The following is a 144,179-nucleotide window of genomic DNA, read 5'->3' as shown; positions in this document are numbered from 1 at the left end:
AAAAAAAAAAAAAGAAAAAGTGCTTGTATAAACAAAGCGTCAAAAGCCATCAGTTTAGAATTTCACAGACAGTACAGCATTAAGTGATGCAAACTAAATAACAGGCAATAGCTAAAATAAAACAAACGCATCTCTTGCGGACACTATCAATTAGAACCGGATTAAAAATACCCATATTCTCAGAAGCCCTTAGATAAACTATTAATGGAGTAAAGTCACCAAGTCTTCCATGGAGTAAAAGCCTATCCACAGAACAAGGGCTTCCCAATCTGTCTTTCCTACACACTTATGTCTATTACACAGGGAACACAGGAGGTTCTGCATCAAATTGTACTTTTTAATTAACTTCAACTGTATTCACCTCTAGCATTTTGCAAAGTTAGCTCACTTGCAATCTCCTGTAAAAGCTTTTTTGAGAAAGTATCTGCAAAAGCTCTCAAAACCTAAGTGCTAGGCTAATCTAATAAAACATCTCAAGCATCCCAAATAAAAAGAAAAGTTTCATAGTGAAACTGCCACCTTGTTGATAAAGAGCTTCATATAACCTTGACTCATGTAAATAATTCATAGGATTATGCAGTAAGTAGTTTAAAAGTTGCAGGATTTTTATAAATTTTATGAAACCTAAGCATTGTTATTTGAACAAAAGCATTTGCTTTTATTTTCTGGCTTCTTTTCAGAGTCTCCTCTGGATGGAATAAAAGTATTTTAAGCCAAGCTGCAGTTAGTTATTGGTATAATTATGTATACCAAAGAAAAACAGATTCATTAAAATATATCTAGCTATAGAGATTCTCCACAAAGCAAAGACCTATAATGAGCAATAAAATGCTAACTTCAAATAATTACCTTAAAAAAAGTGGAGCTGCATTACACAAACTTTATATTTAACTGAAATTCAAAGTATCATTTCAATCCATTTCTATCATGTAACATTTTAGAATCATTAATTCTGCTTTCTTTCTGCTGTTGAATACTCATACCAGTGCCACAGACATGGATGGAAACTGGGTAAAAATCTTAGCTGCATATAGGGAAATCAGGATTTTATCTGGAAATGAAGGAACATCAGATTACCTACAGTCAGCAAGGCTTTGTCACTCAACCTCAGCTCCCCCTAGGGCAACCATTCAGCCTTGATGATTACTCCTAATAGGTCTAAAAACCTGACAGTACTAGTCAGTTCTGCTAGGTTTCATTATCATTGCCACTGACACTGTATGTCCAACTTAAGGGTTTCTAGTTTATTACTCTTCTGTGAATAAAATAAGCATCTAGAGACTGCTCAGTTTTGTCATGTCCCCAGGTAAGATGGACCTATTTGCTTGGTGAGTCACCTGATCAGATTCAAAGGCTAGTTTATGAGACTGGCAAAAACCCCCAGAGCTTAATCCCTGGCATCGTTCACCAGCTATACAGACCCTTAACACCATGCTGGTGACAAGGACACAAAGGTAAGCACCTTTATAAGAACAACTATAACACATGTTCCTAACATTTGCCATTTACTGATGACTCGGTTAATAAAATTAAGCTTCTCAAATTTTGTCAGTTTTCATACAAAGACATGACAATATGTTTTCTGGTAGGAATTCACATGTCTTTTGGAAAGCAACTTTGGCTTTTAAAAATATGTCCTGTTTTTTCTGCATCTGGATAGTTTCTTTTTCTTTTTAAAGTGTTGTACTGTATGTCAAAGTTTTAGAACAGTTATCCTAAAAATGTACTTACCGTAGCTAAACACAGACCAGCTTGCACAATAGTAATTAAAAAAAAGTTCACAGATGGTACCAATAACATGGAATAAGCTAAGATCTAATGACAGTGTACCTATTAATTTTCATCCAAGATTACCCATACATAACTGAGCTTCTTATTACCACATTAAATAAATTAGACAATGGAAGACACTTATAAAAACAAATGTACACTATGATTAGTCATCCAGAAATGAAACAATTCTGATCTGGATAATTCTGCTCATTACTGTAGCTTTGCTCATGTAATTTACTACTGTATTTATCATTAATTCACTGAAAGTCAGATCTATGCATTTCAGAGATTTACATAATGAGTATTTGAGATCTTCTTTGTACACAAGTAGCCATATTAACCTCATAGAACGCAATTCCCCAAAATGGCGAGTTGTGTTTTGCATTTTTTACTTACTGCTAGCTAGCTGCATTACAATATTAAGTTTGAAATTTATATTACAAATATTAAGCTGTGTTAGCCCTTGAACAGAAGTTAACTGCTTTTCCCATTTGTCCTGGGTTCAGCAGTAGCCGTCATGAACTGTTAGATCTGTAACATGACTCCAAAACATTCAGTATCTCCAGACTCCCTTAGACAACTCAGTCTTTTTATTATTATTTTTTTTAATCTAAAGAAATTAAGACAAACACTGACACTCTTACCAGGACTGCTATATTACACCTCTGTGATTATGTAGTTATGTGGTTAAGGAAGAAGTTCTTTATTGTAACGGTGGTGAAACACTGGAATGGGTTGCCCATGGAAGCTGTGAATGCTCCATCCCTGGCGGTGCTCAAGGCCAGGTTGGACAGATCCTTGGGTGGCAGGGTTTAGTGTGAGGTGTCCCTGCCCATGGCAGGGGGGTTGGAACTAGATGATCTTAAGGTCCTTTCCAACCCTAACTATTCTATGTTCTATGTTTCCAGCAGCCATGTTTCCAAGATTCCTAGTACAAAACCCAGTGAAACATCAAAGAACACTTCAAACAGGCTGGTTTTAATGTCAGACCCCCTAAAAAAAAAAAAAAAACAAAAAAAAAAACAAAAAAAACCCAGACAAACAAAAACCAAAACAACAAACAAATAAACCTCCTAGTAATATGTGACTTAAAGAGCAAAAATTAAGAAATGTTTTGGACACACTTATCTTTTTCTGCATTTAGTGCTACACAATTTGTTATTCCTTGTTATATTATCAGTCAGGAAAACAAAACAAAACCAAACACTAGTGACTTTTTCATGTGAAAAAGTAACAGCTAACCACAACAAAACTACTGCATAATATTAAATGCTAATAGTGACTGGTGTCCATTGTTCCTTGGATAACTTAATTTGAACACCTCAAAACCCATTAGCAAGCTTTGCACTCACATCAAGTACTTCACCTTATTCCTGTTTAAGATTACAAGCTTCCATTCAGGAGTATCATCATAGCACTAAAGCTAGGCTCCAGACATTAGGATGTATGAACATGAAATCAATAAGAAATCAGGTCCTCAGCTGGAAAGTCACAGAAACAACATGTATGCAAACCATTCCAATGCTGTTACAATTTCTTGCCACCTAACACTGCCATATCACTCACCCAAACACGCAACTGCACTGTCAGATCCACCAACCATTTTCAGCCAAACCACTCATAGCTCTACTGCAGTCTGATCAAAGCAGAACCCAGCAATGCAAAATCCAATCTTCTAAAATCATAATTCAGTGAACAGACACAAGATCTTTGGTGACAATCTGCAATTGATTGGCATGGTAATAGAATAAAGCCCACTAACCAGGGAAAAAAAAAAAAAAAAAAAAAAAAAAATCAGGAAAGGGAGTGAGAATGCTGCCAAAAGTGGTGCACTCCAACTACACCAACAGTCTCCAAGAGCCCAATAACAACCAGAGCACACAATAAGGAGTGAAAAGGGAATGCACATTTTGCCAGCAGAGCAAGTATTCCACATTTTTTAGCAGCACAAAAATTCAACAGAATATAGCAGCCTTGGAGTCTTCATTTTCCACAAGAGACAATGTGGATTCCATGCTATACTAATTACACAATTGTTGATAGCACTAGCAAAACGATCTGCCAGTTGGACAGCCTTAGCCCACAACAAAATGCAATGTGTGAAATAAAGTCACCTCTTGAGGCACACAAGATGGCGTAAACATAGCTGCTGTTCTAGAACAGTGCAATGCACTCCTGGCAATGAAACTAGCTATTTCTATAGAAAATGTTCAGCAATTTGTTTGAAGAAAAAAGCCAAAACACATCCTAATTCACAGAGATAAATACATTCTGTGCCAGTTTGTTCAACCAGAGGACTCTCAGATTGTCTTAGTATGTGATTTCTCTGAGCAGCCTAAACTGATACTAGATTTCTGTTTATCTGGAATTTTCAGAAGTCAAAACTCATACCACCACACTGTTCTCTTCAGTCTTGGAAATTGATTTGTTCTAGTTCTTTTAAAAGTCTAGCACTGAAGCAAAACTCATCCTTTATTATAGAGGAAAACCACATTAAGAGCTGAGAAGCTCAGCTCTTTGCTGTTACCTGTGAAACATGTTATAGTTGGCATCAGGAGAGAATCAAAAATAGATCAAAGGATGAAATAATAACTTTTTTTCTGCATTGCAGCAATAATTTTATCTTAGAGTACATGCATTACACCATATGTATGTGTACATATTATACTGGAGAACATTCCTATTACACTATCATCTTTCTAATGCTTGAATACAAGTCATAAGGTCAATAGTTGTATACAAATCAAACCCAAGTAGGCTCATTGCAGGTGGACATTTTTTCTTGTGTTATACACTGCATTGTACAAGAAATATTCTTGCAAATAAAGATGCTTAGAGACAAAACTCTCCCAAGACTGTATATGCCTAGTTGCTGCATGTTACCACAACACAATTAGTAAAAATCGCCTGTCACACCCTATCTTTTAAAGAGAACACAGCTCTTCTTTTACATTGCTAGCGTTTCTGACCTACAGTTATCCGACTCTTAGCACCTTCCCATGCTCATTTTCCTTGAAGTGCATTGTCAGTATCTCCATGGGAATAACAACTACTCCAGTGATATATATTATAAATGAGCTCTTTACCATTAGCAGTCTGAGTTTTATAGAAAGAACGTATTCTACAAAGCTTTTATTTCAAATATTTGCAACAAACACAACCTTGCACTGAAGACAAGGCTGGACAAAAGGCAGAGAAACTCCTCAAATTGGGAGCAGCAGGAGGCAAAGGGAGCACCTTGTAATGCTTTGATTTCTAATTAGAATGCAAGATGCTTGAGGCAAACAATGTATCTGTGCCAGTCAATTAAGAGTGCTGTTACTGTTCTTCCACTGTAAGACCCCTTGCCTTAGCAGAAGACAAAAAATCATTACAAAAGGCTTACTGCCTCAGTGTCTAGGTAGTTTTCGGGAAACAAAAAAAATTATTTATATCAAAATACAGGCTAGAGATAAAAAAATCCAGATACAACTAGAGTAATTTCATCTTCTGGTTTCCAAGGAGACAAGTGACCTCTATATACTTCTCCTAACAAGTGTATCAGGAGTACTTTGCTATACTTTTATGGCAAGTAAAGCCATAAAACCTGCAAGAAAGTACGTTAATGCCACAGAAAAAAATTGTCTCCTCCAAAATGAAATTATTCTTAAGCAGAACAGCTTGGGTAATTAGTTTATCAATACAGCTTCACTATTGGTGTCAGTTCACAAGCTTCCTTTTAAGACAGCATACACTGTAATGTATGTTGCCAATCTTTATTTTAAAGAAGGAAAAATAAGGCAAGAAAGGCTCCAATATGGAAGCACAGATAGTATACTACAACTAACAGATGATCAGGGCAGTACACATGGGGCAAAACTTCCTGTGATCTGAAATCCATCTTTTTGCAGTCCACCAGCAATTCTTTGAAACAAACGTTTATGTTGTACCAGCAATTCTCTGTTTTAGTCTTCCAGAATCTCAGGAGAATTCTGCTTTCTTCCTCAGCCAATTTCAGGGAACCTACTAGAGCCCACACTACATATAAGCGCATTTTCAATACCCTCCTAATCTACAAAAAGCAGATTCAGTTTGGCAAAGTACGCAGTTAAATAGATTCCCTGTCTTCCCCTACTTCTCTATAAACATCACTCACACATTTACAACTATCTTTTTCCAGAGAAACTGCTTCAAGTTTTTCTATTTAAATTTTACCACCCATGTCCAGGCATCAGCACACATTTTTACTTTCTTGTGTCCCTTACCATCATTTTCCTGCTTTCTTCCACGTATTCATTTCAGGCCGAATACTCCAGTAATGCAGAGATGAAGATAGCAAACTGCAGGACTCAGATGTGCTGCTGTGAGTAAACAGCAAGCAAATAGCAAGCCTGGGGTAAGTTAGGGCTAATTTCAGGTTGTCTCTAATCTACCTCAGCTGACGGTAATAAGAGGAAACCAAGAGCTCATCAAAATATCTCAAAGCCCTAGGTACCAGTTCTACTTTGCAATTGTGCAGCAGATGATCAGGTTCTGTGTGGCACTTCTGAGATTAGTTTTGGAGACCTATACTACTTGCATAGTAGGACTAGGAAAGTGGTTTTCAGATTCGCTATTGATGATGAGTCCCTGCATCCTCAAACACATACCTGGACACAGGCTAAGCAAAACATCTATGAAATGCACTGAGAAAAACTTTTGTTTCAGGAGACAAGAAAAAAGGCTGGAAGAGATGGTTGGTTTGGACCTCGCTAATAACACGTGTGAGAATATCAATGTCTGAAGGTGTTTTGAATGAGATCATGAGAGAGAGGTCCATGATTCTGAGGAAAATAAGAATGAGGGAAGCTGAACAGCAGCAGAGCTATAGGTCAAACTCACAGAAGCATTAAATGAAGTGAAATGTGAATAAACACAGGAGGAAAAAACATCAGCATGTAGTGCTAGAATCAGGGGTTGCAGTGCAAAATGGATTAGCAAAAAGACAAAAACAGCAGTAAGAAACCTAAAAAAACAGACCTAGAAAAATATAAGCTTAGGACTTCCCCAAGAAGGCAAACAACAAATGAAAAACCGCAAACACATTCAATACCTGGTTTTTGTTAACCTTCAAAGAAGACTAAGAGATCAGATACTAAGCACAGCTGGTTATAAGAGAAAACAGAACCAAGAAAAGAATTTAAAAAATCCAGACAAAACACCACACAAAATCCACACAATCACAAAGATACCTTATAGAAAAAGATTCCTAGTTGTTCTGTTGCCCTTGATCCCACACCTGACAAAATGCACACAGAAAAAAAAAACACGTAGAAGTGGCCTAGTGAATGCTTACAGTGCTAGTACCACTGAGCGGAACTTTGATCCACTACAAATTCAACAGCAGAACTGTCACCCAGGTTCTTTTACTCACCAGCTGCCTGGATCATAGACTTTCCACTGCTCGTGATGAATTTTACAGACAGACAGCTTCTCTGTTCAGACTTCTTTCCACTACAGAATTCAGTTTTTACACCCTTTTGTTGACATATACGTACTGCGGTATCCTATTTTACCCCTTGATCAGTCGAGCAGGCCTTACACTCTTATTTGGCTTATAATTCTCTCCAATTGTTTGCATAAAGTATAGTCTTTCACTGCAGAGGACAAATAGAATCACTACTCCATTTTCTATTTTTGAACATTTTTTTCTTTAGAGAAAAAGTGCTCAAATTACCACTTTTGTGTTTTCCTATCCTCAAAGCTTTCTGAGAAATGTATATAGCCCATTACCGATAGCATTTTCCTACTACTGGAGGAGCTCTTTCGTTACACAGATAGAAAGGAAAATTAAGCAAATCAGAAAAAAACTAAAATGTTGAGTGCTTCTGTGCCCACTCTAAATTCTCCTTTGGAGCACAGCCTCATCTGATTGCAAGACCCTTAGTACTCACAGATATGTGGTACAACCTGACACAGGTATGCAGCATCATTGCACTAACAAGATGAGGAACACATGGCTCTTGCACTGATATCTCTGTGACAGGGCATTTGCCAGAATTCCTGTGCTGATAAGCATGTGATCATACAGAAGCTTACATAAACAGGCAGATAGACCAAGATAGATAATAGAAGATGTGACACACACTGACAAATACATTTTTGGGGCACAAGTCTTACAGCACAGTCAGCAGAACGTCCAAGGCAAAATGGTATTTATGAAGCAAGGCTAAGCAAGGTTATTAATCCTTTTCATCTAATAAAAAATAAAAAAGGTCTGCTGCATACAGTTTAAAGAAAGGTCAGACGAGTATGAACCTTAGCTCATGGAATTCTCACTAAAACTGCTGCTCTTATAAAAAGCCTTCTTTTTCCTACAGACAAGCAACAGCATCTGTCTCTGTTCAAAAGTCTGCAAACTAAAAGCACAGTAACAGATTCAAAACCATGTATGCTATAAAGCTATAAATCAAAAAGCTGTAGTATGATTGGGCTGAGATTCAGTGATTTATTTTTTTTTACTACGAGTGAAGCTCTTAAGATCTGTGCCATTCATGACTACCAATAAACAGCTGAGATATATTTGCAGCTGCATGTAAATCTAATCAAAGGGAAAAAAGGGACCTTCTTACCTGCAGTAAACTGTATTATGGAATTTGCTATGTTACCACTATTTATCCCAGGACAGCACAGGATCCCTGCAGCAGAAAGTCTTCCAGGGATTCACAGTTGCTGGGTGCAACTTCTTAGCTTAAGATAACTGAACATTGTCTTCAGTCCGCCACCTGGTGAGCTTTTAAGGCAGCAGGATGCTGACATGACCTTAGCACTCAGAACATCTGTAGCACTCCAGGAAACTTAGGTATTGCCAGTCTCCTTTTATTTCTCATTGTTCTCTTTAGAAGAGAGTTAAAATATGGCAATAAACCTGTATACAGATAGCCTAGCATATGCCCCCTTGATACAGAGCATTTACTGAAATCTCTTCATAGAACGAATCTAATCTAAGAGTAGGTCACTAAACTGTGCTAAGATCTCATTCAGTCTGAAAATTCAAATGATTTTGCATTACACAAGTTGTATTAACAAACTGTGTTTGTGGATTAATTCTAATCTGGGTTTTCTGCTTCCAGCCTACTCTTACAACATTAACCTTCCCAGCTAAATTCTACTGTTTACAGCTAGGATACTGCACTTAATTCACGGTGAGTTCTTTGCAAATCAGTAATCTTAGTTTATGCAAGATGGAATTTACTTTATAAATACACTTCATCATCTAAAGGGTTAAATATTTTTAAAATTCTACCATTCAAATGGTTAAAGACACATGCTTGAGCAGCATATTTCTTGAGAAGTAGTTTTGAATGCATCAGTGAAAAATGTACTTAGGCTGAATTCAAGCCATATGAAAAGTCACGATACGTATGCAGCTTTTTCACTAAGATCATCATGTGTCCACTGAGAAAGGCTGTACTACATACATATATGCTGGTTCACTCAGATGAAAGCCAGATTTTCTAAGAGATCAGCTGCCATGTAGAGATCATAGCAGGTTGACATATTTTTCAAGAGAGCACAGCACACAAAGTACTCCCTATGCTCCTCCTAAAGAGAGGTGCTGCTTGGAGAAATCTAGCCCTAAGGGAAGGGAGGGGGTGGAGGGTTGAGCCTTTTCCTTTATGCTCTGAAGATGTAATTTAATTGCACAAAGACAGGCTACACACACACAAAAATATCTTTATATTAGTCCTATTAGTATATATATGATACTGTTCTGTAAAAGAGGTAGTATTCTCTAACCATAAAAATGTGTATGCGTATATTGAGTTGTTTATGTAAAAACATTATATCTGCATGCTTTTCAATGAAAATTTTAGTTATGATTTGTACTGTTTAGTTATAAACTCTATTTATTTATTTACCAAGCTAAACACATCATGGAAAATAACAGTTATACATTGCTAAGCTAGACTATCAAGGAGAAGGTTTGAGTTTCAGAAAACATAATAAAGAACTAAATTCAGTAGTCCAAGGTCCTACACCTGGGTTGGAGAAATCCCAGGCACAGCTACAGGTTGGGCAGAGAAGAGATTCAAAGCAGCCCTGCGGAGAAGGACTTGGGGGTGCTGGTTGATGAGAAAATGAACATGAGCTGGCAGTGTGTGCTTGCAGCCCAGAAAGCCAACCGTATCCTGGGCTGCATCAAAAGGAGTGTGACCAGCAGGTCGAAGGAGGTGATCCTGCCCCTCTACTCTGCTCTTGTGAGACCTCACCTGGAGTATTGTGTGCAGTTCTGGTGTCCTCAACATAAAAAGGACATGGAACTGTTGGAACAAGTCCAGAGGAGGGCCACGAGGATGATCAGGGGACTGGAGCACCTCCCGTATGAAGACAGGCTGAGGAAGTTGTGGCTGTTCAGCCTGGAGAAGAGAAGGCTGCGTGGAGACCTCATAGCAGCCTTCCAGTATCTGAAGGCAGCCTACAAGGATGCTGGGGAGGGACTCTTCATTAGGGACTGTAGTGACAGGACAAGGGGTAACGGGTTAAAACTTAAACAGGGGAAGTTTAGGTTGGATATAAGAAGGAAATTCTTTCCTGTTAGTTTGGTGAGGCACTGGAATAGGTTGCCCAGGGAGGTTGTGAATGCTCCATTCCTGGCCGTGTTCAAGACCAGGTTGGATGAGGCCTTGGGTGATATGATTTAGCATAAGGTGTCCCTGCCCAGAGCAGGGGGGTTGGAACTAGATGATCTTAAGGTCCTTTCCAACCCTAACGATTCTATGATTCTATGATTCTATATACAACTGCCTCAAGGTTAGAAGCAGGACAGGAACAGCTGGACTAATTACTACTAAGGTTATGGATCTGCATAGGAGGGGTTGTAAAGCTAGAATTATTATTGGATGAGTCTTTTATTCTGGACAAAATTTACTAGGCTAGCTACCTAGAGAATCAGGTTTGTATCACTGGCTAGGCTTATTATTTGAAATAAGGCTCAGATCAAGCTATGGACAGGAATTAGGAGAGCACAGGCTAAAGACCTACAACAGTTGATGCTAGCAATGATAAATGGAAATTCCCTTGTATAGGAATCTGAAGTATGCTTAATCTAGACTCGTTGCTGCAGCTGGATATCTTCCAGACACCAATATTCCAAAATGTAGCTCTAATTCCAATTCCAACCTGAGTAAGAGATACAGTTTTCTTCCATCTGATACATTTATGGTGAAAGCACAAGTTAATGATTTATAGTATAAATGGAAAGTGGTCATATGGCCAGGGATCTATTCAGGGCTGAGGGAGAAAGAATCTTTAGCAGTAGATCTTCGAAACAGTTACACAGCATTATTACAGAATCATAGAAGGGTTTGGGTTGAAATGGACAGGTAAGATTATTGTCGTGGTTTACGTCCAGCCATTAACTCAAAACCTTGCAGCTGCTTGCTCACTCACTTCCCCCTCACTCCCAGACAGATGGGGAGGAGAATCAAAAGAATGTAAATCCCATTGGTTGACATAAGAACAGTCCAATAACTAAGGTATAACACAAAACCACTACCGCTACCACCAATAATAATAATGATAAGGGGAATAAAAAGAGGAGAGAATATTAAAGGGGAAAAGGAAAAGAAAACAATAAACCCAAATGATGCACAATGCAATTGCTCATGATCAGCTGAGAGATACCCACCCCAGCCTGAGCAGCAGTCTGGGCCTTCTGGGTAACTCCCCATAGTTTATATACTGGCCATGATGTGCTGTGGTATGGAATACCCCTTTGGCTAGTTTGGGTCAGGTGTCCTGCCTCTGCTTCCTCACAGCTTCTTGTGCCCCTCCTCACTGGCAGAGCATGAGACTGAAAAAGTCCTTGGTCAAGGTAAGCACTACTTAGCAACAACTAGAAACATTTGTGTGCTATCAGCGCTGTTCTCAGGCTAAAGTCAAAAATGCAGCACTGCACCAGCTACTAAGAAGGAGAAAAGCAACTGTTACAGCTGAACTCAGGACAATTATCTAGTTCCAACCCCCTGCCATGGACAGGGCACCTTCCACTAGACCAGGTTGCTCCAAGCCCCATCCAACCTGGCCTTGAACACTGCCAGGGATGGGGCAGCCACAGCTTCTCTGGGCAACCTCTGCCAGGGCCCCACCACCCTCACAGAAGAACTTCTTCTTAAGATCTCATCTCAGTCTCCCCTCTGTCAGGTTAAAGCCATTCCCCCTTGGCCTGTCACTACACTGCTGTAAAAAACTTGTCTCCACGTTTCTTGTCAGCCCCTTTAGGCAGTGGAAGCTGCTCTAAAGTCTCCCTGGAGCCTTCTCTTCTCCAGGCTGAACAAGCCCAGCTCTCTCAGCCTGTTTCCATAGCAGAGGTGCTCCAAACCTCAGAACATCTCCATGGCCTCCTCTGGACTTGCTCCAACAGGTCCACATCCCTCTTGTGGTCTTGCCCCCCAGCTGGATGTAGCACTGTGAGGGGGGTCTCACCAGAGCTGAGGTGAAGAATGCCCTCCCTCGACCTGCTGGTTATGCTGCTGGTGATGCAGCCCATCACAGGGTTGGCTTTCTGGTCTGCGAGAGCACACTGCTGGGTCATGCTGGGCTTCTCATCACCAAATATCCTACAGTCTTATAAAGTCTAGTTTCTAGTATGGGAAGACAATTAACAGCCCAACAGTCATGGCTTAGACTGTAGCTAGGGACTGCTCAAGAAAGGAGAGCCTATGAAGCTGACATGGGTGTCAGATCATTAAATACAAGCAAAAACACAGGTAAAAGAATAAAAATGTATTAATAAGGTTGAAAGTTATACCAGATGTGTACCTGCTCCATTTTAGCCCTTTAGATCTTTAAATACCCAGCACACATTTCACCCTCTCCCGTCCTGCAAACTGTATTGTATTTTCCTCTCCTGTCCATAGCACTCACTTCAGACCTCTGAGCCCTTCAAGATTCAGCACTACCTTCAGTTCTGCAGATGCTCCCAAAATGAGAGTTGGAGGAAGCACGGCTAAGTGAGCTGTCACTCCAGTTAAGGCAAGTACTAACTAGCCTGCAAGCCTACATTCAGAGTTAGCTTACAGGGAAGTAGAGAAGCAGGAGTGAGATGAATGCTGCAGGTTAGGAGGCTTCAGGGTGATGTGAGGACTGCGGAACAGAGATGTAAACATGCTGCCACTGGCTGTCGGGTATGTTAAGTCTTACTGCATTGCTGAAAAATGGGATTAAGGTTAAGGACAGAACTTGAAAAAAGAGAGCATATGCAGCTGAGTGATAGAACTTGACATGCTCACACAGCTAAAATAAGAGCTTGAAGAAATAGGAAGAAATGTAATGTCACTCCTTCTAAAACATGCATAAGACTCACGGGTACAGCTCACGCTGTGACTAGTCAGGGAAAGAAAAACTCTAGAGGTGAAACTAGTCATGGATCATGAGAGACTTAAAATGAAGAAACATGAAAGAAACTGTAAAGGAGTTACTACTCCTGCTAAAGCAGGCAACAATCCAGAGGAGAGGTTGAGTTGGTGTAAAATTGGAAATGGATAGCTGGAATGCCAAAATTAATGGTGAGTCTTTAAAACTTCACAGGGATAAAATGAGGCATGAAGGAAGCAGAGGGAATTAAGCTACCACTCCTTCTAAGACAGATACCAGTGCATGCTTGAGAAAAGACTGGATTTTGGAATTAGATCTAAGGAAATAAGAGCCCACTGAGGGCTGATAATGCTCCTTGAGTGCTAAGCAAGGTGTAGGGCTGGTTCAGTTAGCATTTGTCCAACAGCATAGGCTCTGCCTTCTCAAAGATCAGCTAGACTGAGAAAGGTCTAAAGGCGTGTCAGAAATATCTGCCATAAAATACTGAAACTTTAAATTCAAATAATGCTGCACATGAACATGACACACACAAATATATATCTGTGCTTCAAAAATCAGTAATCATCAATAGCCTTCAATAAAGTGCTCTTGCTTTTAGCATTTAACAGATGTCTTAACACATCTTAAGTAGTGTGGAGTGTAGAAAAAATACTGGCCTCAGATTTCAAGTACTACCCCTCTATAATTTGTAAGCATCTCTTGAAAGGCAGAGTTTTAAGTTTTGCAAGGGCAAGTTTTGCCTTAGATAGAAGAAAACCTCCTTCTCATAGCAGCCTTGAACCATTTTGTCTTTTAGACACTGCCAAAAGATGGCTGACATTAAGATCTGCAGATGGTCATACAGTACATGAGAATTGCCTGTAATCTTAGGATTCTGTGAACTCATGAAGATGACTGATGAATGCTTTTGTTCAGGTAGAGACTAAAGAGTAAGTTGGCTATAATTTTGCTAAAATCAGGTTAGTGGTTATGGTTACATCCCTCACAATTTAGTAAAGTTAACAGTAAGAAAACGTACTGGAAAGGCCCAGTTGTTCTCTGAAAATGCACTAAAGACTATTTTTGGTGCTCCCTAATGAGGAAAAAAAAAAAAAACAAAACCCAAAAGAGCATTTGTATCACCTTACATCTCAGCAAGGGAGTTTATATTAATGGGGAAAAAAATAGGAGTTAAAGAATCTTCTTTAAAAGTGCATATTATGAAGTCTTTCAGAATCCATTAGCTTTCTGCCTACAGAAGAAGATACACAATGACAGTTCCCATTCTAAGGTTTCACACTTTTATCTGACCCCACATGAGGATATTACAGTACTATGATGTTTTAAGTCTTTTCTCTTGGCATTCACAGTTCTAATGACAATCTACCCACCTTCTCCTTCCACAGCCTCTATGTACCAGTGCTCACATTGGTTTATAATCCAGTCTACTGGAGTTTAGTTATATACGACTCACTGTTTTTAATTTCATAACAGTTTCTTTCATACTTTCAGTGCTTTTAGACTTACAGTACCTCCTCTGCATTGCTTTGTGTTGCCCTGCACACTCTCTGTTGTTACTGATTTTATTCAGAGTTGATGCTCAGCATCCTTCGGAGCATTACCTTATTTTACAGACATAGGCTGTAATACTTCCTTAGGGCTTGCCTGGTCATTGCTATGTTCCTTGGTTGAGATGAACATAAAATGCTCAAAAAGTCAATGATGGTGCACCACTGAGCCTCTCCTGCAGCAGGTGTAATCAGAAGCTAGGATGGGTATAGCTGTGACAATATCTGAAGGTTAAGCAGCTTGTCACCCCCTTCATCCTGTCACACAGAACATCTGCTGAATCTGCTGAACTGGACACTAATGGCAATTAGCCCTTCAGCACCTCCTGAAGGAGATTAAAAATCTTCCAGTTCAACCATACTTCCAATTATCTTAGCTGTGCGCAAAGTAGAGCTATTTTACCCCAAATAGCCCAGCCTCTGCGAGTTCAAGTCATCCTGAGTTAAGGAACCTCTCCCACTTCTGCAAATACAACCTTTTTCAAAGCAGCTAGAGTGCCATTTTTCCTAACCTCTATTGATTAAGCTGGTTTGGACAACTCTGGGGGATATCAGAGATGGCTTTCAAAGACTAAATTCCAATGCTGAAGGGTTGTGCAGACTTGAGACGGACAACCACATTTTTGGGAACAAGAACAACATTGCATAATCTTGCTATCAAGTATTCTTTCAGGTAAGACTGTCACATCATCTGGCTGGGAAAAGAGAATTCTGTACACTACTCAATTGAAATGAGATATATTGGCACTGTTATGCTTACAACATAAGTAAACTATTTTATGATTGTCCATAGGCAAGCATGAAATGCATGGGTAAGTCTGGAAATATTACAAAATGCAATCAATGAAAGACAAAATACTGTATCTAAATTCCACCCTGTAAAAGCCACCAGTTTCCTGAGGCTGTGTAAAGGTATTATCAACTATACAAAGAATGCTAGAAACTATAAAAAGGGATGAAAAATATATTTGAAACTCCTTTGTGTGGAACCCTTATTAATTTTTTTTTTTCTGTGACATAAACAAATACTAGCACACTTCAGGACTTCAGTTTAAAACAAACAAACAAAAAACTACAAACTCCACAATATTTATTATGTTGCCTTAGATCTACAGGGTATATCAAAAAAGCCACAAATTCCACAAGGCAATTAAAGTTTAAGGTAAGATGGAGATGTAGAAGCACGATGCATATCGAACTGGATCCTCACTAGTACTTGCTAAATTAAACCAAGGTGTATTGAAAGAGGCCTACCTGTTATGTTTGATTTTTTGCCTTGACAACAATAATGAAGGTGTTATTTCATGCACTTATGGAATTATAAAGAATTGGTATGGCTGGTGTTTTAGACTATTTAATCTGTTTATATCAGCAGAGGGATTCATAGGCAAAGAAAGCAGGCAGCAGAGTGAATGCTGTAATCTTTTTCTTTAAAAATGCAGTTGGCACAGAAATTGTCCATTTTACTCAGGAGGATGCAATTACATTTCAGCCTTCATGCAAAGCTAGCTTCATGAAATTCAAAAGCCTGTGTATGAAAAGAAACATAACAGCAGGGAAAAAAAACAAAGACTATAGCTGGCTATGGATCATTTCTCCTTCTCCACATGGTTTGAGGGAAAAAATTGCTGGATGCACTGGGTGATACCAATCTGTAGTAAGCAAGCTTGTACCAGCCCTGCCGACCTAATGGCAACAAGACGTCGAGGACTGAAGAGTACAGACTCCTGGGGAAAGCAGATAATCAACCCTTCATGTCTTGAATAAGAGATCTTATGAGCTGCACAAGAGAAAAAAAAACAAAACAAACAAACAAATAATTAAAAAAAAAAACAAACAACAAACAACAAACTGAAAACCCAACCCACAAAAATCACCAATAAAAAAAGACAGAAATGGGAAGTCATCCTAGGTCTCAAGGGAGGAAGAATCTTGCTAATAAACACAAATCCAGCAGCTGAGGCTGGAATAAGAGAAGCCCTCCACTTACTCCTTACACTGCCAAAGCCTTTGAGAAACTGCAACACAAATTGCAGAAATGCTTGAACTGAACACGTTTCCATGAGGAAGTGCCAACCTGTTTCTTTGGTTTAGGAATGTTAATAAGAAAAATCAATTTTCTGAGCAAGACGGGAAGACAAAAAATGTATAAGGCAGATTTTCTTCCTTCCTCTCAGCTGGATATAGCAAAACTGACTGTGAGAAAACTCAGAAGGAGGTATCAGGCATTTGATTCAGGGTTCTCTGTTCCCAAGATGTGCTCCTACTGCCAAACTCTTTGGCTAAATGAAGACAGTCCCACTTTTATTAGCAAAACAAACAAAAAAAAAAAAACACACAAAAAAACCACTTTCCAAAACACTCTGAAAAAAGCATGGTCTCTGCCCACAAGGGAACAGAAGTTACTATGAAATTCCTCAAAATTTCAAAAAACTGGAAAGACATTTCTTATCTGACTCTGGTTGTACCATAATGGAACAGAAGGAAAGTTTGGATTCAGATACAAACTATAAATACAACTTTTAGGTCAGAAACTGTCAGCTTAAGAAGTTGCACTCCAATTATGTAAGGCTACAGTAAGTTAATTAACATTTATTAAGCAATGTTAGTTCTCAAAGTGAGAAGCAGCAAATCCGGTCAGAAGACTGCTTCTACATTCACACAAATAGAGCTTATGTTGTGCGACAAGAACTGAATGCAAATATTGGCCTGTAAATTATTGAGGTCATTACCATGTGGATTTAGATACTTTGATTAATGTTAAGGATTATGACAGATAGATGTGCACTTAGAAAATAAAGGGTGCTCACATTTTATCAGCATTTATTCTTTTTTTATGAGCATCAAGTTGTTGGACAGAAGAAAAAGTTTGAAGACCCTTTTGATGAGCACCTTAAAAATGTCTAGTTGCTATCAATGATGCGATTAAAATTCCGTACCCTTGATAATTTGGCATGTATGTCAAGAAAAAGGCAAGTTATTAATAATTTTTTAATTGTATAAATACAGAAATATGTATATATATTATATATATAAATATATATAATAATTTTAATTTAAATATTAATAACCTCTTTGTTAAGTGAAGAAATTTAAGTCACCTTTGACAGTTCAGTGAGGAAAACTACCAATAAAAAAATCCTATCACACATTTCATAGATTGCGCACATTTATACTGGCATAAAATATACACTGAAAAGTAGGCATATCTGTCTGCTGTAACAACTTTGTACTTTTTAAATATAAACAAAAGATGAAGTGTGATAAATTAAGTTTGTCCACTGTGTGATTCAGGAGGAACTGTAAAAGTTTCATATCCCAAGCCTTTCATTCAATTCAACAGTTCAGTACTAAAGTAACCCCCTAATTATCCATGCTTATGCTACACCAGGGCAGTTCAGACATCATATGAATGAAATAAATTTGTTTCTGAGGGAAGTGAAATATGCTCCAGCTACCCATTAAATTCTCTTCAACCCCAGTGGGAGTTTGAAACCATGACTGGTTCATTGGTCAGCTTTGAATTGCATTTACAAACGGAAACCTGCAGTCCAGAGGACTAGATAAACTAAACTTTGAACTAAGATCACACACACAAACAAATTTCAGAACCAATTCTGCAATGTACTGAAATGTTCCTATTGTATCAAATCATACCAAACACCCATACAGATTACTTTGCTTTTACCAAATTTTATGAGTAAAGCCTGTTCTTTAGTGTAAATATAGTCACCAGAGTCTTCACAATGAATTTGGTGGGAATTTTACTGGATGTTAAATGGTCTGAGGTGGGCTGCTTTTGAAATAAAACAAGCTTTTATGTTTTGTCTAAGCTTAATATTCAACAGCAACTGCAAAGGTACATTTATTTATTTCAGAAAAAATATTTTAAATCAATTCTTTTTTTGTTTAAACCACTTCTAAGACATCAAAACAAAATGCTTTTGCATGATTTGCATTAAATATAAAAATTCATTGCTCACTTGAATTTCTTCCTTATCCACCTAGACACCCTACTATTGCATAAAAACTTTATTTTCTTTACTATTTGTAGAGTTGATTATGTTCTGTCCCACTTTTCTATTTAATTATATTCACCTTCTATTTAAAGAAGCCAGAAAACCTAATGAACTTTTCCACAGTCAAAATATCATTCTCTTCTTTTAGAAAAGCTTACGCAAACATCTATTTCTTTTAGCATTTGCTCACAGGTCATAACTCCAAAGCATAGTTTTCTAAGACTTTTTTGTTTGTTTGTTTTGTTTTTCTTTTAAGGAGACCCTTCAGCTTGTCTATATCTGAGACTGCAGTATCCAAAACTTGCATGAGATGAAGCCTCAACAATTTAAAACCCGGATAATTCTATCCTTAGGGTAGATAATTCATTCTTCACCTTCCACTTCCTAATGTGGGGGGAAGGTGCAATCTACTTTCACACATAATCCTTGGGGACAGGCAGATGCCTCAACAAAATTCAAAACAGCTCAGTTACTGACCAAAGAGTTTGTTGGAGTCAGCCCCCTCCAAGTACAGCCCAGGGGAATGCTGAGATTGGCACAGTATTTTACATTTTCCCTGTGTCTTGCGGACTGAAAGGTGGATACCATTATCTACCTGCAGTACTGCTTAGAATCCTCCCCTGAAGACAGACACTCTTCCAGGAGGTTAGCATCTAAAGATACAGCAGATAAAATGGCAGAACCTCAGTATAAGAGCATCTCATTTAGATCACATTCCAAAAAGGCAAGACTAGGAGTCAATTCTTTGCAGGACAGATTTTTGCCCACAGGTTCTGGCTCACAGAAAAACTTAATAGCCCAGTTACAGACACCCTGTGCCCTCTGCCTTACTAAAGCAACCTTATCCCTTCTGGCTGAAAAGACACTACTCTGTTGAAAAGAACTGAAAATTCACAGTGCCAAAAGAAGAATGCACATGACACTTAAGGCTAAGATTAGCTGACATAGGATGGGGAACATTTCTGTGACAGCTTCAATACTTAAGAAGAAAAGTATGGAACATTGAATCTCAATTTCCTATGTAGTGGTCTACAGTGGATTTTTCTTCCTGCAGTAACTAATAGCAAAAGCAAATCCTTCTCACATAGCAAACTAGGTGCTTACCATCCTTTGTTTCTCAGCAAACAACCCATATGTTCTCCAGACACTGATAATTTGTAAGAGTTTATTTTTTAACATAAACTCTGGCAAAATATGAAAGTTCAACTGCTAGCAATTGCCAATCTTCCCTAGATTTAGGCAACAATATATTTTGGGAGTATGACTCAATAAAGCATTCACATGAGCAAGTAAAGCAGGTGGCCAGGACCTAGCACATAGCATCAGATTCATCAGAACGTCCTCAGAGAAGGAAAACAGCTCTTAACTGTTTGGGAAGATGATCAGAGGGTGGAAGAAAAACTGGTCTATGTTGTAACTATTACCAATTACATAACCAATAAATCAAAGTTCAGAGTCTATTGCCTCAGCATCGCAAAAAGATATATAAAAGCCCAAACTCTACTCTTCTATCAAAGTGTTTATCATGCTGTTGCCATTAAGTCTCAAAGAAACTCATTTACACACAGGGCCTCAGTCATAAGTTATGCCTGCACCAATGGAACAGCTTCCCTGAGTTTCTGTCAGAAGTATCTCATAGAGCCACACAATTCATTTATTCACCTGTTTCAACTGCAGTAGAAGAAGTTGGTTGTTAGTCTGTTGGGAAGGGAGATGTCCAAGCTACCCAAAAAACTCCTGCTGTCTTATGCAGATTTACGCTGGGCATTGGGTCCTGTGGTTGCAGAGGACAGAAGACCAGCAGCCACTGCACTGAAGCACCGCAAGTCACACTGCAACTAAAATGGCACATTCAGATGGAATTCTTTAACCTCCTTCTTCAAGTGAATTAAGCAGAAGAGGAAACTGAACAATGTTATTTCTGTCATTTGTTTGCTTAGTAACAAGGCTGTGACCAAGTTATGAAAGCTGGGTAGTTTCAGGATAAAGTTTTTCATCTTTAGCTGGAGATTTGAGAAAAGGATCCTACCATCTTTACTCACACAAGCAGTGCAGGAACATTACTGCAGTCAGTTCTGATTCAGTGATAACTTGGGAAGTGTCTAACTTTAGGGATATGGATTGTCCTATTTAATTAAAACCAGAAGTATTCTGGTGATTGAATCAAAAATGTACGTGCATGTGCTTCAACTCTGATTTTACATTATTCAGTGCCTTTAAGGTTTGCTAAGCCTGGTTCAGGTTTTATATACAGTCCTGCATACTAGCTAAGCTCTTATCTTTTTCTTTTTTCCTGACAAGCTACTTTCAGTGACATTTACCACATCATCATTCCACCTTGCAGAAAATGGGATCTATTTTTCTATGCATTTACAAATATTCAAATGATATAAAGATTTTGTTTGTTTGTTTGTTTTTTGTTTTGTTTTTTTTTGTTACTTATTGACTACAGATGCATAAAGTACAGGACCAATTCCTATCTCATCTGGCTCCTATTAGCATGTTAACATAAACAACAAACTTCATTGCTATATCTGGAATGAGTAAGACACCCCATTTTCAGGAGATTCTTTTTCAATATCAAGCTTCCATCTTCCTTAAGCTTCAGCATGTGAGAGGAGGATACCAGAAACAGTGCCTCAGAAAAGAACAGAGTGATGGTTGTCCAGGTTAATGTAGGAACACTTTTCAGCATATTCCCCTTTTCTAAAAAACAGTCCACCAAGCAATGTAAAGGTCAACACTACTCCTCTTTAACCAAGAATGACTAGCTACAGCCGTAGCACAGTTTAGGGGCCACACTGTAGCAGTAAAAGACAGATATCACAGGTGATGCTTTTGTTATTGGATCATCCTTTTCTTGCAAGGTAAAACTAAACTGATTATTTGATTGCTTCTGTCTGGGATATCAATTTCCTTCTTTCACACCATGCCTTCATGTGTATTTGTAAGATTAAAACTTCAGTAATAAAAGCAGCATCAGCTAACAGGCAAATATTAGGGGAAAGTGTGATAAACAATACCCAATAGCACAGGAACAAAATCACCAGACCTTAGAAGTCAGAAAAGACGGCTTCATACTCAGCATGTTGACTCCATCAACTACCACTTGACTTTCTTCAACATTTGGGTCCAGTGTCAAATTCTGATTTACAGTTGCACACAGAACTTCAGCTAGAGAGGAGCTCAGTGTAGCTCATGCATGGCTATGGCTCCTCTTGGTAGCAGGAAGCTTTTTTGATGGTTCTACATATGTTTATTCACAAGATCAGATTGCTGGCAGTAAGGGATGGAAAGCTGGACAAAATTGCAAAGGGGAGATAAAAACCACTGACTTGTGGAGACAAGACTTTAAATCCATGTGAGCAGTCAATAACAAAAACCACAGACCACAGACTTGGGAATTCAACAGTTCTCCTCAAGCTCAATTCACTCTCAAGACTGAATTATTCAGTACACATTTATTATTTTTTTTTTTATTCCCCAGTAGTGTTTGCAAAAGCTGCTAAAGAAGAGATTGTCAAATTAGAATTAAAGTTAAATCAGAAGAGGTGTTTTCCTCCCTCTTCCTCTAGTTTTGAGGAAGCTTTCTTAAGATAGATGAAAATAGCAGGTGACAAGTTACAGCACCCATAGTCCTCTCCTAACAATGTGAGGTGTATGAAGATCAAGAAAAAAAAACCCAACCTGGCTATCTGCTATAAAGGGGTCATGAAAATGATTCATCATCTGAAATAGCTTGTCCTCATGTTACACCGTTTACAGTCTTCTGGGCAGTGTCTTCTACTTTGAGCTTGCATCTCTTTCTCTTCCCTAGGCAATAAAGCTTTGTCCAACAGCAACATGGGAAAAAAACCCTTCCCCTAAAATCCCGTTGATGAGCTACAGTAGATGTAAAGTAGCTGTCTTGCTTTTTCTCATAACCTTCAGTCAAGCAACGCATTCACTATCCACACTCCTTCAACTCACTTCATAAAATCTAGCTGAGCCCCAGTTGTATCAGGACACTGGCTGTCAGATGTATATTCCTAATCCTCTAATACAGCACAGCTTCTAGTGAGGCTTGATGGTATCTAAGAGATCTGACATACTTTTTTTCTGCTCAGTGAAGGACAGACATTTTGCTCTTCCTCCAGGACCTGCTGTGAGAAAGCAACCAACCTACCTACCATAATTCAGAATACTCTGTAATGACATTTTACCAATTCTGACTTAGAAACAGCTCACAGGCCTCCTGCAGAGGAAAGAACAAAGCTGTGTACTATCCAGTGTTTAACACTGTTTTTATGCATTATGTTTTAAAAATCTGAACAGATGTCAATAAAAGACATGTGACTCTACATAAAAAGCCTTAAGATTTTATAAATACCTTAATGAAAATACACCACCATCTCTTCTCATGTTGCTGTAACACAGTATTGAACACTGATCTCAGAATCTTTAAATGTCTCCATATTATTGTCTCTATGGAAGAACAGCTATCAAGGTTTCGTAAGACATTCCCTCTAGTTAACACTAACCTGTGTCCATATGACCTCTAGCAGCCAATGAGTCAAAAGCCCAAAGGGGGGCATACCTATTTGCTAACTACCCTCCCTTTAAAAGCATTCCTAAAACCTTCTGTGAAGAATAACTAATGGACCTTAATAATAAAACTGCCCAGAAAAGCACCAGCTCACAAACACTCAGTAGTCATTACCCATGTTACTATTTCTTGTATGTTCACCTGAGCACTTTCTACTTTCAAGGAGTATAAAAAGATATATCCATTAAGAACAGAAGGTAAAGATTATATGCATCTATGAGAGACAGTCAGGCAGAAAGTCTGGCACAGCCAATAACAAAGATTTGATAGGCATATCAATCTTTGGTCCTAGAATGGCATTTCCCTTCTCCAGCTGGACTTCAGCACAAGGGCATTCTTTAACCATAGCAATGTCCTCCTTGATTTCTGCCTTTTCTGTAATCACAGAGTTCATCCACTTTGATTTCTGGGAAAAAAAAAAACAAAACACAAAACCAACCTTGTTTGTTGTGTTGCGTTTAGTAAGTCGATGGCTCTACATGTTTTCCTGATTACCCAAAATACACTGGCCTCTTTCTTCCCTTTTGTTAAAGAAAAAAGCATTAACATGATGAGCTACATCCACGTATTTGTGGCCAAATGTCATTCAACCAGTTATAAATAGTTGATACTAATCTCTGATATGTTCTGGTTGCAGCATAGCCATAATAAAAACTCTGATGCAAGCTGCCTCACTTTCTTCCAGAAAGGCATTTGTTTCATCAACGCCTTAGCTTTGAAGATGATTTCATTGCCAAGCAACCCCTGTGTGACTGCCAGAATACTGGGGGAAAGCTTTATTTCAAGAAAAGAAAGAACATGTAAAGTGATGATGACAGAACTGTTGGAGGTCAAACAGTTAAACTTATTCTGACTTCATGTGTAGCAGTCTTGGGGATTTTTTGGGCTGCTCTGAGCTAAACAGCAAAAAATAGACTTATGGTCAGTACAAGTTGTAACTTGTAAGATAAAGTTAACAGGAGTGATCCACTGCAATGCCCTTCTAGGACAAAAGTTAATTAGTACTACATTCACTAGGGGTCTCAAACACAACACAAGCCCCTGAATGGGCAAAATCTTCAGCTGACACAGGAGAAAACTCACCACAACTAGAAGTGCCTGCAAGAACAGAAACATGCAATCGATGAGAACAAATGGCAAATAAAATCCAGCTCTCACAACAGGAAGGAAAAGTTGCACTTGCTTTGAGACACAGCAGATTGCATTTACTGCTGTTATCTCCAGAGAGAGACATGGGAAATTGCTCAGAGAGTACACTTAGTACCTGCCAGAGCTTTTGAGAATAGATGCCTTTGGTTACTAGCAGTAATGTCCAAAAATTTAATTGTCTTTCCTCCACCAGATTAAAAAATTTCCAACCCTCACCATCTGTATTTACAAACATCTCAGCACCTTCAAACTGCTGCTATTTAAAAAATTAGGCAAGATATTTTAGTTAAAGGAGAAAGATACAGAAATTACTGCTTCATCACTAGCCTGTCCAGAGCTCACTCTGCAGCAAGCCAGACTCCCAAGCTAGTGATGGGCTTGTGGTCCCACAGGATAAAAAACCACAGTCTAGTAAATGCATTAATATCACATTGCAGTTGATCTATTGTCTATCCTGGACAGAGTACAAGCTATACAACAGCACAGCCACCTAGATCAGGGCCAAACTACCAAAATATAGCCAAATAAGCTGCATGAATAAGTCATGATGCACAAATTGTACAGTAACTCCAAACCTGGTCTCACATGTGATCGCTTGAAGACTTGGACTGTAATTCACTAATGTCTCCGCCTGTGGTCTTTGATAGCTCCTCTTTCCTCCTCTTTATTAGGCATTGCCAGCTCTGTCCAGGACTCGGATTTTGTGCTACAGATGTAAAAGTTCCTATTCCTAGAAAACTTACATATGCACAAGTAATTCACCAGCCCTCTTGAAACTGGTTTTCTCAGAAATGTATTCTGGTATTTCTGGTTCTAACGAGTTCTCTAAATTTTACCCTTTCTTCACTGAAGCAGGAAGAGCAGCAGTACTGCTAAAGCCTCCTCCTCAGTTTCAGAGAAAGAGCTGTGATTGACAGCACCTTTGCAGAGCTGTACCTGCTCATGCTCAGAGAAGTAAGCCAATCACACTGGTTATTTCCAGCACCAAATAAAGAGCTGTGATTGACAGCACCTTTGCAGAGCTGTACCTGCTCATGCTCAGAGAAGTAAGCCAATCACACCGGTTATTTCCAGCACCAAATAAATATTTGTGGAGCACTTATTGAAACTAGTAGGGAGTTTCCCCATGTCTAGATGTGAAAATATATACTTAATGTTATAATAATCTCTGTTTCAGAAATATGACAGCAACAATTGTAACAGCTACACATCATTTTATTACATATTTTCTTCTCTAATAACAAGCCAGTGTGAAAGAGTTGCCTGTTGATTGATGGAATTATACCGGGCTTATACAATCAAGTTTTACAGACATAATTTTTCCGTTAGAAGGGAAAAAGTAATGGTTTTAAGACACAAGCAGTGCTGCCAAATCACTAAGAGACAACAAGCTATATCAATATACAATTTTTGTTAACATCTACTCCATTCACAGAATACACCTTAATGTTTCAATGATGCACTTTTTCCTTAAAAGAAGGGAGAAAATAAAAAGTTTCTACTAGAAGATGTTGCTGTCTACATGCTTTCTAGAACCGTTATTCACCAGCCTTCAAACAGTAGGCTGAACATCCATACCAGTCCGAACTTCCCAAGCTCATCATGGCCTCTAACATTTGCTTAAACTATGACAAAAGAGGGGAGGGGGGGAGGATCACGTTAAATGAAGCAGCCATTTCTCAGCTTTTCCCTTCATGATACCCACCAGCCTCCCTCCCTACAAACCCAGAAAGCCAAGCAGCACCTTACAAATCTCCTGCTTGTCAGGATAAACATGCTTAATGGCAGACAGATTCTCAGCCTTCAGCTCCTCCAGAAGGCTCTCCTACCTTTCCCCTCAGGCTATGGCCAGTTGGCAGGTGCCTGAGATTTCTCATGGGTGCTTTAACTCTTTCTAACCCATCACACAGGCCAAACTATGAACTCGCTTAAGAGCATCCTCCCGTCCAGAGTAAATTTCTAACGTTTTCTCCTCTGCTAGGTTCCCGACAGTGAGGACACACATTATTTATCGACTGTAATTTCAAGACAATTAGCTGAGTGAATGGAGTAATTTCTGAACAGGCAGTGGGACGGAGAGAACATACGGTATTTATCAGACTGTTAACATTAAACGCCCACCAGCAAGGCGGAGGTCTGGGGCTGGCCGGCGATGGAGGGCAGGATGTTGAGGATCTGCCTACAGGACCTGCGCTCAGGACCATCCTCCATCACACCCTGCGCCGCTTCTCAAGTTTTCCTCCGCACCCCTTCCCAGACACGGCCGGGTCGCGGGGTGCCGCGACTGGACCCCGCCGCCGAGAGGGCTCCCACGCAGAGCGCGTCTAGGGCTTGGGGTCGCGGCCCGGGGCAGCCCTGCCCTTGGGGGCGGAGGGGCGCGGCGCAGCCGGGCCGGGCGGAGGCACGGCCCGTCCCCGCCCGCTCCCGCCGCGGGGAAGCGCTGCGCCAGCGCGGCCGCGGCCCTCCCCACCCTCGCGTTCAACTGGTGGGACCCTACCGTCCACCCCGCTCTCCACCCCCGGCAGCGGCGCGCAGGAGGCGGCGGGACGAAGCCGGCGGCGGGGACGGGGACAAGTGGCGGGCTGCCCTGCTCGGCCCGGCGGGGCGGGTGCCGCTGGCTAAGGATGCGGGTGGCGGCCCGGCGGTGCGGGCGGCTGCAGGCGGGTGGCGGGCAGCGGCGCAGCGCCTGACCGCAGGGCTCGGCTCCTCTCCGCTCCCGAGGATGCTGCGGGGCGATGCCCGGCGACAGGGAGGACGAGATTTGCGAGAAAGCGCTGCAGCTCCTGGCAGAGCTGTGCTCCGTCGGGGCGGTGGAGAACGAGAACTGCCGGGATTTCATCTACTACCTGCGGGACAGAGCCCGGCCCCGCCTCACCGATTCAGGTACGGCCGCCGCCGTTGGCCTGCAGGCACTGGCGGCCTCCCCCGTACCCTGGATACCGGAGGAGGGTGAACAACCCCCGGCGTCCCCCGGAGGCCGGGTGCCGCGGGGCGAGGCCTGCCGCTGGGTGCGAGCGAACGGCAGGGGAAAGGGGCTCCCGGGAGTGTGTGGGAGGATTTGCCCCGGTCTGGCCGGCGGAGGATGCTCATCCCGGCTCGGCTGCTTGCCGCTACGCCCTAAGCTGCCGGGTCTCCGTTAGAGGAGTCCGGCGAGCACCTCTTGGAGGAGAAGTAGAGCCCTCCTTCGGCAGCTCTCCCCGCCGCATCCCGGTGCCGGCAGCGCGGGCTAGCCGGCAACTTCGTCCCGCCGCTGGGGTCTGCTCGGCTCCGCCTGGCCCAGAGCGGGCCCGGCCTCCCTGCCCTGCGCCGCGTTCCCCGGAGCTTGCTGCAGTGCCACAAGCCCGGGGCACTGCCTGGGCTCCTGCGGCCCTCCCCGCTACGCCGGGTTCAGTTGTAAAGACCGGTGGGGGGGGGGAGGGGGTGTGTGTTATTGGAAGTGGGTGTCATATCTCAGTTTAGATGCAGCACAATTTAACCGAACTTTCTAATTCTGTGTATTTCACAAGGAAAAAAAAAACCTGTTTCTTGGTTTCTGCAGCAGATGTGGGGTTGTAGGTCTGATACAATGTACACTGAGTGTTTCTGCGTGTGTGTGCCTGGATTACGATTGCCTTTCCATGTCTTGGTATAACACAGAAACTTTAACTTAAGGAAGCTTTTTAACAAGAAAGCTGAGCTCCAGCTACATGAAAATGTTGAAAGATTGCTAGTGTTCTGTACATGTCTAGCTGTAAGGAAAAGGCAAATTGCAATCTGAAGTAGGAATTTGTTATATTTCTTTTTATACTGTCAGGTTGAGTTTGCTCAATTTGAGGATAAATCTAGAGCATGAAAGGCGAAGTTGATAAACAATTGCTGTGCTGGAAAGCTTGGCTCAGCTCAGCTGATCCTCGCAGCACGGTATTAATTTATTTAATATTCTCTGACATAAATTAGGTCATTTAGCATGGGGCAGTCTGATGACATGCTAGTCTTAAATCTTTTTTCTGTATTTTGTTGTGTCTGAACTAACAGTGCAATTTACTGACAAATGCTTGGATGTGCTGAAAGGCCTGGCAGAAATAAGTAAAACTAAGAAAAAAATGGTGACAAAATGATCTGCTATGATAATAAATGAATAAGGAATTTTCTGACATTCAGTTTGCTTGTATCCAAAGCTATTTGCAGCCATTCTGTTTTCTGGGGGGTTTGTTGTTTTTTTTTCCCCCAAATTGAAGTGATTTATGCAATGTTTTAGAAGGATTCTTTAGAATTAGGTAAATTTAATTGTTTTGTTCATATAGGCAGATTGAATTGCTTTGTTCACATAAGCAGTCATTTTGGTGGCAGACACCTGTGATTTTCTGTAATTTTCCTTTATCAAGGGATCAGTCATGTATTTGTATGTCAGGTGATGAGTCCAGAAATTTTTTAAATCAGTACTGACTTTGAATACTAAATTACTTGAAATGCCCACGGAGACTTTAACCTCAGCTACTTGGATAACAGCTCTTCAGATTTCTTTCAGAAGCTACCTGCTTTTTTTCTCTCAGCCTTGGGCAAAAAGTCTACCCGGCATTTGTTTGGGAGCATTTTTAAAACACTGTCTGTTCAGTAAAAATTTATCACCTCTACCGAAAGATTTAAAAAAAAAAAAAAAATGTGTTTATTTCTACCTGTTTTGCTTCAACCACTATTATACAACAGCCTTCTGGTATTGTTGCAAACCTGCTCAATTACACAGAGCAGCGGTCCCTAACCTCTGCCAGCCAATGTGCAGCAACAGGGAGCAATTACGCTGCAGGCAGCATCTTCCTGTTGGCCTCAATTTTAACATTTTTATTTTTTGCAGCTGCAGCCAGTCACAGAGGGTCTAGCAGGCAACATGTTATCTGTAAGCCCTGACTGGCAGCCACTTCTGTAGGAAAGCAATATCAGGAAATTATTAATTTACCTTGTCTTCTGTTTCTTTGATTAAAATACATAGATTGTCCCAGTAAGCTGGCTGCCCATTGGTTTGTTTATCTGGTCCTTGGATATGATGGTATGGGCTGCAAGAAGGCAGTGTACGTGACTTCCAAAATGAAGTAATGCAATTCACAATCAAAGGGTAGTACATTGACCCATCTAAATTTACTTAGTGACTTTCATTGACTTAATGATGGCATTAAAAAGCCCTGACAGCTAATCCATTTGCTTTCCAGCCACTTGTCATCTAAACACAGGGGGATGAAGAAAGCCTTTCCTGAAAGACAGCGTCTTCTTGTTAGAATTAGGCAAAAGATGAAGCTAGCCTTGTCATGACTTTTTCGCCTTTGTGAAGGTGATGTGTACTTGCCAAACTGAGCAGCTTCCTCTTAGGCCAGCCAAAAGAGCTACCAAAAAATCGTGGGCAACTTTGTTAGGGTTGAAAAAAGTGCAGCTAGACAGCACACACAGTCAGCTTTTGTACAGGAGTTAAAGCCTGCCCTTATGGGAGTTTTTCTGCAATAAAGTGGCTACTTGCCTAAATCCAACTATGTGGTAGATACAGATGATTTTACAGCACATTTGGTTTGAGCCATTCCTGTGTGGAGTTTCTGTTACATGAGTGGAAGGGTGGCTGTACAAGTGCAGTAGTTATTGGAAAAATCAAACTCTAGGGAGGGAGAGCGCTGAGGGGTTGCTGGGCCTTATACCAGGGTTCATCTACAAGCTCAGCCTCCTGGCACCCTTTGGTCCCAGCACAAAGCAGCCAGATCCCTGGAGATCCACTCACTTCTTGTCTGACATCTGATGCAGTTGGCTGTGTGGCTCCCCAGCATCTGGTCTGAGTATTTGGTGTGTGACTCAGCCTGGGAGGGCAACAGAAGGGGACTGGATGGTTGTGATATGCACAGCATCTTCAGGTTTTGTAATTTGCCCTGTTATGGGAACTGCTGCACAGTGCTTGGAGTGTAAGTTTAAGGGCTGATGAGTTCTAGGTTTAATGTGCTGGTCTGCTGGATTTACAGGGTGACCTGGGGAGTCAGATTTTAAATGTTTTTGGAAAACTAAAAATGCTGATCAGGCATTTGGTGAAAAATCTTAACTTATTTCCATAAGAGTTGTATGTCAGAGCACCTATGAAAATCCCAAGAGGCATCCTAAGCATTTACATACCTTAATAAGCTGCTTCTTTTTCTGTTCCATTCCTCCATTCCCTATTTGTAAAATATTTACAATATTTCTATATTCTACCACTCTAGTCATACTGGCATTTGAAAACCATCACTCGAGCTCATGTAATATCACCCCATGGTGCTGGATAAAGCAAATACTTGAGATGAGGAATAGAAGTTGCTTGACTAGAAGAATTATACTAATGTGTTAACTCAAAAAAAAGAAAACAAGAACCCAAACCAAAATCAAACAACAAAACCAGCAAACGGGAAAAACAAAAAACAAAAAAAACTCCAAACAAACAAAAACCCAAACAACAAACCAGAAAAAAATAAATCCATGAAGTCAGAAAATCTTAATGGAGGCTCTGACTATTAGAAGCATTAAGAACAAAACCAGTTGCGTTTCCCTGTGGACCATTTGTTTAATAGATTAGTCTTACAACTTCTTCACTGAAAAACTTGGTGTGGCATAAATCAAACCTAACAGAAAAGATATATACTTATTATTGCTGTTGTTGGAGTGAATCTGTGTTTATAAAACACCAGCTTCATAGCAATTGCAGTGAGAGACTGGTATTGCTCTTTGTAGACCTGATGAATTTCTGCACTGCCTTTTGTTGTAGTGTTTTGCCAACTTCGCAGCAACTTGTGCTTCCTGCATACCTTCCAGTGACTGCTGGATAGGGCAGTAAAATGTTCAAGGCATAGTTGCATGTTTGCTGGCATTTGCTGAATATCAGTAAAATTAAGTTATATATAGGAAAAGTATATGAGTTGCACACTGTGGTGCTTTGCACAAAACTTCCTCTCCTTAGCACATTCTGCAGATTGAATTTTTCTTCCTTTAGTTAAAAAGTATGCAACCCTTGAAAACCTGGAAGAAAAAAATATAAAAAGATAAGAGGAAGTTGTTATGAGCCCTATACTTACGAAGATAAGGGATATAAGAAAAGTCTTGGCCATTAATCATAATGAATTTTCATTAATTTCATAGCAGAAAAATGAATAGAAATAAAAGGTAAGCTAGGAAAAAAAAAGCTCTCATTTTCTGTTGTGTTGGATTGCATGTCTTGAGGATAAGCCAGTAAATCTTAAAATGTTCTTAATTATATGCTTATAGATACTAAAACATGGTGAATCTTGTGGGCATAGTGATGGCCATTAGGCATAAAGAATGCTACGGGTTATAAGATCAGTACTGTACAGTGACAGAAAGTCAGAATTTAGTACTTGATGGAGGGTAAAGATGGTTGACAATCAAGAAACTTAAAAATGTGGGAATGGAAATGTGATGGATATTGAAGAAAATGTATAAGAAGGTGCAGTTATGGCCTTGCAGTAGGATTAAAGAATCATAGTAGTCAGTGCTGTATTTTTAAATGTATACTTTTAACTATAGGAAAGAAAAGCACAAAGAAACAAAAAGGCCTGACTGGCATAAATGTAGCCTCACCCCAGTGGTGGAGTGCAAGAGCTAAGGCTGTGGCGAGTGTCATTTGGGCAGACTTGTCATTGCCTAGGAAGCTAACGCAATTAAAAAGTATCCGAGCAAGCTTGTCTTTAATTCAGAGCTGAGTTTAAAACAAAACCTTTTTTTCAAAGGTTTTCAGAAAGTGAACTAATTTCTTAAGAAATTTTAGTAACTCAAATGACTTAGTGATTTATTCCCCCCACAGCTTTCGGCAACATATCAAGCTGCAGTTTCATCAAGATGATAAGCACATCTAGATTTATCTAGATAAATGCAAGAAGCATTTTTGGGTTGTAAAGACATGAAAAAGATCTGAGTGGGTGAAACAGCTTTCAGTATGTTTTTATTCTTATTTTACTCGTGATGAGCTCACTGTATTTTTAATTCTATTTTCCTCCTGCAAAATTAATGTAAAATGCTGCCAATTCAAATTGATTGTATTCTATATGTCGTGCTAGTGCAAAACTCTACAAGATAGAGGAGAAGTGTGAATTGTATTCACTGACATGATGTCAAATGAACAAAGGAGTGTGAGGCCCAAGTTCCTTTGGGTTTCAGGAACCAAAGTACTGTCAAGAGTTCAAAAAAAGTACAGTGATGTTTTATATTTTAGGCTGAAAGTATGTATTCTTTTTCTCTTCTGTAAAGTCAAGAACATGATTGCAGAAGGTAAAAATGATTTCCTGTTGCTCTGCTAGTGTAATTCCCATCAAACAAATAAGATCTCAGAGGTTTTCCTGTCATATTGGAAGAGCTTAGTATTGTTTTTTCCCCACAAGTCTGTTTTAAGCAGATAACTAAACTTTGAAACAAAGTGTAGAAAAGAGCAAATTATGTTCAAAGAAAAGGGACTACCTGTGTGCTTAATAATTGTTTGAAGCTGTAATTAAAATAATTTAAATAAAAGTAAAGATTTTGCTTTAACATCATTGCATATAACAGCTAACCTAAAGATGTATAGATCATTAAGTTATAATTGACACTTCAGAACCAGAGAAAAGGAAGGCTACAAAGATCATTCTTATAATAGAACTGATGTTAGGCTTTGATCAGGTTGGATCATAGTCATATTAAATACTGCTTAAATATGAAACAACCCTTGCACTACTGAAATCACTTTACAATTTTCAGTGATGCAGAACAACTTTAGTATAGTAGTACTTTCCTCTGACTTGAGAAGACAAACATGAGTAGGTTTTCTGTAGTTTGTCTGACCAAGACTCAGACCACTGCTGTCCTGTGACTGCTCTTGAATGTTGTGGGATGGAGAGCAAGTGTAACTATGAGAAAAAGACAAGAGGAAGGTGGCCTCCAGCCCTGCTTGGCCTCTGCATTCATACTCAGTATAGGTGTGGAAGCCAAGAACATTCTAGGGCTTCCATTTCCATTTTGGTTTCACTTCTCACCTATATGGGAGTTGTACCAGATGTCTGTTGTTTACAGTGTGCTCTTAGGCACTACAGCATAATATTGTATTATGCTTGTGTTAAATAGACTGATACCAACTGCACCACTTTGTATTTAGTAAAAAAAAAAAAAGTATGTTTGCTCATATGCTATATTCATTATATATATATATATAAATAGTATCTACTGAAGTCATTGCAAGCAGTTTTGTGAAGTCATCCTAAAAGTCTGAGTAACATAACTGACTTCTGGTTCAGTTGGTACCACAGTTTATGGAAGTCTCGTCCAATGTTCAGTGAACGTTCAAGAAAATGGTTATTTTGAATTGTAACAAAAATAGATATAATTGAAAATAATCTAACGAGTAATGATAAAAACATAAACCTTTTAAGAACCAGGATGGCTAAATAGCATACAGTCTGCCTTACTCCTCAATTCTCATCTGAAATGCCAGTTTTGTAATGCAAAACATTAGGGTAAATTTAGCCCTTATACATGTGACTTTATTTGCCAGTAAAAGTTTATCCCTGCATTTGTCATAGATCTTATTTCAGTGGGATTTGCACATTCCTTCTAGTTAGAGGGGAGAGGGGAAAGAGTTGGCTAATTGTAGGTCCCTAAGAAATATGCCTATTTCCACAGTCAACAGTTTGTGTTTGAGGACCCAAAGCTCTGATCACTGAAGTAGAGGTGCTACTGTAACAGATTTATGGGTCATTAATTCCTAAAAAACCGTGACCCTGTGTTACAATAATGCCATTTTTAGTAAGGGTGGAATTCTAAGTTACTTTTTTGTGATTCATTCCTTTAGTGACCCAAGTACAGATGATTTGCCTCACTTCCACCCAGATAGCTTTCTGGAATTTTCCTTTATAAACTAATTAGTGAGAGTTTAATTACACTGACAGTTCAGAGACCTAGAAATGCAAGTCCAAAATGGTTGCTATCATAACAGCAGATGCGTTTAAATTTGGTCTTGAGGCTTTGCAGCTCTATGGCATCTTTGTAATAAGTAGAGGTTGAATAAAAAACTGCAGCTTACTGTGTTTAAAACCACGTTTTTAGGTTTTAATTCTTCCTCCACTGAAAATAATGATCACTGTTGGCTTAGTGCAAAGCTGCACTTAAGAACATTGTATCGTGCATCTTATGCTATATTTTGTAATTAATTTAAGCCTTCTGTGGTTTTATTTAGACCAAAGAGATAAAGAGAGATTATTTTGGTCTAAAGCTTTATGTCCGTTTTCTATTGCTAACAAAATTTTAGTTTGAAGGGTAAGAATTTATAATAATTAATTACAAATGGGAGGATTTTTCATAAAAATGCTGTCCATTGCAAGTTAAAGAATCTAATACCTAAAATCCATCATCTTACAAGATAAGTCTTTTTTGCATGTTCTGTAGACTGTTAAGTAGTGAGTACTTGATCCAGTTATTGGAGAGTAGGGAAAAAAATTCTGTCCCATTAAGAAAATGTTACATAGAACAGCTGATGGCTTGCACATTTGTTACATTAGCTATTATAATAACCCTGAATCTTTGATGTTCTAAGTTGCTCAGTATGTTCAGCTGCATTTTTCTTTTTTGATTTTAGACATTCATTAGCCAAGTAAAATCAATTCGGCTTCCTTTGGCAGACATGTACACTTCAGGCTTTTATCTTGACTACTTCCTATGGTTAGTTGGAATTCAGAAAGACAGTAGATGCAGTTGAAACTGGCATATGCATTTGTGTGTCTGGAACCAATTTACGGTTGATGTGTGTCTACCAAAGATGAATGTTAGAATAGTAGGAATAGAATAGTTAGAATACATAACCAGTCAGAAACTGCTTTTAGATTATTGATGTAAATCCACAAAAAAAAAAAAAAATTAAAAAATCAGACACTAATGACTTTGGAGCTAAAACTTTCAGAGGACATGTAAAATCATAACAAATAGGATTTGAAATAGGGTCATGCCAATGGAGTTAATCGTTTCACTAATACATATTAAGATATTATAAAAGGTGCTTATCTTATCAAAGTATATAAATAATTACAGTTTGTAATTCAGTAACAATTATCCTACTATAATATGTAGAAAGAAATGTACAATGCTAATTAGAAAATGATCAGTGAGGTCTTGTGATCTTCTGTTTCCATTTGTAGCAGATTTTTTTTTCCATTTAAAAGAAGTTTATTTATTTGGCTAAGGTCTCCCTGCACAGCATAAAGGAAGAGAGTATTTCCCAAGGCTGGCTAGAAGGAAATAAAGGGGTATTGAGTTGTTTCTCAGTGAGTGCTAGTCTATTTGCTATAGTAGGGCTGATGTAGGATGTGTAGCAGTGGCATTATGGCAATTGTTACCTGCTGAAAAAAGCTTTTAGATCCATTAGCAACCAAATACAAGAGAAAATAAATCTGGTATTGCTTAAGAAAATATGGAAAGCTCTGAACAGAAAATTCTTGTATCAGTACTGCTTGTTTTTTTAAGCTTTACCAGTTTGCTTGGGGTAAGACACAAGTCTAGACTAATAGCTCCAATTTAATTTTATGATTGTCCTCTCTTTGCAGTAGATCATGCTATCAGAAAAGGCTTCTATTTCTGCAGATATCACTAAGGCAGCCATGGTAACAAAAGTCTAACTTCTCCATTTTTTGTTTAAATTTACAGTTACTAATGATGATTAATGTTTGTTCTAAATTTTCTAGCTGTTGCACAAAGAAGGAAGTGAGAGACCTCATGGTGCAGCAGGCATAAGCATGAAGCCTGTCGCTTGTGCTGCATCGGAGATGGGCGTGAGGAGCAGGACAGGCAGCCAAGCCTCTGACAAGGGAAACGTCGCTCATGTTCCTAAGAGGCCAAAGAGCACTAAGCAGATATGCTGTCGCTCAGAAATTAGTTAATGGAGTTGAAGTCTAGGATTTTGGGGACCTGGCTAGAGAGATGTAGTAGTCAGGAAAAGCTGTAGATACACCTTGTTATACCTTTGTATGAAGTTACATTTCTGTTTTATATTGCACTAAAATTTGCCAGTTTTCTGAATTTCAAAGCCTTTTGAGCTTCTTCTTAGGAAAAAAAAGTAAAAGTGGATCTGTCCAAGTGCTTTGACTGTCTCAGAGTTGCATCAGATGCTCAGTGCTTTTTTTGTTTGCTTGGTGGTTTGGGGTTTTGTGAGGATTGGATAGTTTGGTAAGCCTGACTGAGGAAGCATGATTTGACAGGGACAGCAGGGCTGTAGCTAGGCAGGAAAGAAAAAGCTTGGCCATTGTGCCTTCACCTCATAAGGAAAACCTGTCACCTTGGCCCTTCCCTGTGCAGCAGCATCACTGTTCCCACCAGCTTCTGTTAAGTGCAGAAGGTGTAACATTTTTATATCTGCTCCTGTTCTCAAGTTTATGTCTTGTTCCTACCTACCTTTTTCCTTCTCTGTCTTGTGTTGTAGTTACGTTATGAAAAATTATTTGACTAGTCAAGATGATTTCTTTCATACTGCTTCTATGACCAGTGATGATAAAATAGCTAAAAGTAGTACCCAAAATAGCACTGCACAGGTACAGCTTTGCCTGAGTGATTTGATAGTAATTATTATATCTGTCCTGTGGTGTAGTGTTACGAGTGTGACCCATCACTGTGAACAAAACCTGCTCTTTCTTCCTTCAGTGTATTTTTCTTCCTTCTTTTCTGTTTTTCTTGGGAGCTGAAAACCAGAACAGACCTTAATATCAAGAGAACCAGAAACATCTTCAGACACCTCAACTTTTTTTCCTTCCCAAATTGGGGGAAAGCAATTTTTCACCTTTAGGAACATCTAAATTCAGTCTCAAGATTCACTTCTCATCCTAAAGGCTCTGTGCGCCAAGAGAAGAAGGAACAGCTATTTTGTTAAAATGGAAGTCTTGGGATTTGACATTTTCAGTATTTTGGCTGTTTTGCCTCCTTTTTTTCTGTACCCCTTTTTATGAGGAAGATTTCCAATAGTAGTTGTTGCCATGGTACTAAGAAAGGTGTCATGTTTTACTAAACAAGGTGTCTACTCCAATCTTAAAACTGTGTTTATGGTCATATTGTGAAAAATTATCTCTTCTACAAGTCAGGCTTGTTTATACAGAATTAATGCAGCACCACTTCCCTTATTCCAAAGTGGAGGGAGGTTCTTCAGGTCATTCCCTGTGTGTCAAGGCAAACGCGAGCTTCAGCAGTGCTGGGAAAGCCTTAGAATTAGCTCTGTCCTTCCACTCCCTTGTTAGTTGTTCAAATGAACAACCGCTTCACGCCCTGCCGAGCAGCTGATTGGCCTTGGAGGGAAGAAGCATCTGAAGCAGTATTAATGTTTCATTCAACATCATGAGAGTCAGGGAGGAGAGGAGGTGAATTAGGGAATTCAAAACCCCAAATCAGTACTGCTTTTTATTTCACCAGGCTCTTTTCTCGTAAGCAGCATCTGTAATTGTCTCCCACAATGGATTTCCTCTCAGGACGGTTCTGCTGACTTTGTGAGACTTTTTTTTTTTTTTTTTTTTTTTGCCAGGGGTAAATTTAACAGTGCACAGGGAGGAGTTCAGCCCTCTCTCTTCCCTTTGCTTGTCTCTCTCCATTCTATGTGCCTTCTCCGCAACCCTGTTAACAGTACCCAGTATGAGGTACACTGTATGCAGTAGCAAAGAAGCTGTGCAGTCCATCCATCCTCTGCTATTTTCCTTTCTCAAATCATCACTGTTGCATCAAGGCGTAGTATGTTTGCCATTTAAAAATCCCTTTTTATTTCATCAGAAAGCAAAACAGATCAGAAATCCATAAAATTAGTATCTTAAAATGCTATCTCAAAGATAAAGGAGCAAGCTAGATGTGATAAAGAGATCAGTAAAGCAATGCATGACAGCAAGATCAGCCAGCTGCATCTGGGAAATACACAAGTCCTTGGACTCCAACAGTAAAAAATGTCCAGAACTGTAAAAGAGAAGCAATTCTTACTTTTCTGTAGCAGTCCCAGCAGTTTGAAACATGGTTGTCATCTATTCCAGTGTATTTATTCCAGTCATAGCATCAGTGATGTTAAAATAAACATCACCTCAGAGTGGATATTCACATAAGATCTTGGATTAATTGTAAATAACAGACCACGTGCCAGGGTTATTAAATCTGGAAATGTTGCTAATAGATAAAAGCAGTTATCTTAGGAGTAGAAAAAAATGTTAGATACAGAAGTATTGCATCACTATCCCTTGATTAACAAGGATGGACCCCTTTTACAATGTTTCGAGCAGTACTCTTGCCAGTAAATGACAGCAAATAGATGCTAAATCTTTAAGTACTTCTGAAATAAACATTAGTATTGTTTAGTTTAAAAGTCTAAATGTTGCTTTTTTTTGTTTACTTATTAGTATTTGGAGAAAAGAAAGGAAAAAAGCAAGCTTTTAGTGAGTATTTCCAGACTCAGCAATTAAATGAAATGAATGATGCTGACACATTTCATTCAAGGTAATGGGAGGACTTACCGTAGCTAAGAGGAACTAGAGACATACAAAACAGCACAGGAGGTGTCTGCCTATAAGTCCTGCAAATCAGTTATTACTCTATATTTTGTTACTACAAACTTGTTTGATTCAGGAATGTTGTCTAGAGACAGTATGGTTTAGTTGACTGGAAAAGATTACCAGTTGGAACTGTGAAAACTTAGGCTCTCTTCTTAACTGTGCCAGTCACTTGGGATGTGATCTTGGAGGAATCTCTCAGCACTGTTTTTCCCCTGTCCTTTCAGTTGCCTTTTCAGCACTGATATGCAGTTAAAATTCCAGCTAATCCCCTGTGAGCAGTGGTGAAAGCAGGGCATGTCTCAAGCATGATGTCAGTAAAGTACTGAGCAGAAAACTGTCTAAAAAGCAGGCAAGAGAAAAGAGTGGGTCCAAGGACTTCAGTCAAAAGTAGTCTTCCTGAATATGGCATGCTCTGTTTTCAGAGTGAACAGGTAGCAAGAGCCTGTACTATGCTGGGGCCTCTCAGTACTTTACTCTTATAAATAATAAACAGAATATATTTTCCTCCTGGGTAGTTTAGCAAATAGAAATGTGCCTCTCTTATCAGCAAGGAAGCCATAATTGAGAGACAGAGATTTGATGGAATGCACATTCAGATGGAAATAAATAAAAGCATAAGAAGGATTTCAAAACTTCTGTTTCTGTGCTGCCACGCTTAATCTGAATGTTTAGCTATGGAATTTATTCATGATATCTGTTTGCAAGCTTAATGTTTCAGACCTAAATCCCACCCCACACTCTAGCCCGCTTCTGTCTGTACGACAGTATTAAAATGGTAACTTTTAGTTATCTTTCACAAAGCCCAGCATTTTGCCATTTACTGCCTCTTTTTCAGCATGAGAGTTTAAAACATTTGCTTTCCTGGTCTGGGTTGGGCTGCGAATTCACATCTTGGCATGATACCTTTCAAGACTGAAAGTAAAAGGACTGCTATGCTGGTAATCCTGTTCACATTATTGTAGCAGAAATGCACAATGCAAAGTATGTTTCTTGAAGGGAGAAGCCTTTTAATATGCCCCCATTCTCCAGTTTATCACACACACACACGATTAAAGAATGTATTTTTACTGACTCAGTTTACTTGTCATTAAGGATATATATTTGTTTACTAAAGTCAGTATACCTCAACAAGCAGGTTTTGCTCATGTTTAGGAAACTTATAAAACTAATCACCTGCCCCTTACATGTGTAAGTCCGCAACAGAAATTGTTTAACAGTGGGGTAGCTCTACTCAGAAACCTGCTAATAGCCTCACTTGCACAAGTCTGGAAGCTTGGAACATGCAGCTCTTTGAAGTGCATGGTCCTTTTCCCTTCTTCTTCCTTTTCTCCTTCCCTTTTTAGTTCCTTTTTGACAACTGGTTGTTTTGTTTTTTTTTCCTGAAGTGAATGTAATTTTACCCTTACAAGTACAATGTTTCATGGTCTTAGCATTCACATTTTAGTCATTCAAAAAGCTATTCCTTTTTCCTACATTCATCTGAGTTTCATAATTTGGAGGTAAAACTTGATCCAGCTGTCAGATTTCAAAACCAGCTAAACCAGAGGCACTGAATTTGACCTCATGGCTTCTGTAGCACTACTTTCACTCAAAATCATCTCCGAGAATAAAATTTTCAAAGAAACATCTGTGAGTGTAACTGCTCACACGCCGCTGAAACTCAGTGGGAATTTGATGTATAAGCCCTTCACATATTTTTTTTTAAATCCAAGCCCCATAGTTTGGGGTTGCATAAAGTAAGAAAGGACTGCTGTTCAAAATACTTAACCCAGTGTCATAGCAATCCATTTTGAATGATCATATATTTCATTTCATCTTACTTAAATAATAAGTGTACCCTCTAACAAGCATAATGGCAGTAATTGACAAATTCGTCCTTAAAAATATAAGAATGTGACCAGCTTTCTCCTCAGTGCTATGAACTGTCAGCAAAAGTTAGAAATCTGCGGTCTGAAAGGTAATCTTTGCTAACTTAGTGAGGCAAATACAGGTTATTAAATGTCAGATTAATGGTAGGAACAGTGTTAATTTAAGAGAAACAGGATTGCAGACACTTCCTGAGAGAAAGATGTATACAAGCACCTGATTCTAGAGATGAGTTTTAAAATAATGTTCATGTAACTTTATGTAACATTAAAATAATGTTCATACACAGTTTTAGGTAAATTTTTTTCCTAATATAGTCAAATGGTCAGAAGTGTGGGTTTTGGTTCAGTTTGGTTTTTGGCTGTGTGGGACCATGAGAAGTAGTAGAAATTGGTGGGTGCCTTATCTACCTATGGATGTTGAATGACAAAGAAAAAAGCACCCAATGTTCAAAAAAATCCTGAAATCATTCAGCTGAAGTAGCTGAAAAATTAGCAAATCCCATCAGTGTGTTCCAGTTAGCAAGGAAAGTGGGTTGTAGCTGGCTCTGGGGAGCTGAGAAGAAACCCCCATTACTATTTTTAGTTGCACTTTTTTTCTAAGCAAGAATAAAAACTGTAGAGACCAGAAGATGGAAAAACATTGACTAGAAATTTACTATCAGTTTAGTCTGTTACGTATGCTCTTTTTTTCCCTTAGAAGCAGGAGAATTCTTGGAGTTCTTCAAAACCCAAGGAGTTCCCCGGATCTGAGAGCAATCCAGCTGAGCAATGCCTGGGCGAGAAGACATGAAAGCTGTGGCTCAGTGTTTCCAAACTGTTTTCTTACGTGTCCCACTGCTGTGGTGTTAATGGTTCCTGGGCACAAGGGGCTGCTGCCAACATTTTCTTCTTCACACTGTTTTTGTAATTCTGAGGGGGAAGACAGGAGAGGAGCTGTTCTCCCCTTGGAACAGGCCTGAGGAAGAGTAGCTGGGAGGCAGCAAGAAGAATGTTGAAAAGTTGGTAGTCCCTTCTCTACATCCCATTTTTTTATGTGCACCCACCTGGAAAGGCCAGTGTGCAATGGGGAGGGTATATCAATGATTATAATTGAAGTAGTCTTAAAAAACCTTGTACTGTATACCATGATTATAATTTTTCTCTCTGGTAAGGTGGTTTTTCCTCTGTTTCTTATTTATTGCTTGAGTGAATCTAATAAATTTGAAATTATGTTTCAAAAGAAGTAAGATATTATGCAACTGGTGGTATTTCACTGCAGAATAACCCCCAAAGGGATTTGTAATCTCTTGGCACTAACATCAGCTAACAGTGAGCCAAATTGAATAATAAGCTCAGCGCTATGAACACAGGTTTGTAATCAGCCTCATTCTGTGCGGGTTAGCCTTGCCTAGTAATTAATTATTATTCCATATTTATACTATCAACGACACGCAGAGGCTGGCCTAAGCATGCTGAAGCCGCTGGCAGCAGCTGCAGCAGTGTATGTACATAAGGATATGTTGTTCTCCCACTGTAAACGTATGCTGTAGACAGTCTCGTAAAAGATTTGTCAGTGAGCCTTCCCTGTAGCTAAACACGAGACAGTACATGCTGGACATCAGTCAAAGATGCACAGTGACATGTAGTTTACTAATTACTATTAATGTTTACAGGATTTGGAATGTCCTAATTGGTTTTGGCACAGAAAGTGCAGTCTACTAAATTTCTTGTCACCTTTGTTTCATCCTAGGCCTCACTGAGAATCTCATATGCAATTAACTGTAATTGCTATACTGTATTTATTCTGAAGTACACAATAGTTTATTATTTTGTTGTTTGGATCTCAAAATTGTGGAGTGAATGGCTTATAAAAATACAATTCAAAATAAGGGGATCTTCGTGGTGAGGGATTTTTTTCAGAGTAGAAGCTCATTGTCCTCCTGTACTTGAAATCTCATTGACCAGGGAGAGTAACTTGTGCATAAAGACATGTCAGGTGGCTCTTTTTCCCAACTTGTGTGGCACAAGGAGAGGAGTTTGATGTGCTGCACACCATTCTGGTTATAGTACTGAATGTCCCTGTTGTGCTGCTACCGGGAGTGGAATTTGATTCAGTTGAAGGACACACCAGGTGGGCCTAGAGCACTAACTGCAGGAGGACACTGTATCCACTTGCTGAACCCTCACGTCTAGCTTCAGCCTTGGTTGTACAGGGAGGAAAACTACTGAAAACATACCCACCTGTGGTTTGTCTCACTCAAATGAGTACTACCAGGCTCCAAGTATAGACACAAGGCAAAACTGCAGCAAAAAGAATCCTTCCCCCTCCTCCAGTGCTGTGTTACTAATGTGGACACATTCTGTATTATTTAGGAAGACTCCAGCTAAAGATGCTGGAACAAGCTGTTATGCTGTCTGTAAGACAGAGAAGTTGTTTTCTGCATATAGAACTGTGCTGTAAGTCCTGAAAGGAATGCATTTCCTCCACATATTCTAGGTTACAAGGTGCAAGAAGCACTGAATTCCTCACATGAATATATCTGCCAGCTTGGACTGGCAGTGTTTTCTGTTTAAACTGCCAGAGCTCCAGAATGAGCATGGACTGCCTAGAAACGTCAATAAAGGAGAGAGCTTTGCCAAGAAGTAGTCCAGCAAAAAAAGTGAAGCCCTTTATACAGATAAAAGACAGGAATTCGGAAATGATTCATTTACGGGAATGGAAAGCTGCATAGTCTTCTGGTGTCACCCAGTGTGAGGATGGAGGCATAGACCCAGAGGTAGAGTGCAAGCTGGATCGTTTATTGAAAAGATTACACGATATTTATATGCTTCCAAGCAATTAGCCAAGCACATCTGTGTTTGCCTTGCAGTTACATCAGGTGAAAGGTCTATCTGATTTTCTTATCGACATCCTCTTTCCAGTTCTGACGTCCTTGTTCCTTGCCAGTTCCAACCTCTTCCAAGTACCAGTCAGGGACAGGTCACTCTTAATTGCTGGCTGTAGTTCCTCCTTCTCATGGTCACTCTTAATTGCCAGCTCTAGTTTCTCCTTCCCATGGTCTCTGACAGCTTTGATACATTCCGACCCCCACAACCCAGGGTTTGGATGGTGGAGCACAGGTCTGGTTTTCAAGTTCAGACTGACAGCACCTGCTCTTTTCATTTCAGAGTGGGTTGTTCAAGGACTAGCTAATCATAAATTTCCTTGCTGTCCTTGTTAAAACAGAGGATAGGTACTCTTCAGTTCCTCATATTAAGAAACTAGCTGTTCTCATTTTTCTGGAGAAAATAATTTCAGAAGATACAGATCTAGCTAAATTAATTAAAGAAAATGCAAATCCAGTGGAACGAGAATGTGGGGTCTACTAGCTGCAAGCACAGAATCTCTCCAAGAGTCTGAATATGACAAATAATGACAATAGTTCTACATCTAAAATATTAGAAATATCTTCTGTCAGGATGCAGGATGAAAACAGAGACTATTTGATTCAAATTTGCTTTACCTGCCGCAAGTGGAAAGGCAAGCCTAAATGTGAACTGATTTCCAGCACCCTCAAACTATTTTAGAGCTTATTTTTAATCCAGTTAATTATTTTGCTATTCTCCATTCAATTAGTTATCAGATTAAACATTTTATATAATATGTAAAATGGTGTTTCGATAATAAAAATTATAAGAGGAATACTACAGAGTTTGCATTAGAAGATAGCATAGGAAGATTGGGATATGCAGAATTCCAAGTTTAAAGAGGCTATTAACTTTGGTAGTAATTACATATATACGTATATACTACAAGAAGATGGGATTGCATTACATGGGGTATGAAAGACTACTATAAATCTTTACTGTAGGAATCATTTAGCATTGTACATGAATACCATTGCTTGGATTATCTGCTCGGATCTTCCAGCATAGTGACATTTACCAAAGCCTATATTTCTTTTTTTTTTATTACAGATGTTGACTGTAGTTGCTTTTTGTGACATTTTAGGCTTTCTGGGGTCTACTCTGAAAAAAATATATATCTTTATTTACGAGCAAAGAATTTATGCGTGGCAGTCCCTATGTGCTGCAGAGCACAGTGACATGGCTTTCAGTTATCTGTACCACTTTGTTTCTGCACAGGTCTGTTCGTTGTGGGTTGGTACTTTATGTGTTGGCATTATGCCTGCTGCCTCTCAGAGAGCAGGTGCAGTGGGAGAGATGACAGCTTTCTCAGAACTCAGTTATTTAATTAACTCATTTATAACTAGATTATTGGAAAAAGCCATACCATCTGTTTAGTGGTCAAAATCTTGCTTGTGTGCTAAGCAATGCTTATTAAACTCTCTGCATCCCTTCTGTTTAGTCACATGTTGTTTCACTAGAAGCAACTGGAAAGTTGCTAGACTCAATATTAGAAGTGAGAAAATCCAGGTTCCATTTTCAACTGATTTACCTAATTTCACCTTGTATCTGTGCTGCATCTTGGTTTCTGTTGCCTGCTTATAAAAAGACATTTAAATAATATTGACATTTATGGAAGGAGGGAAAAAGCTACTTAGTGATAAGCAATCTAATCATCATAATTTAACAGCTTTGTTCTAAAAGCTACTTGGTAATGTGTGTTGAAAAACACTGCAAACAATTCTTCAAATGTCCATTAGGGTTTCTAAACACATTGCTTGCACTGTTTACATTCCATTAACATTTGTCAGACCCAGATTTACTCCCAATGGTTTTAACTATGTATGTCCAGACAATTGGAGAGCACACAGAAAAACTGTAATGCTTTCTAGCAGCTTTCATGAATAAACCTCTATTAAAAAAATAATTAAAAAAAAAGATAATTTACTCATTCTATCAAAAAGGGCAATATTAATAATGAGTTAAGGACAGAAAGCTGTGATTTATGTCTCAGATGTATAGCAGAGGTCTCTAAGCTGGTAAATAAAAACAAAATCTGAAAAAAGATAGCTTGCAAATTTCTCTTTAACATCCTTTTAAATTACATCTTTCTCTGAAAAATATGGATTTGCATTGCTTTTCCCATTCATATGATATTTGAAATTACTGGAAGAAAATATTTTGAATGGACCTTGTCATCATCCAGCAGGGCAGAAGTGATACTGTTTGTTAGTTGATGGACAGTAATGATACACGGTGCATCAAAGATAGGCTGAAGATTTTGACAAGAAAGGTGTCAGATAGCCCCTTATCTTAGTCACTCCTGAATAGTTTCACTCCTGGGCGTACGCTAAGCCTATGTCTAGCTGCTAGGAAAAATCAGGGTCTCATATGTGCACAGAGGGTTTATTTTTGTAATTCTGAGGTCACTGTGATAAGCCCTCAACTGATAACTGTCATAGAACAAAATCATTTAGGTTGAAAGGACCTTTAAGATCATTGAGTCCAACAGTTGACACTGCCAAGTCCACCACTAGAGCATGACCCTAAGCACTGTATCTACATCTTTTAAATACCTCCAGCGATGGTGACTCAGTACCTGTATGGCCAAGGAGGGCAGCTTGCTTTTGGCACAGCTTGTTACAACAGAGCAGGGTTCCTGCAGTAAACTGTGGCTCCAGCCTTACAGATCTGAGAGTTATTATCCCCCTTAATATGCTTTACTCATCAGAACTTACTCTTTTTTTTTAACACCAAATCCCTAGAAGCAACTTCATTTATTAAGCTTATATCAATGATCACTTCCTGTGAATTTAATATATACTTCAGAATCTTAGCTTTCCACCCATGCTGATTTATCTTAGTTTTGGGATGTACATATGTGGATGTGTATCAGAGGGGAGAGATGGAGTGAGGGAGAACAGAAAGCAAAGGAGAAACTTTTGAACACTCAAAACAATGTAAATCAATGTGGAGCCATCTGCCTAAGTCTGAAGCGTTTGAAAAATGGAGTGTCTGAACTGCTCCTATTCATTATCATCAAGGGAAGTAGGTAATCTTTGGGATGCTCTTCAAATTATTTTTTTAATAGCTGAACATTTTTAGGTGTATTGAAGTACCTCTTGATGTACGTTAGATACATTGAACCTCTTCACAGTGGTTGATACTGGGTTCAACAGGCAGTCATTCCTATAAATTACCTCTGATATAAAACGTTAAGGCATTCTGATCTTCCACTGACCTCAGTCCCTGCTGCTCACAAGTGGATGTTTCCTTATTTGTGCGGAAAGGCTCACAGTGTTTCTTAAATATCTAAAACACTTCCTGCTTTTCTTAGGTACAAAATGTACCATGAGGCCCCTTGCAGCTTTTGAAATCTCTGGACAGATGCAAAGCTAATGATTCACGTAAGTTACTATCAGACTTAAACCCCTGAAATGCTATAGCATTAGTATCTTGACCTTTATGTCAAGATGAATGAAAAACGATTTAACTCCTGACTCAGCAGGCGTTCCTGATTTGTTTTTACATATAGGGCAAAAGTAAGGTGTTTTTCCTAAAAGCTGAAACATCTCAATCTTAAAAGTTGTCAGAATTTCTAGCCTTAATGAACTATTTATTGATACTATTATTTGCAATTTATATTTTTTAATAATCTATATTTATAATTTATCTGATTGTTTCTCTAGTCCACAGCTATGTTTATTGTTGACAGGAAGGTACAAGAGGGATCAGCAAACTTGGGAGTTAACAGCACGTAGGGTTGTATCAAATCCTTTTGTTTTTGTTGCTTGTCCCCCACCCGTCTGTTTTTAACAGTTTTCCCTATGAATCCAACAGAATATAAGAAACTCCTAACCTTTAACAGTAACTGATTTGTTGGGCGTGTCCCTTTGACCATGTGGTAGGGCCATGTTTCTCCAGGTATAACTCAAGGAATTTAAGGGCACGTGAGCATACTAATCTTTACCAGTCACTGACAACAACTTGCATGACAACTATGAACACTTGCATCTAGACTTTGGGGAGTAGCAACCCCATGGGTACTTCCCTAATGCTAAAATGCTCTGTTCTGATTTATTATCTTGATTTTTTTTCTTTTTTTAATCTATTTTAGCTCAATACAAATGCTTAGATCAGCAGTTGGAGAGAGTAAAGCCCTGAATTGATCCCTACATTAATCAATATTACAGCAAGCTCCTGCCAGTTTACTGTTCAGTGAGAAAGCCGCATGTTTGGATGCCTCCTGCATGATATTGAGCAAGAATACTGGTAAACCTTGGAAAGTAACTATTGGATGTGAATATTATTACCATCCTTCTCAGTATTGAAACTTCAGTGCTTTCATTTTTGGGACCCAGTGTGCAGTTTGAGCACACTCACTGGAATGACAGGATTAGATTCCACTGCCAAATACTGGTCAGGGTGGGTGCATTAGTTTGGGGTAGGTGGGTATCTGTCACTACTACATGGTGTTCAATATTTACTTTGTTGATCATAATTACAGTATAATAGCATTCTTCTCCATAAAACTGGTTGAACACAGGAAGAAAAACCCCTCAAGCTGTCCAGTTTCAATTTTGCGTTCACAAAGTACAAAATTGTGTAGTTTATAATAATAGTTCAAAGAGTTGTTGCTACTATTTCCTCTTACAGATTATTTTAAGGAATGTCTTGCATGACTATGCAATTACACCCAGGAAAGCAGAAATCCAGATGTGTTCAATTCTTACTCAAAGCACACATAAGCAAGTTTATATTCTCCTTTATATTTGGATTTTCCAAAATTAGGAGGGCTTTCGAGAGCATCTCAGCTTTAAATTGATCACTTTCTAGGAATAAAAAAGCAGAAGAGCAGTGTGAATGATATTTTTTTATCAAATCTGTTTCTCAGTTCTATTCTTCAGCTGTTATGTCTTTAAGTGATTTCATTTTAGATTTCTCTTGATTTGCTGCACTTAGTTTTTCTGGTTTCATATCTGTTCTACAGTTTTCTCTTAGTATTTTAGACAGACAGGATTTCTAGAATTACCCACACATAAATTTGTAAAGGCCTTGAACTTGTTTCTTTTGCTCTCTGGAGATGAAGAGGAGTGTGAAAGAAGTATATTTTGTGTATTCATTCTAATAGTAGGCTAGATCTTATTGTAAATTACTAATTCATTATCTTTCCTAGTAATAAATATCCCCATCAGTAAGACTTCTGTTAGACCCTAATACATATGGATCAGACCAAAAAGCTTCGTTTTATAAAACGGGAACCCTACATTCACAAAGAACAGATGCATAATACATTCACCATGGCTGACTTTCTGAAGTACTTCTCTTAAAAAGTCAATGTATTACAGTGCATCTGGCTCCTCATGTAATAAGGATAAATGCTTTCAAAGGTGTCTTTATGCCACCAGGTCCCTTCTAAAAGAAAAATCAGGCTATTTAATGAGTTTAAGATGCTAGTGGTTTGTGAGAGTTTATTTTTAAAGAAGAATAATGTGTAACAAGTCCATGACAATCAGTTAATATTATGAAGTCCCAATCAAAGCAGTTTGAAAATATTGTAATCTTTTGAATCTAGGTATTTTGTAGGGATGAGAGTGCATTCATTTATTAAAAAACAAACATAAAGACCAGCCACACTTAAAACCAGATATAAACATCTCATTAGATTCATGAAGGTCAAAATAAGTAATAAATTTCCTCTCTATCCAGATCAGTCTATGCAGGCAGTTTCCCTGAATTCCCTTGTGATGTTTCAACACTTGTGGCAACTGTTTTACGATCTGCCAGTATACACAAAGCAGATGAATTTTGGCTCTTCCTTAAATGTGCAGCAAGGATTGTAAATATTGAACCACTGGGATGTGCCAAATTCCCATAATATAGGCTTAGAGTAGCTGATTCTGAAAAGGAAGCTAATGAAATAATTGACCTTATTTCCATTCCAAGTAATCTGACTTTAAAGAGAAGGTTGAACTTTTATTCTACATAAATTGCCCAGAAGAGTAATACTGACTTTTTATGTCTTACATTTTTATTTCCTTTAAAAAATCCCTAAATTAAGAAAGGTTCAAAAATAGACAATTTTTTTTTAGGTTATTCAAATTTAGGAAGACTAACGATTTCCACTGGGCTTTTGAAACTTAAAGAGACAAGTAGCCAACTGGTAGATGAAATTCAGTGCTTCCAATGGAAAATAAAATGGAAATTTGAAAGAAAAAGATGTTGTATAGATTTGTTGTAGAATTATATGAGTGACACAACTCCTATTAATCATTATAGCTAGTTCTGTGAATTTTTTTTTTCATCATATAACATCATAGGCATTGCATTATGGATGTCTCTATGTATTTATATATATTTACATATACATGTCTTTAGGTATGAATGTGAAACTTAAATTTTACTAAAGATCAAATAGGTCTTTAAGCACTTCAGTGGTCTGTCCACATCTCCTGTGGCCCTTTAAAGTCATTTAATTCCACAAATTTCCCCAGCAAAAGAAAGGCATTGAATGAAGCATTTGAGTAATTTTTATTTTTTTTTTCTTGCCTGTAAGATTATGCCCTAAAGAAAATCAAAAGGATTTTGTTAAAACTTTACAGAAAATGCTGCTACATCATTATTATTATTATGTATTTTTTATTATTTTTATTATTATGTATATTTTACTGTTTTCTTTATTCTGTATTGTCTTGAGCACTTTGGTACAGTATTGGCGTACAGTTTCTACAAGTGGTAAATCAAATGCTTCTTTCTTATTTATTTTAGTGCTCTCAAATGCTTCTTTACTATTTATTGTAACTTACTGGGCTTTCAAGGAGTATAACGGAATTTAGAGTTTATCGACATGATTCATTTAAGCTGGTCGCTCTTCTGTAACATGGGGACTTCCTGCTGCTGGCTATACTTTGCAGAAGTAAATGGCAGTTTCTCTACATTGTTATTCATAGCATCATAACATACAAGATTAATGTGTGCCCTGGTGGCTTATTCATAAAACTATTCACAGATCTTGAAAGTTTCATACTTTCAGCTACTGCTGAACCCAGGACAGTATCCACCCCTTATTCCATACCATTCATGTCATGCTCAGATCCCACATTTTCAATATACTATCATTCTTACCTCACATATATAAATATATATACATCAACAGAGAGAGAGAGAGAGAGAGAGAGAGAGATCATTCCTTAGTGCATGGACCAATCCCTATAAAGCTGCTGAGTCCATCCAGTCCATGATGTTGGGCTCCATCTCTTGTAACAGTCTTTCAGAGCAGGAGAAAGAGTGTCATGTAGTCAGTCTGCCAGGCCTCCCCATATCTGTACTTCAGCCATCGTCCTCCATACCAAAGAGGCTTTAATCACTTGGCTTGCTTAATCGCAGCACGTTTCACACTCGAGAATAACCTGGGCAATAGTGTCTATTGCTAAGTCCACCCCTCGATCATGAGTCCATCTCTATGTTACATCTCTGCCCTGATGGCCTGATTTGTCATGGGCCCACCAGGCTCAAAATAATTCACCCTTCCCTTCAGCAGTTTGTGCAGTTTGTCACTGGGGGCTCCGTACAGCTGCCTTCCATATCTGACGCTTCCAAAGCACTGGAGGGGCCCACTGGACTAGATACTTGCCCATACTGTCCCACACACCCTGCCACTCATGACTGTCCAGCTTCTGGGAAAAGCTCTTGGTCCTCCTATATCATCGTCTAATCCTAGACAAGACCCAAACTTGACTCCGCTTAACTTTTGAGATCAGACGAAATGGTCATGGATAAAGCACGCTCTGAATGTGTGCCAACATGCTGATCCCCATCACAATCAGCAGGTAGGCCTCAAGGGTAGCCAAAGGCCATTCAAAACCTTCAGAACTCTCAGTTGATGCTGCTGTACTTGTCACTGGGGCTGGTGTAGCTGCTGTGCTTGGAGTTGGAGTAGCTGCATTATCTGTTGTAGTCAGAGTTTGAGTAGCTGCTGTCCTTGTCACTAGGGTGTGTGGGAATGTCTCCCTCATAGGCTGACCACCCGAGGATGGGAAAAAAGATGTGTAATTGCTAAACACTTCCATTGTATACCTCCCAGAGTATAGAGGTGGTGACCACACTGGGAATGCAAGCCAGGTAAGTTTCATGATCAATGATTCTATTGTATTACAAGTCATTACCATAAAGTACAGTGAAAGAAGAACCTTAGCCCAAGGCCTCCAGCCCATAAACACTAACACAGCAAATGTAAGTAAGGTACAACATGCTGAAACTGTGAGATCAAGAGCAACAGACTTGAGAGTCAATAAATCAGCATTGTGACAAGTGAATATTAATCCAAAACAATGAATGCTTATCACAAATACGATTAGACACCCTCTGGTCAGATCTGTCATTATCTTAGCCCTTCGGGCCCACATTGGGCGCCAAAAGAATTGTTGTGGTTTAAACTCAGTCAGCCACACAGCCGCTCCCTCACTTCCCCCCCTCCTTCCTCCGCCCTGCTCCTGGAGGGATGGGGAGGAGAATCAAAACAATGTAACTCCCATGAGTTGACATAAGGACAGTCCAGTAACTAAGGTATAACACAAAACCACTGCTGCTACCATCAAGAATGATAATGATAAGGGAAATAACAAGGGAAGAGAATACAACACCTCAGCACCAACCGACTGATACCCAGCCTGACCTGAGCTCTTCCGGGTAACTGCCCCCAGTTTATATAGCAGGCATGACGTGCTGTGGTGTGGAATACCGCTTTGGCTAGTTTGCGTCAGGTGTCCTGTCTCTGCTTCCTCCTGGCTTCCCCTTCTCCCTGGCAGAGCATGAGACTCAGGAAGTCCTTGGTCAGAGTAAACATTACTGAGCAGCAACTAAAAACATCGGTGTTATCAGCGCTGTTCCCAGGCTGAAAGTCAAAAACACAGCACTGCACCAGCTACTAAGAAGGAGAAAAATGACTGCTACTGCTGAACCCAGAACAATAACACACAGTTTGTCCAAAAGTTTCTACTAGAAAACATGGTTGTTCTTTATTCATTCTTCATCATTCATGTCTCTAGTCAAACTTTACATTCTGCCAATGAGGGAACATACACAGTATGTGCCAAAAGTGTCTAGTCACTTCCTATGACTAGATGAGAACTTAAATTCTTCAATAACCCCATAAACTACTATTTACCATCCCCTAAAAAGAACTCAGGGTAAACATTTCCAAATTATTAATTAGTAACTCAGTTCACTTTGCAAGTGATCCTACAAGAAAAAGAAAAGCCTTAAGTATATCATATTATTTAGTCCAATCAGGTAATTAATCTGATTCTATTTAACCTGTCTTAACATAGCAGAAAGAGTAGATGGGTGGCAGTGTGCATTACAGCTCTTGAGTACAGTTGTGGGAACTGTAACTCTTACAAAGCATCACTGCTCAGTTTTTACACTCTGAAGGACCTAACGGGACTGATGGTTGTAGGTGTTTGCAGTATAAATGTATACCTCCAAAATTCCTTTCAGCATATCACGTTTCCCTTTTAGCTAACAAGATATGAGTGTGTCTCAAATGCCAAATGGCTTTTATAAGATTTCATATTCATTTGCACCAGCTACATTCCAGTCCTACAAATGGAGCACTCGAACTGATTCTGCGTAACAGGATGAAATAGAGCTGTTTAAGCCATTTCCATGTCATGTTACACAGAGTACTTGACAGTCTGTAATGGTATCTTTAAAAATGGTGTTCTCTCTTCTGTTATTATTTATGCATTTTTTCCTGATTATAGTATTTTTCACTGGATATTAGAAGACCAAACATATACAGTAATTTTGCATATTTTATCAGCTGTGCAAAGTATGTATTCAAAGAGAATATGGAAATAACCAAAAGAACCAAGTCTGAGATACAGGAACCTGGATGAATCTTATTACAGTTGTGTATACACAGTCCCAACAAATTTTATTTTCTACTATGCTTTGCTTGTGAAACAGAAGCTTTAGTTTTTACAAGAGGAACAACATAATTCTTTGTCAATAGGTACTACTGCAAGATGTCAGAAAGACAAATGCAAGTCCTTGAACATATGACTCCTCTCAACTGTATCTTTAAGAATCCCCACTTGTTCAGCCAGATTAGTAGATATTTTTTGTTGCTTACAAACTCTATCAGAATATTACATGTCAGATAAGTTGTCAAGGAAATTTGCATTAATGCAGACTAAATATATTAAGAGGAAATATATGTGCAAATAAGAAATTATTCTTAGAACAAGTTTAATTTACTGTGTTACAGATGTTAGGCTTGATCACGGTGAGTATGCTTTTCAGTGTTGTGCTCACGTACAATTTTGGTTGCAAATAATAATCAATTCATATCTCAATATGAAGTTACCTTACCTGAATTACAAACCAAACATACTGCTTCTATAACTTTTCTTCTTAATTACCAAATTATATATCACAACAATTGCTGTTGGAAAAATATGCTGAGCAAGCAAATCTCTATTGCTTATGCACTTTCTGTTATATTTTGTATGGCTATTTAGTAATTCTGATTTCATATTGAAATTGTGCTATGGAATGTGTGTACATTTAAACTAATTAATAATTACCTTGATGAAGACCTAAGATTATATTTCATTGATCCAGTTCATTTATGAAACTTAGTTGATTTTAAACAATACATTACACACATTTGTAACTCGAGCAACACAGATGAAGAGAAAGCACACACTGACAAACTGGAATTCATAACACTGTTTAGGAATAAAAATATAAGCAAGTCACTCAGAGGATCAGAACAGTGTCTTAATCAACACAAAAGCTTTATGTACCCTAAGGCCTACCTATATAGAACACATAACTTGAAAAAAAAAAAAAAAGTCACTAAAAGCTGATAGCAGCTTCAAATTCCAATAAAACCCACTTACAGATATATTTTTAGGTCATGAAAATGTTTTTATTATATGAAGCCCTGACACTGATCTCACTTAGGCCTGTTTTGTTAGCCCACATTCATAAATTTCAGGATCAGAGTAAAAGTTGGATTAATATGTGCAATAAACCTAATAAAATTGCAGATTCAGCCCCTTGGTTTTCAGCTGCCTTACTTTAAAGAATTTCCCAGAAAGTTTTTAAACACAGTATTAAAGATAATTAACTGGTTCTGGAATATTTCAGAGAAGAATGTTATTAGCTGAGTCTCAGGAGTCTCTCAAAGACGCACCTTTCATCCTGAGCAAGTGCCAGCTATGTTAATTAAGAAAAAGTTGTGAAGCACAAATGAAACTACCCTGCAATATTAAGCTAAAACTGCTTCAGTAGGTACTTCAGATACTTCCTCCTAAGACTTCTCCTCTGGAAAGATAGGCTTTTAGGCTTATGTTCTTACAATTATGGAGCTGAATTATGGCTAACCCTCCATAGATGCATTTCCATTAAAAAACAAACAGCGAGCGATTGCATCCATGGAGCCAACCACTTTATTACCCAAATAATTATATTACTGATCAGCAGTTCCTTTGATCAAATGTCCTGTCTATTCCTGGTTGATCAGGAATTCCCAGCTGGTTTTTCTTCTTCATATGTTTGTTCATATTTGCATCTTTTGAAGTCAGATTAATCCAAATAGTTTAGCCTTGTGCCTTTTAACTCTGTAACTCAAATTACACACCTGTAGACATGCATTTTTCTCATTACCTATTGGTCTCTCCCATTGTTGGCTGATTCAGATACTTGAGTTTGTATAATGTTTAACAATCCAAATAGTAACTTAATAAACACAAGAAGAAAAAAAAAAAATTCCTTATTTCATATATGAACAAAGCCACTACTGTTTTTTTCTGTATTTCATGTATTTTTCTACAATATAATGTACAAAGTGCAGTTATATCTTAGTGCTTTATTGATATTTTTGTATTGTGATCTAAAAAAGTGTTACCCATTTAGTATCTTACCCCTAACAAAATAATTATTAGTCTATTTGAAGGCGGTCAAACAGTGAAATAGGTTGCTCACAGAGGCTGTGGGGTTTCCATATTTTGAGAAATTTTGTCTGGGCACAGTCCCAGACAGTAGAGTACCAGGCTACTCTAAGGTGTCCTTGCTTAAGCAGGGTGTTGAACTAAATGACCTGTAGGGTCCCTTCCCCAGCAATTCTGTTTAATTGGGTAATCTGAAGACAAGAGTATTTAAATGCATATCATAGTCTCTTTACATAAAGAGTCAGGCCTTACTTTTTTGTATAACAGATCTACTTTAAAATGTAAGTAAAAAATTTAAAAAAGATCCAGCTATGACTTCATAATCAAACTGAGTCTTTTTGATAAAGCTGTCATAGAACTGATTGTAATAAAATCTGTCACAGAGAAAGGCCATGCTCATCTCTCCAGTCTGTGATAATAAGTGACGATGTGATCCATAGGCAGAAGATTCTGCATTGGTTTTAACCTTGTGATTGCTACCAAAATATGAGCAAATGTACAAATTATGCTGACAGGCATGGGAGACTAATAAATTGAAAGTCAGTAGAGTAAAAAGGATTTGAACATGAAAACCTAGTCAAAAATTGATTAGCACATTAGAATATCTGTAAGACATGCCAAGAGCAAGATATTCAGGGACCCTACGTGTCTGTGGCCTTACTGCAAGCCACAGCTGAGTACCTGAATTGTTATAACTGCATGGAAATAATTACGTCTTCCATGCCCTCTAACAATGAAGTCACAGTCTTCATAGAAAAAAAATTAAATGAAGCTCACTAGTCTTGAGAGTGTTTGATCTGAGATCACTCTTGAAGTTCTGTCTTCTTATCTTCTACCTCCTTTATTGGTATATGAAAGCATGTAGCAGACGATGTGCTTGTAAAAATGAACTGCAAGTATATGCTATTATATTGATTGGTTCCTTTAACCTGTTTTAAAAGTGCATGTTTTTTACAGAAAGTTTAGATTTACTTTCTATGAACACATTACCCATTATCAACACACTAATACTGCCCAGGTATTCTGACATGGAAGAATTTGGGGGTTCAGGTCACGCTGCAGCCATGATCAAGAAACTGTATTTGCGAAACTTTGACTTGGATGCATATCTTAAGACAGTTGGCTGGCATTGTGGTTGCACCATGAAAGAGATCAATGCAAGTAGCTGTGGCACAGGGGCCTTCCTTGTGTTCATGAGATTCTTCAGTGCAGAGATTCAAGACCTCTTACCAATGCAAAGTAGGGACAGAGTAGATACAATAGTTAGCCACTAATGGAACTGGCCAAATGCTACAAGTGAGCACAGATGATCATCAAAACCGTGGCACACTGAATTTATATCTTTCTATTTTTCAGTGCTACTGAAGAAAAAAACCCTGTTCCTTCTGAAATAATGCCTTTCCTCACTGGTGCCAAAGCCCATGCCTGCTTGTATGCTGCTCAGCTTTGCCTGTAGTGCTTGCCTACACTTTGATTCACGGTTGTAGTTTAGACTTACATCAGATACTGCTCTGGAGAACACATTGCCCTAATTCTTGTGAAAGCAGAGTGAATTGAGAAGTAGCTGGATTTTTGAGGAACACTTTCTGTGCTGCAGAGCTCTGATTTTTGTGAGGACAAGCAAGTAAAGACTTATCCTGCTTTCATTACAAAGCAGAGGAAATCAGTGGCATCAAATGAGTACTGCTACCACATGGGAATACAGATAAACAGGCTTAGAAAAACTGAGACATATGGAAAGATGGGAGTAAAAGTTACAGAGAATACAGTATATAACAGTACAAAAGGCTAATGTAAAAGCAGCACCAGCGTGCAGCCAAAAATCTCTTCACTTGGGACTGCACTCACCTCAGCTATTCAAGAATCCTAAAATAGTTTGAGTTGGAAGGGACCTTAAATACAGATCACCTAGTTCCAACCCCCTGGCACGGGACATGCCCAGTTGCTGAAGATTGCCAGTGAGATGTGCAATATATGAAAAACACTGTCCAGTGAAAGTGTACAGTTTGGAGCAGTGCTCTTTGGCCCCACTGTCTTTCACAGAAGTAAGACAGGTAATATGATTGTCCCTTTCTACCCACAGAACTGAAAATTTCAAATGAAAATGGTTCCTAAGGAGTCAGAAAGAAGTAAAATCAAGATGATGAAGAGTAATCCCTTTTATTCTGTGACTTGGCAAGTTTTCTGAACTGTGCATTACCCAGCTTCTCTGAAAGTAAACTGCGAGATAAAGAGTTCTCAGTGTTATGTTATTAAACACAGAGGTATATTATTAAAGCCCTTCAAACTCTCCAAATGAAAAGTTCTCCATATTGTTCTCGTGTATTTTATCTCATGATGTCAGTTTTCTCAATGACCGTGTCCTCTGCTAAAAGTTATTCTCAAGTTAGGGGACTGTACTGCTGGTCTACCTTTCAACTGGTTTCTCAACTTCACATAGTCTTGGCATTGGGCAGTCTCCAGTTCTTACCTTTCAATCTTCTGGCTGGTTTATGACAGCTTTCAGTTTCTCATTCTTTCAATGCTGGATCATTTACTTGAATCAGTTTTTTGAAAATGTGACCTTTTTGCAGACCTCTGACATATTTCTTCCTTCTCCTCCAAGGAATCCAAGACAAATTGCTTCTTTCTGAAGGTCTTCTTTCACTACTGCATCCCAGTTCCTCTGCTTTTTAATCAGAGTGAGAGGTTGTGCTCTGCCTCTGCTGCCAGACTTGTTTACCAGTAAATATTCCAAAAATACCAAGAAGCACTATTCCACTTTCTCCCAGATTGCCTTTTATGCACAGGAGGAATTTCTTTAATTAATTTCAGCTCTGAAACTCTTCAGTATAATTCAAAGCAGCTGCTGTTCTGTCCCCACTGTTAATGAGCTTTGTCTTCATATGTCTGGGAGAAGGACAGAAAGGGCCATGCTGGCTAAAATTGTTTTAAATTGGTTTTCAGCGTGCAAAATAAACCAGACAGCTCCTGGGTGAAACTGACTGTAGTTTCACTGCTGCCTCTGCAGACATTTAATCTCTCTGGCTGGTGAGGATGGGACTCACAGCAGAGACAGAAGGTATTGACTTTCCCACTTTTTTGAAAAATACTGTTTTCTTCCCCACCTCTCCCCACCGCCCTCCCAGCTGACTGAGGCGGTTTCATCTGAATTGTCATTCTTAAATAATTGTCCTAGTAGGAGCAGTACATTTCAACCTCATGCCATCCTTTGCAGATTTAGGCTAGAGAGATGCAGCCTGACATTCTGAGGCTCTACACACTGTGAAGGATTGCTTTGATCAGGTTGTGTTTGTAATTTGAGTCAGTAAAATAGAATTCTTACTAATTGTGTTTAAGGCATGATGCATTGTGTAATCCGCAGAGAAACTCGTTTCAAAAGCACTTTAAAGGAAAATAAAAGACAAAATAAAAACAGCTGTTCCACTGAGTCATTTTCCCAATGTGCAACTTAAACCAAAGCAAAACAGAGAAAAAGCCTCTCCCAGTTGTAAGTTACTTGTGTTGATATGATTATGGAGTAGGGTAATGCTAGTAATGTGGGGAAAAACTACAGAAAACTCCTCTCCACATTTCTTTTTATACCAGAAGTTTGGAAACAGAAAACAAAAAACTAAACAACAAACCCTTTGGAGTAAAAAAACCCAGAAAAATCTGTTTCTTAAGAGATACTGGTACCTAACTAAATTATAAATAGCAAGCCATGTATTGATAGTCCAGTATAATTTGCAAAGATAACAATGAGTGTAAGATGAAAGGAAGGGAATTAAAATAATGAAACAAGATACTAAAAAAATCATGTCACATGTGCATATGTGCATATTTTCATGTGTTCGAGTATAATACAAGTCTCTGGAAAAGAATGTTGTAAGATCTGGTAAAGGAAATGGAGGTAACTGCACTACATGAAAATAAAGACAAGACAAAATGTACAGCAGGCACTGCTTTTTCATCAGTAGAATTTTGAGTGAACGAGTGAACAGCCCTTTTCATCTTAGAATGGCCTTCATCCCACACAGCTTTCAGAGAGAAAATGTAAACTAAGTTCTATCAAGATAAGCCTTGAAAATACAGAGCTGGAAGGAGTACAAAGATGTGACATGCATGTGTTTTTCTTGTTTCCAGATATCTCAATAAGCTTGCTCTCCTTAGTTGTCACAGCCTGTGGACTTGCTCTGTTTGGTGTCTCTCTGTTCGTATCTTGGAAGCTTTGTTGGATCCCTTGGCGAGAGCGTGGTCTGCCATTTGGGAGCAAAGACAACAAACAAGAATCGCTGAACTACACAGATACAGAGACCAATGACCATGACTACAGTGAGGATTATCTGGGACAGCCTACAGCCTATCCGGAGTCCTCCATGAAGATCAGCCACACCTCCCCTGATATTCCATTAGATGCTCAGGCAGGAACGAAGGAGAACTGTGTACAGAATGTGCGAATGCATCGTCAGGTCACTGAACCAACCTCTTCTGATCGGTCAGTAACTCCAGTTTCTCTCTGATATTAATGAATACAGGTGCAGTCAAAAAAGCACAGCTTAATTATCCAGTACACTGAATGTATAATTTTTTGCCACATTCTTTCTAAAATAAAATTGCACAAAAGTTATTCTTTGAGGTATGCAAACCTCTTAGGTTAAAAGGACAGGATCACAATACTATTCCACTCTTCTATCGACTACTATCTCATTTGTGCCTCTCCCTCAGAAGCTGGACAAGACAGAGCACTGTGTGGCTCTTAAAGCACCAGAACAGCCTAGATTTAGCTTGTAAAGCATGTTCATTTGCACTCAGCACTGTTGCTGAATACTCAGTGATATGTCCTCAAAAATTTTACAAGAGCCAAAGGAGAAAAGTAGGGCAAGCTAATGCAGCACTTGGAAGTTAGAAATAGGATTAAAAATCATGACTGTGGGGGGAATAGTGACTGAACAAGAGTCAGTGGGGTCTCCAGGGCAACTGGAGGACCAGTACAGGAGGGAAGAGGAAAAAGAGAGGGTAAGTGTGTGTATAAGGGCAAGTGATGAAAGAATTATATTTCACACAGTAAGAAAAAGGATCAGCATGTGAAGAGACAGTAGATGTCTTGAGTCAAAGCAGATGTACTTCAGCTGGAAAGGTACAGCACTAGCCCTAATGCTCTTTACTAGCCTCCTTCCTGGACATCTAAGAAAGCAAATTTAGCCAAGACTTGTGCCTGCAGGCACACCTGAACATGGGAACGATGACAACAGCCAGTTCAATAATTGCCAGTTGTCCAAAACATGTCTCAGAAAGAATTTGAGAAGTCCACAGAACATTGTTAATGTTACACAGTAGAAGATCCAGGTGCCCTTCCTCCTTAGATTAGCATAAGAATGACTTCGGCTTATACTGTTGTAGGAATCTATGGGGAGATCAAAGCCACAATTACGGGTACTGAAGCACTACCCTGCCACACACAAGATTGAATTCCAGCTAAGGACTTATAGCCCACAAGTACAGTACAGGACTAGTGCTGCTGTTTTCAAACTGCTGGGAAATACATATGTAAGACTCATTAGCAACAGAAGATTCATATCTGACAACACCAAGAGCTCTCGTGTGTCTTTGATACTGTGAAAGTATTGTGCCAGATACAGACTTCCTCTGCTACAACAGGGCAGCAATTCTGATACTTAATCAAATGACAAATGCAGAGTATCACCACAGCATAGTCGTCTCACAAGGAGTAGCAGCAATCCCAGTCTATAAAAGAGCTTGCCTTAGTATCCTCAGTGCATGCACAATGTCTTCACTCTTGTCAATCTCTGCAGACCTTGCTTCTGGCAGCTGTTTCCAGTCTGGCTCTCTCTAGCAGGTTTTTATTCCACTGGCTCTCTGCCCACAAGGGCATGACTTGTCCAAGTCCCACCCCTACCCTATATCATTTCCTGATACAGGCTTTGCACTTTAGTCCTCCCTTTCATTGCCTGTTACTTTTGATCAGGTCTTCTCCAAAAGACTCTTTCACTGATCAGGAGGGGCCGATCTACCTTGCACTGCGTGCTTTGTTCAGCTTTGTCTCTGCTGCTTTCCTTCGTAACTGAGCGGTTGTGGCTTTCCTCTGTGGCCACAGAGACCAGGCACCAGCCCCACCACAGTCCTTGCTAAACTATCTCTCCAGCCTTTCTCCCTTCATTTTATTCCTCCCACTTTGGTGAGGAGCATAAGAGTTAAATAATAAAAATCTTTTTTTGTAACATAATAATATTTTATCCTGAAACGACTATTATATAGCTATAAAGTTATGTACTTATTATACAAGAAAAAAACAGGTTAGTATATAAGAGGCTGTTCCTGTTTTAAGCATGCATAAACACATATTCACAAGGAATGAATGAACAGTGATAGCAGAGGAACTATTGCTGATTATATTCAATATAAATAGCTTTGGACTAATCCTGTGCTAGCATTTTCTGCATGCTCTTTATATGTACAACCACAGCTCATGGTACTCCAAGACTCTGGATGATTGCTGCATATGAATAGGAAAAAAAGTGGAATCCAACTCATACAAGGTTAGAATTTTACCTAATCCAGTTTTCACATCCCACTACCCTGACAGGGTTTGCAAATTTGATTTCTGTTACTATCTCATGAAGTGGAAATTTCAATCACAGTAACTGAGTGACTCCAGGTAATAAATTTCACTGGACCGAAGCTAAAAGCAACTTTTCTCTCCTCAGAGTAATGAAACTAAAGGAGCTTTTCAGCCAAAGTACCACAGAGTTTATTACATCAGGTATGAGAGAAAAAACAAAACAATTGTTGAGGAGGTCAACAAACCATTTCAGACCAGAACAGCCCACTTGTAAATGTAGTCATAGTAATTAAGTAACTAAGTAACTAAAATGCAGAGGTGTTAGGAAGTTTCCTCCTTTGTCCAGCTTTGCCTTAGAACCAGAAATCAGCAAGCTCAGCTGGCAAAATAGGCCATATCCTACTCCCATTTACATAATGTAACTCATTTCACTGGCAGTAATCCAAAGACCTCAGTTGAAAATGGTGACAAGAACATCTACAGTTCTTATATCACATTATACTTGCCAGTAAGGCAGATCCTTTGGATTTGCAATGGCTGTGAATTTGCCTTTGTCACTTTCTTCAGCCATGTTTGGAGAGTACATACGACTAGGTTGAGACAGAGGAACAAAAAATTATGCGATATGAGCAGTCTAATGCTCAAGGTGAGCTCTCACAACTGTTGGGTATCATGGTTTATCACTTTATGCAAGTAAAAATCTGACCCCATTGTACATGATAAAAATATGTCAAATGAGAACAGTATCTTTCGTATATGTGCACAGATTCTCATTGTATTCAACACAATCTGTTTCAATTCTTTCATTTCCACTTAAGGCATAATTCAATCCGAAGACAGCTCAACCTCTCCAACCCCGACTTCAACATCCAGCAGGTTCAGAAACAGGAGCAACTGACGGGGATCGGCCGCATTAAGCCAGAGCTGTATAAACAAAGATCAGTGGACACAGACGATGGCCGGAGGAGTAACAGCAAGGCATGTGGAAAACTGAACTTTATTCTGAAATATGATTGCGATTTAGAGCAGTTAATAGTGAAGATACACAAGGCCATCAACCTGCCAGCAAAGGACTTCTCTGGAACTTCAGATCCGTATGTGAAGATATATCTGCTTCCTGATAGGAAAACAAAACACCAGACTAAAGTGCACAGAAAGACCCTAAATCCAGTATTTGATGAAGTTTTTTTATTTGCAGTCCCATACAATGATCTGAATGCAAGGAAGCTCCATTTCTCGGTGTATGACTTTGACAGATTCTCCAGGCATGACTTGATTGGCCAAGTGGTAGTGGATAATTTTTTAGATTTGGCAGATTTTCCCAGGGAATGTAATATTTGGAAGGATATCGAATATGTCACCAATGTAAGTATTACAATTTTCTTTTTTTGAAATTTTTTGTTTCTGATTTTATTTCCTTAATCTGATAGTAACTGAAATTGATACATTTGTGAAGGAAACTATTCTCTCTTTTTCTGAAGCTTTGACCTTAATCCAAGGAAATTGATGGTACATTTTCAGTCTTCATTTCTGATTCTTTGGATATATTAAAGAATGTCTTATGTAGGAGCTAGTGGATTTAGTCACTGCCCTGCTGATGAGATAGAAAAGCTGGAGAATGTTTTCCTCTTAATCATACTTAATCTAAAACTTACTTAAGGAAATACCGCTTCTCTTATTTTGCCTGTCTTTCTGTGTTTTGCGTGATTCACCACATAAATTACAGCATACTAATCAGCCAGAAGTGGAGATCCAAAAGTTCTTCTGTGGTGCTCTTCAGTCCTTCAGAAGACTATATTCTCATAAAGCAAGATACCACCACTCTATAAACCAGGGAAATAGAGTTCAGACTGTGCTGTTCCATGAAAGCAATGAAAAACACTGAAGTAGTTTAACTCTTTGTTTTGTATCTTTGTTACATAGGGAAACGGGAAACTTAGAAGTCCGTATTTCTGCTATCCCAAAGTCTCTGTTGTCAAATTCTATGCACAAATCCAATTAGTGATTAGGTACAAACCCACAAAAATTACTTTTTGGAAAAGAAAGAGCTTTCTTCTCAAAGCATGAGCCAACCTCCTTGTAATGCTCTTAGAAGTTAATCACACTCATCCTATGGAGATCAGACCTTCAATGAGAATGATAAGTTACAGAAATCCTCAAAGGTACTATTGCCAAAATTCAGTAAATATTTCATTTGCTATGTCAATCTATACTCAAATTTAGTGCACATTTTAGAGTCAAATAAACCAAACATCATTAACAGTAAGATCAAAGTATGAGTTTGTTAGACCTCAGTTCAGGAAAGCATTTACGCATATGCTTAGCTGAGTGTAAGTAGCTGTTGAAAAGTAAAGGATGTTCTGAGCCAAAAACTTTCCTGTATTCAGACCCTCATTTTACAACCTCTATGGTCTGGTAGCACACCCATATTACTGACCAAGTTGATTAAATCCATCTTTTTGTTTGGAATTTCTGTTTGAAAATTTATATTGTCCTTGTTTTAAGGTGACTTCTCAGTGTTCTTAGTCAGTGTTACCTATATTCCTGTGTGAAATGTGCTGTGCACCCACTGCACAATCCTCTTCCACGCTAGGATGGAACTGCAGTAGCAGCAGTGCTAGCAATTCCCTCACTCAAGGAACAGGCAGGGTCATGGACACTCAGCGTCACAGGAGGATGAACCCGGCTTTTCTATGAAAAGTTACTGCTCTTCAACTGCAAGGGAAAAGTAAGAAACTGACAGAGGAGATGACAGTCATTCTAAGTGAAAGCCTGTCTTCATACAGCATTAAGTGTCCCAAGCTCAACTTCAGTTTTAAAATCAGCTAAAAGTCGAATGCACATGCACACTGGAGTTACTTTGATACGTACTAGGCCTTTTTCCATGCTTTAATTTGGGCAAGATTGTCTCTGGTATTTTCTTTTTAATCACATCCCCTTACAAAGTTCAGAAGCGATGCAGCATATAGTTTGTAATCAGATTTCCTATAATCTCTGAAATTAAATTCAGGACTGAAGTGATTATTAATTCTGATGAATATTAATTCCTGTGTGAAGTGTAACCCTGTTATCCAAACAACACAGGACTTGCCATCTAGACTCATCACTGGGTTTTCAGCTAACAGAGACCTTTTCAAAGCAAATGATGCATAGTACTTAGGAGACACAATCCAATTTTGGCTAATGTGAGTTCTGAGATAAAAGTATCAGATAAATGAATGTATGGAGTATTCCGCTTACTAATTAACATTTTCAAAATTTCAAAGGTTAGAACTTACTCCGTGAAGTTATGCGAAACCCTCCAAGCATCATTTAAGAAACCAAGTTTCAGCACTTTTTCCTGTCTGTGTAGCTTAGATATCTTGCAGACTGACAGCAGAAGCTGAACCCTACGGGCTACTCAGTGAAGCTGCTGAAGTGAAAACTCCTGTGGCTGCACTTCAAACCAGGCCAGCAAGCAATAGTAATGAACCTCTGAAATAAATCTCAGCAGTTTAGAGCGCTGTTGGGCTGTTTATAATTGCAAACAGAAACTGTATCAACTGTAGCAAGTGTTCAATAACTTTATATTTGAATGTCTTGTTTTAAATAGTATTTACAGAACAGACCAATGATGGGCAAACTTACCGAAGGAAATTCACTTGATGTAGATCAACAAAGAGTGCAGCACAGGAGGTATAAACCAAGGAAACACACTAGAAAAAGGGAAGGTTCATACAACTACACATGACAAGTTTTGTCATACTCCTGAAGAGCACGTTCATTTTAATTCCTTGTTCATCTTATTACACTGCATAACCAGGAATCCCAGAGGGCTTTATTTTACATTCCCCATTTTATTATGCTCTAATCCAATTTGATACAGTAATATAAAATAATGTATTGAATCCTTTGCAGAGCAAAATAGCCTACTTCAGGAGAGCACTGCGGCTATGCCTGTCATGTCAGCTTTACTGCAAACAATGCCATTCAATTGTCCTGTTATGCCATATGTTTTCTTCTGTTTTCTAATAAGACTGAAAGATTTTTTTTTATCCAAAACCAAGACGTTTGATTCTTTGGACTATAACATCTGCTGCTATCCCAGAGTTTGAAATTATTTCATAACACAGACAAGCATTAGCATAAAAACTTTCTACATGCTCAAAAGCAATCTGCCCCCAAACACAAATCTCTAATATAAAAATGATTGTTCTTCTAATCCCAGGTCGTCTGAGCATAAAATCTCTTTCCTGTAACACTGGCACTTTTTCCAAGCAGAAAAAAGCAGCAGTGGGCTGTTTAATGGAGGACATAATTAAGTGGATCAACCTTAGATGAACATGAAATGAACTAGATAAGCTTTTTGTGTATTTACCAGACAGATTACACTAGTTTCTGGCTCACCAAGGAAAAAGATATATGTCATTTTTAGGCTGGGTTCCAGCAGTTGGCATGTTTTGCTTAGTAGCTTCTTAAACATGTTCAGGGTTTGGGGTGTTGGGGTTTTCTTGTTTGTTTCTGTAATGTTCATAGATTGATTGCATTTTTTTGAAAAGAGTTGTTAATATTTCCTTGGTTGCTGTCTTTAAACTCGGATGTGATCAGGCAAAAATACATGGCTTGTGAAAGACAGGTTGTTGTCACATGGTCCTTTTCAGGTAAAAGAGAACTTTCTCTTTAAGAAAATGCTAGGTATCCACTTGCATAACTTGCTGTGCATCCAGAAAGGAAAATACTTTCTCAAGAATTGCTAGTTAAACACCAGCAGGCAGCTATAGAGAGAAGGATTACTGGAAATCTGGTTCTGGTTAATACTGGCTGTTTGGATTCTCAAAATGCTTGGCATTTGTCACTTGCTAAGCAAGTGGTCTTTCTAGATGAGTATTGAAAAGTAGCCTTCACTTAGAGCAAGGTGATAATCAGAGTAAAGAACAACACACATTTCTATTCATACCTGCGCCAGCATTTTCAAAAATGGCTACTCATTTTTGGAGGCAAATTTGGTGCTTTCGTCTTACAGTATATACAGCTTTTGAAAGTTATGCCATCTTTTCGCATATAGTTATACTTGAGATCTAAGCATGGTGCAATGAAAACTGTTCTTTTTCTGAGTGTCTAAACTTATATATATGCTTAAAAAAAAAAATAATCTCAATTTCATAACACCCCATTGGCACCATTTTCTCATCTCACCCTAAGGTTGTACAGCCTGGACTAACCTGTTTTCATGACTCTTTCAATTACATTCTAAAGGGATATTTACAACAGGATTTGCAGTGATTATGCACCTAATAGTCTATAAACTGTAACTACCATACTGACTCCTACCATTTATCCTTATTGTGTGATTCCTTTGAGGCCCTTTGCTGTATCCACCTCATGTAAAGGTGTGAAGTAAATTGAAACTGATAAAGGTAAAATCAGTTGCTCAGATTCAAACCATGGTTTACTCTTTATTTGCCAACAATTGGAAAGGACAACAGAAAGAAAGAATTCAAAAGGTTACTTTGTTTTGAAGTACTTCTGCTTTTGTGTTTAGGTGAACATTTAAGAATGCAGCATCCAGCCCCCAAAATTAAGAGATAATATATGATTATATGATAATATATTCATATAGTCATTCAATATGATAATATATTTCACTCACGAAAGGAGAGTGAAAATATAGAAGGAAAATATTTCTGAGAGAAAGAGAGATTACAGAAAGACAATTCTGGGTAATACACATAGAATTTGAGAAGTAACATGTCACAGACTTTGGAGAATGTTATGGTTTGCTGAATATCCAGAAGATAGTTATGGATAGTTTAAAACTATAAAGATGCATAAGCTCTGACGTCCAGAAAGAGCGAGCATGTGCTTGAAGTTGCAAAGCCAAGAGATTGATTGCATCTGTTTTTAAGAATCTTCAGGCTCTTTTAGGGTATATGTAGTGGTCAGGAATACTATAGTGTGTCAGATCACGCTGAATTCCTTTCACGCAGAACAATGAAGAAAACCATTTTTTTTTTTTTTTGTTACGTATTTAAGTTGCATGTTGGCATCCAAGATAGTGTTTTGACAAAGAGAGAATTAGAAAGTAGGATGGCTCTAAGTATTTGAAATTCTGCCTTCTAGAAATGTTAATTGTTCACTGCTGTTATTATCGAGTTTGCCCAAGAAAGAAAGATTTGAGAATTTGTATTTTTAGGCATTTATGTTGTATAACTGAGATGCAGCTGGAATCATAACATTACCAGAAGGAAGTTTCAAGTTCCCTGTTTCAGATATGTTAATGCCAACCACAGTATGTGTGGAAGAGAGACAAAAAGAGTTTACATTATTTCAGTGGATTGTTTATGGAAAGCATGATAAAAGTCTAAAACACTGAAACCTGACCAAACCTACCAGATTTTTTGAGTTCAAAACTATTAAAAAAAAAAAAAAATTCTCAAAGGTTGCGTTGCTCAGGAGCATTCCTGCTCCTGCTAAGAGGCTGTGAGCTGTTTAATGTGTGCCAAATGCACATGCATAGGTGCAGGTCATAATACTTAAGGCTTATACCCTCAGAACTTCCTTCTTTGAAAGAAGTAGGTAAATACTGTCCCTAATACATGGCCAGTGGAACAGATGTGGACAAAAAGGATGTGACTTGCTCAAGACATGACACGACGAAATAGCAGAAATGAGACCGGGTCCAGAATCTGTAGATTCCTGGCACCAGCTTTAATCAACTCTATGTAGCACAGCTTATGTTCTTTGACAGATACTGTAGCTGGCAGTAAGTCAACAAAGTCCACCTACTCTGATTTTAAAAAATGTTCAGCTTGTCAAGATGTTTTAGCTAGTATTTCTAAAATTCCTCTGCTGGCAAGTTGCTGGGTGTGGAAGAGCAGTGGCATTAAGCAAGATCTCAGGAAAGCATTTGAAGTGTTTACGATGGTTATCAAAAATTCTTGAGTCAACAGTTTGAGAAGGAACAGAATCAAACCAAATCTGTCTCTTTATGAAACCTGATCCAATCCATCCATGTTATGTGCCATATCTACTTTTCAGGACTAGAGCAGTAAATGGGAAACACTAGTTGATTTTTTGGGGGTTTTTGTTTGTTTTTTTTTGTAATACAGAAATCAGATCCAGTATTAATCTGGTGTTCCATTGTGTAAAACAATTAGCCTTTGGCATCAGGGAGGCAATCAGTTGTTGATGTGGACAAGTACCTGTTTAATTGATTTGCAAATACAAGTCTCTCTGGAAGAGATAGAATTGCAAACCTATTAGTCTTGCCCACAGTAAAGCATGCCAAAAGCTTAAGGAGCAACAACAATTATTTAATGGCTAGCCAAAGTAAGGCAGTAAACACAAGAGGTAAGATTCACCTCACTGAAATTTTAGATTTATTTAAAGAACCCCAAAGCCAAAAACCACAATCAAACCCTGAAGTACCCAAAATGGTACAAGAAGCATAATTGACTTCAGGGGGTAGATCAGTGGACATTCATCTTCTCCTAAGTCACAAAGGTCACTCTTTGTTTCATGATTTTTCCTGAATCTTCTTACTTAATCAAATGTACAGAAAAAATAAAAGTCCACTTATAATGAATCATTTCACAGCCAGAAGGTGATAAAAAGTCACAGATTTTTAATCCTTCAGATTTCTAAGGATCACCACAGTAAGGATGAAAAAGCAATTAATTAGCCTTCAGCATCAGTACAACAGGTACAGTGGTCATCATACAACTGCTGGTTTTCCTATGCTTTTGCATTATTTAATAATCACATATTTAAATGAGTTCATTTCAAAACTGGGATTTTCCATTTGTCTTTCTGTGGTTTCTTTTTTAATCTAATGATTTTGCTAATTACTTTGTAGAGAAGATTTGTCCGAAATGACATGCATTTCAGTGATGAGGAGAGCACTCTGCCTGGCTAACCAAAGGGCAGACACAATTATGTACACTTTATATAGGGTAAAGATAAAATATTGGCGTGTTTTCAGAAAATTTAAAGATGCAGATGCCTATTTATGTTTGGAGCAACAGTGAAAGTGATATTCAGTAAAACTGGGAAGGGTCTGAAGTAAAAAGGAGTCAAATGCCTTGAAGACATATGGTATGGGAGGGAGCTAAGCTGGTCCCTGTGAGTGGCACAAGCGCTACCAAGCTTGGCTCTGAAATCAATGGAGTCTATTCAGTGCAAGTGATTACCCAACAGCTTTGTAGCTCCACAGGCATGCATGGTCAGAGCCAGGATGAGTCTTGTAATATCACTGAAGCCTCAGCTAACATTTATTGGGGGTTTTGGGACTAGTTTAAGAAAATGCTAATTCAGAGACTTGTTTATATGTGTTTGTACCACTGGAAGTTCTCAGAACCCGGGATATGGCCATCAGAATTTACAAGTGAGCTTTTTCAGTCTGGATATTTCTCTACAAAAAGCATACAAATAAACAAACCAACAAAAGAGGCAAAGCCAAAACTAAAGCCAACAAAAAACCACCAAACAAACATTTAGCAGAAATGGGACCATTTCAGTTAAAGAATTTTAAAGTTTTGGTGGTTTTTTTTAAGTCAGGATTTTGAGAAATTTCAGAATAACGTGTTTTGAGTTCTCATTTGAGATTTTCTTCTACTGCAATATTTTAAAATTTTGAAGGCTGAAATGTCCTGTTTTCTATCAAAGCAAAATATTTCAAGTCAAGTGAGGCATATTGTGCCTCTAAATGGACATAGCTCAAAATTCCTTATGAAATTAAAAGTCTGGTTTCTACACTGATTCTTCCCCTGCCCATGATATTCTTGAGCTCTCTCTTTTGTCTTTGTATTCTACTTGTTTCCCTGGGGCAGCAACCGTAAAACAGCAATAGTGTACAAAGGATATTTTCATGTATACATTAGCCTCATGCTAAAAACAGTTAGATCCAATCCCACATTCATATTTTTCTATATGTAGAATCTGTAACTATCCCTGTTCTACACATTATTCTTCTCCTTTCTTCTCACTCTCTTCTGCTAATTCTTTTTCTCAAGAAACCTCTCTCTAACCAAGCCTCTCAGGGGTAGCCTTCAGTGAAATAGCTCACAATAACATACACGCTGCATATAAAACAAAACCAAAATGTGATCCTGGTCAACCAAGCCTGTCGCTCAGTTATACCATCCAAAATTGTTTAGTGGGAGCTGCAAACACAGACAAAAAAAATTCTCTAGCATTTTACAATTCACAGGCAGCAATTCTTCCAGCTGAGCAAAGAGCACTTGCACAGCGTTAAGGCTAAAATAGCTGTATTAAGGTAATCTTGGCTGTAACCATTCTGCACATAATTCAAGATTCCACTGTGCCACAGCCTTTTTTCTACAGAGTTATACAACTTTCAATTGAAACATGTATTTAGCCAGGCAAGGAAAAAATCACTTCAAACATGCATTTAATTATTGAACAGTTTGAGGAATGCTTACTTTGTCTTTTTTTTTTTTCCTATCAGAGGTCATAGAAAGCATTTTGAGAGCTTGTGCATTCATCCAAATTTCTGAAAAATCCTACTCTTTAAATTTAGTTTTAATATTTGAAGCCAAACTTGAAAGCATTCTTCCCTCTGAACATACTGTGCTTATGTGAAAAGCCTCAAGCCATTTTTAGTCTTTAATCCCCACAAGATATCACAGCCATCAGGCTTCTTTCTCCACCAAACAGTATTTCAGAGTTTTATAGTTTTCCTCTGTGTACAGTCTGTTTACTCAGTTCTCATGTTATTTTCCATGGTCTTATATTTAAGCAGTAAGTGGGCTTTTTTGTTATTGTGTATTGTTTGCTTAGGGATTAACTGTAACTGTGCTCCAAATTCTTACCAATACACAGTGGATATTTCTTCAGGGGATAGCCTACCTACTTGGGAAGCACCATACTTGACATGCTGGCATCCCAGCACATCCCAAAATATGTAATTGCTTGGGTACAGTCTTGACTTCACCTTTTCTAGTACACCAGTGTCCCAGGTAAATAAGTCGAAAAGGAAATGCCACTACAAACAGGCTCTTCTTCTCATTAAAGATTTGTCTGTCCCCATTCAGACTCTTGTTAGAGGATGTAACCTGTCTTATATTTAACCAATGAGGATTACAGGATCTTTCCGGAGTCCTGTTGGAGAGGACAAAACATTGTCTGTACAGAAGGAAGGAATTACTGGATCATAACTGTAGTGATTCAGAGGCATGGGTTTTGTGCTTACAGGCTAAATTCTAGTGCTTGTTGAAACTAAGATTAGGTTATACGATTTGCTAAATAATCACACTCTTCAGACCTCCCCACTGCTTTTGTCACTGGTAAACATTAGAAGTTGCAGCTGAAGTTTGAGCTGACTGGTGCCCACAGTATGACCTCTATATGTATCTATAGCTTTTCTAGCATCTCTCCTAGTTTAGGAGACTTTTAGCAGCAAATTGTATAGTTTGAAAGAAATAAAAGATTAAACAACTGAATGGACATAAATGAGAGTCTAAACTTTAAAAGACACACACTACATTTTGCTAAGATCAGATCAGCAAGTACACTTCCAGATACTGTAGAGGCCCTAATTGTCCCTGGGAGGCCTCAGAGATGTACATGACAGCTTTTATCTCTTCACTCCCCAGCCTTTCACAACATTAGGGCCACTTTTGACACTCTGTAGAGAACCTTGCTCAGATTATTGAAGGAAGATACATAGCTATGCTCTTCATTCTTTCACTTTGTAAAAAAAATAGGTCACTTGGCAGACAAACTGTCTGAGGGAGGAGGATCAGAAACGCATCACTCTTCTTCCATGGTGAGCTATTTTTCTGAGAGCAGAGCCAAAGGAACAATGGCAAAACTGACTAAAAGCTTTTTCATCAAGATTTATTAATTCCAAATTTACTATATTTTCACAGCAGAGATCTTAATTTTAACTTACTATTTAACTGATTTTTCCTCTAATTTTCCTCTAATTTCCTCTCATGATTTCTCTAATCATTCAGGAAGATGTGTCTGTATCAGAAGCAATATATAAAGTATGTTTCCTGGAAAAATCCAACAGGCCACTACCACATCCCTCTATGTTTGCCTGGGTAGGATTAAATGACAATCACATGGAAACCTTTGCATTCTGCACCAGTCCTCACAAACAGGGACAGACAATTTGCAATGCACACTCAAATTCTAGAATTATGGGTATGATGACTTCAATAGTTAGTCTCACTAAAGTCACTGGAAGTATTCACAAGGTAAATGAAGCATACAGTTGTTTGCAGTGTCTGAGCCTTCCTATGGCTCCTTAGCAGAGAATTAGAATGAGTATTTCACACCATGTACTTGGTGAAGTGACAGGCTTAAACGACAAGACTCCATTAGCAACGTCTGTGGTATCGTGACATTTGAGATGTGTATAGCTACATGTTTCTGGCACTTCATTGCTTGATTAAACACCTTGCTCTATTTACTCAAGAAAACAGTAGTTACAAGCTACATCTTACCTTAGTGAGTGCTTAATCATTCACTACTTCTTTCATCAGAAAAACTCAAAATTAAAGCTACATACACCATCTGGAAGAAGATGACATCTTGCTTGCGATGGGCAGGGAAGCAGAAAACAACTGACAGCTGGAGGGTTTCACAGTTGATTATATGAACTATTGGGATAAAATTCCCCACTCAGATTCTTGGGCCAAATCTGGCGTCTTAGAAATAAGAGTTTATTGCAACATCAGAAAACATAACCTTGCTTGTCAAGTAACCAAGTACTAACAGCCACAGTGCAAGTGGCTGAAATCCATCATTCCTCCTAACTCCTAACATTTGCTCTTCTGTTTCCTGCAGTAAAGTTATTTTAAAAGGAGTGATGAATAGAAGACTTGCAATATCATCCAGTGTGTAATATTTTCTAGTCAAATAGAAACTGCTACCCAAACACTATGAAAGTTAACACAGAGGACTAAAAGAACAATTCCCCATACTGTATTTGGTATATTTGTTTTCAGAACTCATAGAAATCTGTATGTGTTTTCTTTTTAAAAGCATGTTGGGGGGTTAAAAATTATTTTTAAAGCCAGCTGTGTTTTAATTAACCATCTGATCTACATTATGGTAACTTTTGAACAACCCCAGCAATAAAATAAATATGTATGCAGTAAAGGGAGACAAAAGTGTATACCAAAAAAAGATAGGAGAAAACAGCAGACTTTGGTTTTGAGCCCCCTGAGAGTTATTTATGATCTTCAGGAAGAAAGGACTCACTTTAAAAAATGAAAACCTTTCACTGTCTCTACTCCACTGAGCACAGAATCTTACAGTAAATGCTAATCGAACAATAAACTTCACTCTATTGGGACCACAACATTTTATGCAGGTAGAAATTAATAGTACTCAGGATGAGATCTTGACTCTACTGTAAAGTCAGGCAAAGAATTCCCACCGAAGCTCAGACTTCATGCATATCCTTTTGCTATAGTTTGAAAATACTCTTGTAAACAGTACAAATAACTTGAAATATACAACCAAAAATTCACTATGACAACAGAACAAGCAAATGACCATCCTTTTATGCCTGTCTGCAAAATAAATACGTGGCAATGACGCTCGCAACAAAGATTTTAATCTTCTCCTCACCGAAACTTTGATGGCTAAAATATGAGTGAGTTATCAAATTTGGTCCTGGAGAAAGCAGATAAAAATCTCTCCAAAATTGCCTGAGTTGTACATCCACAACCTTCAACTTTTGACTTGGGCAGCAGTCATAATAGAAAGAAACCAGAACAGGTTATTTTCCCTCAAGGCTTCTGTTTGAGTCCCCCTAACCCATTTCTCTCAGTAGCTCAGCAGTGTTTCTCATTTGCCAGCTCCTTTTCCAAATCCTTCACATAATATGATATATAGAGTGGCAGCATTCTTGGGAAAGCTATGAGAAAAATTTAATTCAATGCAAAGCTTTTATTATAAAACAATGTATAAAAAGCTTTTAATCCTACCTATAACTGTAATACTTTGTTCATAAAAATATGGGTATTTTCAAAAGCACACCAGTAGATATAGCACTAGATTTTCACTCTCTTCACCTCCATCCAGTCACTCTCATGTTCATCTCAAAAATAATTTGTCAGGAAAACTTCCCAAGCTAAAGCAGCACCATTTTTTCCAGATAGTCTTGCTCCAGAAGTCAGGATGGTCAGAGATAACTACACTAAATTCTTTCAGAATTTTGTTTCCTTCAAAAAAATTGAAGTCAGGCCCTTTTAAGGGTCAAACAGTATCCAAAATCATTGGTCATTCTCAAAGTAACAAATAGTTCTAAAGTGAGCTCACCACTTACGACAAATCAACTCACAGCTTTGATTTCAACTATCAAATTATTTAAATTACAAGCAACTAAACCAAAATTTGGGGAAGGCATCTATGTGACTGCAAGATACTGTTTACTAAATCACTCGCAGACTTTTTAAAAATGTACTTAATAACACTAGTTATCCTGAACAGAAACATAACCAGGTTATAGTCTGGGCAGCTCACTGGGCTATACCTCACACAAATGCACATGATGCCATTGGAAAGGCAGTAAAACAATCCACAGCAAAAGATCATTTTCCTCTCTAGGTACCTTTCACATGTAGCATGTGTAAAGTAAAACAAGTTAGAAACAAGTATTCTAAGAGGAAGAAGTGCTGTTGACTCACTTTTATGGACTTAAAGCACTAAAGCACTTCTATATTTAGTGCTCCCTTTATCTCACATCTTACACTCCCCCCTGTGCATTCTTCAAGAGAGAAAACATGCTCACCAAAGTAGTCCTGAAATTGCCTGCAGTACACGTCTAAATATAATAGGGAGGCACAAGCATATTTGATAGAGAACAAGTATTACAGGAAAGAACTGTTATTACACTCTGCACAATCACATCTTTCCCTGCTCACACTGTAGGCACCTGGATGGTACACTTGATTTCAGAGTCTGCATTTTCTAAAATGGATTTGTTTTCTTCCTTCCCCTTCCTTCAGCATCCTCACAGTCTTCAGTTTCACTTTAAAGCTCTTATGTCTATACAGCTTCTAAGTACATGTAGTAGTGTATTGGTAAACTGCCTAGCAGCTTCAAGATTAAAATTATTTGCAAGGTAGGTGAACAGTCCACAGCAACAACATAAATTTTCCTTCACCAAATTCACTTAGCCTAAGTGTCCTAATGGCAACAGTCCAGAACTGTCTGTGAAGAAAAGAGTAGTTGGATTTGCACGAGCTTTTGGGCAGCATCAGCAATTGAGATACTGAGAAACACTGAAATGTTCCTGGCATCACCTAAGAGAAGTGGTAAAAGTAATCCCTCATTGCTAGATTACCACAAATTCCACAGCACTGATTCAGGAAGGTTTGCCCTGAGAGGGTTTGATACCAGCAGCCTGTCAGCATGCTTGACAGCAAATTTTACACAGTCTGTTATGAAATTGTCAGTAGCATCTCTGGGAGGAAACAGAGGAGCCTACCTTCTTGCCCATGTCCCATCCCACACCCCAGGAACACAGCCACCAAACCACCAACTTCTGATTCAAATATGAAGTTTTCTTTGTAGCATGGTTTAAGAAATAAAGAATGAAAGCAATTCTCTTTTTCACACTTCCAGAATGACACTGTCTTGTTATCATTAATTCTGTTGTCATTCTCATCCTTCTTTCCTTCCTCTATTATTTTAATTTCTTTTGTATTTGAAAACCAGAGAGTTTCTAAGGCTTAAAATGAGATAATTTAAAAAAATGAGACAGTATTAAAGATTTAGGGGTTTTGTCTATTTTGGCACATTTAATACATGTGTTTTATAGAATTAACCTTAGGATCCATGATTATATTCTTCCATTCATCTTGCAATTAAAATAGAATTGCTGTGCAAGGACAATCAAAGCAGTACAACTGCGCACTTTTTCACCCAATCTATTAGCGGAATATTGCTAGCAGTGAAGTAGTCTCTTTACCTTGATTGCTTTGCTTTGAAATTTGCAGGGATTTTCATTCCATATGACCCATTTAAATAAATTAAAAAGAAGTAAATTAAACTTCTGTGGAAATTGCTTTTCTGTTGTTAAAAGTAATATTATAGAGAAGTGTTACTAGTAAAATGTTGTGAAATTTAGTTGTGCTTTCAGCCTAACAGAAGTTACATGGAATGCTCTCAGACATGATTTTGAGCCATAATGATCCCTTTTAACCATTTTTCTTATATTGGTAATTTCTGTGAATCGGGCATTTGAGTCTGATAAGGCACCAGCGTTACTGTTTATACAGGTTACATCACAAGCCAACTTTTTGTATTTAGTTGAACCACTAAATATTAACCAAGTCCATTTCAAAGGTAACAGGGTTTCAACATCAGGGAGTGCTAGAAAAAAAGCTACTTTTAACCGACAAAAGCCCGTGAAATCTTTGCAGTGGTTTCTGACCTGTGGGGGTACATGACACAACGCAACAGAATTGTCTGTAGAGAAACAAAACAAATGGAGAAATTTCAACGGAAAGATACTTGACCCTTGGCTTTAAAATCATAAGGAAACCCAGGAAAGGTACCTTTTTGAAAGAAATAATATCTTTAATCTAAATAACTTTAATCTAAATCATGATGAAGAAAATGTCTGTGTAAGTTGTAGGGGAAAAAAAAAAAAAAAAAGGAAGAAACAGATTCATAAAATGATGCTTCTTTCCCCACCTGCTAAATGGGCACTGAACTTAAAGTGAGTTGCACATAGAAAATGTTACTGTTGAAAAGCCTGCCTTAGGTATACCTTATTAACAGAGGTAATAATTCTCTTATTACTCTTTAGTGGGATGAGAAGCCAAAAAGGATCAGAAAGAGAAGAGCACACCAAAAATTTCATTGAACTTGGATTTGATATCCAGATATCAGATGAATTTTTAAAGGATTATACAGTTTGAATTAATGGCAATACACCGTTCACTGATAGTTATTTTAATGTCTGTGAAAGGAGCCCATTGTGTTCAAGTGGGCAAAATCTATGGGCAAAATGCTTTTTTGCTGCCTGTTTATAACGAACAAAGCACATGTGCTTCCCCAGCTTCTGCATTCAGTACACTGTAGCCCTGAGCAGAATGAAGCCCTCCTGGCCGTCCCAGGGCATGTACCCAGATATGTATATAGCAGACCACTGTATCTACTCTACTGAAATTAGACCGGAGATGGAATCACACAGCAGATGAGAAAATTCAACAAGAGGTGTCTGTTTTAAAATAAATTTAAAAAAAAGAAAACTAAGATATCTCAAAGAAAAGTTCTGGAAGGGCAAGAAAGACGTGGAACTGCAGCTCAGAGATTGGCAGTAGCTTTCTGGTTTTCAAGCACATTATACTATTTAGGCTTCTCTTTTTCATAGCAGCTTCTTCAAAAACAAAATCGTAGAGCAAACTTTTACTTACACTAAAAGTAGATTCAAATTTATGAAAATGGCCTTTCTTTGTTATCCATTTTGCATACAACCTGTGCTAAGCCTGAGTAGCAAGGAAGTCAGTACAGAACAGCTGATGTAAGTATTGTGAATATGTCCACAAAACACTATAGGTGCTTACACAAACTGAAAAGAAAATGGTTGGTTGGTTGGTTTTCCCTGATACTGTGATTCTCTCCATCTTTTTTCAGCACTACTCAGGTACTTAGTTTCTCTCCTTTTCAGAATGATGTACTCAGAATGCATGATATAAAAGATGGCTGCTATACACAACACAAAATGCCTGCACAGATAATGACATTCAGTGCTAAGAAGGGGTGAGGAACTGTTCACATGGCGCAAAGCTTTAGTATCATCTCATTTCAGCAGCATGTCTATATTAGCATTTTTAATATAGAATGGCCAGTCTGCGAGCCGTTATCTGTAATGAAGGCTGTTCCAGCACGGCACAAGGGCTGGCTGCTCCATGCATCAGGAGCATGGGGGAACCCTGCTGCTGCTGGGCAGGACTTCGCCAGTCAGCTTCCATCCCCGTGCCCCAGCCAGGTGAACTGAGGGTCAGCCTTTGGCATCATCAGCTCCCTGGGGATGGGTCAAGCCAGGTCGAGATGTTTGCCCGTGGATGGACCCGGCTCAGCGAGGTCCACGGCCAGGCAGGGCAAGACTGTGGGGAGCTGGAGACCAGCATCCTGCCATGTCACTGGGACGAGGTCCAACAGCCCTGGGCAGGGCTGAAGTGGGGACCTTTTGGGGAAATGGCGCCATTGGTAGGGTGAGCGTAAAGTCCTGTGGGGTGGTCAAGGCCAGTAAGGCCTGTTAAGGCCCTCAGGGTCCTGACATGCTGGTTGCTTTCAGGTTTGGTATGTGGACAGATAATTGAGTGGTGTTAGAAGATGGAGTATCTTGTGATATTTTAGCGAAGCTGGAAGTGCACGTGCAGCCATTGTAACTCAAGGTAGAGTGAAAGGACAGTCCGTTAATTTTGGTACAGATTTAGTTTAAATTGACATTTTAATTTTAACACAATAGGAAGGAAATACTAACAGGCAAGATATTTTGGATTAAAATATTTTGATCGGTTAACTTATTTTTAAAACCAGTTTTCTCCCTTGTAATTTTCCTTGAATTTGAGATTTTCATTATTAGGGGGGTATTGAGATAATTGAACATTACTTTCAACTTATATCAGAATAGAAGCAAGAGGTAACTGACAAATAATTCATGGTACAAATAATTTTATGCATTAGAATGGATTTGCTGCTTCATTTTCTTTAACCTTACATTTGCCTAGAAGTAGTGAATACTTAACATGTAATTCAGCCTTTCTTGTTACAATGAGCTATCATTTAACCTTGAAACCATGAGGGTTTATTTTCTCATTGCTTTCCATCTGCATGATGTTTGTTCATCAAGAGTTTCCTTTAAAGTGAGCAAGATTGGCCCACCCACATTAGCCTGTATTGTGCACTACAGTGACATTAACCTCCATTTTCCTTGTTTTTTTTCAATCTCAGTATTTCAGCAAAAATTGAGGTCAAATCCAAATCAATTACAGCCTGCTGATAAACTACTGGGTTGGAGACCAGTAACGGGTGGTGTCCCTCAGGGATCGGTGTTGGGACCGATCTTGTTCAATATCTTTGTCGCTGACATGGAAAGTGGGATTGAGTGCGCCTTCAGCAAGTTTGCTGATGACACCAAGCTGTGTGGTTCGGTTGATACCCTGGAGGGAAGGAATGCCATCCAGAGTGACCTTGACACACTTGTGAGGTGGGCTGATGCCAACCTCATGAAGTTTAACCATGCCAAGTGCAAGGTCCTACACCTGGGTCGGAGCAATCCCAGGCACAGATACAGGTTGGGCAGAGAAGAGACTCAGAGAAGGCCAGCGGAGAAGGACTTGGGGGTGTTGGTCAGTGAGAAACTTAATGTGAGCCAGCAGTGTGTGGTAGCAGCCCAGAACGCCAACTGTATCCTGGGCTGCATCAAAAGGAGCGTGACCAGCAGGTCAAAGGAGGTGATCCTGCCCCTCTACTCTGCTCTCGTGAGACCTCACTTGGGAGTATTGTGTGCAGTTCTGGTGTCCTCAACATAAAAAGGACATGGAACTGTTGGAACAAGTCCAGAGAAGGGCCACAAGGATGATCAGGGGACTGGAGCACCTCCCGGATGAAGACAGGCTGAGGAAGTTGGAGCTGTTCAGCCTGGAGGAGAGAAGGCTGCGTGGAGACCTCATAGCAGCCTTCCAGTATCTGAAGGGGTCCTACAAGGATGCTGGGGAGGGACTCTTCATTAGGGACTGTAATGATAGGACAAGGGGTAACGGGTTCAAACTTAAACAGAGGAAGTTTAGATTGGATATAAGGAAGAAATTCTTTACTGTAAGGATGGTGAGGCACTGGAATGGGTTGCCCAGGGAGGTTGTGAATGCTCCATTCCTGGCGGTGTTCAATTCCAGGATGGACAGAGCCTTGGGTGACATGGTTTAGTGTGAGGTGTCCCTGCCCACGGCAGGGCGGTTGGAACTGGATGATCTTAAGGTCCTTTCCAGCCCTAACTATTCTATGATTCTATGACATGTCAGATACTGATGGACATTCATTAAAAGGTTTGGTTCTCATTTTGGGAAACTACTGCCTATTCTTCCCGGTTGCACTGTTGGATTGTCTTGTGAAACTGCCCTCTGTGAGGCATCCCCAGTCTGCCTGACCTACTTGTCCTTCCATTTTTACCATCTTCACCTAACATCAAAACTCATGTTTCCCAGCGAAGATCTCCCTTACATTTCCTTTTGAGAAAACTGTTGCCCTCCAAGATATCTATTCATATAGAGATCGATTTCTCTTTAATTGCTGTTCCCAAGCTTGTCAACATTTGTAAAGTACCGCTGCCTTCTCTGCGGAGGTTTGACTTAGCTCTGTGCTGAAGTAATCTCCTTTAAAACTTTAGCATTTTGAAATCAAACGCACCCTCAAGAGACTTCCCTTTCAAAAGAAATTTGAAGCCCAATACCAAAGGTAGCAACCTGTAAACACTGACAAGGTAGGATACACTGAAATGGGATATACTAGAAGATAAGGAGCAGCAAATCTGCCCAGAGCACCTCGCTTGTAAACTCACATCTTACAGGTTGTGACATTTTCATTTATAAATAATAGATCAGGAAGATTAAATTATTTTCTCTAGCTCTCAGGCATTCCCTGTCCTCCACACATGCACCTCCTGTCCCCAGGTAACAATCAACATGATAAAAGGCAGCCTGCAATGCCTGGAAAAGAAGAGTCAAAGCAGACATTTCTGTATTATTACTTCTATACTGAACTTCATATTATGTAGAAAGCAACAAATGATAGAAGACTTGCAAAAAGCAGTAACAAATCAAGAAAACAAAACAGTTTTCAGAGGAACAGTTTAACTTACAAGGAGAAACTTAAACCTTAATTAATTTCTTTCTCTGACCAATGATGCCATCTAGCAAGCCTTCAGAAACAACTCTATGCACGCTCTTTCCTTTTCTCAATAACTGAAGTTACTACAGAAGTTTTCTTTTCAGAATACCTCTTTTCTGGTTTTCCTGTTAAATAAATTCCTGACACAGCCACACGTACATAAACAGGACAGGTATTCCAACTTTTCCAATCATGTTTCTACTGTTTTTCATTAACTCGATTCAGACTGTCTCCCCAGTTCATCAATTTAGTTTGAACAAATGAAGACATTAACTCAATCTCAGTAGCTGTGGGATAATTCATTAGACTCACTCCTAGGCCCAGATTCAGCAAAGCACTTTAGTTGTTGGGAATTGAAAATGTATGTAAAGGATTCAAAGCCAGTAAAATCTAGGATTTCAGCATAGATTTAAAAATAAGTATGTATATGCAGTTTACTGAATGGAGGCTTTTTTAAAGTGAAGCTCTTATTAGAGAATAATTTATCAATAAAGACTTAAATGACTTGATCAACTGAGGACAATCACTGCTATCCTATTTACAGGATATAAATTATGACAATGCAGATGTTGGGATTTTAGGGAGATAGGTACATTGACTGCCTGACCGGAAAAGGCCTCTGTCCTTGACTTACTAAGGACATTGTGGCAAGAGCAAGTTATGGGTATGTTCTTCTCAAAAACATTAACTGTATTTGTTCTTAAACATATAAAGGTGAAAGGCTTATCATTTGACTCCAGCCATCTCATTCTAAGATATCTTGACTAACTGACACAAAACAAAGTCATGTCTGGAGGATCCCCCTTATGTGGACTGCAGTGATCTGCCTTAAAGCAGTCATGACACAAGGATGATGGAAACAAGAGAGAAAAAAAGATCCATATCAAAAGATCTTCAGGCTCTGAAGTGGAGATAGGGGATATGCTACCTGCTGAGTGCTTTACTTTTGATCCTGTTTTATATAGAAATTGCCAAGATACTGGGCAAAACTATGAGTAAGTTAAAATGAGAAAATAAACTCCCTGAGCTCATACCGGCTCTCTACAACTCAGTCTGAAGGAAGGATTCATACTTCTTTCAGCCCTTACAAAGTACAGCACAAAGTTGTGATATTCAGATTTGGTCTGTCAGGCAAGATTTCTGACTGACCATAAGGTGTTTCAGAATGCCTCAGAGGTAAGGTAATAGAAACTCTGTTGTGGTATTACCTTATCATTACTGATATAAATTCTAATAGAGAAAAATCAAGCCACATAGTTAAGCATCAAAGTTGAAGGTAATCTTCACTGTCAAGAGAGTATTTTTTTTTAAATTGTAACACACAACATCTGTTTGCTGGATGGCCTAAGTGCTTGCTTTCTCCCCTGTAAGGGTTTTTTGCTTAGATTCTTTAGCTGATTAGTCATGCAAGAGCATTCCAGCTCCCTGGTATTTTATCAATGTGTAGTAGTAAATGCTGTAACACAGACAAGCCCATGGAGAGAGTACTAGGGATTCAAATGTTCATTTTCTTATCCTGCCTTTTTGTGCATCCCACCAGACTAGCTTCTCTATATATACACTTTGTGCAGTTGTGTAGGCATAATAGTTGATAACCAGTCTGTGACTTGACATGAAAATTATATTGTGTAGCCAAAGCAGTATAAAATCCAGAATTAATTACATGCAAATACTTCAGCTTTCTTGTATTCCTTCACTGTAGTGAAACTAAGCTTCAGACCTTTTTTTAATGTTCTTTCCTAGGAAGTGAAATCAGGCAAATTTTTGTATACCTAGGTCTAAAAGCTTCTTTACTTACTTGCTTTCATTTTTTAAGGAAAACATGAATAAACACAGACAATAAAATGCAAAAATTGGAATCACTCTGAGAAAATAATGCAATTTGCAAATTAACTTAAAACATGAAGTATAGCCTGACATTGATGTATTGAAAGAATAATTGTAAAGGACCATTCCCATTTTTCGACAAACTTTAATTAGCCATATCTCTGTATATATATTTTGATTGAGGCATTAATAAATAATCTACTTCTCTGGAGTTCATTTATAGAATCATACAATAGTTAGGGTTGGAAAGGACCTTAAGATCATCTAGTTCCAACCCCCCTGCCATGGGCAGAGACACTTCACACTAAAGGTGTGGGGGTTGACACACACATGACACACCATCTCACCCAAGGCTCTGTCCAACCTGGCCTTGAGCACCACCAGCAATGGAGCATTCACAGCTTCCCTGGGCAACCCATTCCAGTGCCTCACCACCCTCACAGTAAAGAACTTCTTCCTTATATCCAATATAAACTTCCTCTGTTTAAGTTTTAACCCATTAACCCTTGTCCTATCATTACAGTCCCTAATGAAGAGTCCCTTATAGGGACAGCATCCTTATAGTCCCCCTTCAGATACTGGAAGGCTGCTATGAGGTCTCCACGCAGCCTTCTCTTCTCCAGGCTGAACAGCCCCAACTTTCTCAGCCTGTCTTCATCCGGGAGGTGCTCCAGTCCCCTGATCATCCTTGTGGCCCTCCTCTGGACTTGTTCCAACAGTTCCGTGTCCTTTTTATGTTGAGGACACCAGAAGTTTGATTGTAAGAAAGATGTCATGAAAATAGAATTTTCCAGTCATACTTTTTCTATTCATCTTAAAATGTGTAATGAGAAAGCAGCTGGCACTCTTCTAGTCGCATGCAAATCAATTAAAATCAAACATTTCTAAAGAGTTTTTCTAAATATACATTTCTCATAAACTCAAAGTAACTCTATGATTAAATAATCAAAAATGTAGAGCTAACTTCATTAGTTCATCATGTTAGATACTTTAGATTTACTGTAATTCCCAAACAGATTAGAGTCTCAAATTTGTTTAATATAGTATTTGTGTATTATTTGTGTCTTGGACGTGTACCTCAACTTAGATCTGAATCTAGACTTCTCAACACAGATGAACAACTTCATAAATCTATATCTCCAAAACCAGATAGCACTCCTTCAAATGTTTTTAATTCATTTAAACTCAGCACTTATACCTAGTATACTTAAAATGTCTTCAGCAGAGTGAAGCTCTTCTAACATAAATCCTTGCAAAATTAAACCCCTGACATTATCAAATATTAGGATGATGCTCACTAAAATTAGTCTTGCATTACAGAAGTAAAATTCCATTAATTCCAAGAAAGATTATGAAATAACTAGGAAGATTTGTTTTTTGTTTAAAATAAAACTCGTATTCTTCAGCTAGGAGGGAAAAAAATGAGAGAATTTAATTAAATACTGGTAATCAATCCTTTCTGTGCTTTAAAAGCTCAAATGATAACATCTCTTTTCATGACACCTCTGAAATTTTCCTGTTTTACAGTGACCTTTGCAGAGATATGTATAACTGCAAAAGGAGGTCATATGCTAAGTTACCATTGCCTGAGCTATACAGCTCTGATGTAGCAATAAGAACTTACAAAGTCTCTAAAATCACTAATGCCTTAAAAACGTTTTTCAACAGCCACTTTAAAATAAGTGAGCAAGGGCACCACTGCCTGTGAATGCTCCCATTAATGGTAAGTTGATGAGATGCATAAAAATGCATCAGAGCGCAGTCCATAATTAGTGTTATTTTTGCAACATACCAGAAAAGTAAATAAGTAGTGTCTGTCTTTTTATAGCTGAAGAGCTGAGGAGCCTGGTATATTTGAGACATATGTTTTAATTAGAATGGCACAGGCACTACATGAAAGCAAGCCTGTCACAGCTTGGATGCTCCAGAAATAAAAACCACAAGTTTCAGAAAACTGTGATTGCCTAACTGGTGGACAGCATACCTTCTCCTAGAGAAGAGGCAAAAGCAGAAATTGGAACCTATAATTTGTTTTGTTTCCTTCCATCCCTTGCTGCCTGTTTCCCATGATTTTACATACCCGTTCTCTGCACCCAAATGTATTTGTGAGAAGGGAGAGGAGAAATCTCATCCCAAATATCATACCCATTTGTCAGAAACAGCTCAACGACCAGGTGGCTCACAGGTTTGATCAAGCCTGAGCTTCCTAACGCAGCCTCCAAGGAATCAGTGTGAAGCCATTTAAGGGCCCATTGTCGTAGTCATCTTTAAGATTATACACCTCCATGTTCAGTGTGCTGGGTTAGACTCAGATGACCAGAAATGCTTTCTGGGAAAAGCAGGAACAATAAACCTTTAGGTAGAAGCCACTGAAAATTACTCAAGTAATATGATTTTTATGGTACATTAAGTATTTCCACCAGAAATGGAACAAGAAAGAAGCATAATGGGATAGGGGAGTCTTATCTCCATGCTCCTAATGGCAGTAAAAGGGTCCTATTCTATCCTGAGGTTGCAGTACAGAATTCATTCCCTTTGTGAAGATGCGTTTTTCAGGCTAACCTTGTGATTTACCTCTCCGGTTTGAACTCTCCAGCTGACTTCTTACCCAGTACTGAATATATCTAACTCTCCCAGGTAACACCAGGAAAATTTTTAAGGAAGAAACTTGATGCTCTTGCCCTGTTGAATAAAGGGCTGTATTAATAGAATAAGGGCTCAGAGACAAATCTAAAAGGGATTATCAGAAATAGGCTGTGCAGCTCACTATAGGACACACCCAACCACATTGAAGCACTCAGCCATCACCCCAAGCTTGAAGCTGAAGACTGGGGCACTGGAAAAGCAGACACCAATTTTTAGAGTACAGGCATGAGCAGGCTATAGATTAAAAACAGAGGCAGTGCTTTCTTCCTCTCAATGTGGACAGTTTTTGAGGACAATGGAAGAGGAGCCTGGACCTTAGGTACATTTATTCAGTTTTTACAATATGCTACCTGCTGAACAGGACTAGAAGAAAAATAATATGGGCCACACTCATATTGAAAAGATCATTGTTATAATTTAATTATCTCCTGAATATTTTATTCATGTTATTAATACTATTAACCAGCCTTTTGGTCTGATTATATTAGGGCTGACCTGGTTGCTCTGTGACATGCACAGTACAGTGTTATCGCCACACTAAATAAAGTTCAACACAAATTTGGAATGTACAAAACGCATGACTTGATAACCTACAATATTATGAAATCTTTTCCTAAGCAGGAATTCTAAAATGTGTCTTTGGCAGGGTAATATTTATATCACCACATTTTGTTAAACATACACAATAACATGCAAGTACTCAATTCAAACAGAAGCATAATCCTTGAAGAAGATCTACATTCTATGCTTTTTAATTCTCTTCCTTAAGGCTATTTCTTGGTAACACAGTACACCTCCGGTGACAATCCGTGGCTTAAGCCATGTGGCTCAGTGATTTTAAACCAGTGAGGATATGCAATAATCCTCTCTGTGCTCTGTTACACAGACCTCAGTTCTGTTAAGAAACTAAATTTATTACAAAGGACCTGGGTGGAACAGTCATTCTTGCCCGCAACACCACTAATCTCCAGCCAGAGCATGTTGCCTGTTTCACTGTAGTTACCCAGACGGATGAGCACTCACAAGCAAATTCTGTGGTGCAATCACAGTTTTTGCTTCTCTTTGAAGAATAGTCCCTCCTTAAGTTGAACCTTGAAGCCCCAAAAGCAAAGTTTACAATGTTAGGAACAGTTAAAAATGTTGCCCTTTCCTTACAGAAAATAGGGGTAAGCAGGGTAAAGTAGCCAGAGCACAGGGAAAAGCTATCTTTCCCAAATTAGAAAAAGATCTATCTTTCCCAAATTAAGAAAACATTTGCAAGTAACCAGTATTATGGAGTAGTAGTTAATTCCCTACAAATCAAAATGAAATTGTGAGAAGACAGGGCTTCTTTTTCAGACTCAGAGAAGGATTTGCATGCCAAAAAATATATTTCTTTCCCACTGCTGCCTGCAAGCTTTCCTTCAGTTTTATTCTCAGACTTCCATGGTTAGATTACTACTAGCATTGGCTTATGAACAGACTGAATCTCACAATCATCTGTGACCTAGTGCTATGACACATCCAACTTCTAGAACTGGAAAAGGCTGAAGAAATTACGGGCTCTGTTTCCAGTTTAATAATATTTTTCCTGTACAATGCCTAGTGCAATTTTTCAAAAAGCATCAATAAAGTATTATTGCAGCATTTGCTAAAAAAAATGCATCACGGTGTATGTAATGATTATTTTTCAAGCATAAGGCAAAGCTTGTGTATTATTATGGCATAATTCCTAACACTACATTCAACACATATGATCTCTTCTTTCCTAACCAGTTCATTTATGCAGAGGGTTAACATTTTTTTTTTCCTGGAATTTGTATCTAAAACAATTGCATAGTAATCCCTTTACCTATGAACACCTTGATAAGAAATAAAGAAAGGTTTTAAAATGTTTATTCAGGATGATCAAGTCTGGCATGGAAACTCCCGTATTTGGTAGTAACTGCAAAGCATTAACAGTACTCACATAATGAATTATCTTGTCACCATGTGAAGCACTGGAGTTTTATAGAGAATGACTTTGCTGTGGTTGACAATATCTAAGTATACCAGATACAGAGTTAAAACAACAGTTGCCTGAGAGCTTCTTTATGTTCAGGGAAAACCTGCGTCAACAAGGCTATCTTCTCCTGAAAGTCTGTGGCCAATTCATTAAAAATAACTTCTCAATCAAAATTTTCACTGACAAATTCCCCAAATTGCGAAAAGGTGGCTTCACTCAATAATTTCTTTAAATGTCTTATGAAATTCTGCTCCCCTCAGAGTTCCTGCATGAGAGAGAATTCCACAGCTACAAACCTCAGCACCTGAGAGTTGGGGATGTACACTTAAATGCTCACAATGGGAAGGATAAGTGAAATCTCTGCTTCCTGTTCCCCAGGTTATAGGAACAAAGCTCCAGCTGACTGCTGGGAAAATTTCAGAGATCAGTTATTCCTCCTGTAACGTTAGCTAAGAGAACTGTCTTCTGGATGTGCTGAACACACTTTAGCCTGTAGGACTTCTCAGAACATCACCTTCTCAAACAGCACTTTGATCCTTTCATAGCCCAAGCAAGTCAGTGACACAGTTTGTTGCAGCAAGACTGCTTCCAATTATGAGTCATCAAGAGACACTAAATAGGGTGAGTAATATCAGCCTTCTTGATATTGTCACACAACCTTTATTAGCTTTACGGCTACCATGAAGCACTGATCTTCAGAATGCAAAAGATGATAGTTGATGAGGTCAAGTCAGGGTTAAAAGCTAGTTATTACTGATAAAGGGCCTATATCAGCTTTTTCTTTCTGCGTCAACATTTTTCATCAATAATAGCACAAGGAAAGTACTTATTTCTGTACTAATGTACGTGTTTTTGTTGTTTGGTTGGGTTTTTTTTTCCTTGCATGAGCTGAGAACTAAAGTGAAGAAGCTTCTCTTGAGCAAGGGGCTGGGCCAAGTGATCTCTAGAAAACTCTTCCAACATCACATTTTTCTACAGCTCTGTGACAGGGATTCTTTCTGTCCTGCCCATCTCTCCAGCTAACTCATGAAGCTATGTAAAGTGACTGTATAGGGTATGGGCATTGTTCTGTAATGTACACCGCCTAGCTTAGAGACAAACACTAACCTCTTAGGTGCATTTCAAGATATTTTCATTCAACACCCTTCATTTTTTGGTGATTGGCGCAGAAGGAGCCAACATGGGCAAGGAAGTGAAGCTGTTGCACAAAGCTAAGTGGGCAAGACACATATTCCACAACAGCTGTATTTCCCTTCCTTATAAAGCCTAGAATGTAGCTCTGAATTTGCTGGACAGAGTAACTTTTTTAGACAAGAATTGAGGTTGCTGGAGGTAGGTCTATGAAAGTACCACTTCACTGCCCTGTCAAAAAAAAAATGCAAATTAAATCCCCAAAATCATTTAATACAATCCTTTATTCACTATATATTTATAAAAGAGATTGATTTTATTTAAAAAAAAAACAAACCACAAAACAAAAAGAAAAACCAGATGCTTTTGTATGAGAAAACACGGTTTTCTTATTTTCTACTGCCTTTCTGAAACCCTAATGCCACTGACACAGGAAAAGGTTACAAACCATTCTGTCAGTGAAAGAGGTGGATAAGGTTACAAAAGGGAGCTTGTCTATGCATGGCACAGCACTCTACTTCTGGTGGAGACTGTCGCATTACCACAGTGACTTCACACCTACCACACCTCAGTTTATGCAAGCTTGAGAGTTGCGTAAGGCTTTGACCTGCCCAACCAATGTCTTTTTTCAGTGTACCTCTCTATAGGTATCCTTTTGCAGACCAGAAGGAGAGGCACAGAGATCTGGTGCAGCCCGTCAACAATACACACAAATCACTACAGACATAAAATAGAACAAAGACTTTCTAGTGCCCCAAGTGTATCTCATCACTTAAATGTGTTTCATCTCCAAGTACTGAGCTCTAGAAACTGTAACCACATTTACGCTTGAGAATTTTGGTTGTCTATCAACAAATGTTGCAACCTTCTATGCAGATGGGTGTCGGGTTTTTCAGATATATTTCAGAATGACAATTCAGCTTTTGCTTGCATAACTGTAGATCCCCAAAGGTATATTTTTATCTTTAGCTCTTGTCATGGGTAGGAAAGTTGCTATTATTGCTTCACATTATCTTTCTTTCCTTGAAACAGGATAACGTGGATCTTGGTGACCTGATGTTTTCACTCTGCTACCTTCCAACAGCTGGTAGACTAACTATTACAATAATAAAGGCAAGAAATTTAAAAGCAATGGATATCACAGGAGCATCAGGTAGGAATGAATTTAATGGTCAATGTGGATTTCTGTCCTGTTTCCCTCCTGAGACACAGAATCAGCACTGTCGAATCCCAGAATGATTTTTGAGAAGAGCATTCTACACTACAAGCTCTTGAGTTACTGGAGCACAGGAATTTCAGAGAAATAAATAATATATTTCAGTTTGCTCCATTGCAACCAACAAGGCTTCAAGATTATTATTTCTGAAGTCATTGTGATTCAGAATAGCACAAGTTAGCCAAACTGTGTTCATAACACTGGGAAATTGTACAGCAGACTATTTGTTACGGCTATGGCACAGAGGCAGACTGACCCTCACTAACAGTCTCCCAGAGCCACAGAGCCAATGCTGCTGTTGGTGGTGTGTGGACAAAATGGGATCATCCCAGATTCCTTTCAGCAACCCTTTCAAAACTTGATGATGAAACCAAGAAACTAGTTTAAATAAGAGTTCAAAGATGACTTTTACCTACTAGCAGGGAGTTGTAGAGCTCCCAGAAAGGAGCTACAAAGAAATACCATTTTTTGCTACACTGAGGGGTTTAAACTTACTTACAATTCTCTTGAGAAATATAAGCCACTAATTGTTACTCTCTTAATTATTTTTACCATACATCAGTAAATCCCACAGTGAAAAATATTGTCATCTTCTGTTTGTCCTACAAATCTGCACAAGTAATTAGGCTGTTATAAATAGGCTGATACACAGGCTGTTGTATAAAACAGTCATGTATAACACGGTTCAGTGGACATTTTAATACCCTTTGAGAAGTTGATACACAACAAAGAGCTTCTTGAACCTAAATTTTTCATTATAACCAGTCAATCAGGTAAAGCTTTCAAAGCTCTACTGCCTCCCAGGAATTCCACGGTAATAAAGAAGCTCAAATTCCAGTCAGGTCCAGGTGATTAATTCTGCAAGCAGGTATGGGCATACAAGAAGGCTGCTCCCTTGACTTTCCCTTTATGTTTGCTTAAAAACAGCAAAAGAAAACTAACTTTGTTCTTATGATTCACACAGATCCCTACGTGAAGGTTTCTTTAATGTGTGAAGGAAGGCGACTAAAGAAAAGAAAAACTTCCACCAAGAGGAATACCCTTAATCCTGTTTACAATGAAGCCATAGTTTTTGACGTCCCTCCAGAAAACATTGATCAAATTAACTTGTCGATAGCTGTTATGGATTACGACCGGTGAGATACCTGTAGCTGTAAAATAACATCATCTATTGACTTACAAAATCTTGCATAGTAGTTTTGCATCCAGAAACAAAGCTATTTTTTTTTCCCCAATAAACGGGAAATTAATGTCGTGTTGAGTTTGGTAGAAGACTAAAATTTCTTGTAACACCAGGCAGAATTTCCTTCCTGTATTTTAAAATACAGATTTGCATCTATAACTGACATAACTAAGCTGCATATCTATCTACCTGAAATAACTGAACATATCATACAGTCGACACACTGATGTTCTGTTTTTCCACATTTCTCCGTTTCTAAAATTACGGTTTATAGCTTATTTGTATTTGCAACTAATTACAGAACACAGGCAACTAACTTTTCATGTCTTCAGGCAAAATTAAGAAACATGCACACAGACACACAGTGTATGCTATAATGGGGAAAATACTAAATTGCTGTGATTAGTGAGAAATGCAAAGAGCAAACCTAGGTACTTTATAGTTCCTTATATTTTTCAGGCAATAATTAATTATAAAAATCCATGATTATGTTTTTAATGAAATAAGTAAATGATATGGTTCTAAAGGTAAAATTTTAAGAAAAAAATATTATGGAACATTTTCACAGTGTAGGTCACAATGAGGTCATTGGAGTATGTCAAGTAGGCAACGATGCAGAAAGTCTAGGCCGTGACCACTGGAACGAAATGCTGTCATATCCTCGGAAACCCATTGCTCACTGGCATCCCCTTGCAGAGGTAAGATTTTTGTTTCTTGCTTCCCCATTGCTATAATTGTGAATATTCTTCCATATGGCATTAGAAGTTGAATAAAATTTTATGAACAAAACCAAGATCCACATGCATGCACTAAAACATAGAAAAGGGCTCGGAAACACTGGTATTAAAAGTCAGATATGACATGCAAGTTAAGTCTGCTCCTTTCAATTTTAGGGAGACAGTAATAAATGTATTTAACATATGTACATGGGAAAATGAGCATTATGCACTGGATTAAGGGTTTAGTTTTGCTTTTTAAATTAAGATCTTGGGTAGCTTTCACTGCTAATTGATGTAAAGAAATGGACCTTGTTTACAGAACAGCCAAGACCTATTTTTTTTATATATAACAACCTAATATGACTTCTTCTCTCGTAACAATATATCATCCATGCCACTAGCACATCTCGAGGGATGCCTAACTGCACTGAAAAAAAAATGTTTAAGTGTCTCTGGAGATCTGAGGTGCTGATAAGAAGCGACACAATCAGAAAAGCTTTTTAAGGTTCCTATGTTTTTTTTTGTTTTGTTTTGTTTTGTTTTTTGTCTTTAGGGCCCTATTCAGCAGAAATGTTATGCAGGTCTTCTGCGCTTGGATGGCTGCCGAAGAGGCTTCCTCACCCTTTTAACCTATTCAGCAGAAATTTGGCATTCCTGTTGAACTCTTTCTTAGCCATATCCTCAGGGGCTATTCCACAGAGTCCAGTGGGGTAAAGATGTCCTTTTAATCCCTCTGTCTAATCCTCTCCCCAATACAGGGAATACTAATCCTGACTCATGATACACAAAAATTCATCAAAGATCTAGCTAAATTGCTTCCTAAGAGTTACCATCACTTGTTGCTATCACTGGCTAAAGTCAGTCAGTAATCCCAGTCAAAAGAAACTACTATGTTTTAGCTACAATGTTCCCCCTAATGCAGAAAGACAGGAAAGACCATAGTATTCATATCAGGCCACAAACAATGCCATAAGCACCTAATATACAGACACAGAGTTTGCAGCTCTGAGTATACTTTATGCATCAGAGTGCGACCATGTTACTAGAATACAACTGAGGACTTCACCTACTTGTCTGTAAGCACTAACACTAGGTAGCTGCATAAATAATTGTTGGGCAATAGGAAGATGCTAAAAAGTAGCAAAAATAAAATCACAGTCTTGCCCTGTGTCCATAAGCAATTACATTTATTGGTGCCTGGGACGACAGCAGCACAGATTCACCAGTGAGAACTTTGAGTGCTCACAGGCTCTGTTGCAGTGGGTATGCACCATGCCTCTTCAGTACAAGGGTGCTGACAACAACTAAGTATGCTATGAAAGAAGATCGAGCAAAGTGGGGGAGATCTGCCTATATGATTGTGCCCTCAGTGACAAGCTAACTATGAGCTGAAGTGCCACATTTGAAAAGCCTGCCTGGGCATTTGGGAGCTGGGTTTAGAAAACTCGATCACCAAGTTCTCAGTTGTAGCCAAGCATTGATAGGAATGGCTTGACATACACATGAGGAATAGTGTTAATTGTTACCATTTCCCAGAATACAAGAAGTGTCTCTTAGTAGAAGTTATCTACATCCTTACATCCAACCGGTCTTCCCTCTTTGATAAATTTTATTGCAGCCAGAGCCCACAATTAGGTTTTGACAGCTCTTCCCTTTTTACAGGCATCCTGTTCTTTTCATACATGCCTGGCTAACTTCTTTAGATTGCATTACTGTGGACTGTTTTTCATGTCACTGAGCTAAACAGAGACATATTTTTTTCCTTCCCAGGAATCAAGTGGGGGAGGGTGTCCAGCGCATCCAGGCTGTGCAGAGAAATATATACACAGCATATCATTTTGGTTCCTGAATCAGGATTAGACTCAGCGAGAGCTTCTGGAACTTCTGTGGCCACAGCCATAGGACCCTGAATATTTGCTGAATAGGACCCTCAGTCTTCTACTGTGTGAAGAGCTATTGGTTTCAAGTAGCATAATGTTATCCATTTATAGCATTAATTCTCCAGCTGACAATATTGCTACTGAATAGATTATTTGTGTGGTCGTAAGCATTACCCAAATTCAAGTCATAATTTCTCTTCGTTAGAATAACCCAGGTTTTACAAGCAGCATGATAGCAATGAAAACCAACAAATATGGGAAGCAGAAATAAATACGGTTCTTGGATTTGCAAAAAAATGAGAGTGCAGTACTGTGAATGGATAGCTTTCTAAATATTTTTTCAAGAATTACTGATATTTATTTTTTTATGACAAGTTGTGCTCTCAGTCTCAGTTGGTGCCTCCTTTCACCTTATAGGAAAGCTATACATTAATATGATTCTTTGCAGAAATCCTTCAAATCTGAAAAACTGAAAAAAGTTCTGTTGGGTGAGAACAAGATACATATGGTATTTGTAATGGCAGTATGTTCTTTTAGAAAGGAGGTAACCATCTGTGTAGCAAGGAAGCTGTTAGTCCTTAACCTTTGTAGGTGATTTTCCAGTCAATGTTTCTTAATTGTGTCCATGACTCTGCAAAAAGTTGGAAACATATTGCAGGCGGCTATGCTCTGTTACACCAACAAGCACACACATGTGCGTGCATGTGCACACACACACTGTCATTTTAAAATGCTGTTCCAAATATATATGGCCTGTGAAGACTTTCTCTATTATTTGTAGTACAATTAACAGAGCTATTTTACTTGATGGTATATTGTAAATGCCAACAAATTCTGACCATTAAAAAAATAATCCAAGCACTGAACTCTTTCACATGATGAAATCTGTGTCCTGGAGCAAGAGCCCCTGGGATAAATTTTTGCCACTTACTTAGCCATGTGTGGAGTTCTCTCTTCCTTCAAATTTTTGTAGAGAGAACTTGATTGAAGTTTTTACATGGGAAATTTTATTTTAAAAATGCAGACTCAAGGTGTGAGCATTTTATACAATCTCAGCGTAGTTGCCCGCTACATACTTAGCAGGTAGGGAGCCCTAATCTCTACATGGTTTGGGTAAGTTGATGTGTACACCCATTGCTTCATGTCTTGCATGAGTTGAATGGTCACCAAGCATTTTGGATTTAAAATTTTGCCAACAAAAATATGCATGCACTGACTGAGTAAAATATTTGAAGTTTTGGTCCAAATTCTGAAAAATTAGTTTTATAACCTATGAGGATCTTCAAGAAAATCAGTCTCTGTTCAGTGAGCATTTATAGTAGCATCCAGCAAACCACAAAGGCTTAGAGATGAGGAAGAAAATCTAATTTTTTATTAAATTCTCCTAATTCTTGCTGACTCATGACTTGCAAATTGTCACTCAGGCTGTGGCATTACCACATGCTTTTTAAAAACATCTGCCTTTTCATTGCAGTTCCTATATGAAACAATAGCTATTTTCTATATTTGGGTACTTTACTCTTCACCTTTATAGTCCATTTAACCAAGGCTATTCCCTAGACCCAAAACATTTTCATAATATGGTTCTGGTGGGACAGTAGATTGCTACTGTCTTTGGACTGCAGCACATTGAAAGAACAGAGGATATGCTGCTACAAAATCACCTGGAAAGCCAGAGAAAACTATGATCCCAATACTCTTCATTCTTTCTTTCCTAATCTATGAATCTCAGAGGTAAATTAATAGAAGTCTCACAAAAATAATTTCTAAGTTGCAACCTTCATTTATTTTCTCATTTCCTGTAAATAGGTAATTATGCTGTATAACAAGTATCATAATTCTAACACAGAAAAGAAAATCCCTTAGAAATGCATCTCAAAGATTTTAATCCCACTTCACTCATTAACAACATGCTATTAAACTGTTACTTTTAGTTTTCCATAAGAAACCACCATGTCAGATGAAATGAATTTTTTTTTAATGAAAAAACAGCGACACTGATGCCAATTATAATAGGCAATTGTGTGATACTCCGATGCCAAAATACAGCACAACCCTTCTGCAGTCGAGTGCTCAAATAATTCTTTATCTGTTTCTGCTGAAATCACAAGACATTAAAAGCATTTATATTCTCTTTTGTTTAATTTTTATCTGTAAATAATAATGGAAGTGGACAAACACACGTGCATCTCAACATGGGGAAGCAGGGACTACCAGAACAGAAAGCAAATATGTAGCATAAAAACCCCAGTGCTCAAACTGTTCCTACCAATCAATGCAGACCAGCTTTATATGCCAGTGGATCCACAAAGCACCAAAGCAGTACATGGAAGAACCTTGTTATATAGAGGTCAGCTACCAGTAGAGGAACTGCTGGTTCAATCCAAAGTGAGACGACAGTAGAAGGCAATGCAAAAGAATGAAAACAGAGGTCCACCCCTCTTGGCTTGAAGGGATAGATACTGGGGAGGGGGATGTTGGTTGTTTTGGTTCTTTTCTTTTTGTTTGTTTTGGTTTCACTCACATGTTTTTAAACACCAAACATGATATGTAGCTATATTAACATGAGCCCTGAAAGTCAGAGGGACGAGAGAGATTTACATGTTTGTCACTCAGCAACATTGGAGCACCGAAGGGACCTATTTGCCATTAAAAAAAGAAAAAATAGCTGCAAACTCTCTTATTGCTTTAAATGTAATAAACAGTAAACAGGAAGGGAGAAAGAGGAGTAGAAATGCAGGTGAAAAATGTTTGACAAAGTTAGGAATATCTGAAAACGCTTTACTGTTAAGGCATTTTGTTTGAACAGGAAAGTGAAAAAATCATGGACTAGGTGACTTGATCTGAAATGTAATCAAATTAAATGCTTTCTTCACTTTAGAACAGTGCATTGTCAAATGATTACATCTCAGTATCAAGTGAAAAAGCAATTACTTTCATGTCTAGAAAGGAAAAAGCATGTAGAGAAAGTAATCCAGAGTCCTGCAGAATTTAATAGAAGCCCTCTGTGCTGGGAAAAATGGCAGCAGGACAGACTTCGTAACAGCATCATCTTGCTGTAATTGGTACAAAACCTTGCTTGCAACCCTAATTCTGTTCTGAAGTGGTAGCCTTACAGTATGGGAACTGAGCTGTGCAAGGTATGAATTATCTTCGAAGGGCACTGCACGTGGCCGAGTAGTTTCAAAAGCTGCATTTAGAGTTAATTTGTAATACAGTGGGTTGCTCAAGGGACTACAGCTGCAAGATATCCAGGGTCCTGCAGTTCTCTGAAAGGACCTTCATCTCCTCGAAGGTCTGTAAAGTGAACTAGTCTGGATGGCAGTGATGGGCACTGTTCAGGAAAGGTACCATCAGGACATACCTCAACTGATGACTGAACACAGCAGACATGTCAAAGAGGGAAGCTGACATGAGGACTTGTAAGCATCTGGGGTGTTTGTTTGTTTGTTTGTTTGTTTTGTCTGGGTTTTTTAGTTCCTCCTTTTGCTCAATGTAGACATTGTAAAACTGGAATGTTTTACTGAGTTGCATGCTGGCCAGCTGTCATTTTTAATACCCATTGCAAAGGTGCGTGAAGAGAGGTGTGTTTTTTTGGTATACTTTTGTTTTTAATAACACATGTACATTGGAGTATACTTTATGATTTCTTGTCCAATAAATAGAACTGCTATCTCTATGTTTCATGTCTAATTTTGGAGAGTAGAGCCATACCTGTATCAAGGCTCTCTCAATTAGGTGGGCATTTTATTCATTTAGTAGAAATAATGCATGATTCCTTTTGCAGTGATGGTTTGAGGGACGAAAGATTTCTTAATTTTATAATATGTATTACAATCTTCTAAACACAAGTAAAAATGTACCGTGATTTATTTATATAAATCTAGTCTGAACAAATAAGTTTTGATCTAAATAAAAACTCTGTAAGAAATTGTGCAATTGTAATTTATTACTATTTTGTATTTAAACTATTAAAGTTCAAGTGATTAGTCAGAAAGCCAGAAAACACTTTGGAAATGTTTTAACTCATTTTTTCTCCATAAATGTTCTGTTTTGATAAAATAAATGAGACCAGAGAGACAAAGCTGTTAACATGACAGTTACTTCACAGCACATAAATATAACTGGGGGGGTTGGGTACTGAAATCTCCTCTTGTTTCATCCCAAAGCCATAATCATCATTACAGAATGATTTTTAAAGATACCAAACATGAATCTCATATATACTTAAGAAAATCAAGATGCTACAGAAGTGCTTCTACCAAGTGACAGTGTGTTAAACTACCAAAATTAGTATTTAGCATGGCAGGCTAGCAAAATTAGCAATCCTCCTGTCAACACCTGACATGTAGCTCAGGGAAATTCCCAGTGGTCCCCTGGCAGAGACCAGAAAGAAATGGAAAAGAGAGCACAGATACATCTGGTCTAACCACACAAACCGCACCCAGAAATGTGATACTCTTGTCCTTTTTTCTTGTCTTTTTCACACCAACTGAAATTACATATCTGTCAGCAAGGGCTCTAAATGTGTGTGACGACTGATTAAGATTGTCTCTTTAGGGATATACACAGTCTCTTGTCATTTGGAACATATAGGCTAGCATATTAATAAAGGGCAGCTGACATACAAAATGTGGCACAAAATAATTTCATGCAACTAAGAATTAAATATAGTTCTGTTCATTTCTTGGAACTATTTGATATTGCAGACACATGGAAAAGAAACAAGAACAGGCCAGTAGTTCTGAAGTTGATGTTATTCTTAATAACGGTAGCACCTTCAGGTCCTACACAAGATTCCTATTTTTCTGCATTACATACAGATACGTGTACATGGGGCTCCAGACAGATGGCATGCTAGATAACAAGAGAGGTGGAAGATTAACGAAGAATACATGTATAAGCACTTCATCCCTGGCAAGGAATGTAGTGCTAGTTATCCCGCTCTGTCCCATAAACTACTATGAAAGTAGCTATAACACTACGACAGCAGAGATGTATGAACTTCAAAACTGTTTTTAATGTATTTCAAAAATAGTTTTGCATGTTTCTATTTCTTTGTTAAAAAGCAAGTAATACCCTTTCTTCTGTCAAAAGAGGTCCATTTATGTCTCCTTTCAAGACATTTTTCTTGTATAATCATCCTATATGTCGTTATGCATAACCTACAGACTTGAAACAAAACTCCAGTAAAACTGGGACAGCTGAACAACTGATTGAACAGCCTGACAATGAACTGAACGCGAAAAGCCAAAGGTTGAGAATCCTCACTGAAAAAGCCTTATCAATAGCAAATAATGTATCTCACATAACATTAAACCTGAGAAGCCTAGTGAACCTGCACAGCCAATATCCAGTGAGATGAAAATTAAGGGAGACACCTTGTTAATGGTAATCTTTACTAGCAACTGACTGTGACTTTCCACTGGGGAATGCCTGGTGAGGGTATGCAACAGAGTCTAAAAAGTTCCTGAAGTGACAGGTGTGCGAGTGCACAGTGGTGTCCCTGAAGAGCTGAAGACAAAGTAAGAAATCAGCAACTCAGAAAGCAGAGATGTGTAACAGGCTGAACCTCCACATCTAAAGACATGATCAGGTTAGCAAACTTTGTGACTCCAAAAGTAACCTTTCCAGGGAAGAAAATCACATAGTGTTTTGTACCACAAACTAATTGCACTCACGTCTGACAATATTGTCACTAAAATTTGTCATGGTGCATCCTGACAGAGTGTTCTCTGTGTAAGCAACATGAAAATTTTTATAAGCCTTGTATAAATTCTAAGCAAAATAAAAAAACACCTTGCATTCTTGAAACGGTAGGTTGGTTGGGGTTGAATTCTTCCCCTGTATGGGTTGTGCAAATAGGAAGTTCCAACACTCATAACTAAGACCCAAAATTGCCCCTTAGTGACAAGAACAAAGTATTTCAAGTCACCATCTTTGTCACCCTGATCAGTATTCTAATATTGCTGTTTAAACACCACCAAATAAATTACTGGCTATATCATTTCCAAATTAATTAACCACACCATCCAAAAGGTCATGGCCTGAAATCACTTAATAATTTGCAAATAACTGTTAGTGAATTTATATTCCAATACAAGCTCAAGTAGGAAAAGCTGTAAATTTCTATAATGTAAGATAAGCCACTACAGTCTGGTTCAAAGATACTAAAGAGAACAGCTTTAATATTAAAGAATCATTTTTAAGTGTGACAAATGTTAATAGGCCTTAGAAAAAAAAATGGTATATTTTTGGTAAGTTAATAAAATAAGTTTAGGCCGTCATGAACGGTGATGAGACTTCCTTAAGTGGCACTATGCCTCAAAGGTAGCAGAAACCTACTGTACACCTGGGAGGATGATTATACCCCGTTCAGTACCACACAGTGCTAGCAACAGAAACTGGGAACAAACATTTTACTACTTCAGATGGTTTTCTTGCTATTGGTAGCAGGAACTAAGGTTGTCTGTCATATTTTCCCAAATTAATGCATTTTGTTCCTTTTTATCCAGTTGTTTGTAAATGTTTTAAGACTTCTTCCCTTTCTAGACTACTTGAACTACTTGAAAAGTTAAAGAAGTGGATTGAAACAGGAGGAACTCTCAGTATGACACTGGAGCTGAATCTCCTCTGGGTAAGAAAGAGCAGGAAGTTGTTTCCTCCTACTCTTAGTTTAGATCCACATTAAATCAAAATTAATTGTTCCAAACACTGTCAAACAAGATCACTCAAAACAAAAGAATTCCTTCCTTTCATCAGGAACATCTTTAGGTGTGGCTCTGCTGAACCACTTTTCTGTTTCCTCCAATCTGAGATTTGGGGTGGCATTCTCTCCCTCTCCCTTTTCTGCTATCACCTTGCTAAGGCAGAATAGCACATTTCAGCTAAACCTTCAAAAGTTCTGGAGCTTTTGAAACAAGATCTAAGATGCTTTGCCTTTGAAATTCTATTGCAAGTAGAACTAACATCTAAGTTGCATCTATGTGTCTGCCTAACAGATTTTCATTTTAATTGTCCACTGGTTTTACTGTGGGTTTTTTCCACTTCTGATAGCTGCCTTCTCTTCTTTTCCCTCATCAGCTTTCCCTAGGTGACTTTTACTAGACAGATTACTTTAGTCGTTTTCATTCTTCGTATACAAGAAACCTTTCCCCCAAGACATTGATTTCTCCTGCAGTTTTCCCAGTAAGACCAGGTCCAACAGACAAGGCCATTAATGAGCTGTTTCAGCCTTTACTCACATGCTGTCTGCTATTACCTCTCAGAGATAACGTTTTCATTAGAAATATTGTATTTTGTCTTCACATAGTAGATCAAAAGTGTAGGGACATAAGGGATGCTACAGAATGTCATAACATGGTAGAATAAATTGCCAGATTGCAATTTAATTAGTTAATAATAGTAACAGCCATGCCTGAAGCACTTACGATGAATGCTGCAAAATTGAAGGTGATAGCAAATCATAAGATCAATAGCTACTCATGTCTGTCCCTAAAGACATCAAACATTTGTCGATAATATGAAGTTTGAAAAAGTACATTTTTAAAATATTTCAAGCCATGACATAGCCTGAAATGTCAGAGCATTCTGACACTTGTCCAAAGTAATGCTCAGGAACACCAAGAGCAAATGGACAGGCAAGAGAACTGTGTTTAGAAAAGGTGTTACCAAAGGATTCAGGTGAACTGACATCATACTTATGCTATCCAACTGCCAAAATAACAACAATTAATTAATAAATACCTTCTGGAAGTTTCATTTAAACCAAATGCACAGCGATTTTCTAATACTACTGGCCTTAAGAGAAAGAGGTTTGGATTTACTGCTCTATGTTAATTTCCTTTACCCTTTGCCACATGCTGTACCTTCTTATGAACTGTTTCAAAAAGGGTAATTACATGAGAAAAAGCAAAACAAAAACAACCCATGAAACCTCTAAATCATTATTTGTTTGGGATTCTTGAGTAAAAAGCACATTTTGAGGGATAAGACAAGTCAGATCTTCAATCTGTGAGGAATGCAAAACATCATGCATTTAGTACTAACAATTGCTAGCTACTTGCAGAAGTAAAAGAATTAGCTCATTTTCTCTTCTTCTGTCAAGATCCCATCATACATCCATTTAGGTATATCCTTCTGAATCAATTCTTGAAAACATGCATGGAAACAACGTGTACAATATGCATACTCATATGCCATACAAAAAGAACACTCCATATGTATATCAGAGAAACACCCAGGAACATAGTCAGCCATGGAAAACAGAACCAGGGAAATCCCAAGTCAGGCAGGCAAAGTCTGTTTTGCTTTAGAAAAAAAATGTAGCTCCTGTACGATATGGGAAATATAAAACTACCTTACAGCCACCACTGCCCTTCTCTCCTAAATAAGCTTCCTGTAGGAATATAAATATAGTTTCAGACATTTACTCACATCTCGTGTCTAACATACTATTACAGGAATAGCTTTCACAATGTGTTAACAAGCCTCTATTTTTATCGTGAGTTTACCCTGACTCTTCCAAGCCCCCAAATACCAACACACAGTGATTTTTATGCAACACAGTCTTCAACTGAAACCTGAGCTTTTGGACCCAAAAGATTCAACATAAAACTTTTAAAAAAATAGTCCCACCAAAACCACAGTCATGCTCCATGACAGTGAACCCAGATAGAGATTATTAGAATTATACAGTTCTTCTATAGCAATTCATGTATCTATGCATCATGCCACATTACCTTAAGTGACTTTAATTCATCTTTCTGCCTTAAGTGCTCCAACAGTGGTTTTGTTTGTTTTGAATTTCAGACTAAGTGCCATGGATGTGATGTAGACTGTGCCTAAAATAGCATCCAGGTTGTAATTACTGTCTAAGATCTAAATTACAAAAACCTGTCACACCATGAAAAGATGTAATTATCGGAAAGATCTTGCATGCATAGTTTGTGCTCAACCATCAACTAAATCATTACGACCTAATCCTGCTCATAAATGGAATTTCACAGATTCCCAAATTCCTGAAGCTACAAAAATTTGTTTCCAAGAGAAAAGTTACCACGTTTATTGTATGACTTAAGAGAGGTATATTTCTGTGAAGATCAGGGCTGCAAGCAGAGTTTTTATGTCTTTCCTCAATGAAAGAACATACAATTGCCAAGTGCTAACTGAGGGGTAAAATCCAATATTGTTTATCCACTGCAGGTAAGTGGGATAAAAGGCAATTCAACTCAAACCTATATGCAATGCTGAATTTTGTAGAATATCACACAAATCCCATCTGCATCTGTCATCACCACTTCAGTCTGCCAGCATAGCTTTTTTACTTTAGAATTTTGCCCAGACTTCCAGTTTCTACCTTCACTAAAGTAAACCTTTTTTTTCCTGCAGCCGCTCCCTCACTCCCTGCCCTGCCCCGCGCCCCCCCCAGGGATGGGAAGGACAGTCGAAAGAATGTAACTCCCACGGGTTGAGATAACCACTGTCCAGTAACTAAGGTAGAACACAAATCGCAGCTGCTACCACCAATAATAACAATCATAAGGGAAATAACAAGGGAAGAGAACACAACACCTCAGCACCAACCGATCGATACCCAGCCTGACCGAGCAGTGATCTAGCCCTTCCGGGTAACTGCCCCCAGTTTATATAGTGGGCATGATGTGCTGTGGTATGGAATACCTCTTTGGCTAGTTTGGGTCAGGTGTCCTGTCTCTGCTTCCTCCCGGCTTCTCCTCCTCCGTGGCAGAGCATGAGACTCACAAAGTCCTTGGTCAGAGTAAACATTACTGAGCAACAGCTAAAAACATCGGTGTTATCAGTGCTGTTCCCAGGCTGAAAGTCAAAACCACAGCATTGCACCAGCTACTAAGAAGGAGAAAAAATGACTGCAACTGCTGAACCCAGGACATAGCCACACACATCTGACATTTGTGAAACTTCAGATATGTTTACCAAATGAACAGGACAGTAGAACAGTAGCAGAACCACACAGTAGTCCAGGGTTGTGTGTCAAACAAACTCAAAGGAGTGGTGTATATTTGAAGAGCCTAGAAAGTATTCTTAGCCTCTTCTTGTTCTCTTTCCTCCTACTGACACCGTTTCTATGCCAAATGTGACAGCTCAGAAGCAGTATAATGCCTGGGATGCTCTGCAGGGAGTCAGTGGTGAACTCAATGCTCCCTTTTGGGGAATTCGTAGAAAGAACCCCCAGACTAGAGCAGGTGGAGGAGGCATTTATTCTTCTCTGATGGGCCTTTATAGCCTTCACTCTACTCTCAGTGCCTTGAAGCTGCCGGAAAAGCTCTGTAAGAGCTTTCTTTTCCCAGTTTTTTCCTTTCTGATGCAATGTCTAAAATACAGATCTCTGACACAAAGACTTTTTTTCCAATGTAACGTATTCTTCATCAGTTTACTGATGCTCAAAAGGAGTTACCTAGAAAGTGAACTATTATTCAATTTTCCTTAGTCTCATTCTACTGACTTCAATTTTGCTGCAATTATATTGCGGTAAGAAACCTGTGAAACAGTTTCAACAGAAGGCCAAGTGTAAGGTCCTGCACCTGGGTTAGGGCATTCCCAAGCACAAATACAAGATGGGTGGAGAACGGATTTAAAGCAGCCTTGAGGAGAAGGACTTGGGGGTGTTGGGTGACGAAAAGCTCACCATGATCCAGCAGTGTCCTCTTGCAGCCCAGAAACCACCTTTGTCCTGGGCTGCATCACCAGCAGCATGACAAGCAGGTCAAGGGAGGGGATTCTCATGCTCTACTCTGCTCTGGTGAGACCCCCCCTGCACTCCTTCATCCAGCTGTAGGGCCCTCAACACAAGAGGAATACGGACCTGTTGGAGGGAGTCTACAGGATGCCATGAATATGCTCCAAGTGCTGGAGCACCTCAGCTCTGGAGACAGGCTGAGAGAGGAGAGCTGAGCTTGTTCATCCTGGAGAAGAGAATGCTCTGGGGAGACCTTAGAGCAGTCTTCCAATACATAAAGGGGTCTACAAGAAACCTAGAGAAGAACTTTTTACAAGGGCATGTGGGGGTAGGACAAGGGTGAATGGCTTTAAAATGACAGAGGAGAGATTGAGATTAGTCATTAGGAAAAAATTCTTCACCTTGAGGGTGGTGAGGCACTGTCATAGGTTGCAGAGAAGCTGTGGATTCTGTGATTATATGAGCCATGTAGACATCTTTATTAATTCACTTAGGATAAGCCTAGCTACTCTGTTTACTATTTCATAGTATGAAAAACAGCCTGTGAAGTCAGCTGATCAGCTGGTTTGGGTTTTCACTTACGTAACCCACGTTGTACAGCTAAGAGAGACTAATGCTAAAGATAACACTGTTGAAGTCACTAAATTTCTGTTGTCTGTCAGCTGGCAAAATACTTCAATGGAAACCAGGGACTACATACCTGTGTTTGAAGAAATGTTATTCTGATCCATTTTACTGCTTAAACCAAATGTTCTCCAGCAATCTGCAGAGAAACTTGAAAAATACATTTACAGCTGTGGCTTTTTTAGTAAGAGATCAAAAAGCTTTAAGATTATTTCAAACATCACATAATCATTATTATTATTCAGTGGTTATGTTCTGATAATTCTGCGAGGCTTACCATGTTAGGCATTACAAAAATGCCTGACATCATTTCCAGCATGCTAGCTGAAGAAGCAATCACCAAGCATCAGGAAAGTGAGTGAGAGTGAGAATTGGATAACACAAATAGGAAGAGACACTGGCTACTTACATGCACATGGAGGAAGAACTTGGACTGTACTTTTAACTATTATGGTATGGCCAAAAACCACCTAACTCTGGATCATTTTTCAGGTGACAAGAACACGCACATGTTAGCCTGCATCATCAGTGGCCATTAATACTCATGAACCACAGATCTGAAATGCCTAATCCTTTTAATCCGAGTGATAGACACTCATCCAAAAGCTGAATGAGTGCCTGGGGTTCTGGGTGGGGTTCTTTTAAAAAAGTACATCTATCCCTTGTATTATGCATGCCTGTTTTGTTTTCTTCTTCTTTTATTTCCCTCTAGATCTACAAAAAGAAAATTGTAACAGTTCCATTTACTTCAGGTTTTCCTGTACACTCAAAAAACACTGAATAGAAAACCACTGTGAAGACTCCAAAGCTGGGCACTTATAACATCTGCAGATTTCTTCTCTACCCATTTGTTCCCAAACTGTGATGAATGCCTCTAGGATTGGCTAGTAATGATAAAATTAATAATAGCAGTAACATATCTGATCTTTCAAATCTGAAGTATTTGACTGCTCCCACAGCATACATAAATATATATATGTGTATATATATATGTGGCATCACTGAAGGGGACTAGCATTCTAGAAGAATGCACTAGGCACAACAACAGCTACACAAAGTAATGCGCCATTTTCACTAAGTACCACCAATACAGAGACTTCAGGCCTTTGCAGTATTTCCATTGGTCTACCTTCATCTATTAATCACAATCTTTATTTGCTAGGTAATTCTATAAACAAATTCTCTTTAATGTTATCTTTTTTAATTCGATCAGTCATAAATCTGTTTTCAACTTCTTGGTGTCATGAGCAATGGCCATCACTACTGATTATGTAGAGGACACTGAAGACAATGAAGGTCACCTTCTTCTATCATCCATTGTCATGCCATTCACAATGTCTCTGAAAAAAAAGCCTTTTGCTAAATTTCTGAATGTAGCAAAGAAGAATTTCTGAAAGGCAAAGATTTGGGGTTTGCTGAACTGTTTGAATTAATTGCAGCATCAGTATAGACAAATGAATGCAATCTGATATGAGAATTATGTCTTCAGTCACTGACACTTTTTTCATGCTACCTACTCTGAGCATTCCTCTTCTGTGCCATGATTTCTGTTCTGGAAATAAAAGTTAAATGCATTTCTCTTAAGCCAACGAAATGAAAAACACAGGATGTATCTAGGATATACTAAGAAAAATACTGTATGTCTGTTTCTCATCTCCAAGTAAACTTACGTCATTCATCCTTTTAGATATAATTTCCTCCTTCCTCTGTCTCCCTGTAACTCCTCTGGCTGTACATACTTGGAATATTCTCCTTGGGTATGCACATTTTCTGTTAGAAGAATATTTCTCCTACAGACACATAGAATTTATTCAAAATCTGTCCCACTAATCATGTCTTCTCTAGCAAGATGTATTTCAAAGGATAGCCATTTTCCTTTATCTTCTCAGCAAGAAGTAATGCTGCCCTTGTTCCTCCCTACTGCATCAGAAAAGGTCCCCCAGAATAACACCTTTATAGGATGAATTTTGCAAATGTGAATATTCATACAAATTCATAAAAATGTGTTTGAAGCTCTAAGTCTTAAACATAACCATGGAAATGAAGATCAATGACAGATCATTTCCAAGCGGCATACCTGCGAGACTGTTTCTAGTATTTCTTATCACTAAAACTGGATGTTAGATTAAAGTCTCTAAGTTTAGCTCCAGATCCAAGCCTATCCATGAACACTCTTGTCTATTTATACTGAGGTCAGACCCAGTGCTGCCTCATAAGCATAAGCTGATGTCCACAACTTCAACTGGAATCCCACCAGATGGTTTGAAATCTGTCAGGATGATGAAGTGGACTGGGTGCCAGTAACAGAACAAGAACGCAGGTTTTAGTTCTTCATTTATGATGTTGGTTTCTGCAAGTGTAAGTCATAACCCATGCCTCAATTTCCCTCTCTGTAAATCAGGAATACATATTTTCACCTGTGAAATATATCACGCTGTGTAGATGGCAATGGCAACAGTAGTTCAGTGACAGTTTATTCTATAATTAAAAAATATTATTTTTGCTATTAATCCAAATTACTCCTGAAACTAACTCAAGGAAAATGGAGAAAGATTTTTAATAACCCACTATTACAGTATTCCCAATTGTAAATAAGCCACTATGAAATTTCAAAAAACATATGAAAAGGGAACATTTAAAAAAACATAATAAACACCTAAGAAATTATAAAATTCTGAATTTTAGTGAAATTTTCACTGAATTTTAGTGAAAAAGTGTGATAATCCAAATTACTGGCAGTGTCAAAGGAAAGCAATAGTAGAAATTATAAAATACTTGTAAATTTATAAAGCAAAAAAAAATCTTTGAGAATTTTTGTCATTCAATATTATTTCCCAAATAAGCTTTCAAGGATTGAATAGTGTCCATGGAGACCTCATAGCAGCCTTCCAGTGTCTGAAGGAGGCCTACAAGGATACTGGAGAGGGACTCTTCATCAGGGACTGTAGTGACAGGACAAGGGGAAATGGGTTTAAACTTAACAGGGGAAGTTAGGTTGGATATAAGGAAGCTCCTTACTGTGATAGTGGTGAGGCAGTGGAACAAGCTGCCTAAGGATGCTGTGAATGCTCCATTCCTGGCAGTATTCAAGGCCAGGTTGGACATAGTCTTGGGTGACATTGTTTAGTGTGAGGGAGGTGTCCCTGCCCATGGCAGGGGGATTGGAACTAGATGATCTTAAGGTCCTTTCCAATCCTAACTATTCTGTGATTCTATGATTCTATGACTTCAGTAATTAATGTGCAACCATTCAAGATAAGTTACAGTTAAAATGAAATAGTAAAATGTATCATAGCTTGTAATTTTCCTGAAGTAACAACAATTTCTTTTGCTTCACGTCTTTCGATATATCATCACACAGCTATTTGCCTCTTTTCAGCATTTTGCCGTTCCTTGACATCAAATGACAAACACACCACTTGACAATTATGAAGCATGTTGGAATGAATGATTACTTTCAACATTTCATGAAAACAGCCTCTTTGGAGTTAGGATGCTGCACACTTCACAATGGGATGCTAATTAGAGATGAGTCTAACCAGCCAGGTATAAACTAGATTTTGTAGTAACAGTAGGTATTAACTAGCTATAACCAGATTCTATGAAGAAAATGTGAACTTCTGGTCTGAAGCAATAGCCATACTCTTATAATTTGAGTAGATAGTAGAGAAATGACAAAAAAAAGTATATAGGATGTTCAAGTTCTTTGTTATCTGGGGGCTGCAAAGCTACAAGCTGCCAGCTCCGAAAAGAGTACAAAGCACCTAACTAAAGTGGTAATAAGTTAGACTATAATGTAATAACAGGTTATGTGAGAAGAACGTGGTGATACTGCCTATTTTTCTGAAGTTAGCAGGGAAGAAATGGACTGAAATGGAGTAGCTTAATAAGTAAAAAAAAAAAAAAAAAAAAGGAGGATGCAGCCAGGGTTTTTGTTAATGGGAGTCAAACCCATGTTCTGGTCCAAGGCTGTTTCTGAATTTTGTCCATTGTGTCCTTCTGGATATCCAGGGCTTCTTCAGGCACTGATTCTCCACATATAAACTTGGCAAGTCACTTAAAACCTTAGTAATTCACAGATCTAATGCTTTTGCAAACCTCACATAAATATCTTAATGGAGCAAAATATTCAAAACTGCAGCTTTGGATTTAAGCACCTGAATTCCATCAAATGCCCACTTCATGCCTTTAAAACATTATGATCATTACTGACAGAAACCATTACATTTTTTTAATCGGTGTTACATGTGGCGTATCAAAGATGGATTCCAGCTCTGGTGAAATCTGAAGACCTTTATTTCGTGTCTCGCACCCCTTTTATAGTCTACTAAGTGCTAAGCAGTAACTTTCCACTCTTTTACTCCCTTATCATCCTGATTTAGCAAAACTACTAAGGGTTACAAATATTCACACTGTTCGATCTGTCTTTGAGATGCACCGCCTTGCAAACCTCCTGCTTTGTTTGGCTAACCGATCTTTACCCTTCATTGTTCTCTTTACAGTTCCCAAGGCTTAGACCCCAGCAGGGCATTAACACCTGGTGTTTTCTTCACCGTTCCCAAGGTTTAAGCCTGTCCAGGGCAAGAGCACCTGGTGTTTTCTTTACTGTTCCCAGGACTTAAGCCAGACCAGGGCGATAACTCCTGGGTCCATTTCCTTAACTATTTCTATCCGTCACCCACAGTTACATATCCAGCATTTTTCCTTAATATCAAGGTAGTACCAAGATGCTGAATGAGTATCTCAGCTCTCACTTAGTTTTTGAGAAGGTATCTGAAAAAAAATCTGAGTGTTCAGAAATCAGAGAGTAAATTAACTCTACTGAATTAGGTTTTGGAGACCTTCAGGCCATCTGCTGAGAAAGTGGAAAACCACAAAGGACTACTAACTCCATCTAATTTCTGAAAGGAAGCCTTCTATCATCTCTGTTAGAAGGCCTTTAGTCTAGACTAACACAGAGTTTCTGTCTCAAACAACTCTTGATTCCTAATTGCAGTGAACAGTCCCTGTTAGAGATTTACATTCCGTTCCAGAGCACTGAGCTTGCTTGACACAGTCCTTCATTTTGCTTCTAATCTAACAGATGAAGGCATTAGTACAGTCCCTTAGTGACTAATTAAAATATTTTAGTCAAGTTTTACTGCATTTTTCATGCAAAAAAAAACAAATACATATTGCTCTCTTATTAAAAAAAAAAAAAAAAAGAAAGAAAAGGCACAAACATTCTGAATAGGCTCCAGCTTTATGAAAAAATCATCTATTGCCGCCCTCCTTAATTCAAGCAAAACCAGCTTTTTGGCCTATTCTTGCACTGACTAACACTACTAGGAATACTGTCATTGACTACAGTGAGGAAAAAGTATATCTAGTTTAATAATACATGCTTCAGTTTATAAAATACTAAGTCAACAAGTTAAGATGGTGCATTTCTGTTCATTTAGTTTTCATTTAGTGTTCATACAAAATACAAGGACCTCAACACATAGGGTAGACAGAGCTAAGACATTAACAAAAGATTGCAGTGTTTCTTTTTGTTCAGTATTAAAAAACCTAAATCCTTGTCTAAGGATATTATTAACTTATTATTAAGTTGTTAGTGTGCAAGCCATCCTCTTTGGAGGAATATGTTGCAGTCATGGATGTCAGAATGGAAATAGAATGACTGCATGGTAGCAAAGGAAAGTATTAATAGTCTCTGTCAGATTCCATCATGAGCCACAGGCAATTCCTGCTATCTCACATTTTTAACCATTCAACACCTATATTTTGTTGACTCAGCTCATCAGAAACTGGAATGACAGTGTTCAATAACAAATTAATAACTTTTCTAAGGGCTTATCATTCCCAAATTAGCAAATGTGACTTACCATGTAATCTAATGAAAACAGCTCTGTTACTTAGTCATTCTACAATTAACTCACTTGCATTTTCAGATTAATTACACTGGAGTCATGTGAAGACTATATTGCAGAACCTTCTTGTCCATTTGTCCCATTGATAACATATTATTAAATGGAAAATTTTTGCCCATATCCTGCCAAGCCAGTGCATGGACATTACTAAAGTGAAAGAGCAGTAATTAATACTGCTAATGATTCCTTTTACTAGTCTTGTTCTCCTGTTATGAAACAAACCCCTTGTCTTTTTGACCTTTCTGCATCAGAAGCCCCTATGTGAAAAGGATGAGAATGTTCTCTATCAAAATTCCTTTAAAGCAAAATTAGCTGTTTTTACTGATTAAGTATGCTTCCATTTTTGATGCCCAGCTGGGAATATAGGGATGACACTAATCTGCAGCAGAAGCTTAGCACAAGTCCTTTTGCAACACGAGAAAGTAAGCACTCAAGATTACTCACCACTTCTGAAAATCTTGTCCATATAAGTGCAACAAATTCAGGGGTATCATATTAAATAGCTCCAGTTGCTCAAGACATTTCACGTCTGTGTATCTGTTTGTCTATACTATATATATGCAGTATGTATTTGATATATTTCACAGTTATTCAAGAGATCATGAGTAAAAATGTCTAAGTGTTGAGCTTCTGCAACACATGCCTTAATAAATACACCCCCAGTTTTAAGCCTTTTTTATTTTAAAAAGGCTTTGCTATTAAGGGACTTTGTTTTGTTCCACTGTGTTTTCTTCTCACAGCAAATTCAGAATGGTCTTTTTGCTTATCTTTTCTACACTACAGACAGTCTTTTTAACTTTAAACAACATTTTAAATGTTCTGCTGAAACTTCAGGGATTCAGCAGATACTCTTGAACCACATTACTCAATGGCTTCTGCCCACAATTTTGAATAAATGTCTGTATTTGTAGAATGCAAATATCATGTAAATCATCACTGTGATTCTTCATCATATGGAGAAAACATAAAAAATATTTTGAATAATGAATCAGAAAGCAAAACAGCTAGAGTAAAAACAACAACATTAAAAAAAAGCAGCAAGAGAGATAGAGAGGACAGGAGAATACGATGGAAAAAAATGAGACAGGGCTAGAATCAAAAGCAGTGATGTATAAAAAGTTATGACAACTTTAATGGCTTGTCAGAAAGATCTCCAAAGGCTCTAAAACAAATGAAACAAAAAAGCACAGCCACATAAATATAAATAGAAATGAAAATGGAGCAAAGTTTTTCATCTGTTATTTCAGGATGTGAAATAAAACTACCCTACCTAAAAAAAAATAAAAACAGGGCTTATGAAATGCTGCTTCAGTTTGTCACATCTGCAGCCTGTACTAGTTCTAAATACGTGCTGGTTTTGGCTGGGATTCTCTTCATAGTAGCTAAAATGGGGCTGTGTTTTGGATTTGTGCTGGGAACAGTGCCGATAACTGAGGGATATTTCAGTTCCTGCTGAGCAGTGCTTACACAGAGCCTAGGTCTTTTCTGCCTCTCACCACACCCCACCAGTGAGCAGGATGGGGGGTGCATGGGTGCACAAGGAGTTGGGAGGGGCCACAGCCAGGACAGCTGACCCCAGCTGACCCAGGCTATGTCCCAAACCATATGGTGTCATGCTTAGCATAAAAATCTGGGGAAGAAGAAGGAAGTGGGATGCTGGGAGTGATGGCATTTGTCTTCCCAAGCAACATCTATGCATGATGGAGCCCAGCTTTCTTGGAGATGGCTGAACAGCTGCCTGCCCCTGGAAACTGGTGAACGAATTTCTTGATTTGCTTGCATGCACGGCTTTTGCATTACCTGTTAAACTGCCTTTATCTTAACCCACAAATTTTCTCACGTATACCCTTCTGATTCTTTCCCCCATCCCACTTGGAGGGAACAAGTGAGTGGTTGGGTGATGCTTAATTGCTGTCTGGGGTTAAACCATGACAAAAGATGAACCTGCATTAAAATCTCTCTTGTCTGTTTCTGCTGGAAAATATTCTTAGCTTCCATGGTCTCTGATGCTAAGAAACCATAATAATATTATGTTTTCCATCTTTCTTGGATACAGTTGAGTTAATTATTTGCCTCATTTAACTGCATTACACACAGTAAATGTACATGCATGTGGGAGCATGTATAAGCAGATAGAATATGTTTTCTTAATATTGTCAGTTGTAATCAATATAATACCAAAGAATATAATTTCAGAAGACATGAAAAGTGCAAATCATGTGTAGTCCTTAAACCCAGGCCTAGGTCAGGAAGATGTGGTACCATCAAAGGAATATGGGATAGACTGGATCTTCTGTTACTTCATTATATCCTCAGATATACCAGAGGGAGTACACTTGTTTCTTTACCCAAGAGGAGATTGGATAATCACATCTGCTTTTATGACCCACAATGGTACAGAATAACCAGGCCCAGGTAGATTTAAATTGGCAAATGATGTTTATAACTAATGAAAAAAAATACAGCTTATTTTCTATTACCTCTCTAGAGATATTTAGCTTTAGAAGATAAGAGCAGATAAAGTTTAAATGGGAATTAATGTATGTAATGAATGAAGCCATGATAAAAGTAATTCAGTATTAGCCATGTAGCTATGTATATTTATACTGACATACACACTATACCATGCTCAATATTAGAAAAAAGGTGTATGAGAGAAGCTCTTTTTCCAAAGTAATTGTCACCCACAAAAATTGCTAAAAATAGAGCCAGAAAAAGCAATCTGTTTCCATGAGTTCTGTATTTCCTTTCTTTCCTCTTCCCTACCCTTTTGTTTTAATTAAGGTCTTTTTATGGAAACGAGATCTTTTTCTTATGAGTTAATCTATTCCTACTGCTCCTTCCTTATCCTTGGATGCAATCCCTATGTTATGTGATATTTCTGCACCTGTGAATTATATGACGTAGTAGCAATAAAACTGAAAGTCCAGCAGGGCTTCTGTTTTCAAGCTGAGATCCTTATTGTAATCCCATAACTGCATTTCTTCCATAAACTTCTTCTTATATCTAATATTAAGTAGTCTCTATTTTAAGGTTATTAGTCAATTAATGGCACATACGCGTACAAATCATCTCAGCATTTTAGTACATAGACAAAAGGAATGGAAAACTAATGAACTGATGAAGAAAAGAAATTGTATGCCTTTGTTCTCCATTTTCTGCATTTTCTTCTATTTCTTTTTTTCAGAATCCCTCCCACAATTACTGCCCCAAAGTTTTCAGATTTTTTTTCTGGTTTTCAAGCTCTGTAAAAAAAATAAAAGAGCAGGAACCTATGTTAGACATTACTGACACCATGGTTTTGTGCTTTGGGGTTTTTTTAACTGACTTCAAGACTTAATAATTTGGGGCATCTTGGGCTGTAGGCAAGTTATGCAAAGAACCCCAGAGCACGAACGTTACCAAATAAGTGCTAATTAACTGTTTGTTTCTTTGTTTCTATTCTACGTAAGTTTTTGCTTAGGAAAAAAAGGAGGTTATATTTTTATTTAGGATCATTTAAATTGATTAACTATTTGTAACCACAGTTCCATCATTTTAGATTTAGATTATTGTTCAATGATCATTGCTTCTTGTGCTCTGCATATTTATGTTTTGATAAGTATCTAAATTCTTAATTTGAAACATTTTACCTGATAAAAATACTACTTAAGAAAGAGAGATTTCCACCAACTATTCAACTTCTATTAATTTCAAATTAAGCCTAGAGGGCTCAACACAGTGTAAGAGCTGTGCTCAGAATTCTCACCAAAGTCAATGTTTTTGTTTCTGGGACTCGACTTTCACCAAAGGAGTTAAAATTTCTATTAGGAGAGGACTATGAATTCTTGAATGCTTTTCTTTTTCATTTCTGTTTTTTTACAGTTTTCTTTCTTTTTGGAAATACACTGTATAATGTAATTTACAAAACCCATCATTTCTAGATATGTAGAATCCATTAGGATTGCTAAAAAATATCAAAACCAGATATTGCCCTTAATTCCGGAAGCTAATACTCTATTGTTATCTTGTGCCATAGGAGCCCTGAGAACACACCAGAAAGCAGACAGATTTTTTCTACCAGGGTTTCTGATTACAGAGATGAGACTTTAGGAGGTGTGTAGTTACTATTATGACTTCTACAATAACTCATCTGACAGTGTGCAATTCCCCTGTTCTCTTTGGGCTTCTTTAGGAGGCCCAAAACTACCTAAAGCAGATCATGCTCTTTTTTTTTTTTTATAAAAAGAAAAAGCTGAAGCCTTAGGTCTGTATACTCCTGATGTAAAGAAAGACTGTCAAAATATAAAAGATGTCAAATATAAGAAAGGTAATTTGTAATAAATAAGGAATATGAACAAATAGCGATTAGATTAAATAGACCATCCAAGAGTCTCAAGCAGGTACTATTGTTTTTTATACATTTGTAATATTCCTAGAACATTAGATCTGGTCTCTGGTGATATTAAATGTAAACATTAAGTAAATACCACCAAGTCTATTGCAACTAGGTTTTAGAAAAAGCAATGCCATTATGAATAGTATGTTTTCACTCTATAGGATCTTCTTGCTTATTACTGTTATTAGAAAAGCAAATCTACTAAGAATGAAATAAACATGTTTTAAACCAATACATTTATCTCCTGTTAACTGTTTAACAACCAGTTTTGTGTTCAGTTTCATGGAATTGAACAAATATGTAACTGGGCTATATGTGCAAATAAAAACTACAAGCAATTTGTTCAGCTGCTTCAATGAAAGTATTGTAAGTAACTGACATTCAGGCATACAGTATGCATGTCTAATTCTGCTTTCCACTGTACTTCTCTAGGACTAGCACAGAAAACTGAAATTTCTTGGTAGTACAAGCTAGAATACAGACAGGCAGTTATTATCATCAAGCTACTGATAAATGAATTATTATTATTACACAGTTGGGGAAAGGATGTTGTTTGCATATTTTCCATAAAAACAAATTACAAATTCTTTATAGATGTGATTATTACATAATGATTAGTCTAGGCCAACAGTTTATACTCTCTAGGTTGCTGGGAACTGCTTCCTCTATATTAGGTATCTGAAGTGTGTTATTTTTAGTCAAGGTCACAGAGAAGTTTTGCAGTCCCCTGATTTATTAAAAATTAATTTAAACAATAGGAAATGTTCTTAAAAATATTACTCGCTGATCCATCTAAACACTACCAAAACAATAGCAGCAGGATTACTCATCATCATGCTGGCCTCATTTTTCTCAGGGAGAGGGTGAAAAAGGTAGAATGGGACACTATGAAGGCGTATTTCAATGCGCATCTAAATAAGTGTTTACATTTAAGCCTGTCATTAAGTCAAGTTTTACTCATACAAATTTTAAATGCAAATCTTTGAAGGAAGAATAACCCTCACAATAAATATTAAAAGAAGAATTTTAAAAAAAATAAAATAAAAGAAAATAAATACCTTATTGAAAAGTGGCATAAAGCTGTAGAAATAAGAGTAGAGAGGAGCCCAATAGGTCAAAGAAATATCTTGCCCATCCTCATTTATACAACAGAATCAATCATGCATAAAACATTCTTGACAGATGTTTGCCCAGAACTGCACACAAGCCTCGTTAGCACTGCTTCCCCAAACTGATTATTGAATTCAGCTGAGTCCAGATATGAGCTCCAGAACAATTACAAGATTAGCAGTCATTCTCAGTTATACCTCTTCATTCAGTTCCCAGATGGAAGACCACACAGAGAAGATATAATGCTTCCAAGGCACTTTAAGCTCACATGATATGAACTACGCTGGCACAAATTTTAGCTATGCAGTAAAAGTACAGGTAGTTAAAGGTGCCCAAAAGCTCTCCAACTACCTCTTTGTCTAACATGAAGAAATAAAATTAGGTACCCTTAGCAAAATACTGTGTTGATGAAAATGAGCTGGAAGCCAGAATTCAATTTGCTGAATAACTCTCTTGAATACAGCTACAAAAGCTGTGCAGGTGACTAAAACGGCCATGGAGTCTTGGTATCATTAGCATAAATAAACACTAATGGGCAAGAACTGACAATGGCGAACTATTTCCAGAAAGCTAGTTGGTCAATATTCATTAAGAGTGAAAAGCTTTGAATTCTAATTCATCTCTTTCCAAAAGTGCAGATGTTGTAGTGTTTTGCAAAAGCAAATTATTAGTACCACCTGTAGATGAAGGAACTGAGTTACTGAAGCGAAATGAGATGTCCACAGCCATTTAGCAATTTGGTTTGGAAGGCAAATATATTCTAGGGGTTTATCTCCTGAACATGCCAGCCTGAACATCTGAGAGAGTTTTTGCATGTTCCTATTCACTCTCAGGAACTTGGGTTCCCTTTTCACTTTCAGCATATTAGTTCTAATTCTATGACAGTCTACAGTCAGTGAAATAGCCAGGTACCAATCCTATGGTAAAGACTGAAAAAATAAAGTCTGGTTTGTCATGCTCAGATTTGGTATTGATGCTAAATTAACATGAATATTGTACACAAATGAAGGGCAGTTAGGATCTGCTGAATTGCCACTACAATAATGTCAGAATACATGACATCATTTTTTATCAAATAAGTATTTTGCAGCGCAAAAATAAAATGTAATGATCACTTGATAAAAATCTAGTTAAGATCAGGAATCACAACTGTAGTATCTGCACTAAGGGAAATACTGAAAAAGGAAAAGTTGCTGACTACGAAAATTCTCCAGTATTAGGTTTTATGTGATAATATGTGAAGTATGAAGCATGAACATTTTTCTAAATAAACAAATAAAGAGCAGTTGCCCTGGAGACATCATGAATTGCCTTGGGGCTTGAGGAAACACAATTAGGCTACAGGATGGCTTTCAAAGACTTTAATTTGAACCTTTTGGAGCTTCAGCCATGTAGTGATCTGCTGAAATAATTATTTGTGCTCTCTGTATTTTTTCAGACAATATAGATTATTCTGTGTTCAAAAGTAATTATTATGGAGGAATAGCTTTCATTCCGATGTTTTGTATTGAGTTTATAGAAAAGAATCCTTCATCTTCGACTTCTTAACACTAAGTTTAAAATGTAACTAGTTGGCACAGAAATCTTTTTTGTCTTCAAACCTATCTGATTTTGCAACTGTGCGAACTGATTTTTCTTTCACATAGGCTGCTCCTAGCAAAGAAAAAAAGAAATAATAATGAAAAAAATTTTTCCACAGTGGCTCAAATATTACTTGAAAATTTGCTGCTTCCTAGTTTTCAGTCTGTGACTTGTGATCCTTGTTCAACAGGATGCAACAAAGGGCAACAGAAAAACTTGAGTTCTATAAAAGTGTAAATTCCACATGCTGAAGACTTTATTCTTTGGAAATGTTTGCAACTTTTATATTTACAAAACTCAGTAACTTCCAGGTTTTTTAAATGGAGATTGGACTAGATGATTTCTAGAAGTGCTTTCCAACCTCAATGACTGTGATTGTAAGACATGCAGTATAAATAAATCTATTCAAGATTTCTGACACTGTCACCTGCATGCACATGTGTTCTGTATGTATAAGAGGAAGCAAATAATAGAAAGTAAGTTAACCCAGTACTCGCTACCAAACCGCATTGTTAGACTAACCTTGAAAGTCAGGGATGTGCTTTTCTCAGATCTTCTGACACCCACAAATCTGAATGTGAACACATTGCTCACCTAGCAAAACATTCAAATGTAATTCTCCTATCCATTATCTTGCTTATGCAAAATCTGCTAAATTCATGTGCCCTAGCCTGGCAACTGTGAAGTGTGTAAAAGGGCTATAATTCTCAAAACTGGAGAGGATTAGTTCAGTACATGAGCTGAGAATATTTTTGAGGGTGCACAAAAGGTCACCCTTCAGGACCTTCACACATGAAGGTGCTGTAGGTTAATAAGAGGATGAAAATGCTATAGGATAATAACACTAGTTCTATGAATGCTGGAGAGAGTTACCTGAACTTTAATCACAAACTGAGCCAATGTCCTAAGCTCACTAGGACATTGTACATGGAGACCAAAGGACCAAACTCTCAGGCATTTCATTATTTGAAACTGAGACAGAGAGACGGTTTCTAGTTTCTGAAGCTTTAGAGGATACAACTGGCCTCATCAAGGATGTTTTAGTTATGGGCTGGCAATGACAAGCAGTCCCTGGTCACATTTCCTCTGCCAAGCTCTGCCAAAGACAATGTCATTCATAATTTACTGCTTTAGAGAAAGGGGATTCTGTAAGCACAGGACCTTCAGTCTGCATAGCATTAGTAAGGCTCAATAGGAGTGGCTTTGTAGAGCAAAAGCTACTGTTGAGGACCTAACACCTGCACTGTTTGATCATCATTTGAGTTCTGTTCTTCATAACATACTTTATACATTTATGCATTATTTAGATTCCCTTTGCACCTATATAATATGAGCATGTAAAAAGTAACATATCACATTCTTGTCATAAAGTGCTACAAAGAATTACACTCGAATGTATTCCTACCTATGTCCATTTTCCCAGACTGAGAAGACCTTTAGCTGATTTAGATGACAACCTTGGGAAAAAACGAAACATAATTAATTTAGAAAGTCTGATCAATGAAACTGTCTATAAAAAATGTTAGGTACAATTGAAATGTACAATTGGCAAAGCATTAATAGGAATTGTGAAAGAGGCACTATACTGAACACAAAAGATACAGATAGTCCATATTAACAGAAGTGAAAGCAGATAAATATAAAATAGCTGTAATATTCCTTTGCAGAAACATCACTAGACTTAAACTTCCTGCTTTTTTATTTTATTAAACCCTGTGTTCATTTAGAGCACCTTGCAAATAACCTTCTTTAGGACAGATTGTCTCATTTTCACAGAAAATGATTGAACAGTGTTATTAATTTAAATAAAGTAATTTAGACAACCTCCAGCATCAAGTAGCAGATGCTCACATCTGCATTGAGGTCATGGCAAGTTCATATTCCTCCACAAGTGTCCTTGGGAGTGAAAAGTAAGAAATCAAAAAGGACCACCACAGTGCTCTCTTCATGATTATACAGAGCAAAGCTGAATTTTGTGGGTTTCAAGGATATATGCATCTTCCCTTCATTAAGGGGTGCATGGAAGTAATTCTAATAATATTTTAACCTGAACGTCTCTGTATTGAGGTGTGGATCTAATAACATATTACTATTAGCAATGTCTTTTGGGAAAAATATATGCTTCCAAACAGAAACCTAAAGAGATTAATCACTCAGGCTAAAAGATGTTACATGCTTTTAACACTTCAGATGAAATGAGCTATTCCTGACTGTCAGAAATACGGAAAATCTTTGTATTTTTAATAATTTATGGCTTCCTTTAATTGTCTGAACCTATTTCTCAAGGGAAGCCAATTAGCTTTAATACATCTTTGCATATCATTTAATATAAGTAAAAGAAATATATTTCTTGGTAGGTTTTCAATGTAATGACAACTTCATTTTCCTCCTTTTCTTTAAAACAAGCTGGTAGGTCATATTGGAGATTAATGCTCTGATCTGAATATGTAAGAGACAGGTCTCCAGAAGTAATTCTGATTAGGAGAAACATGGATAAACTTTCTATTTGTGCACTGGAATAAAGTCATGTTGCAAAATGTTTTAGGATCCTGTGCAAGAAAACAATATTAATTCTACAATAATTACTTTTGAAGTGCAAATATAATCTCAGACAATCATTTATAATGGCACTATGCAATTGTTTGACAGCAAAAATTATTTTGAAATAACAAACAATTAACCACACACATTAGAGTGTGTCTGACTTAAGGACAAGCAGTCTGCTTTTACTTTGTGGTGCGTGATTAACCCATTCCTCGTACCACAAATAACTTCTTATAGTTGCACTGAATTGCATCATTCAGTGTTAGCAATCTCAACCACTCCCAAGCCTGTAATTGAAATTGTATTCTACTTATTAGCAGAAGCTGAAGAAAATTTCAGTAATGTAGCAAACGGAATGAACAGCTCAGGAATCCAGAAAAACAGAGGTTTGTGAAGAAGTCAATAAAACCTGAAAATATACTACATTATACTTTGTTTGCTACTAGGTTTTTGCCTGTTCATATTACATCTATACAGAGTGTCAGAGACACCATTGCATTTGGCTAATCATCGGTAGTAACTAACAGTCCCACTGTGAAGGAGTTTTTAGCCCTGTTGTCTGTCTAAGCTCCCAGGGATGTAATGAACATCCAGGGAAGATGGGACAAGCCTCTAAAAGGGATGATTGCTCTGCAGAAGTGCTGGATTTGTCAACTGACCTATGCTTGCCTTAGACACAGCTTCCTTAATTTCTTCTAGTAAAATACATAGCATGAACCTACCAAATATTTTACTCTTTGAGAGGAAAGAGCTGATCAAAACAAGTATTAGCAGTGAAAGCCAAGTACCTAGACACCGAAGCTATAAACCAGTACATTCACCATCAATAAGGGAAAATTATTTCTTGAAATAATATTCGCAAAAGATATTAAATGGATAATGCTGGAACAGAACTGTGACTTTAATACTGTGAATAATAATTTGGATGTCCTCTCTAATGGAAATATCATCTTTTCTAAACCAATGGGTTTCAAGATAAATTATATCAACCATTACAAAATATACTTTTTCATCTCTTAGCAGTTGGACAGGAGAGCTGTCTTCTTCCTTAGCCTATAAAACTCATTAGATGTTTTTTCTCTACAATAGAGTTCAATTGTAGGACATTTGACAAATGAAAGACTTTCTGAAAACACAATAATCCTATAAAGAGATTTCATGAGGCTGAACATGGAAATATTGTGTCTTTCTTATACTGATCATTTTCCCTCCTACACATACAACCATTCAACCAAGTAGCACACTCCTGTAACATATGAAAGTGTATTAAATTACATTAAATTTATCTTCAATTTATAAAGATTCTGTAACTCTCTAATAAAATTTCATATATGCATTATGACTTGAGTTTCTGAGGCAGGTTATTTGCTATAATTAAACCACAGAACACTAAAATTCTGGAATATAACAATCTATAAGTTCTACTTTCCCAATTAATGCAATTTTTACAGAGCATAATTAAAATTACTTTACACATTTACAATTCCATACTGCTTGAACATGTTTTCATAAAACAGAAAACTGTGAATCTGATAGACTTAAACTGTGAATTAAAAGGTAATTTCAAGTCCTTTTTAAGCCATACCTAATAAGAAGTTATTACACTTATTCATCAATAATACCAGCAGTGATGAAGCGTCAGATAATTTAAAAGTGCATTTATGGCATTCACATCTTATTTTCATGTGTCTTACCTTATTAAAAGCATTGATCCCAAATTTACATCTGTAAAATTTTGATAAGTCAATTTGTGAGTCCAAACAGAAAATAAGGTACAAAGAGTACACATAAGGCAAGCATTAAACAAAATTGTTTTCACAAAATGTTATTCTGATTGAAGTGAAATAAGAAAAAAAGAAAACAAAAAGAAATAAAACAACACAAATTGTAAATTCTAGCAGTATTTCATTTTTGAGCACAGCCCGGTTCTTACAAGCCAGTAAGAAATAGTACCAAAGAAATACTAGTCGTCTGTTATCCATGACTGTGTGTTACCTACCAGATTTATTCCTTGCAATATTGCACAGTACCCCTTGATTTTTCTATGATTATATGAGTCCCTTAACATACTCTTTTGTTAGGAAAATTTCAAGAATAATGTTGAATCACAGGATGTAGGAAAACCCTCTTTATGTATAAAGGTATGTGCAATCAACTATTTTATCAAAGAATAAACACATCTGGGAGGGAGGAATTCAGGTTTTTCTTCTACAGACTGATTAATAACTACTAATCTTGAGCAATACATATTTACTGAGCAAGACATATGGCAAAGAAGGTATATGTGTAACAAATTCTGCCATCCATCAGGCTTCTTGTTATTCTGCAATACTGCTGATGCAAAGTTTATTCCTTTACTGCAAATTTCATTGTAGAATCTCAGCCTAAAATAAAAGTACTAATAATGGTGTGAACAAAATGAAAAACAGTGCAGGAGGACTTTCATGAGTCTATAAAAGGTCTGAAACAAAAAGCGTTAAGAGATGTGCCCTTACTGAAGAAAATTATAGTGTAAAAAAAATAGCACAAATTTCCTCTAAAACAACTGCTTAGGAGCTGCCAGATGTAATTCCCTTGTCTTATTTCTGAAACTGAGCTAGAAGTTCTGACCATATGCCATAGGGATCATTAAAAATGTGCTGAGACAAATGAGGGTCTTGCAACACCGTGCTACTTTCAGCATAGTATGTCTAGTGGATAGCAACTAATCACAGACAAAAGACTGACTCATGTAAATGCTGTGCCCATCAAACATCTCTACAAAGACTATTTTTTTCCACAGAAAGATCTATAGGATATTATCTTGTCATAGATAATGACCCTGAACATGACAAAGCAGGTCTACTACGATTTTAACATGCCAGGACTACAAGCCAGCAGCATATGCCACCATAAGTATCTGTCTTACGGCAGCATTGTCATCTGCTTATTTCTTTTGAAAAATGTGGCTCAATATTCTTCTAAAAATTCTGTCCTATTAGGAGGCAATGCTAATAGAACAAATTAAAGTTAAAGCCTCAAAATACACTTAAACCTAAGAAAATGTCTACATATGAGCTACAAAAAATGCAAATAAAAGTTTGATAAAAAAATAACGTAGGTGAGAAACAAAACCTGGTGCATTTATTGAAACAAGCACATAAGATGAATCATTGTGACTCAAGGAGTCCAGTGAAACCTGAAAAAATATTTTAGAACATTACAAGCCATTGTCTTACATGAGAGTCTTCAGAATTAGAAACAAAATTGTGTTGTCTCACAAAGGATATCAATTGTTTAATTGCCACCAACAAAAGTTTAAAAACAGAAACCCGAACTAGGGCACCACCTATGCCACTATCCTAACTTGTCTAACAATGACCATCAGATAACTACAAACAGAAAACGTATGAAACTGAATCTTAAAGTAAGATCATTAATGAGATGACAATGTAAGTAATAGCTAAAAACATTTAAAAAATATTACATAGCCTGCTTATTTACCAACAGTCCTTATCTTAAAACATGCAAAGCTGCTTGCTAGGCTTAGTGACAGTTAGTCTAAAAGATTAAATGCTTTCTCAAGAAATTGCTCTATAATATGTAGATGGGGAGGTCTGTAAATTCATTCTTCATGAGTAGCCCCCTGAAAAAAATATTCCTCCATATTTCCGCTAAAGTCGAGTTTCCTGATGATGCATTAACGACACTCCCTGGAAGAAACATGGGAATTTGCATGCTTTGTGGAAACTTATCGCATCAATGAGAAAATCCTGCTCTAAAAGCTTTAATCTTTCTCCTTGAATGACAGTCATACTTCTAAGCTGTCATCTGGAAAATAGCTTACTGGTATTATTGGAGAAAGTTGCAGCGTAATCTACCTCATTTCTTTAATGTAATGTCAAGATACTTGATTTCAATGATATACAGGCACTTTCTTCTGATACAGTAAAAAGGCTTGACTTTATTTTGTTCCTGTTTGCGTTTTTATATAAAGTATTGTAATAATCCATTCAGAAGCTCTAGTCACTGCAGTAAAAGTCACAGTCGTAATTACTTTGCAATATGCTAAATAATATTATAATCTATGGTATAGAACACAAAATACTGTAAAATTATTTGTGCCATAGGGTACCAAGAGCAGCAGAGAGAGGGCTTTGTGCTTTTCCAGTATGCTGATTTTACACCGATGGTAATTGTAGTTATACACAAGTATTAGAGGAAGTAACAAAGACACAGTAGATTGTAGTCATAAAACTATAGTTTTTCCAGTCCTGACAGATAGAAATATGCAGTCTGATGAAGCCTTAGAGATTTGTTCTGCAGCCTCCTTTACTGTTACAAACATGATCCTTCCTTTTGTACGTAGTTCAGACAGATGGCAAGCAACCACAGTACATTAAAAGTTTTGGTGTGTGAGGCAAGCATGTCTGAGTTAGACACCTCCAGGAAGCTTTCAAACCTCTCTGAGAACAACACGATTCTCCCACCTTAAAGAAATCCTCAGATGTCACAAAACTGGCAGGGCAAATTTCATGACAGTCATTTAAGCACTTACAAATGTGATTAGACCTTTAAATCTCTGCGCAAATTTCTTTGTCCTTAATAATTTCCTTGCAAGTTATATACTGCTATTCTATCAGTGTGATTATGCCACATTACTGAAATGTGTGCCTCAAAGAGCAAGTTAGCCCCATCTACCTTTTTACAGTGCTATAATAAAAAGTTCTAGTCTCTCTCCTGCAATTTAATCATATCCATACCATTTAAAAAGACAGGAATAATATGGGTCTCCTATACTGGTCTATTTTACACTGTAATACCTGCTGATACTTTAGAAATTAATTTTTCCCAGGCTGATAATGAAATGTGAAAGAAAAAGCACAGTTATCATCAATCATCTGTGCAGAAAATACTAACTTTAGTACTCTTCTATATACTCATTTGTCCTTTAAACAACAGATCATCAAGACCTTACCTTGGAACTGCAATATTAATCATACTTCAGTTATTTGATTCAATTTAAAGTGTTACAGATCATTTTAGAGTTGGATATTGAGATTTTAAATTCAGCTAAATCACCATATTCTCTAGAATTATAGATGACTATTTTTGAAGAAAGTGCCTTCTGCTTTCTTACAGCACGATTCTAGGAGAACAAGAACATAGATAACCTAATTTTTCTAGGACAGAGTATGTCATATTAGCAGATTTCTCCTCACATTAGGCCTTTTTATGAATGGACAGATAAGCCAGACAACTTTCTCACAGCCATAAAGAAAGTCTATTTTATGATGAAGGCTTCAACCAGCATTGCAATATCTTGGGCTGGACAACCCTTTCTCTTCCTCTGCTCCCCAGCTCTGTAGGAAGGCCTTAAGCCATGGATACCTACACAGTTCTCCTCATGCCTTTCCAGAGTTCTCTTTCAACCTCATTTCAAAGAATAAGAAGTCTAATGACACTGGCAAGCTACACTTTACCTGTTTTTTTCTTCTGAAAGTAGGCAACAGGCAAAGGGATAGCAAACAACAGTGTGTCCCAAGTACTAAAGGCAAACTGAGTGCAACTGAGGGAAAAGCAACCACACACACACCCCCCCCACCCCCAAACAAACCAACCAACCAAAAAAAACAACAACCCAAAACAAAACAAAAATACAAAACAAAATAAAAATCTAAACCCCTCCAAAAAAACCCACAGAATAACAAGAAGCCATTCAAAATCCCTAGGCACTACCTTCTGTTCTGAATTGTTCAGTTCAAACCCATATTCCTGAAATACCTGTCTGCTGAAAATGGATTTCCTCACTCAGTTAAAAATTGAGGTAATTAATTTTTTCTTAAGATAATTTTTCATATCTAAAGCATGTAACATAGTCATCAAATACCTTTTGTATCCCAAAGAACACGAACAAGATGTTAAAAATAATGAAATGGCCTAAAGGAAACAGCTAAAGGATTCATAAGAAAGGACTCACTTCCCTCAAAAATATTACAAAATTTATTTATATCTTATTTGGATCTACAGCTCTTGCAAAAAGCAAAATTATTTCCCACACTGATATTTTTCCCCATCAGGAGTTTTCAAGTTTATTTTAGGTGTCTCATGTAACGGATCTTCCATAATTTCCAGGAGAAGCTGCTCCATGGTCTAATAGCTGAAGACAGAGAAAACACATCCAGGGTAAGCATGCTCTCTACCTGGTACCTGTTCATACAACCCAGTAATTATCCTTTTTCTGAAATTTAGTCCTCAAATGAACTTAATCTGACTTCAGTCCTATTAGAGGGTTGGAAGAAACCTTAAAAAGATGACAGGAGATGACAGGCAACATATCCTTTTTCATAAAGAAATGTTATATGAATTATTAATCTGACCCAGAAAAGATCATAATCAAAGACTAGCAGGGGCCCCTTGAGCACTGTTGGTGCATATTTCTACCCTCTGAATCTTGAAAGCTTAGGGAACTGATACATGAAGGAGCAGAGCAATAAAGCAAAGTGTATGTCACTGATAGGAATTTTAAAGGACTACCATAACATCTACTATAGCGTTACTTACAAATAAGGATGTATTTTCAATTATTCCTCTATGAACGTTTCTTTTAAAAAACAGGAGATACTTATAATGACTTAAAAATACTATTGAGCAATTCCACAATGCTGAAGAGTTAGAGACCCAAAATGTACCCCTAGAATTTAAAATTTCTTAATTAAAGAACCATTCTTTAGAATGAACAAAACAGTTACAGCCATGTGCAAGAAAAACTTCAAGGGATCTTAGCTTTTTCCAGTGCTGAATACTATCAGAACTGTGGACGTCCTCAGACATGGAAAGTGACAAATCATGGCTTTGCATGAGTGAAAAACTGAAGAAAATAAGTAACTATAGATTTTATTTCAAGCATATTCAGCAACTGTAGTAAAGTTGATTCGGCATTGTCTACTATAAAAATAAAATGTTGATATGGGTTGCTACTGTGGGATACACACGCAGCATAGCACTTACAGAACCCTCAGGCTTGGTCTTTCTGATATACATTATTATTTATGCAACAGATATAGAATTCATTATTTGCATTAAATTTTTGGTCAGATACACATCACCTTATCTTTAAAACAAGCTTTCCGTTTAACTAACTTCTCACTTTTTTTGACTCCATGTTTCCTTGTAACCAGATCTTGAAAGATAAATTCTGCTCTGTAAGCTCAAAAACAAAAATGAGAGGTATGTATGAATGAGCTTGAAGCCCTCATTGTTCAGAGGAACATCTTAAGAGCCTTTAAGGGAATAAAACAGAAATGACTATAAAAGACTTCAGAGCAGCCAGCAGTATTAAGTCAGCCAAAACTTAGCTACATCAGGATGCATTGTATGAAGATGAAAATTTTTGGTGTGTATCTAAATCATCCCCGTATTACATAGAGGTTTGTTTGGAAACATGTCAAAGGGTGTACGTAGATAATCTTTGAAACAGTAGTTTCTGAGCACTCTACAAGCCTTTATGATTGTCACTTGCTAAGGAAGTACTTTCACAGAAGGAAAGAGCTTGAAGGTCCAGAAACTCAAAAGACTGCAAGTACCTCACTGCCTTCTTAAAAGTGATTTTCCAACAGCATCTCAGACCTGCAGCATTGAAATCTCCAGCACACCAAGGGTGCAGCATACATTAGAGCATGGAACTCATTTTCTTGTTCTAATCACTTTTTCCTTAATGATAACTGAAAAGTTTAGAGGACAGGATACATACACAGATGCGGATGGTATTGGTTTTGAGATACTTATAAATAACTTTCTGCAGGCTGTCATCAATGTTTTTGTTGTTTGAGTTGCTCAAGAATTGCTCTAGACAAACACAAAGATCAATCCTGCAAGGCGCTGACTTGTGGTCCTGATCCAATACATAAAAAAAACTGCAAGCAGAACTTCATACAGTCAGCTGAAGCTAAGCACATATGTTACAAAGGGTTTTGCTCAGCTAGCACAAAAATATTTAGCAACTCACAAGATTCAGCCCCTATGTTTAAAATTTCTTCATGGATATTTATTTGTGATGCAAAAGTCTCTGATAGAAAGAGGAAGCTAACCTGGATAGACACAAAGATGAACAGTGCTGGCACACAGTTTCTGTGCAAACATCCCTTCCCATGCTTTGCATGGTATCTCTGGCATCCACTGCTGTTTACTAGATTCATTTTTAAATGCTGCAAATTGCTTTTGGAGTTCAAGTCCCAGATACTGATTTCCAAAATGCAAAGCTTCTGAAAGATCTTTGTGTACAACTAACTCTCAACCATGTTATGTGATTTTTTTTTTTCCCTCCAAGATCTTTCTGGCATAAAAGGAATTTATTTTTAAAGGAATCTGCAGCATGTTGCGTATAGAGAGAGACAAGACAGCAACAAAGGCAAATGAAGCATTCAGAGGAATATTACTTGCACAGGTTTTGGAATTCGAATATAACTTTCACTTTTATAACACATTTTTATAGCACATTCAGATATGGGCAACAAAACACCAAGCCTAAAAATGTTACTGTTGACTTCAACAGGTTCAATAGCAACTGAATAACCCAGCATCTTTATGGTTTCCAACATCAGAATTCATAAGAATTCCAGCAATTACAGAAAACATTCTTTAAATTTGAAATCAAAACCATTTGGGCACTTATGTCTGAAATCTCATCAATATAAATTCCCATTTACCATGAGAAGTATTCCAGGCAAGGCGGGGAAATCTGCTATGTTGGCCTTATAATCTCACTGTAAACACTGTTGGAACCCACTGTATTATTTCAGCTGTCAAACAGTGTTACTTTAGCGAGATCCACAAACTGTCACATGGCATAAAATAGGCTCATTTTGGCTATTCCTGCAGCTCCAGCACAGTTCAGACTAGCTCTAGGAGCAGTGTACAATCACAGCAACAGCTGCCTCAGGCCTCTCAGGCATGTGTTGAACAAATATCTCGATATTCTCTGAAGGTGTACAGGATCAAACTCCCAAGAGACATTCTGTCATGTCTCCCTAATCAAGGATGTCACCTTCCATCTGATCTCAAGAAGTCTTCTAAAAGCCACTATTTGTTATCTTTTCTGCACCTGAATACCTATGCTGACCTCCTGCCCTTGCATTTCCTGCACTCAATTTGAAATTCAGTTTCCCTTAGCTCTGCCTAGACAGACCCTGCAGAAGCATAGCTGTCCCTAAGTTTTTTTCTCCCACAGCCTTTTCAAGGAAAAGACTTACATTCCCTTAGTAACAGCTTTCCACATTGATTTTAGGAGCAGCATTTCTAATAGGCATCTGCTACCAGTTTCTTCTAGGGCATCTAGAACCCAGCTTACCTGAACAGTACCATAATCTAATTACCCCATTACCTGCAACACTGCCAAACATATACAGAGACAAAACCACTATTCACTTATCTCTGGTCACCCATGCAACTAGCTTTATCAGTTTTTAAGTGTTTGCAACAGCACACCTTCTGTTACATTTATTTTCCCAGAAGACCCCAGATGGCCATAAGAGTTTGTGAGCAATGCCAGCCTCCTCACTGGTCATGTTTTGCATTGGCTCCTGCCTAGCCACTGTGAAGTTTACAGTGATTGACATAAAATTTGCCAACATAGGTCTTTTTCTTGTGTGATAATGTGAAAATGAACAGAATGACACACAGAGTGTCACAAAGCCCCACCATTAGTTATGCAGGTGAATGCTGGGTAAGTCAGCTGGAAAAGCGGTTTTGAGGGAAAGAGCCCATAGGAAGAAGGCTGTTTCTCAGTTTTTGCTCTTGATCTCCATGTTCTTTAGTTTTCCCCTTATCTCACCAGAACACAGATAACAACACAGTTGTGCCATGAAAGACAAGAAACTAAAGGTTCTGAAAATACTGAAGTCATCATCCAAAATTGCAGAATATTAATCTGTGGTATCCCAATTTTCAACAAAAATCATTACTAAGAACATATTTACAAGTGAATTACTCACCCTCAATGATGTGTAATATAAAGAATGGGGAAAATAGTTGTGATCACTAAAGAAGAAAATCAGTATGGACTCCACATTTCTGACAGATTTTCAGCAAACAAACCTCAGACAGTATAAAAAGCAAATAGTCACTAATAGGTTCTAAAAATCATCTTATTATATAATGTTCTATTACTTTCTGCTGCTGAATTTTTAAATGGAAAATACTTTCTCACATCCCTGCCACAAATGCAGCGATGTTTTTGTGCCAGGAGCAGGTTGTCTCAAAGGATATATACAAGCAGAGACCAACACGCACAGACACACACGCACTGTTTTTTCACAGAACCCTTTATTTTTTTATTATTTTTTTTGTTGCTCTCAGTAAAAGTAAGATGCAGCCTCCAATAATTTATTTTTTTCTGTTTATTGCAAGTTTGAGCTTTAACGCATTCTTCCCAATTACTTCAATCTTTGCCATTAAATTGAGTTTAATTAAACTCTTGAGTATAAACCTGTGTGGTTGCTTTGGGGGGGTTTATTTTCTTTTAGAACACCTTTTCTCATTGGGCAACGTGAGTAAAAATATGAAAATATTTTGCATGCTGAAAAACAGTGCACAGAAAGAAGGTATGTGGATATGTGTGTACTCTGGGGTCTGATGTAGTCATCAAAAATTTGAGAGATTAAGTTGCCCATCTGCAATTTTTATGCAGCTGTGTCGTGGTTTAAGCCCGGGCCGTAAATCAGAACCACACAATCTACTCCCACCCAGCTTTCTCCCCCCCTCTCCCTGAGGGATGAGAAGGACAATAGAAAGAATGTAACTCCCACGAGTTGATATAAGAATAGTCCAGTAACTAAGGTATAACACAAACCACTGCTGCTACCCATACGGGAAAGAACAAGGGAAGAGAATGCAATACCACCCACCAACCGATAATACCCAGCCGGACTGAGACCAAGCAGTGAACCTGCCCTTCCAGGTAACCCTCAGTTACCTCCTGGGCATGACGTGCTGTGGTATGGAATACTTCTTTGGTCAGTTTGGGTCAGGTGTCCCGTCTCTGCTTTCTCCCAGCTTCTCCTCCTCCCTGGCAGAGCATGAGGCTCAGAAAGTCCTTGGTCAGAGAAAGCATGACTTAGCAACAACTAAAAACATCAGTGTTATCAGCGCTATTCCCAGGCCGAAAGTCAAAACCACAGCACTGCACCAGCTACTAAGGAGAAAAAATGACTGCTACTGCTGAACCCAGGACAAGCTGGTATGATAACTCCTCGTCCTTCAACTTATTTTCTAGCCACCCTAAATGTGTGAATTTCCAACTCAAATGTTTGTTCAGACTCTGTTGCCACATCCCCTCTGACTGAAATTCTTGAGAGTTTCTGTGCCAAGATTTTTATAGCCAACAGCATTTCAGTTACTTGACTTGCATAACCTCTTCTGTCTTGTTTTATAATATACATTTAACACTCAAACCCCCCCCCAATCCCTTATGACGGTGTTGAGAACAGCTAGAACAGGGATTTATTGACTAGATTTCATACTCATTGGTGGACAGAACTGAAGACATTTATTTCTGCGTCCTGGATGAAAGTGATTAAGAAGCTTTCTAACTTTTAAATTTACATTAATTTTAATTAATTTTATTTCTAATTCTTTGTGCTCTTCTGCAGTTCATGTTTTTCTATCACAGAAGTGAATAAATGTGGAGAAATCTAGCGGTGATGGAAGGTATATTAACTGCAGCTGATAATACAAATAGTGCAAGAAAGCAAAGTCAATGTCATATTTATGCCAGATGAAATAAGACAGTGCTTTGGTAATATATCTCAAGCTATATGCTACATATATGACAGCAGTTTATTTATCTCATTATGTTTTAAGTATGATATTTGAAACATTTAAACTTCCAGATCAAATTAAGCAGTATGCATCAGGTGGTAGAAATTCTCTATTGGTAACTGATAGAAAAAAGCTTCTTGTAGGTTGTTAGAAAGCTTCTTTGCACCTACCAGATGTGCTAGATCATATCATCATGGTAAATAATTTCATGTTTCCCACTAAAGGAATTCTTAATGTATTTTAACTCATCAAAATTATTACTCCTAGGTCTATCAATCACAAAATGAATCAGTGACTCTTCAGACCCAACAAAAAGAATATTTGACAGCTATTTTGTGATGGTGCACCTCAGGAACCACAGTGCCATTTTCTCCTTCCCTGTAACTCAGTCCCAGTGAAACACACTATCCAGAGTCATGTAAATCTAGATACAGTCAAACTGCATGCATTCATCAGAACTTCTGATAATGGCACTCATGCGCCACAATGTTAGCAATGAGCCTTTCCAAAGCTAAATGTACAGGGAGATCAAATCAGAAGGTAAAATTAAAAGAAGAACCTCTTTTTTTTTCAAAAAAAGAAGGGAAATCAGAAAAGCTCAGTCTTTGCTGAGCTGGTTTTAAGACAATACAAAATCAGCTGACTGCAACATTGCACTAACATGAATTCAGTCTTAAGTGACATAAAGATAATAATATAAATTTGCAATTGGTAGAAATTGGATGAAAAAGAAAAAAGCTGCAGCTGGAAGGAAGTATACCTTCATTTGTTGCAATTTATTAAAATAAAAACAGAACTGCAGTTTAATGTTGTTCTGTAGTAGTTCTCTTAAAAGCTGACAGAAAAATTATTCTCTAAAGACATTGTGTGGTTTATGTGGGTGAGGGATTAAATTAAGGAAGGAAACTTGCAGACTTGCAGAAGAAAACTTGCAAAAACTTGCAGAAGTGAACCAAATTACCGCACTTAAAAATAAACATATCAAATGCCATTTCAGCTACACCATTCAGACTCATGATTCTAACTTGCACTAGAAATCTTAGTGGGATGCTGGAAGTACATAAGAACACAGATGCCCAGAGCTGTGAAATTCTTTATGTATTTTTAGAGGAAGTATTGAAAACTGTAAAAGAGCTCACAGCACTGTATCTGATAGTCTTCCTGGGTCTCTGCTTATTACGTGGCACTAAAGAAGTTACTGGTTCTGTCCTGAAAAAGCATCAAAATCCTACCAGCTGGAATATAATATTTACTGACTGCGAAGATGACACAAATTCTATCACTGTAAAACAGACATTATTACATTCACTCAGTTCAAAATCAAAGTGGAATCTAGGTATTTTTTCATCTAAAACTATTTTAAGTTCCTTTGACATTACAGTATGTTGTGTCTTGACCCCACCTAACAATTAAGCATCACCCAGCCACTCACTCATTCCCCCAGAGTGGGATAGGTGAAAGAGTCAGAAGGGTAGACGTGAGAAAACTCGTAGGTTGAGATACAGGCAGTTTAACAGGTAATGCAAAAGCCGTGCATGCAAGCAAATCATTCACCAGTTTCCAGGGGCGGCAGGTGTTCAGCCATCTCCAAGAAAGCTGGGCTCCATCATGCATAGCTGTTGCCTGGGAAGACAAATGCCGTCACTCCCAGCATCCCCCTTCCTTCTTCTTCCCGAGATTTTTATGCTAAGCATGACACCATATGGTTTGGGATATAGCCTGGGTCAGCTGGGGTCAGCTGTCCTGGCTGTGGCCCCTCCCAACTCCTTGTGCACCCATGCACCCCCATCCTGCTCACTGGTGGGGTGTGGTGAGAGGCAGAAAAGACCTAGGCTCTGCGTAAGCACTGCTCAGCAGGAACTGAAATATCCCTCAGTTATCGGCACTGTTCCCAGCACAAATCCAAAACACAGCCCCATTTTAGCTACTTTAAAGAAAATTACCCCAGCCAAAACCAGCACACACTATCATAACACTGAATTGTCATCATTATTTATACACATTATGCACATATATTTCTCATGTAAGCCTGGCAAATTAGATTTTTTCTCCCTCAGCAGTTCTATATATAACTGGGTTCAATTATTTCATAAAGACCTGAGAAAAAATGTAGGTTTGGGAAAGAACTTTGAAAGCAGGTTTTGGTTGGCCTGTTGAGTTATTTTATGAGGGCTACAATAGACAAAAACAGTTACGGAGATCTCTAACAAGGCTGAAAGTAGCACTCACCAGTACTTTACAGTTAATTCAAGCAGAATCAAATGAAAAAGCAATCTCTGTATCAGAATTAATGGGGAATCTGAACCTAGAGCAGGTTCAGAAATTAGCTTTGAATCATCAGCTTGTTTTAAAAAGCCATAGGCTTACAAATATTTAATGCTTTCCTCTGATAAAAGAAGACTGGGAATCCCCTGCATAAAATTCCATCTTCAGCCATAATAGTATGAAGTGCAAATGCTTGAAAGTATTTCCACAAAGTATTTGTCAAAAAAAAAACCAAAAGAGCTTTCCTTCCCCCAGAATAAATTTTTTCTCAAAGTTGTCAACTCTTCTGATGAAACAAAATAGAATTGCAAGCTTTTTTAGGTCAGGACCATAACTCTAGATGTTACAGGTAAATGGATAAATCACATGAAATTAATAATGTGGCATTCCATGAATGCAACCACAACTGATTGTGGAACTGTTAACACTTGACACGCCAAAGTTGAGCTAAAATCTCACTCAAGTGAGAATTCGTGTCTCAATGTAAAATTGAGCTTTATTTTCTTAAAATCAAGATAAAATCACTGTGCTACTCTATCAAAAAAAAAAAAAAAAAATTCACTGTCAGCTACAAGTGCTTCCAGGTCAAACTAGTACTGTGGAGGGACACCTCCAAAAAACTTCGCAACCTACACATTTTATTCACTGCTAATTTCTGCAGTATGCACTCCCCTAGTTTGTCTCAGCAAGTCATGATCTGAATAACCTGTTTCTCTTCTGTTGCCACATACAGCACAAGACATGTCCTGATCTGGTTTCTACTCTTTTGAAATACTTGGGAATTTTTATCTGGGTTAAATAGTGTCAACTTTAAACTCTCTTGCCTTCTCTTGAACACATGAAGACACGGTGGATACTTAGAAACACATTTTTATGATGACTGAGATATACAATGGAATTCATGATAATCAAATAACGAATTATATAAAACTTCATTATTTACTCATCAGTCTATAAGGGACTGCAGTACTGGTAAGACACAATGAGTGATACATACTGAAAACTTCAGCACATATAAATTTTTCCATTGTGACAAATGCTCTACCTGCACTTGATGATGATTCTACTTTATACAAAGGTTTTTAATTACCCCTGTTCAAGTCCCTTTTGTTCAACACTACAGAAGGAATTATTTTCCACTTGTTTTTCAGATAACCTGAGGGATTTTTGAAGATCATAACTATTGAGATTACTAAGTGGACAATACTATTTACAGGAATGAACTAATGCTGTAGCACCACAGTTAGCGGAAATCTGAAAAAGTATGACAGATTTACACTGCACTTCATAACTTTACTGTGTAATGTTTCTACGAAGATTGCTTCTTAGAGAAAGAACGTTGTAAAACTCTGTTTTCCCTCTGTAAAACTGAATAATTGCATTCCAATAAACCACACACAGGGACAGCAGCACCCAGCTACTCTTCCTGTACATAATCGGGCTAAAGAATACAGTGACATGCACACAACAGCTTAGGCTGTATCATATAAAATATTATCTGTGTAATATTGGCTGCTGTTCTCTCTCAAACAGCAGTGTACTAGTGTATTTTTTAATTTATGCAAAAAAAAATCCTATCATTTTCCTTCAAAACTCTCATTCAAACTTTCTTTTACTGCAATGTCTAGAACAGCAGCACCAAGCTTTGGTCTTTTTCAACCAGTGCTTACCAAACCATTTGGAGCCACTCTTCTATCACGACTTTGGGCCTCCTGCCTGTTTACCTCACTGGGCTTTTGACTGCTTTATCCCAGACGCTTCTCAAAAGCAAGCGCTATAGTCCTGTGAAATGTACAGAGTACCACATACACCACTTCATGGCTAACTAAGGACACCAAGCTGGGTTAGAGCTTGGACGCAAGACTGATTTATGGCAGATTCTCAGTTAACTGCAGTAATGGACTGGGAGGTGTCGTGGTTTAAACCCAGTCAGGTAATTCGTTCGCTCACTTCCCCCCCTTTCTTGCCCTCCCCCTGCTCTCGGAGGGACGAAGAGGAGAATCAAAAAGAATGCAACTCCCACGGGTTGAGATAAGAACAGTTTAGTAACTAAGGTATAACACAAATCACTACTGCTACCACCAATGATAATAATGATAAAGGAAATAACAAGGGAAGAGAATACATCATCTCACCACCAGCCGACCGATAACTCGCCCCCCCCCAGCCCGACCAAGCTCCGACCGATACCTCCTCCAACCCTGCAGACTCCCAGCCCTTCCGGCTAACTCCCAGTTACCTCCTGGGCATGACGTGCTGTGGTATGGAATACCTCTTTGGTCAGTTTGGGTCAGGTGTCCTGTCTCTGCTTCATCCTGGCTTCCCCTCCCCCCTGGCAGAGCATGAGGCTCACAAAGTCCTTGGTCAAACCAAAACATCGGTGTTATCAGCTCTGTTCCCGAGCTGAAAGTCAAAACACTGCACTGCACCAGCTACCAAGAAGGGGAAAAATGACTGCTACTGCTGAACCCAGGACAGAGGTAAAATAGATTACTTTAAATTTCCTTCAGTGCTATGGGCTAAAACATATACATTGTCTTGCTATTGGTCAGATGACACACCGTAACTTAATCAAGTATCTCAGTCCTTAATTTTGATGTTACAGCAAACGTTTTAAGAATACAGTGGAAAACTGAGAAGAGACATATATTTTTTCCATGACACATTTTCCCTTTTTTTTTGTTGCCATCTTTTCTGACTGTATATTGTGGTTGGTGCAGGAGTACGTTGTTCAACTGCAGGGGCTGCACAGGAATGTCCGCTCCAATGCCTGGAGCACGTCCTCCTCCTTCTTCACAGACTTTGGTGCCTGCTGAGTTGTTTCTCTTACATGTTCTCACTCTTCTCTCTGTCTGCTCCTGTACATAAACTTTTTTCTCTTCTTAAATATGCTATCACAGAGGCACTACCACTGTTGCTTATGGGCTCAGCCTCGGCTGGTGGCAGGCCTGTCTTGGAGCCAGCTGGCATTTGCTCTATTGACCACAGGGGAAGTTTCTAGCAGCTTCTCACAGAAGCCACTCCTGTACCCCCCCCGCTACCAAAACTTTGCTACAGAATCCCATTGCAAGTGGAAAAATTACCTCAAAATTTTCATGTACTGAGCATTCATATTTTGCTTTATTTTTTCTGTGATAGCTTGAGCTTTCACTTGCTATTTCTGCCTTCAGTATATTATTTGGCAATATAAAAACTGGTTTTTTCTTTTCTTTTTCCTAGTATAAATTTCTTCCTCATAATAACTTCAGACTTCTGAGGTGGCAATACCAGAAAAATATATTTATTGTTTCGAGCAGGAAAAAGATAAATTCTGAATGAACAAAGATACTAGCCTTGCAATTGAATCAGAAGACAGGGTCTTTACAAGCCAGTGTCCTTTCTGGTGCAGTGTCTACTCCAGGCACTATACCATTAATGGGGCATTTGAAACTTCTAGAAGGGTGATAGTGGACAATTTTATTAAAACTAACTGACTGCATAATAGGCAGTCTTAAGAACACCTCCCCAAAATACCCTCTTTATCTCTCAGTGTTCATTCAAATTGCTACTTCACTGAGAAGTCATTGGGCTTGAATGTGGACTAAATTCTAAGCAATATTGATGACAGTGATTTTATGATTAACAGTAGCAAAATATTAATTTACATAAGTAGTTTAATAATGTTCAAAACTCTGCTGATCTTATTCTAGAGTTTTGAAGAAGATTAGTATGACCACCAGAAATACCAAGCAGATCTAACTCCCAAGAGCTTCATGAAAGCCTCAAGCTCTAAGTTAGTCTGAGGATCAAGATTCAGACTAGGGGGAATTCAGAGGTTGTGCCGGTCATGATGAAAAAAATCACGAACACAAATAAAAGGTGCACAAGTACAAAGATGAGGCCTCAGTGTTTTTAGAGTGCATGCAATCCTGACCTGGAGAAACCCAAGTAGCACTGTTCGTCTGGAGCTTACAAAAAAGATGGATTCACTAATTAGAAGAGAGTTGCAAAGCATATTTGAAGTAATAACCTGAAAGAGAATAGCCGATATGGATTTCAAAGGGAAAAGTTTCCTCCACAAAGATGGTTATAAAAGGTTATGGAGTTGATTATGGCAACTCATTTAAACTGTTTGATATTCAAAAGGCATTTGATGACACATCTCCTGCTGAAAACCATAAAAAAAATAAATTTGGGTCACATAGAAGGAAATATCCTGTGGTGAGTGCTAATGGCATTCATCTTTTATTTATATATGGAAACCTCATTCCCTAGCCCAGTGTCATCCACATACTTTCCAGATTGAGCTATATCTAGGACTCTGCTCCACTTCCTGGAGATGGAGTTTCTGCCACGCTCTAGGATCTGGCTCACTAAAAATCCTAAAACTCTAAGAGCTGTTTTTCATTATAAAAATAGAAACTAGTAGATCTTCACCTTACCTTACCCATCTGCATCTTTCTGTCAACTCTTGCCTGACAGAAAGGAGCATTTTTTGGGGCAAAGACAGACTTTTTATTCTGACTTCACAAAAGCAGGGTAACATTTCAGAACCTGGACGTCTGCACATACTTGTGTATATATATATACATGCTAATGCTGTATTTCAAGTCATGGCTTAATCATCATCAGTTACCAACAAGTACAGTTCCAATGGCTAACCCTGTGTCTTAAGCATTATTTTCATTATCCATCTCCCAGATAGTGGGTTAACTAAATGCAACCTCTATTTCTGACATTTTTCTCACTTTTTTTTCCATTAGTACAGATTCTGCTGGTTCCATGCAATGTGTCTACTATTTCATAGCACCGGTAATATCTTTCTGATTTTGTCATTTTACTAAGGATCAGTGTTACAGAAAATCACGGAAAATTTTCATTTTTTTTTAAATCACTCCACACAGCAAATTACAAACAGAAAGTATTGTTTCTTCCATATACGTCTAGTTATAGGCACACACATAGAATCATAGAATCATAGAATAGTTAGGGTTGGAAAGGACCTTAAGATCATCTAGTTCCAACCCCCCTGCCATGGGCAGGGACACCTCACACTAAATCATCTCACCCAAGGCCCTGTCCAACCTGGCCTTGAACACTGCCAGGAATGGAGCATTCACAACCTCCCTGGGCAACCTATCCCCGTGCCTCACCACCCTAACAGTAAAGAATTTCTTCCTTATATCCAATATAAACTTCCCCTGTTTAAGTTTTAACCCGTTACCCCTTGTCCTATCACTACAGTCCCTAATGAAGAGTCCCTCCCCAGCATCCCTATAGCCCCCCTTCAGATGCTGGAAGGCTGCTATGAGGTCCCCACACAGCCATCCCTTCTCCTGGTTGAACAGCCCCAACTTCCTCAGCCTGTCTTCATCCGGGAGGTGCTCCAGTCCCCTGATCATCCTTGTGGCCCTCCTCTGCACTTGTTCCAACAGTTCCATGTCCTTTTTATGTTGAGGACACCAGAACTGCACACAATACTCCAGGTGAGGTCTCACAAGAGCAGAGTAGAGGGGCAGGATCACCTCCTTCAACCTGCTGGTCACGCTCCTTTTGATGCAGCCCAGGATACGGTTGGCTTTCTGGGCTGCAAGCGCACACTGAAGCCGGCTCATGTTCATTTTCTCATCGACCAGCACCCACAGGTCCTTCTCTGCAGGGCTGCTCTGAATCTCTTCTCTGCCCAACCTGTAGCTGTGCCTGGGATTGCTCCGACCCAGGTGTAGGACCTTGCACTTGTCACGGTTAAGCTTCATAAGGTTGGCAGCAGCCCACCTCACAAGCGTGTCAAGGTCCCTCTGGATGGCATTCCTTCCCTCCAGGGTATCAACCAAACCACACAGCTTGGTGTCGTCAGCAAACTTGCTGAGGGCACACTCAACCCCACTATCCATGTCACCGACAAAGATGTTAAACAAGATCAGTCCCAACACCAATCCCTGTGGGACACCACTTGTTACTGGTCTCCAGACAGACATTGAGCTATTGACCACAACTCTTTGCGTGCAACCATCCAGCCAGGTCTTCATCCACCAAGTGGTCCATCTGTCAAGTTGATGTCTCTCCAATTTAGAGACCAGGATGTCGTGTGGGACAGTGTCGAACGCTTTACACAAGTCCAGGTAGATGACATCAACTGCTCTACCCCTGTCCATCAGTTCTGTAGCCCCATCACAGAAGGCCACCAAATTGGTCAGGCAGGATTTCCCCTTAGTGAAGCCATGCTGGCTGTCACCAAGCACCTTGTTGTTTTTCATGTGCCTTAGCATGCCTTCCAGGAGAATATACTCCAAGATTTTGCCAGGCACAGAGGTGAGACTGACTGGTCTGTATTTCCCTGGCTCATCCATTTTCCCTTTCTTGAAAATGGGGGTTATATTTCCCTTTTTCCATTTGTTGGGAACTTCACCTGACTGCCATGATTTTTCAAATACAATGGACAGTGTCTTAGCAACTTCATTCACCAGCTCCTTCAGGACCCGTGAATGGATTTCATCAGGTCCCATGGACTTGTGCATGTTCAGGTTCTTAAGATGGTCTCGAACCAGATCCCCTCCTACAGTGGGCCCAAGGTCTTCATTCTCACAGAGCCTTTACCAGTGAAGACTGAGGCAAGGAAGTCATTCAGAACCTCAGCCTTCTCCAAATCTTGTGTAGCTAGTTCTTCATACTGTAGCTATATGCAAATGCATAAGTAACCCAATTTGCAGAGATCCTAATTAGCACCTATAATTTCAAATGTCTTCACTGTGAGTTCTGGATAATATGTAACTTTTGTTAACAGTTAAAGGGAGAGTTAAAGAATATGTGGATATCTCAAGAGCACATATATATTAGCACACAAGATTTGAGCATTTCAGTTTTAACACTTTATTCATTATAATATCTGGTGAAATAGAGAAGTATCATCGGCTTGTAAAAGTTGGAAAATTTCAAAATAAATGTAATAAAACTCATTATGTAAATCCATTAACTAAAAGTGCTTGCCCTTCTCAAATGAAAGTATTTTTTCACAGATAGTTTAATTAAAAAGAGGAAAAATGGGTAAATTCTTTTTCAAAAGTCTTATTGCAAAACATATTCCTTAAAGTGCAAGGAATATTTTATCTGTTTTATTTGAAAATCCAGAATTTTCCTCACATCTATTATTACACTAAATAATAAAGTCAAAGTTATAAAAAGAAAAAAAGAAAAAATAGGGGGTTACAACATTCTTACACATTCAGAATATTGAAAAAAGCTCACACGCATCTAACTACCTGACTAGCTGCCATTTAAACCAACAGAAAAAAAAACATATGTTTCGTACTGGCAGACATGGTACTTATTGCCTGCATATCTCTGCTTGTCTAGGTCAATTTTCCGTATGTATATATTGCCACGCAGCTGTAAATAGAGCCCTCCAGCTAGGGGCTGGACTCGTGAATCCTTGAATCCTGTCCAACTTCTGTGGGAGAACATTTTGAAAGAACATTAAACACTAAAACTGGAAAAACTTCTTTTCAAGCCATTTCGATGACGGGGAGTTTTTGTTTGTACACAAATGAATTTTTGAGTTATTTCAGCAAAGAAGAAATAGCTGTTGTGCATTAATGTTGAAACATTTCATTTTGGCATTTTTAAACAAAGGGCCTTGACTTTTCATTTTGAAATAAAAATTTGAAACTGAATTCCATTGCAATTAATTTTACAAAAATCCCAGTAAAACAGAACACACAAACCTCTTTTTTCTAGAAGTAGTTCTTGGATAGGCTAGTAAATAAATATGCACAAACCTGTTGGTTGACCCCAGGCCAGCCGGCACGGAATGGCTCATGTCCGCATTATTACACTTTCTTCCCCACCAAAACAGGCTTCAGTGAAACTGTATAGCAGGAAGGCTCCCTGAGCAATGCTTACACCTGAATCATGCTTACACCTGAATCATGCCCATTTCTTGTTTGTGAAAGTGGAAGCAGCCTCAGGACAAAATAAAGCAGGACACTTTTTTAAGGACAGTGAAGCTCTGATCCATGCCGATGTTCCCTGGTACTATTTAATTTACTACAATTGATATCCCCTGAATGTTAGTTCTTTGTAGAAAAATATCTGGACCACGACCAGGTATTCTATACATACTTAAGCATTGTGGAATCTGAATATATTTGCTGACATGAAATAGCAGTTGCAAGGGAACCAGCTAGTCTAGCTAGTTTTGGGCTCAAGTGGTATAATCATTTCCTTTTAAGTATTCTACCTCAGGATTAAGGCTCAGACAAGGGAGAATGACATCACAGCAGTTCTTTTACTCCACTTCCTCACACGCTAGTCCTAACAGTTTTATTACAGTACTTTTGAATAAAATAAAGAAACAGTAGCCAGCTAAAAGCATCAAATTAACCATGACTGAAAGACAATGTGAAGTATTAAAATATTATTTCTGTATATGCAGCTGATCAGCAGTCTCCTAGAATTGTCTAATTCCCACAAAAGGTCAGTGGCAGCATTCTCAAGTCCTTGTCCAGAATTCCAGTCACTGGATTATTTTTATTTTCTATGTGAAGGAAAGTGTCTGCACAGTATCAGCACAGAAACTGAGATGCCTAATGTGCAGCACTTCAGCATAACTGCTGGTGATCTACCTGCAACCTATAATATACAACA

The 144,179-nt window shown here is 38.3% G+C and overlaps 1 protein-coding gene and 1 long non-coding RNA gene across 4 annotated transcripts; one reads left to right on the top strand and one right to left on the bottom strand.

Annotated features, from left to right (window-relative positions):
• Positions 1-27,022: 27,022 nt before the first annotated feature.
• On the top strand, positions 27,023-98,564 carry SYT9 (synaptotagmin 9). Of its 3 annotated transcripts, XM_062620274.1 has the most exons (8): positions 27,023-27,293; positions 59,748-60,099; positions 63,003-63,549; positions 90,665-90,785; positions 91,813-91,984; positions 92,600-92,729; positions 93,304-93,460; positions 94,521-98,564. In XM_062620274.1, exons 1-7 carry the CDS (start codon positions 27,146-27,148, stop codon positions 93,409-93,411), a joined length of 1,578 nt encoding a protein of 525 aa, XP_062476258.1. In that variant the 5' UTR covers positions 27,023-27,145; the 3' UTR covers positions 93,412-93,460; positions 94,521-98,564. The 3 variants fall into 3 exon arrangements, with proteins under 3 accessions (XP_062476258.1, XP_062476259.1, XP_062476260.1); XM_062620275.1 differs by lacking the exon at positions 93,304-93,460; XM_062620276.1 differs by lacking the exons at positions 93,304-93,460; positions 94,521-98,564 and having other exon boundaries at positions 92,605-92,729.
• An 11,680-nt stretch (positions 98,565-110,244) lies between these two features.
• On the bottom strand, positions 110,245-140,845 carry LOC134164510 (uncharacterized). The gene is made up of 2 exons (XR_009965173.1): positions 140,496-140,845; positions 110,245-110,611 (listed from the first exon to the last, which is right to left on the bottom strand). It is a non-coding gene; the product is annotated as an uncharacterized LOC134164510 (long non-coding RNA).
• Between the last annotated feature and the right edge of the window lie 3,334 nt (positions 140,846-144,179).

Source organism: Pezoporus occidentalis, unplaced genomic scaffold, assembly GCF_034315485.1.
Source record: "Pezoporus occidentalis ecotype Australia unplaced genomic scaffold, CSIRO_AGI_Poc_V1 ctg22, whole genome shotgun sequence".
In the NCBI taxonomy this organism is placed as follows: Eukaryota; Metazoa; Chordata; class Aves; order Psittaciformes; family Psittacidae; genus Pezoporus; species Pezoporus occidentalis.
Note: the sequence above shows the minus strand (reverse complement) of the source record. Positions and strands in the feature narration are given on the sequence as shown.

Bases quoted from the DNA above. Each gene is read 5' to 3' on its own strand.
- SYT9 (XM_062620274.1), top strand. From the start codon at position 27,146: ATGCCCGGCGACAGGGAGGACGAGATTTGCGAGAAAGCGCTGCAGCTC. The intron at 63,550-90,664 runs GTAAGTATTACA...TCCTTGAAACAG, and splicing joins ATATCGAATATGTCACCAAT to GATAACGTGGATCTTGGTGA. The intron at 92,730-93,303 runs GTAAGATTTTTG...TTTTGTCTTTAG, and splicing joins ACTGGCATCCCCTTGCAGAG to GGCCCTATTCAGCAGAAATG.